This window comes from Hylobates moloch, unplaced genomic scaffold, assembly GCF_009828535.3.
Source record: "Hylobates moloch isolate HMO894 unplaced genomic scaffold, HMol_V3 SCAFFOLD_12, whole genome shotgun sequence".
Taxonomy (NCBI): Eukaryota; Metazoa; Chordata; class Mammalia; order Primates; family Hylobatidae; genus Hylobates; species Hylobates moloch.
In genome coordinates this window covers 23,208,694-23,350,567 of record NW_026652287.1, presented here as the reverse complement: position 1 = coordinate 23,350,567, position 141,874 = coordinate 23,208,694, and the positions used below count along the sequence as shown (strand labels likewise).

General features: G+C 51.0%; 2 protein-coding genes and 2 long non-coding RNA genes across 5 annotated transcripts in view; 1 reads left to right on the top strand and 3 right to left on the bottom strand.

The window, feature by feature from the left end:
* The window catches only part of LOC131380884 (uncharacterized), a 17,826-nt gene extending 197 nt beyond the window's left edge, over positions 1 to 17,629 (bottom strand). Inside the window, exons 1-3 of the long non-coding RNA XR_009209152.1 lie at positions 17,118 to 17,629; positions 11,544 to 11,683; positions 1 to 770 (exon numbers count right to left, since the gene is read on the bottom strand). The exon at positions 1 to 770 is cut by the window's left edge and continues 197 nt beyond it. This is a non-coding gene — a long non-coding RNA (uncharacterized LOC131380884). The remainder of the gene's footprint in view (positions 771 to 11,543; positions 11,684 to 17,117) is intronic.
* A 38,594-nt stretch (positions 17,630 to 56,223) lies between these two features.
* FAM222A (family with sequence similarity 222 member A) lies at positions 56,224 to 113,232 on the top strand. 2 transcript variants are annotated; one of them, XM_032168739.2, is made up of 3 exons: positions 56,224 to 57,286; positions 86,571 to 86,698; positions 110,741 to 113,232. In XM_032168739.2, the coding sequence occupies exons 2-3, from the start codon at positions 86,617 to 86,619 to the stop codon at positions 112,015 to 112,017; spliced, it is 1,359 nt and encodes a 452-aa protein (XP_032024630.1). In that variant the 5' UTR covers positions 56,224 to 57,286; positions 86,571 to 86,616; the 3' UTR covers positions 112,018 to 113,232. The 2 variants fall into 2 exon arrangements, with proteins under 2 accessions (XP_032024630.1, XP_058281694.1); XM_058425711.1 differs by lacking the exon at positions 86,571 to 86,698 and having other exon boundaries at positions 56,463 to 57,286.
* Positions 76,673 to 116,188, bottom strand: LOC116477961 (uncharacterized). Its single transcript, XR_004250694.2, has 4 exons — positions 115,998 to 116,188; positions 84,582 to 84,642; positions 78,031 to 78,255; positions 76,673 to 77,057 (listed from the first exon to the last, which is right to left on the bottom strand). It is a non-coding gene; the product is annotated as an uncharacterized LOC116477961 (long non-coding RNA).
* A 9,918-nt stretch (positions 116,189 to 126,106) lies between these two features.
* TRPV4 (transient receptor potential cation channel subfamily V member 4) overlaps positions 126,107 to 141,874 on the bottom strand; it is a 35,352-nt gene continuing 19,584 nt past the window's right edge. The window contains exons 5-15 of the mRNA XM_058425404.1: positions 141,675 to 141,874; positions 139,587 to 139,766; positions 137,036 to 137,194; positions 136,638 to 136,730; positions 136,238 to 136,311; positions 135,366 to 135,531; positions 135,079 to 135,145; positions 131,127 to 131,443; positions 129,472 to 129,599; positions 127,068 to 127,189; positions 126,107 to 126,531 (exon numbers count right to left, since the gene is read on the bottom strand). The exon at positions 141,675 to 141,874 is cut by the window's right edge and continues 99 nt beyond it. Of these exons, the coding sequence (XP_058281387.1) occupies positions 126,374 to 126,531; positions 127,068 to 127,189; positions 129,472 to 129,599; positions 131,127 to 131,443; positions 135,079 to 135,145; positions 135,366 to 135,531; positions 136,238 to 136,311; positions 136,638 to 136,730; positions 137,036 to 137,194; positions 139,587 to 139,766; positions 141,675 to 141,874 (1,664 nt within the window). The 3' untranslated portion in view covers positions 126,107 to 126,373. The remainder of the gene's footprint in view (positions 126,532 to 127,067; positions 127,190 to 129,471; positions 129,600 to 131,126; positions 131,444 to 135,078; positions 135,146 to 135,365; positions 135,532 to 136,237; positions 136,312 to 136,637; positions 136,731 to 137,035; positions 137,195 to 139,586; positions 139,767 to 141,674) is intronic.

The window sequence follows — 141,874 nt, the reverse complement described above, 5'->3', positions numbered from 1 at the left end:
GGCTGGCGGGGTCAGCTGTGCCCAGACCAGAGGTCCTCAGGGGGCATGGGGAGGAGCATGAAATTCTTGTCTGGAGGGCACTGAGGAGCCACAACAGGCTTTGGAGCAGGGGAGCAATGTAGTAAAGGGATTTTCATGTTAGGAAGGTCCCTCTCTCTGCAGAGCAAGGAACGGATTGGCTGCGATGTGGTCAATTGCAAAGGACAGCAGGACCCAAACAATGGCTTCATCAGGACACAGCATGTTCCGGGCGCTTCCTGGGTGCCAGGCAGGATTCACGCTTCAAAGTTTAGGAGGCAGAAATGGCAAGTCTTATTCCTCCATCAGATGTGGGGTGTGAGGAAGAGTAAAGCATCTAGAGGGTTCCGAGTTCCTTGCTGCAGCCACCCCTGAGTCTTTTCTTGCTCCCAACACCCTCCAAGACTGGAATTACGGGTTGTCTGTATTTTATAGATGAAGAAATGCAGGCCCAGAGACGTGCAGGAGTGTGCTCAAGGTCACACCGCTAGAAGCAGCAGGTCTTGCATTTGAACCAGGTCTGCCTGCCACCGTCTTTACTGTGAACAGCTGTCCAAGCTCAGGCAGGTGGCAAGTAACAGTTCACCTTTACCCTGCTGCTTTGCGATGCCTGTGTCATCCTCTCCCAGTGACACAGCAAAGGCCACTGGCAGAGCAGAGAGAGGGGTCCACCTCGCTATCTGACCTGACCAGGCAGGGGTCAGTAAGTCCCAGCTCCAGGCTGTCCCAGCCCAAACGTCAGCATCATCTCCCTGCAAATAGATATGGCCCCATTACTCTGGGTTATTATTTTCCGCCTGATCCACGCACCATAGGATAAACAGGTGATTACTTCTCCCCTCAGTTCAGTTTCTGATTTGCATATAATAAATATCACCCCCAGGAAGTGTGTATGTGTTGTGTGTGTGTGTGTGCATGCACACACACACACACACACACATACGTCGGGGGTTGGAAAACAGAGCTCATGTCTTATTTATGAGGAATAAACAGGAGCACAAGCTCACATAATCAACACATATTTAATCTGGCTCTTATTCACCCTTTTGACTCTAATCAGGCCGGATCTGTGAGTGGCTGTGTGTGTGTGTGTGTGTGTGTGTGTGTGTGTGTGTGTGTGTGCATCTGTGTGTGTGTGCACAGGCTACAGGGGGATGCCCCTGCCAGAATCTTTAGTCCACCCTGGACAGGGCTGATGGTTGGGGCATAGACGGCTGAAAACATCACCTGACCCTAGGGGTTCACCCTGGGGGTTCCTCAAGAGGTAGTTGAGAGAATCCAGACTTCAGATCTGGAAGGAGGGCATTTACTCCCTCCAACAAGTTCGCAGCGCAATTTTTAAAAATATTGCCATAATGTGTCTGAGCTATCCAAAGTACTTGCAACCAGCAATATAAATTGTGCGGCATTAGCCACAGTTCTGTTTGCAGTGACATGTAATATCACACATTTTTCAGCAAGATAGAAAAGCAAAAGTGAAGAAAAAAAAAAAAAGCCAAGCAGAATCAAGGTTATGTGCTCATACACGCCAGAGCCAAGACTTGAACTTGGGACTCAGGCTTCACAGCCCAAGTTAGTGCCACCTCATCATGCTGGCTTCCTGATCATGAGGAGAAAGAAAAAAAAACAGGAGAACCCATCAGTGTGCCCATCTGCTACTCTTCAGCTCCTGTTGCAATGAGAGAGAAACTGAGACCAGAAAAGTGAAGGGATTCGCCTATGGTCACGCACAAAACCATGCAAAGCTTGAATTCAAATCCAGGTCCTACTCTTTTGTTACAGTCACTATTTTGTGGACTGGGAATTCAGTCAGGGCACAGCGGGGACAGCTTGTATTTGATCCATGATGACTGGGCCTTCATTTGGGGTGGCTTGAATGACTAGAAATATGTCCCAGTTCTGCCGGGCATGGTGGCTCTCACCTGTAATCCCAGCACTTTGGGAGACCAAGATAGGCAGATGGCTTGAGTCTAGGAGTTCAAGACCAGCCTGGCCAACATGGCAAAACTCTGTCTCTACAAAATATACAAAAGTTAGACAGGCATAGTAGTACACACCTGTAGTCCCAACTACTTGGGAGGCTGAGGGAGGAGGATCGCTTGAGCTTGGGAGGTCGAGGCTGCAGTGCGCCATGATTGCACCACTGTGCTCCAGCCTGGGTAACAGCAAGACCCAGTAAAAAAAAAAAAAAAAAAAAGAAAAAGAAAAAAATGTTCCAGTCAAATGAGTTTTCTTGATTTTTCTCCAAGTTGAATATGCTGGGGCTGAAATGCCCACAGTGGCTCTTTCACTCACATATCTGACTCCCGGAATCAGTGGCTGGAACATCTAGAGCTGGCTGAACACGTCCCTCCTCTCCACCCAGCCTCTCCACTTAGCCAGCTTTGGACTTCCTCACAATATGGCGGTCTCAGAGTAGTTAGACTTCTTACGTGGCAGCAGGCTTCCACCAGAGAAAACATTCTGAAATCGTGGGTGTGTTTTCTATTTTGGTATGCTTGTTTGTTTCTATGAATACATTGTTTTTGTAAAAACGCAGATGAGTGTGTGGTGTAAAAATTCAAACAGTAGGTCGGGCGCAGTGGCTCACGCCTGTAATCCCAGCACTTTGGGAGGCCAAGTGGGGTGGATCACCTGAGGTCATGAGTTTGAGACCAGCCTGGCCAACATGGCGAAACCCTGTCTCTAATAAAAATACAGAAAATTAGCTGGGTGTGGTGACAGGCGCCTGTAATCCAGCTACTCGGGAGCCTGAGGCAGAAGAATCGCTTGAACCCGTGAGGTGGAGGTTACAGTGAGCCAAAATTGCACCATTGCACTCCAGCCTGGATGACAAGAGCAAGACTCTGTCTCAAGAAAAAAAAAAAAAAAATCAAACAATATGGTAAGTATAAAGATTAGAGCCAAAAAAAAAAATCAGAATTCTACCACCTAGAAATGAATGTTTGGTGAAGTTCGATCAAGGAATTCTTCTGCAACCAAATTAAAAATCAAAGCATGAATGGGTGAATGAGTGACAGGCAGAAGGACGAATGGGTAAGTATATGGGTGGTGACTGAGTTGATGGAGAGAAAAAAGAAAAGAAAATTTGGGAGGCCAAGGCAGGTGGATCACTTGAGGTCAGGAGTTCGAGACCATCCTGGCCAACATGGCAAAACCCCATCTCCACTAAAAAATACAAAAAAAATTAGCCGGGCATCGTGGGAGCTGGCCTGTAATCCCAGCTACTCAGGAGGCTGAGGCAGGAGAATCGCTTGAACCCAGGAGCAGAAGTTACAGTGAATTGAGATGGTGCCACTGCACTCCAGCCTGGGCAACAGAGTGAGACTCCATCTCAAAAAAATAAAATAAAATAAAAAATAAAATAAACTGCGACCGTTGAGGATTCTAAGAGTTGAGGAATGGGACAGCTAAGGTTCTGTGGATGTTGGAAAGGTGGTGGTAACAGACGTGGCTCTCCAGACCTTCACCCTAGCCACTCAGCAGCCATGACTGAAGCTCATCTGCTGCAGAGTCCCCCTCCCAACGGGATGGTAGAGCATTCTAAAAATAGACCACTTCCCTCCAGTGAATCATCTAAGAGGAGATGGTCTCTAGCGTGGGGGACGGGGGCCCCCACCACACAGAGCCAGGGTGGTTTACCCTCGACCGTGCCTCCACGCTAGTTACCTGCCTGAATCCTCCTTCAACTCAATCCGCCTTCAACTCAAACTCTCATCCTTCCCTGCCCTTGAGTGGCTCCTGCCACCTACAAGGTGGAGTCCAAACTATTACTACCATTCCTACCACCACTATTACTATTACCACCATTCCTACCACCACTATTACTATTACTACCATTCCTACCACCACTATTACCATTACCACCATTCCTACCACCATTATTACTATTACCATCATTTCTACCACTACCATTCCTGTCACCACTATTACTACCACCATTATTACTATTACCACCATTCCTACCACCACTATTACTATTACCACCATTCCTAACACCACTATTACTATTACCACCATTCCTAGCACCACTATTACTATTACCACCATTCCTAACACCACTATTACTATTACCACCATTCCTAACACCCCATTACTACCACTATTGCTATTGCTCCCACAATTACCACTATTACTCCCATGATTGCTGTTACTACTACAATTACTATTACTGTCCCCACCATTACTATTATTACCACCATTATTGCTACCTTTACTGACACCACTATTACTTGTATTACTAATTACTACCACTATTACTATTATTACCATACTATCAATACCACTAATACTGTTGCTACCACCACTGTTACCACAATTACTACTGCCACTATTGCTATTGCTTCCCCAATTACAACTATTACTCTCATAATTGCTGTTACTACTACAATTACAATTATTACTACCACCACTATTCCTATTACCACCATTGCTACCACCACTATTACTACCACTATTGCTATTGCTCCCACAATTACTACTATTACTCCCACAATTGCTGTTTCTACTACAGTTACTACTATTACTACCACCACTATTGCTACTATTACTGCTATTACTGATTACTACTGCTATTACTACTATTGCCACTACTATCAATACCACCGTTACTATTGCTACCACTATCACTACTACTACTCATTTGCCTTATCCTTTATTCTTCTGCAGTAATCTTTATTGTTATTTATAATTTTTTACTAAAAAGGTAACACATAATTCACTATAGAAAAATTAAGAAATTAGAGATAATTTGAGAGCTTGTTGGGAGGTTCTAGCAGGGGAGCGCAGCTACTCGTATACCCTTGACTGAAGACTGGTCCTCCTCTATCGGGGATTGTTGTCCTCTTTGACTGAGTGTGCACCTTCAGGAGGGATGCACATGGAGTGGTGAGGGAGGAAGGGGACACCTACCTAGTCAGCCAGATCAGCTGAATCAATCCTGGTGATCAGTGGGTTGACAGACTTCACAGCCAGATTGCCCTCACATCCAAGAAATTAGAGATAATTTCAAAGAAGAAAGTAAAATTCACCCCCAAGTACCACCAGCCAGAGGTGTCAGCCACATTAGGTCCCCACTCCTGAGTGGAGTCTCAGGCGCTCAATGGCCAGCTGCACGCCACCTTCGCGCCCCATATCCTCTCTGACCGTGGGCTCCAGCTGGACTGAGTCTCTAATGTTCCCAGAGGCACCTGCCCGCTGTCCCCTTGCCTCTGGGCCTTTGTCTATGCTGTTCCTTCTGCATGGCATGGCCTTCCTCTTGGACTTCATCTGGCTACCACCCCGCCCTGAACTTGCCACGCTCCTGAGGCTCTGAGCATAGACCAGGCCCCCTAGGGAGCCTTCTCTGAGGACCCACACCCCTTAAGCTGGGCCTGGGGCCCCTGATGGACCCCCACAGTCCTCAAGCATCCCTAGTTGAAGCCCATTTCACCCTGTGTGATAAGTCCCTGCGTCCCTGTCTGTCTCCTCCACTGTAGAAAGCAGGGGTCATGACTGGGCCACCTCTGTATGCCTGTCACAGGCCTGCCACAGAACAGGGGTGTCTATACATGCTCATTGAATGAATGAGTGAATGCCTCAGTCTGGAAGGGCTTCTTAGAAGAGGTGGCATTCAAGCCAAGGTCTCAAAGGTGGGGAAGAAAGTAGTCCAGACATAGGGCCAGGCAGCTTTTCCTCCACCAAATGATGGCTCTTCTGCATTGACTTTGACCTGGGCTGTCACCTGGGCCCAGAGCATTTGCAAACCCTCTAGGTTCCCAGCAGCATGTTTGAGGAAGCCAGGCAGCTCCCGCCCTGTCCATGCCACCACACAGACACCACCAGATGTGAGGAGCAGGGGACCTCTGTGTGCTATTGATTTCTCATAACCGCCCACCAACAGACAAGGTGAACAGTTCACTTTTATGAATCCTCGTTAACAGTGCGGCAAGAGATATTTCACTTTAAGTGCCCCTTTCTACTGAAAAACAGAAAAAAATGATAACAGAAAATGTAAGTTATCTCATCATGCAGAGATGCTGAAAGCTCTGAGTCAGGCCTTCAAGGAGATAGAACAGAGGCTAGAACATGAGGAGGGGAGTCTCTTTCATGCCCCACCACAAGTAGGCCCCAGGGGCTTTCTCAAAGCAGAGATTGACAGGAAAGCCAAACCTAGCAGGGGAGTAAGGTGGGTACAGCATAGAAGCTGGCTCCATGTATCCAAACAGGCAAAGAGAAAAGTACAGGGCTGGTTATGGCAACCTTTAGAAAAAAAAAAAAAAAAAAAAGCACAAAACTGGAAACAACCTAAGTATCCATCAATAGGGGACTGCTTAAGTAAAATTATAATATGGCCATTTGAATGGAGTACTATACATCTAGGAAAAAGAATACAGTTGTTCCATGTGGACCAATAGAGAAGCATGTGCATGAAATATGACTAAGTGGAACAAGCAAATTATAGGACAATTTATAGCATGGTACAATTTATGTAGAAGGAAGCATGTATGTGCTTGATATGCACATAGAAGTATATGGAGAGAGTTACACAAAAATCTATTCACACGGCTACTCTCTGGGGAGTGAGATGGCAGAACTGGGGATGGGGAACAACTTTTGACCTTTGTTTCATTTACTTTTGTGTTAGTTTTTACTGTGTACAGTATTACTTATTTTTATTCTTTTTGTTTGTTTTTATACTTTTTTTTTAAAGACAGGGTCTCACTCTGCCACCCAGGCTGGAGTGCAGTGGCACCATCATAGCTCACTGCAGCCTCAACCTCCAGGACTCAAGCAATCCTCCAGCCTCAGCCTCCCAAGTAGTGGGAGCTCCAGGCACTTGCCACCATGCTCAGCTCATTTATTTATTTTTTGTTACAGTGGAGTCTCACTATGTTGCTCAGGCTCAATATTACTTTTATAACTTAGAAGTTTAAATCTTTTAAAATGTTAACTTGAGAGGAGGGAGTGCTTTATTTTTTTCCTTTATATCCTTCTCTATTGTTTGAATTTTTTACAACCATTATGTCTATAAATATAAAAATATAATACTTTTTTTTTTGAGATGGAGTCTTGCTCTGTCACCCAAGCTGGAGCACAGTGGCATGATCCCGGCTCATTGCAACCTCTGCCTCCTGGGTTCAAGCGATTCTCCTGTCTCAGCCTCCTGAGTAGCTGGGATTACAGGTGCATGCCACCAAGCCTGGCTAATTTTTGTGTTTTTAGTAGAGACGGGGTTTCACCATGTTGGCCAGGTTGGTCCTGAACTTCTGACCTCAGGACATCCACCTGCCTCAGCCTCCCAAAGTGCTGGGATTACAGGCGTGAGCCACTGCGCCCGGCCATATAATACAATTTCTTTTTTAACAAAAATATATTGGCTTTGATACCAAGCAGACCTCGTTCTTGTTCTCAGCCTTTCCTTTACCTCCTGGTTGGCTCAGCCTCTCTGAGTATCAATTTCCTCTGCAGCAATTTTGGATATTAACAGAATGTACAGGCCGGGTGCTGTGACTCATGCCTGTTATCTCAGCACTTTGGGAGGCCAAGGTGGAAAGATCCCTTGAGGCCAGGAGTTCAAGACCAGCCTGGGCAACATAGTGAGATCTCATCTCTACAAAATAAATAAATAAATAAATAAAGAATTAGTCAGGCATGGTAGTGCATGCCTGTAGTCCTAGCTAGTTGGAAGGCTGAGGTGAGAGGATCACTTGAGCCTAGGAATTCAAGGCTGCAGTGAGCTCTGATCACACCACTGCATTCCAGCCTAGGCAACTGAGAAAACTTCATTTCAAAAGGGAGAGAGAGAGAATGTATGGAGCAAGTGTGCATTGCAGTGAATGTCAGCTTTATCATTATGATTATTATACCCCATCAAGGGAGATGGCAAGCTCTTATACGCCATCCCAGTTGGTGAGTTAATGCCCATCCCTGTGACAGACTCTATAAAGCTACTTAAAATGTTGTAGACCAGTGGCTCACAAACTGTTTTCAGGAATGTAATTCAGTTACAAATGAAATCTTAGGGGGAAGCCCAGAATGTATAACACAGGAAGGAGAAGATTGTATCAGCATTCAAAGTGTGACACCCATACTGAGTGGATGTTTGCAGCCTTATGTTTGTCCTGTATCCTGTCCCCTTCTTTTGGTGACAATATCCTGGTCTTCCTTTCGGGGGAAATGTCCCTCCCCCAACTCTCAAGCCCTCCACAGCATCAGAGGTGGGCGTGGACCTGATGCCTAAAGCATCCTCTGGACACAGGGAAAGAAAGGTTCAGGGACCAGAATGACCAGTTAGGGCCAGTCAGTCTTGTCACTTCCATGCAAAGTGTGAAGAGAGGGAAGGTCCTTTTTTTTGTTTGTTTTTGAGACAGAGTCTCCCTCTGTCACCTGGGCTAGAGTGCAGTGGCACAATCTTGGCTTACTGCAACCTCTGCCTCCTGGGTTCAAGCAATTCTCCTGCCTCAGCCGCCCAAGTAGCTGGGACTACAGGTGCATGCCACCACTCCCGGCTAATTTTTTTATTTGTTTAGTAGAGACGGGGTTTCACCATATTGGCCAGGCTGGTCTCGAACTCCTGACCTCATGATCTGCCCTCCTCGGCCTCCCAAAGTGCTGGGATTACAGATATGAGCCACCGTGCCCGGCCGGGAATGTCCTTTACTTCCTGGATTTGAGCCTGGGATGGGGGTGGGGTAAGCCTAGAGCTGCAAGAGGCCATCCTCAGAGCCTACGAATGAGGCCAATACTGGGAAAGGTGAACCAGGGAGACGGAGAAAAATGGGCCCTGGTGACGAGGAGGAAAGCCCCTGAATCGCACTGTGCCTGAAGCCAGCACTACCCTCTGGAGTTTTTTCTTGCAGGAGCCATTATGTTCTAGTCAGTTGGGTTTTCTGTCACTTGCAACCAAAGAAGAGCTAAATGATATAATACATTTATTCATAAAGCCAGTTAGGAAAAAACAATGAAGGTGCTTTGATAGACATTAACATTTGAAATCAGGAGTTAGGGATGACAGCTGCTGTCTTTTATCATCCTTGCATTCAATTTCTTCTTCTTTTTTTTAGTATTAACTTTTTTTTTATTTTAGTTTAGTTTTTCGATTGACACATAATAATTGTACATATCGTGATGTTTCTATACATATAATGTATAGTGATCAGATATCAGGGTTATTAGCATATCCATCATCTGAAACATTTCTCATTTTACATGCAACTTATTTCTGTATTTGGTTTTGGTTGCCTGATAGTTCCACTATCAGGGAGATCTGGATTCACAAGTAAGAGGTTGCAAATTATTTGTGGTTTAATGTAGGACTTGGGTGCCCAAACGCTAGAGCGAGACAGTCGGAGCTCAAATACTCCCCAGCTGCGGAGTCTGGGGCAAGCCACTTGACCTCTCTGAGTCTCAGTGTACTAGCACCCACCTCACAGGAGGGTTGGGAATAGGAGATGAGTGAATACATGATACACGTGAAAGCATTTAGACAGTGCCTGACACCTGGTTTGGGTGAACTCGTGTTCTTATTCTGCCACATTCTAACTCATCGGAGCACCTGTGTGCTGCCTCAGGCTGACAGGTTTACCGGAATAAAACTTCACCTGCTATGTCGGTTTCATTGGCAAACATCCTGAGATGGCAGGGCATGCTTTTATAAAACTTATTTGCAACTGCTTCTCTGTGATTTAGGATTTTCTGGATAGTGACCTCAGAGCCGTGCTGCGGGGACAAAGGAACCTCTAGAGACATTTTCGGAAAGTGATTTTGAGCTCAACATGCAGAACATGTTCCAGTGCACGAAGCTGTCTGGAGTGGACCAGGCTGCCCTCCAGGTAAGAGCTTCCTGTGTCAAGAAAGTGTTCATAATTAGGCTGATTGTCGTGCCGTGAGCATCATAATAGGGATGCCAGCACCAGCTGGAAGGAAGACTTCATTCACGCATTCATTCATTCATCAAACGTTTACTGAGTTCTTTTTTTAAGAGTCAAGGTCTCACTTACTCTGTCACCTGGGCTGGAGTGTAGCGGTGCCTTCATAGGTCACTGCAGCCTCAATCTGCTGGGCTCAAGGGATCCTCCCAACAACAGATGCATGCCACCACACCCAGCTAGTTTTTTAATTTTTTGTAGAGACAGTGTCTCACTTTATTGCCCAGGCTGGTCTTGAACTCCTAGCTTCAAGCTATCCTCCCACCTCGGCCCTGCAAAGTGCTGGATTACTGGATTACCATGTCCAGCCTCCAGAGTTCTTACAAGGAGGCAGGCACTAGGCTGAACGTCCCCTCTAACTCTCAGATTAGGTAATTTCACAAATAATTTCTTGCAAAGGTAAGAAAGACTCAGCTGGGCGCAGTGGCTCATGCCTGTAATCCCGGCACTTTTGGAGGCCGAGGCAGGTGGATCACCTGAGCTCAGGAGTTCAAGACCAGCCTGGGCAACATGATGAAACCCTGTCTCTACCAAAAATACAAATAATAATAATAATAATAATAATAATAATTAGCTGGACATGGTGGCATTTTAAAAATTAGCTGAGCCTGGTGGCACATGCCTGTGGTCTCAGCTACTCAGGAGGCTGAGGCAGGAGGGTCACCTGAGCCCAGTTCAAGACCAGCCTGGGCAGCATAGTGAGCCCCTGTCTCTACAGAAATTTTAAAATTTAGCCTGGTATGGTGGTCCACACCTGTAGTCCCAGCTACTTGGAAGGCTGAGGTAGAAGGTTCTCTTGAGCCTGGGAGGCAGAAGTGGCAGTGAGCCGAGATCACGCCCTTGTACCCCAACCTGGGTGACAGAGTGAGACTCCGTCTCAAAAAAAAAAAAAAGAGAGAGAGAGAGTTTCCTTCCACCAGCCTTCTGTGGGCTGTTTTCATTTTTAAAGAGGATCAAGCGTGCATGCTTCATGCTAAGGAGTGGGTTTCTGATGGTGGCCCCTCAGGCACCACTGCAGCTTACCTGAGAGTAGAGAGGGAAGGCAGCCCCACCTGCCTTGCTACACATCTTACCTGCCGATGTGAACAGAACAAGGGAGAAAGACACATCCCCCAACACCTCCCACCAAGTTAGGGTTTCAGATCGTAACAGCAGTATTAAAAGTGACCAGCTAAGCCAGGTGCGGTGGCTCACACCTGTAATCCCAGCACTTTGGGAGGCCCAGGCGGGTGGATCACTTGAGGTCAGGAGTTCAAGACCAGCCCAATCAACATGGTGAAACCCCATATCTACTAAAAATACAAAAATTAGCCAGGCATGGTGGCGGGTGCCTGTAGTCTCAGCTACTCAGGAGGCTGAGACAGGAGAATTGCTTGAACCTAGAAGGTGGAGGTTGCAGTGAGCCGAGATCATGCCACTGCACTCCAGCCTGAGCAACAGAGTGATACTCTGTCTCAAAAAAAAAAAAAAAAAAAGTGACAACCTAAGCATGTAACACATGTGAGCTCATTTCATTTTCATTTCAGCTGCCCTGGGTCGGGGAGAGGGGTTGGGTGGGAAGGTGGGGATAGGTAGGCAGGATGGAAGCAGATCGCCCTCCCCTACTCACTCACTCACCAATACCTCCCCTCCACATATGCACACCAGAAGACCTCAACCTCCTCTATCCCCGGGTGAACAAACAGGCAGGCTGGAGAGCAGACGGTGGTACCAGCAGCAGGAACAGCAGATCAATCAAATTGTCTTCACCAGAAAGCCTAGATCAGGTGCCCGGAAAGAAAGCATCAGTCAAGGGGTAGAACATTGGCCTTCAAGGAGTGTCCAGTAGGCCCTGGAAGGTCCTAGCTCCCTGGAACAGAACATCTCTATCTATTGAGCATTTTCTGTGTGTCTGATAGTAATGACAATAATAGCTGGCATGTATTCAGTCCACACCTGGTTTAAGCCTCATAGAACTTCTGTAAGGCGATTGAGGTGACCCTCTTTTTATTTCAGATAAGAAACCTGGGGCTCAGAGAGGCAGAATGTCTCTTCCAATTAGCAGGCCTGCCTGGCTTCAAAGCTCCTGCCCTCCCCACTCTGCTACCCAGCATTCTATGACTCCTATAATCTTCCCAAAACCTCCAAGGATGCTTTTATGCCCATTTCACAGGTGCAGAAACAGAGGTCCAGAGAGGCAAAGTCAGTTGCCCAAAGACCCACAAGAGCTGAGCTGGCCCTCAGCCCAGTTCCATCTGACCTCCAGTCCTGGGGCTTCCCCTCACCTGTGGCCTCCCTGAGCAAGAACCTGAAGGAGACAGTGTGGTACACAGGCTCATTTCTGGCTCAGGGGACAGTGTGTGCGGTAGCAGCAGAAGGCTCCAGGCCCATCGTAGAAAGGCATAGCCCCCGCCTCTCTTTCTCTGCAGCCTGGGGAAAATCTCACTTCCTATAGGGGCTGCTGCTCTAGCCAATTAATCTTCACATTTCTCCTAAATGTAAATGGCAGGTGAGTGGGATGTTATGGGTTTTGGAAAAATAAAAAGCAACACAAAAGTAATTTGTGTTCGATTTGTGTGCAGCTCTTGACAAAAGCCCCAAAGAGACAAGGACTCCCCAGCCCTAAGTTCCATTCTGGGCCTCCACCTTGGAGGGTGGGGAGGGCTCAGTGAGGAATGAACAGGTTCTTCACAGCTTCTGGGAAGGACAGCCTCCCCCGCCCAGCGCCCCACCCTCCTTCTCCTCCCCTCACCTCTCCTTTGTCTCTCTCCCTCCCTAACCTCTCCTCCCTTTCCCAGCTCTCTGCTTCTCTCTCTCCCCAACCCCCAGAACTCCGCTGGTGCACTGCACCGAGAGGCAATTTATAAAGCAGATGTTTACTGCAAGGTTTTACATGAGCTTGGTGCCTCGCCAAACGTTATAGTAATTGGAGGCTGCGTTTAATTACTGATCAATGTAAAGTTAGGAAGAGACAGGGAAAATGCCTCTGGTCTAGACTTTCCTCTCTGCCTCCGAGAAGGCAAGAGCTCCTGAGCCGAGGCCTGAGTAGCAGCAAGAATGAGGAAAGCAGGCTTGCAAGTAGCTACTGGCCCACTGGGCTCTAGGAAATGGCACTGGGGAGAAGAGACCAGATTTTGCTATAACCATTCCTCTTCTTGCTAGCTCATTGTTGTCGATGCCTTCTTCGTGCCAGAAATGTGTTGGGCACTGGGGTCACAGGGATTAATGAATTTCTCCCAATGCCTGGGCCAGGTGATTTACATACATTATTGTTCAACATAAGACAGGTATGGTAGCTAGGCTCTAAGTCCAGAAGTGATAGCTTGTGACTTCCAAGGCTAAGTCATTACAGACACCGCAGCCTCTGTCTTGTTCTCTTAGATCATTTGCTCCAGGGGAAGCCAGCCACCATATCATGAGGACACTCAGGCAGCCCTGTGGGGAGATCCATGTGGAGAGGAACTGAGCAGCCATCTTGAGGATTGGATCCCCCAGCTCAGTCAAGCCTTCAGATGGCTGCAGTCCTGGCCAACATCATAACTGCAGCTTCACAAGGGACATCAAACCAAAGCCACCCAGCTATGCCACTCCCAGGTTCCTGACTCACAGAAATTATGAATGCTAAATATTTATTGTGTTAACTCACTACATTTTAGAATAATAGGTAACTAATACAGTAGCCATGGAAAAGAAGGAAATATAAGGAAGCCTGATAAGTAGGAAACACAAATAAATATGGCAAGAAAGAGTCCAGCCATATAGTTACATAATTATTTAATTAATATATTATATATATATATATATATATATATATAAAACATAGATTGAGGCAAGGTGCAGTGGTTCATACCTGTAATCCCAACAGTTTGACAGGCCAAGGCAGGAGGATCAGTTGAGACCAGGAGTTCAAGACCAGCCTGGGCAATATAGCAAGACCCCATCTCTACTAAAAATAAATTGTTAAAAAAGATGGATAGATAGAGATAGATATGGCCATAGATATATATGAATGTAGATATGGATACAGATATTTTGATATATTGATATATATTTTATAATATAACAATATAATCACAATAAATGTGAATGAGTTAAATTCATCAATTAAAAAATATTATTTCATTCTTTCCTCACAATAACCCCAGGAGATGAACATTTTTATATCCACTTTACAGGTGAAAAAATTGAGGCTCAGAATGGGAAAGAAACTTGCCCAAGGTCTCTGAACTCAAAAATGGTAAGGTTGTGATTCAAACCCGGGTCCTTCTGAATACAAAGCCCAGAGACTCTAATACCACACTGTCTTGCTATTTCCTTGTGATAGAAGAGGAAACTGAGACTCAGAAAGGGTGAGTGACTTGCTTAGGGTCACACATCAAGGCATTGCAAAGCTGGAGTCAGAGCCAGGCACCTGACTCGTTGTCTGGTGTCTGCCCAGTGACCTTTGGAGCTCTGCCATCAATGCACAAGCATCTCAGGGGTCTTCTGTCTTTGTAGCTGTTTAAGACGGCTGGGGACCCTTGACTGTGGTCACAGAGATCCTGTAGAGTCAGATGGTGGGGCCTCCTCAGGGGAGGACACCAGCACAAAGCAACGTGCAGGAGTGCAGGGTGGGGGTGGCTCGATGCATTGAGCTGAACTCCGGTAATTACATCAAGGCCAGAAGCATAATTTGTATCTGGGTGATGAATGTCTGTGTTTTCGGGCCTGATTGCCCTATTTACATTTGGAATTTGCTGATCTATTATTAATGTTTCCCGGAGGCCAGGGTGACGGGTATGTGCAGCTGGGGAGCCCCCTTCCCCCTGATCCAGGGAATATTAGTTCCTAGGCTCTAGCTACTCCAAGCCCCATTTACCCACTCCTTGTGTAACTCTGACCTTCATGGGGTTCTCTTGGACCAAATGGCATGGGGCTACCTGAGATGAGATTTCCCAACCTCTTACAGACCTGTGCATGCACACTCAGATGTACGTATGTGGCAGGCACAGTAATTGCATACTCACACACTCACACCTATGTATATACATACCTACCTCCTTATCTACCCTTATGCACCTTCACACAAACATGCACCTACATGAAATGCATATGCATGTGTGTGCAAACACTCATGTGTACATGTGCACACACATACAGCATGCACACACGCCATCACATGCACCGACCATGCTGAGAACAGCACAGCAGCTTGCCACGTTCTCCCAGCCAGAGTGGTGATGGTCGAGTCCATGAACCATGGGCCCAGATGGCTCGCATTTGAATTCCAACTCTGCCACTTACCAGCCATGTGATCTTAAGCAAGTTACTTCACCTCTCTGTGCTCTGTTTCCCTCTATGTCAAATGAGGATGATAACCTTATTCATCTCATAAGATTATTGTGAGGAAGTAGTGAGCTAATGAAACACCCTTGCCTAATGCGTGGTAAGCACTGGATATGTATTTGCAATGTCATTATTAATGTTATTGCTTATGTTCCTGAAACATAGTAGACTCTGAGTCATTTTGTTGAAGGGATGGTTAAACACACCCTTCCAAGTTCAGGTACAGAGTCCCACTGTCCCTCCCCCAACATTTCTGCTTCTTCATTTCTTCAACCCCTCCTGAGGTCAAGCTCCACAGCCTCTTCTCCTGAAGCCCCTCCTGTCTGTTCACCCCTCTGTGTCTACCTCAAGGCTTCAGATCAGACGGAACTATAGAAAGAGCACTGGAGTTGGAGTCCCCAGACTAAGAATCAAACCATGGCTCTGCCACTTGCCAGCAGCATGACCCTGGCCCCGCAATTCTAAGACTCAGTTTCATGATCTAGGCCATGGCATAATGATAGAAATTACCTTAAGAAACTGAACCACCAATGGATGGCTACTGGTGGAGGGATAGGCAGTGTAGGGTTGAGCGTGTATATTTTCTGGCCAGGCTGGGCCCTGCTGGGGGATGTTTGTGGAGGGGAGTGACTGCATTGTCTTGCAAATGAGTATGCAAATTACATGCTCATATGTGCATGGGCAACCACATCCTTATAGGGGCACCTTCACACAAACATGTGCCTACAAGGGAATGCATGCATGAATATGCAAACACACGTGATGCAGCCAAACGAGAAGTGCCAGGACTTGGAGGAGATGGTGCTATGTGACCTTGCCTGAGTCTCCATACCTCTCTGAGCCTCCATTTTCTTTGTTTGTTAAATACGATGAGCTGCACCTGGCCCATGTTTAATTGTGTTGAGGACTGAATAGACAATCATTGGTAATTCTGATCGTGGTGCCTAGTATACAGTAAGCACTTAATACATGTCGGCTGTGATGAGCTTCTTCATTTGTGAAGTCTCAGGCTGGAAGGAGTGCTCTCTGAGACCCCCGCCAACTCCAAGGTCCTGTGAGTCTGTGGTTTTCGTCCTCCAATCCCTTAGAGTTTGTCAGCCATCTAGACTGGAGGGCCCTTGTGTAGTTTCCAGAAACTGGCTCCCAAAAGTTGATTCTGCCATTCTTTGCCTATGCTGGAATCTCTGGCCTGTGGCAACTCTAAGAGTTATGCTGGTGGACCCAGTGACAGATGAGGAAACTGAGGCCCTGGGTAAGGCAAGAGTCACCAAGGCCAGCCCAGAGCTGGAGGTGGGACGGACATTGGAACCTAGACTCCTGGGTACCCCGGGCTGTGCTTCTGCAGCCAGCATTTTTTTTTTTTTTTTTGAGACAGAGTCTTACTCTGTCACCCGGGCTGGAGTGCAGTGGCGTGATCTTGGCTCACTGCAACCTCTGCCTCCTGGGTTCAAGCAATTCTCCTGCCTCAGCCTCCGGAGTAGCTGGAACTACAGGTGCACGCCACCACGCCCAGCATTTTTTTTTTCTTTTTGTATTTTTGGTAGAGATGGGGTTTCACCCTGTTGGCCAAGATGGTCTTAATCTCCTGACCTCAGGTGATCCACCTGCCTCAGCTTCCCAAAGTGCTGGGATTACAGGCGTGAGCCACCGCACCTGGCCTGCAGCCAGCATTTTTGCAGCCTTCTCTGTGCAGAGCAGAAGCCGGGCATGTTGGCTTAGTCTGAGTGTCCTACTTCAAGATGTGACCCATCTCAGGGTCACCAAGCCCTAAGCAGTGCTCCCCACCATGCACACAGACACAAATCAAATACATTGTATGTGAATACCCCGTAACAGGAATAGGCACTACCCCGTATCGAGTACTCACTATATCGAAGCACTTCCCACCTGTTTCATCTCATCCTCATGTGTGGGAAGCTGAGGCAAGGAATGCGTTCAAGGACACACAGGTCAGAAATAACAGAGTTGGAACTTGAACCTGGGTCCTCTTGACTCCAGAGTCTCTGCCCTTAATTTTGATGCTCCAATGTCTCCCAGTGAAGTCAAGCAGAGAAAATGGGTTTGCACACTGCAACAGGCAGGGCCGACCTGGGATCAGAGGCCTTAATTGCTCCTGGGTTTGGGGGGTGGGGGAGTAGGAAGAGGTGCCTGGCCTAGAGGCTGCAGTAGCAAGAACCGCCCACTACGCCCTCCAGAAAGGGGCCCCCATTTTCTTGTGATGCCAGGGAAGGTCGGGCAGTAAGCACATTAAATAAGGCCATAAATTTGTCATGAAGACTGGAAATGAACAGGGCTTATCATTTATGGATGGAATAATTAAGCCACTGCTTTTGGCGGCTTCGCTGAGGGCTGTGCCTGGACTCCAGGCATCGCCAGCAACCAAGTCAGTGACCCCTTGGGGGATTTCACTGTCATCCCCCGAAACCCCAGCATCTCACACCAGACACTGAGGAGACTCCACCAGCGGCCAGGACAGCCACTTACTCAGTCAGTACAGACCTCCCAGGCTTTGTGAGGTCATAAAAACCCTGACCAATCCCAGGGAGACCCCTCTCTCAAACTCTGCCCATGGAGGGGTTGTCCACCTCCTTAGATAGAAGTGGTGGACCTGGCTTCCTGGAACAAAAAGAGGCCCCTGGTATGGTAGAAAGTGTGAAGCATTTAGACCGGCCTGGGTTCAAGTCTTGGCTCTCTCATGCTCCAGCTGTGTGCCTCTGGGCCAGTCGCTTCACCTCTCTGAGCCACCTCTCAAAAATGGGCAAAATAGACCAGGCACAGTGGCTCATGCATGTAATCATTGTATTTGGGGAGGAGGTAGGATTGCTCTAGGCCAAGCGTTTGAGTCCAGCCTGGACAACACAGTGAGACTTCATCTCTACAAAAAACGTTTAAAAAGTAGCCGGTATGGTGGTGCACACCTATAGTCCCAGCTACCCTGGAGGCTGAGGCAGAAGGATTGCTTGAGCCCAGGAATTCCAGGTTACAGTGAGCTATGATTGCACCGCTGACTCCAGCCTGGCAGACAGAGTGAGACCCTGTCTCTGAAAAAAAAAAAAAAAGGCAAAATAGTGTTTAGTGTTTTATGAGTTATGTGGAGGATCGAGTTAAATCACAGCTATGAAGTGCCTAGAGAGGATCAGGCATCTTGTAAGTGCTCTACAAATCCAGCATGTCATCTCTTTCTCCCAACAGAGTTCTCAGGCAGGACTGGAAGGCTCAGAGAGGCAATGAGACTCAACTGAGGGAACACAGCGAGTGAGCAAAAAGTGGTGCCTACTTCCTTCCCCTGGAGTTCCCTGTCATCTATCATGCATGGTATAGGGCTCAGCTCATTCCCCAAGAAAAGACTGAGTTCCAGTCCCCTCCCTGCTCCCAGCTACTGCAGGTCAGTGGAGAAGAGGGAGGTCATCGTACAAGTGATTGTAGCCACTAATATTTCCAGAGCTCTTGCAGTGGGGTAAGCGCTATCCTAGGTGCTCTGCGCTTGTGGTTTCATTTTATTCTCCAAACAACACTTTGAAGTAGAAACCATTATCATCCCCATTTTAGAGGTGAAGAAACTGAACTCACACCCAGATCCTTGACCTGAGTCACTTAGCCAAGATGTGGAATTTGTATGTGATTTCCTGGGTCCCAGCAATGTCAGGCTTGGGGGAGGATAGCAAATTAAGACTATTTGGATTCTGCCGGCACATTCCAGATTTCCAGCTTTGATATTCCATGTTCTTGAATGGGTTCAAGCCCTTTTTTACAGATTGGGAGACTGAGGCCCAGCCCTAGAGGCAGAGCCTTAGAGCTTGCCCCCTAATTCTCCAGGTCCTGTCCCATCAGTGGCGGACACCAAGGCTGATGCAATCAGAGAGGCCTCTGCCACCTGCCTTGGGGAAGGGTCTGGACCCTCTTGCCTCCCCACCCCACCCACTCTCCGTCACTATGGCAACCATGCAGGTGAGCCTCATCACCGCTAATCCTCTAATTACCAGCCACCTCTTCAATCGGCTGTAATTACTTTGGGGACACAGTTAACCTCTCATTAGGAACGCACGGCCGCTTTCTCCAAAAGCACAGCAGTGACATGCCTAGTAATTTACCGCCCCGGCTCGCAGGGCCGCTTTGTATTTAACTCGGGCGCCATTGCATCCCTGTCATTACTCCAGCCCGGTTGTCATGACGATTAATCATTCAATCCCTCATCAGCAACTTTTGCCAAATGTCACCCTGCTCTTGATCAAAATCCATCCTGCAGCCCGACACTGGGGGACTAATGACTTGGAAATAGGCTTCCCCATTCCTGAGAGCTTTTCTGCAAGACTCCTTTTCAGCTCCCTCCAGGAAAGGGAAAGAAAAATGTGAGCTCAGTGTGAAGGGGGGTGAAGGGGGGTGGTGAGGGTGGCAGAAAAATTGGCATGTTTTGAGTGCTTACTCCGTGCTAGGCACCTGAGGAACATCCATGCATTTAACCCTAATGGCAACACATTTCCTAGAAGGGGAAATTGAGGCTCAGGGAAGCTGAGTGGCTTGCCAACAAGAAAGTATAGAGAGAGCCTTCCTTAGACCTCTATGATTCCCAAGCTGGGCTGTTTTGACCAGACCTCAAGAATCTTGACTATCACCAATTATCAAGGATCCTGGAATGCCAGAGTTTGGACAGCTCAGTTTAATGGGCCAGAAATTAGCTGGCCCATAAAATCCAGGGCAAAAAGCATTAAGAGACAAACCTGGGCACTTTATGGTAAGGAGCCCAATCCAGGATGAGCAGGTAACTGTCGTGAATACCTATGTCCCAAACAACATGGCAGCAACATCTGGCAGACAGCAACCTCAGAATCCAGATGAAGAAACAGGCCGAAACGGCCGGGCGCGGTGGCTCACGCTTGTAATCCCAGCACTTTGGGAGGCCGAGGCGGGCGGATCACGAGGTCAGGAGATCGAAACCACGGTGAAACCCCGTCTCTACTGAAAATACAAAAAATTAGCCGGGCGTGTTGGCGGGCACCTGTAGTCCCAGCTACTCGGGAGGCTGAGGCAGGAGAATGGCGTGAACCCGGGAGGCGGAGCTTGCAGTGAGCCGAGATTGCACCACTGCACTCCAGCCTGGGCGACAGAGCGAGACTCTGTCTCGAAAAAAAAAAAAAAAAGAAATAGGCTGAAACATATTGGTAATAATGCCATAAGATTATCTAGACTAAGATTCTTGACCTGGGGTCCTTGGAGCTTCATGATGGACTTTGGTGGCCCATGAGCCCCCTGAAAATCAGGCTACATTTTGATTGGATGTATGTGCATTTTTCTAGGAAGATGCTACAGAAAATGCTAAGAACTGCTCTAGTACATTTCTCTCTTCTTTCCCCATATCCCTATTTTATAGGAGGGAATACTGAGGCCCAGGTACGGGCCATGGCTTGTCCAAAGTTCCATAGCAATTCAGGGTGGAAACCCCAGGTCCAAGCAGGGATGAACTCTTTCTCAGATGCCTAGAGCAGCCAGGTAGGGCTGGGCAGGCTGTGCAGTGCACAACCCCCGGGGCCTTCACGAAGACAGTGATGTGCATGACACCCTCCTCTCTGGGTTCTGCTAGATCAAGGGGAAGAACTTTTTCTCCTTCACAGTGGCTGCCAGCCCCCCAGTCCTCAGACTCCTAAGGAAGCCCAGCCCCCAATCCTGCTAAAGGAATCTTTCCTAGGCCCCTCCCAGAGAACGTTCCTGCTGGCTGGGCCGCCAGCATGTGTGAGACATAATTACAGCACGTTGTAAATGGCATTAACAGACTGTCACAGCAGCCACATGGTATTAGTAAATGGCTCTGTCTTCATCAGGCAGTCCCCGCAGCCCCCAGGATAGAGCACTTCCCAAGGGATCTTCTTCCAGGTCCAGGTTGCATAAGCCTCCTGGTGGGGGACTAGGGGTGGGGGCAATGATTCAACTCACAGAGACCTGGCGATTCCCCAAGGCTTTCTGAGGTCTCAGCAAAGAGCTGAGTAAAAAGTTAGGAAATCTGATTTGTAAACCTAGTTCAGCAGCAAACTTTCTGTGGGGGACAAACTAACCTTTATCAGGCAGCTACTTATGTGCCAGGTGCTCTAGAATGTAATCTTATTTAAACCTCATAACAACAGCTAAACAATTATATTCACCTTGCTTTACTGAGGCTCAGAGGGGAAAGGTCACTTGTCCAAGTCCCTTCAGCTAGTAAGTGGCAGGTGTAGGATTCAAACCAAGGTCTGATGCCTTCAGAACCTGGGCTTTTCCATATATCATGTTGCTTCTTTGGAAAATTCTTTGATCCGTTTTCTGACAACAGAATCTATAGCCTTGAAGGCAATTCTCTAAAGCTGCCAGCCCACCGGAAAAGTTACCAGCCCCTGAGCTCTACTTAATGAGGCTTCCATGGGAGCAACATAGTAACAATATGGTAATAATTGAGATAATAACAATTGTTAAGTGTTTCCATGCAGTTTATCCTATGATTCTTTGTAACAAACCTATGAAGAAAAAGGAACAAATAGTCCTATTTGAGAGAGTAGAATACTAAGGTCCAGAGAGGGAAAGGAACTTCCTCAAAGCTCCACACTTAGTCTGTGGTGGAGCCAGGATGATTTCTCCTTGTGTCCTAATTCTCAGTCCTGTTGTTTTCCCACAAGCCACTGAGAAAGGTGTCCACAGGGCTGTGTCTGGAGACTGAGCAGGAGAGCATTCATTCTTCCGGGTGCTTCCTGCCCTCCCACCTGCCCGGTGGGCACCAGTGATTTATGCTTTATCTGGGAGGCCTCCAGGCTGCAGGCAGCAGGATGGGCTGCTTCCCGACTGGTAAGCAAATCCCCTGCTGAGCAGGTCATATTTTATCCGGGCCACCACCTGCCAGCTCATTTGCTTACAGATACAGGTGCTTCATCAGGAAGGAATTAACGATTACTTAGCCCACAGACCCCAGCAGATAGAGAGCAAGCCTGGGCCATAGCTGGGGTGGGAAACCAGGAACCTGTCTGTGAGGTCTCTATCTCCTCCCAGACCCTTAGCCTGATCTGGAACCAAAGGATAGGTAGTAGTCAAGGACAGAAGGAGGGGCCAGGTGCAGTTGCTCACACCTGTAATCTTAGCACTTTGGGAGACCGAGGTGGGAGGATCCCTTGACCCCAGGAGTTTGAGATCAGCCTAGACAACATGGCAAACCCCATCCCTACTAAAAATACAAAAATGAGCTGGGTATGGTGGCGCACACCTGTAGTCCCAGCTACTCGGGAGGCTGAGGCACCAGGATGGCTCAAACCCAGGAGGTGGAGATTGCAGTGAGCTGAGACTATACCACTGTACTCCAGCTTGGGAGACAGAGCAAGACTCTGTCTGAAAAAAAAAAAAAAGAAATAAAAAAAGGATAGAAGGAGAAACCTACCTGCTTTGGAGGAAGCTGATCCCCTGCTCCCAACCCCATCCACATTCTACCAGTTCTTCAGAGTTTGTTGCCAATAACTCCATTCTCAGCAGCCTTCCAAGATCTTCTGCTTACCTTACCAAAAATAATACTATAGTAAATTGAACAGTCCCAGATTGTTTATTGGTGCCTCGTACTTTATAAACATTGCCTCGTTTAATCCAAACCAACAAATAGGAGGCATTTTTAAATTCCTATTTTACATATGAGGAAATTGAAGCTCAGATTAAGCAACTTGTCCAAGGTCACACAATGAGCAAAGGGCAGGGCCTAGGCTTCTCTGATTTCAGATCTCCATCCTAAGCAGGATGTACTGCCCCACCCAGCCTGTTCCCTGAACCCCAGACTTTTCTTTTTCAGTGTTTTATTTGCTTGCTCATTTATTTATTTATTTTTGAGACAGGGTCTTCCTCTGTCACCCAGGCTGGAGTGCAGTGGTGCAATCATAGTCCACTGCACCCTCACCCTCCTGGGCTCAAGTGATCCTCCTACCTCAGCTTCTCAAGTAGCTGGGACTACAGGCGCACCACACCCAGCTTATTTTTATTTTTATATTTTTTTGTAGAGCCAGAGGTTTCACTATGTTGCCCAGGCTGGTCTCAAACAATCATCCTGCCTCAGCTTCTCAGAGTGCTGGGATTTATAATTGTGAGCCACCACATCGGGCCTATTTACTTATTTTGAAAATAATTTTTAAATTTCAGATGCACAGAAAAGTTTTTCTTTATTTTAGAAACATTATATTTTGGATTTACAGAAAAATTACAGATGGTTCAGAGGTAGTACAGAGTTCCCATATACTCCACACCGTTTCCCCCCATTATTAACATCTTGGGTGAAGATGGTACATTTGTCACAGTTAATGAACCGATATTGATACACTATTATTAACCAAATCCAAACTTTATTTAGATTTCCTTAGTTTTAACCTAATATCCTTTTCCTGTACCATGATCCTATGCAGGATACCACAGTACCTTTAATAGTCACTTTTTCTTCGGCTCCTGTTATGTGGGTCTGTTGCTTGAACTTTCTTTGTTTTGATGACCTTTAGGATTCTACAGAGTACTAGTCACATAATTTGTACGACGTACCTCAATTGGAATTTGTCTGATGATTTTCTCGAATTAGACCAGGGTTATCTGTTTTAGGAGGAAGACCGCAGAGGTAAGTTGCCATTCTCATCACATCAAAGTACATATTATCAACATGACCTGGCCAGGCGCGGCGGCCTATAATCTCAGCACTTTGGGAGGCCAAGGTGGGTGGATCAGGAGTTCAAGACCGCCTGGCCAACATAGGGAAACCCCATCTCTACTAAAAATACAAAAATTAGCCGGAGGTGGTGGCACACACCTGTAATCCCAGAGACTCAGGAGGCTGAGGCACAAGAGTTGCTTGGACGTGAGAGGCAGAGGTTACAGTGAGCCAAGACCACACCACTGCACTCTAGCTTGGGTGACAAGAGTAATCCCCTGCTCCCCAACCCCATCCAAATTCTACCAGTTCTTCAGAGTTTGGTGCCAATAACCCCATTCCTGGCAGCCTTCCAAGATCAAAAAAAAAAAAAAAAACCAAACATGACCTATCACTGTTGATCTTAACCTTTATCATGAGGCTGAGCTCGTGTTTGTCAGTCTTCTCCACTGTCGTATTACTCTAGAGAGCAGCGGCATGATCACAACTCACGGCAGCCTCAACCTCGCGAGCTCAAGCAATCCCCCCACCTCAGCCTAGCAAAGTGCTGAGATTACAGGTATAAGCCTGTAATGTTACTTCTGTGTTTCCTCCTTTCCGTATTGCACTCTTTAGAAGGAAGTCACTAAATGCATCCCAAACTTAAGGAGTGGGAAGTTACGCTGCACCTCCTTGAGGGCGGAGTATTTACATAAATTATTCAGAATTGTTCTGCAAAGATTTGTATGTTCTCTTCTTTGTTTGTTTATTCAATCATTTATTTTTATTAGTGTGGACTCACGGATATTTGTTTTATACTTTGAGTCATGATCCAGCACCATTGTGTGCTTTTTAAATGACACTTGGCTCTTTCTTCCTTGGTTCACCAGTAATTGCCAAAAATCCATTCTAAGGCAATCTTATTCCATGGCATTTTAATAGGCAATCCCCTCAAAATAGATTTTGGAGGCAAGTCATTTGGGTAATGGTGGAAAAGGATTGGAAAGAGATCTTGACTGCATTGACTGGTCAGATTTTTTTTTTTTTTTTTGGAAGATAGCGTCTTGCTCTGTTGCCCAGGCTGGAGTGCTGTTGTGCAATCAGAGCTCACTACAGTATTGACCTCCCAGGCTCAAGGAATCTTCCTGCCTCAGCTCTCAATTAGCTAAGACTACAGGCATGCACCACCATGCCCAGCTAGTTTTTGTTTTGTTTTGTTTTGTTTTTTTTCAGAGATGAGGGGGTGGTCTTGTTGGTCTTGAACTCCTGGCCCCAATTGATCATCCAGTCTTGGCCTCCCAAAGAGCTAAAATTATAGGTGTGAGCCACCATGCCTGGCCCAAATCTTTTAATGTGCTAATAATAATGTGAGTAGTGAATCACTTAGAGGAAGGTCTAATAGGCAACATTTCCCATATTTTTTTTTTCCTGGAACCCTGGTCTGGGGGCGGGGAGGAGGGGCAGGTAAAGGACACATATGAGAAAATCATCAAACCAGGAGCTCTTAAGAGCAAAAATTATGTTTTATCCTCCTCTTCCTCTCCAGAAATTAGTACAGAGAAGGTGCCAAGGAAAAGTAGTTAGATAGGTGGAAGGATAGATAGATGGATGGATGGGTGAGTGAAAGGGTGAATGGATGGATGGATAAATGGATGGATGGGTGGATGGATGGATGGATGGATGGATGGATGGATGGATGGATGGGTAAGTGGATGGTTATGTAAATGGATAGATAGAAACAGGGAAAGATGAACAGACAGAAGGATTTGTGGTTGGTAGATGGATGGATGAATGGGTGAGTTGGTAGGTGGATGAATGGATAAATAGTTGGGTTGGTAGGTGAATGAATGGATGGATAAATGAGTTGATAGGTGGATGAGTGGATACATAGATGGGTTGACAGGTAGATAAATGGATGGATGGATGTACAGACAGAAGGATGGATGGATGAATTGGTAGATTGGAAGGTGAATGGGTTGGTAGATGTTGAATTCCAGGTTTTTGTTGTTGTTGTTGTTGTTGTTGTTGCTGTTGTTGTTGTTTTGAGATGGAGTCTTGCTCTGTCACCCAGAATGGAATGTAGTTGTGTAATCTTGGCTCACCGCAACCTCCATCTTCCCGGTTCAAGCAATTCTCCTACCTCAGCCTCCTGAATAGCTGGGACTACCAGTGTACATCTAGCTACAGGTGTAGCCAGACTACAGGTCTGGCTCATTTTTGTATTTTTAGTAGAGACGGAGTTTTGCCATGTTGGCCAGGCTGGTCTCGAACTCCTGACCTCAGGTGATCTGCCTGCCTCGGCCTCCCAAAGTGCTGGGGTTACAGGCATGAGCCACTGTGCCTGGCCTCTGACTTCTGGTTTTGATAGTTTTCTTTTTTAGTACTAAGAATATCCCCCACTTCTATTACCCACAAGCTTCCAGAGTTAAGGCTCAAGATAATTGGTCACTGCTGACAGAGGCAGTGAAAATAGTGACCATTTATTATACCCTAACTCATGCCAGGCACTTTGCATGCTCTTTCATCCTCACAACAGTCTATGTGGTAGGTATTATTATTTCTCCCCATTATTCAAAGGAAGAAACTGAAGACCAGAGAAGTCAAGAAACTTGGACAAAGTCCCCCAGCAGGAAACAGTGATGGAGCTGGAATTGGAGCTGAGATCTAAGTCTCTTTACTCCCTGGATTCCCCACAATGGCCCTAGGTCTTTAGGCTTATCATCACTCCTCATTCCCTTTGCTGGGCCCCACCAGGTCAGTGGGAAGATGACAAAGATCTTCAGTGACCTGGGGAAGACAGAGGCAACATTACAGGACTTGCTGTATCTTTTCCTCCAGCACCAGGCTGCAGAATGCTCCCAGCTGAGATAGAACAGAGTCCCTGGAAACAAAGCGCCAAGGGGTCTTCAGATCAGATGCGCACGTGTATGTGTATATACATTTAAAGATCTACAGTGGGTTTTTTTCTTTTTTTCTTTCTTTCTTTTTTTTTTTTTTTTTTTAATTTGAGACAGAGTCTTGCTCTGTTGCCCAGGTTGGGGTGTAGTCGCGCGATCTCGGCTCACTGCAACCTCCACCTCCCAGGCTTAAGAGATTCTCGTGCCTCAGCCTCCTGAGTAGCTGGGATTTACAGGCATGCACTACCAGGCCCGGCTAATTTTGTATTTTTAGTAGAGTAATTTTGTATATTTAGTTTCAACATGTTGGCCAGGCTGGTCTCAAACTCCTGACCTCAAGTGATTGGCCCACCTTGGCTTCCCAAAGTTCTGGGATTACAGGCATGAGCCACCACACCCAGTTTATAGTGTTTTATATAGCTACCTGTGTTGCTTCCAAAAATATGATTCGAAGTAGTTGACATTTTAAAAATCCCTGCCTAGTTATGCCATTAAAATTAGAAATAAAATACAAGAGAGTTAAGTATAAAGAGAGTTGGGAGCAGAGAGGTATCCAGGCTCTCACATCAGAGGGAGTGAGGTGGGGAAAAGGCCTATACTATTAGATGGGGGAATGGGGAATATGCACAAAAAAGACTATTCTCTGACCACCCTGTCTCCGCTTTTCATCGTCTTGCAAGGTCATCATATTCCCTTAAAGTTGTTTAAAAGCCACATTAAAAAAAAAAGAATGTTTTTTCCTATCAGTATGGAAAGAGACAAATTATATCAGAAAATCTAGGTTAAGGCAATAATGGCAATTGAAGTCTAAACCTGGTCCTGAGCTTCCTAGCAGCTGTGGCAAAAAGGCAAATGAGTTTGTTTTCTTAGTTCTCATGGTCTTCCAAAAGCAATGTTTAAGGAAAGTATAATAAAGTCTAGGTTTTCCAGAGAGAGAGACTTTTCTCCATGCTGAATCCTGAGAGGGACATGTCCCCTGGGCCATTGGAGCCTCCATGTGACATGGAATGACCCTGAACGACATCATGGTTCAGTTTCTTTATCGCTGTTTTGCATTCTACATGTGGTTCTTTCTCATGTCAACCCTCAGCAACCACCAAGGGCTCCATCAGTTTGTGGCACTGGGTGGGCAGTTCTCCAGGGGAAGGAGTAATTTGATCTGACTTGATCCAGGGACCAAGCCTGGATCATCTGGAGGGTGGAGGATGGGTGTCTTCGGGTGGCAGCAGCAGCAGCAAATAAGACTCCAGCAGCCCTGGGAGCAAGAGGAGGGCGTGGGAGGCAACGGACACAGGGCAGTTAACATTCCTAGTATCCAGGATTGGACCAGAGAAACCAAGTCTTTCACTCCTTTCTTCCTCCCTGGAAAGGCCTAACCAGGGCATCTGCCCACCAGGAAAAGCCCTCAGCCAAGCCTAGTAGAATGAGCTTTGAAATCAGATCATCAAGACTCGAGTCCTGGCTCTGTCACTGGTTAGCTGTGTGACCTTGAACAAGTCTCCAAGCCTCTCTGGTTCTCCATGTCCTCATCTGGAATGCGGAAATAGTCACTGCTCCATGAGGTTGCTGAGAGCCTTAGATGAGGTAACACATGTAAAGTCAGGTTAGTATTATAGTTGCCAGTCTCCTTTCTGCCTTCCTTTTCTCTCCTTGTCTCGGAACAACCCAGTGTGCCAATGGACCCCATGTGGGAGAGCAGAGCCTGATGCCTCTAGAGTGGCCTTCTTAGGGGTCCATGGCTAGGTTTTACTGTGCTCATGAACCCATGAAACAATAGGCAATATTAAGTGTACAGATGCATTTTTCTAGGTAGAAAGTCCATAGCTTCTATCAAGTGCCCAAAGGGACCCAGGACCCCAAGAAGCCAGTGGTCACTGCCCCGAGGGGTGGCTCTGACCCTCCTGTCGTGTGCCGCCCTAACCCCAGACTCCAGGCCCAGTCCTCAGGTCATCTGCCAGCCTCAAGTGTCATCGGGCCCCAACCTGGCTGGGTTCCTCCTTTGCCACAGTGAGGGAGATGGGCAGACCTGGTTCTTAGAAGGGTGCAGCCTTGATCTGGGCTGGTACCAGGAAATAAACGTCCAAAAGTGTATTGAGGTCAGGCACAGTGGCTCACGCCCATAATCCCACTGCTTTGGGAGGCTGAGATGGGAGGATCACTTAGGGCCAAGAGTTCAAGACCAGTCTGGACAACAAAGCAAGACCTTGTCTCTACACAAAGTTAAAAAATTAGCTGGACACAGTGGTGTGCACCTGTAGGCCCAGCTTCTCAGGAGGCTGAGGCAGGAGGATTGCTTGAGCCCAGGAGTTTGAGGCTGCAGTGAGCTATGACTGCACCACGGCACTGCAGCCTGGGCGAGAGTGAGGCCCTGTCTCAAAACAAACCCCAAATAGTGTATTGAGAACTTATGATGAGCTACAAGTGCCTGCACATGTGATCTTCTTTAATCGGCCCTGAGTCCTGGGATGATTATCCCCATTCTAAAGGTGAGGAAACTGAGGCCCAGAGAGGGGAGTGGGAGGGCTCACTCAGAGCTAGAGGCAGTGTTGGGATTTGGGCCCAGTGCTCGTTGATTCCAGAGCCTGTGCTCTTTCCATAGTGTCACTGGGGGCCCAGGAAATCCGTGGGGGTCTGAAGAAGGGAACAGGCCTGCAAGGTACCGTTGTTCAGGTTGTACCCCGCCCAGGGACACCTGGTTGAGGGAGTGGCGTTGGAAGTGAAATGCGTCTGAAATTTGGCTCAAGGCCCACTAGCCAGGCGTGTCCTAAGGGTCTTCAACAGCCTAGAGAAAGAGTTGCCTTGCTTTTCTGAAGACAAATTATTGTCCCCAGAAATGGGGCTTTTTCCTAATGGGTCAGCCCAGAGTGAGTACCATTTTTTATAATTTCAATAAAGCCCCCAGAAAGGCTCCCTGCAATTCTGGTGGAAACACATTTTTTGGGTTGGTTTGTTTTGAGACAGGGTGTCACTCTGTTGCCCAGGCTGGAGTGCTGTGGTGTGATCGTAGCTCACTGCAGCTTTGACCTCCCAGGCTCAAGCAATCCTCCCACTACATCCTTTTAAGTAAATGGGACTATAGGCATGCACAACCACACCCAGCTCATTTTTAAAATGTTTTGTAGAGATGGAGGTCTCACTATGTTGCCCAAGCTGGTCTTGAACTACTGAGCTCAAATGGTCCTCCTGCTTTAGTCTTCCAAAGTGCTGGGATTATAGGCATGAACCACCACACCCGGCCATGAAACACATTTTTAAAAGGTGAGCACATTGGCATAAGCTGAGACTCTCTGCCTAGCTTCTACAATGACACTTTCGAGATGGAGTCCCATGGGACCTACCTGCCCAGAGGAGCCAGCCCAGCCTCAGCAGGCAGAAGACAGTTCCCGACACTCTCCAAGGTAAGCCAGGGCCAAGGAGGAGGTGCAGGGATTGCGACATCATTTACTCTGCTCGGCTGTTCCTAGAGTGCCCCTTCCCACCCCATCTGGCCCCTATCTCCCAGCCCCCCGCTAACATGTGGCCCTCAGGAATGGGAGGCAGAGCCCCTTAGTAGAGAACCATAGAGACCTCAGGCCTATAGTCATTTTCCTAGCCACTGTAGTAATCTACAAACCAGTGTTATCTTTTCAGGAAAGGGTAGGCAGGCCCTCCTGGTCCCTAGAAAATCCCTCCCGTGACTGGCATCTCCCAGGAGCATCCTCCCCAGGCCAGCCCTATGGTCACTTATAAGGAGTGATTGCCCGGGTCCACCACCACTCAGCACCCATCTTGTCCTGTCTCCTCCTCTTCTCATCCTCCCCCTCCCTGCTATCACTTTGGGCCTGATAATCCCCTGAAATCTGCCATGCCACAGTGACTAATCAGGCTCATGCCCTACTAATTGGCACTCAGAGACCTGACAAATGGCTCTGCTGTGGGATTCCAGTGCTAGGCTGGGCTAACTTTCCATACCCAAGCAACCACCAGTTTGCCCCTAAGACAGGTGGGCTGGAGCCCTAGCAGAGAGGGGGAAGCAGAGGACCAAGGACAGAGGGAAGGCCGCTTAGCAACCGTCTGATTAACTCAGGTCTGCCACTTCCTGGCCTTTTTGTTTTCAGAGAGGGAGCAAATTATCTCCCTCTCTGAGCCTGGCATTCAGACTCCGAGCTTCATCTCCAGTTTTAGCTCCTCAGGTACCCTGCTTCCTCTGCTCCATCCAAACCGCCCAGTGACCATGGTCTAGTCTCAGCACTCTGGGGGAAAAAGGTGTGTGCATTATATGTGTGCATGTGTGCATAAGTTTATTATAAACTTTATTGATATAACAGATGTGTAGCACACAATTTTTTTTTTTTTTGAGACAGGGTCTCCCTCTGTTGCCTAGGCTAGAGTGCGGTGGTACGATCATGGCTCACTGCAGCCTCGACCTCCTGGGCTCAAGTGATCCTCCCACTTCAGCCTCCTGAGTAGCTGGGACCACAGGCATGTGCCGCATGCCTGGCCAATTTTTTATTTTTATTTTTTTGTAGAGACAGGTTGGTTGAGGGAGTGGCGTTGGAAGTGAAATGCATCTGAAATTTGGCTCAAGGCCCACTAGCCCAGGCGTGTCCTAAGGGCCTTCAACAGCCTTAGGGTGTTGCCCAGGCTGGTCTCAAACTCTTGGCCTCATGCGATCCTCCTGCCTCAGCCTCCCAAAGTGCTGGGATTACAGACGTGAGCCACCATGCCTGTTCTGTAGCACACAATTTTAAAACAATAGTAAAATACACAGTAGCCTTTTATTGTAGATTCCATAGAGTCAATTGATTCTCATAAAATGCTTTCATGGATTTTTGCCAAATTCTGGTATTAGTAGCCACTCTATGGTTAAAATTGATGAGCAAATGTAGTTCAGGCATGAATATTGGTTGGTATTTTCATTTATGTGTTAAAGGGTAAGCTGAAAGTGAAACGACGACACTGCATTTCAGAACTTCACTCATTCAGCAGTGATGTGAGCAACTTCTTTGTTGAATTGCATAATAATTTTTGAGTACAGGAAGAACATTTTCTCGATTTTTTATGCTATTCACTTGCAGTGACTATAAACACAACATACAGAACAGGTGCAGTGGCTCACACCTGTAATACCAGCACTTCGGGAGGCGGGGATCACTTGAGGCCAAGAGTTCGAAACCAGCCTGGGCAACGTAGCAAGACCCCATCTCTACCAAAAAATACTTTAAAAATTAACCAGGCATGGAGGTACATGCCTGTTAAGTCCTAGCTACTCGGAAGACTGAGGAGGAAGGATCGTCTGAGCCCAGGAGTTGGAGGCTGCAGTGAACTATGATCACGTCACTGCACTCCAATCTGGGAGGCAGATTAAGATCCTATCTCTAAAGCAAACAAACAAACAAACAAAGTCTACAAGCACATATACATTTAATCTGTGTTATTAACATATTCTGCATTTCTTTCTTTCCTTTTTTCTTTTTTTTTTTTTGAAGCAGAATCTCGCTTTGTTGCCTAGGCTGGAGTGCAGTGGCGCGGTCTCAGCTCACTGCAACCTCCACCTCCCGGGTTCAAGCAATTCTTCTGCCTCAGCCTACTGAGTAGCTGGGACTGCAGGCGCATGCCACCATGCCCAGCTAGTTTTTTGTATTTTTAGTAGATATGGGGTTTCACTGTGTTAGCCAGGATGGTCTCAATCTCCTGACCTCGTGATCCCCTTGCCTTGGCCTCCCAAAGTGCTGGAATTTCAGGCATGAGCCACCACGCCCAGCCTTTTTGTTTTCATTTGAGACAGAGTCTCACTTTGTTGCCCAAGCTGGAGTGCAGTGGTGCGATCTCAGTTCACTGCAATCTCTGTCTCTGTCTCCCAAGTTAAAGGAATTCTCCTGCCTCAGCCTCCCAAGTAGCTGGGACTACAGGCATGCGCCACCATGACCAGCTAATTTTTGTATTTTTACTAGAGACAGGGTTTCACCATATTAGCCAGGCTGGTCTCGAACTCCTGACCTCAGGCAATCTGCCCACCTTGGCCTCCCAAAATGCTGGGATTACAGGCGTGAGCCACTGTGCCTGGTCATTTTCTGCATTACTTTCTAAGTTTGGAGTATCAACAAAACAATAAACTAAGCCTTCATTTGTATCACTTGCCAATTTCTGTGGTGTAAATACTCTAATTTCAAACCACCAGCATGATGTTAATAAATGCAGAGAGGGGGAGGGATGGGTAGATACCATCATATGGTTATCTCCACCATATAGATTCAATAGATGCATTTGCATCTATTGAATATATATTATACAGATAATAGCAAGATGTAGTAAAGCACTAAGGATTGATGAGTTTTGAGTATTTATTACTGTTTTAATATGAATGTATTTAGCTATACGTTTATATAATTTAAATTTTAATAATCACCAAATGTTGTATAAGGAAGAATTTGACTGGCTTTTGTCTCTTATTCCTGGGAGGGAGACTCTAAATCCTTGGAAATTAGGAGTGATCTTCGTTATTTATGAGCCCTTTTGCTTGTTTGTTTGAGATGGAGTTTTGCTCTGTCACTCAGGCTAGAGTGCAGTGGTGCAATCTTGGCTTACTGCAAGTTCCGCCTCCCAGGTTCAAGTGATTCTCCTGCCTCAGCCTCTCAAGTAGCTGGGATTACAAGTGTCCACCACCATGCCTAGATAATTTTTGTATTTTTAATAGAGGCAGGGGGGCTGGGCGTGGTGGCTCACGCTTGTAATCCCAGCACTTTGGGAGGCCGAGGCGGGCGGATCACGAGGTCAGGAGATCAAGACCACGGTGAAACCCCGTCTCTACTAAAAATACAAAAAATTAGCCGGGCGTGGTGGCGCGCGCCTGTAGTCCCAGCTACTCGGAGAGGCTGAGGCAGGAGAATGGCATGAACCCGGGAGGTGGAGCTTGCAGTGAGCCGACATTGCGCCACTGCACTCCAGCCTGGGTGGCAGAGCAAGACTCCGTCTCAAAAAAAAAAAAAAATAGAGGCAGGGTTTCACCACGTTGGCCAGGCTGGTCTCGAACTCCTGAACTCAAGTGATCCACCCCCACACTCAGCCTCCCAAAGTGCTGGGATTACAGATGTGAGCCACCATGCCTGGCCTATTTGTTTTGAGATGGGATCTTGCTCTGCCACCCAGGCTGGAGTGCAGCGACATGATCACGACTTGCTACAGCCTCAATGTCCCACACTCAAGTGATCCTCCTGCCTCAGCCTCTCGAGTAGCTAGGACTACAGACACACACCACCACACCACACCCAAGTAATTTTTTTATTATCTGTTGAGACAGGGTCTCACTATTTTGCCTAGACTGGTCTCGAACTTCTGGGCTCAAGCAATCCTCTCACCTTGGCTTCCCAAAGTGCTGGGATTATAGGCATGAGCCACTGCACCAGTCCTATAAGCCCTTTGGATCACACCTGAGCTTATTTTAAAAGATGAAATGACTCAGGATGGGGTTGGTCACCAGAAAAATGAACCATGTGATTAGGTCTTTGAGGCTCCTAACCTCCAGGCAGGGGAGATGTCTGCAGATTGACTTCAGTCATATGGCCATTATTCAATCACGCCTACATAATGCACCCACAATAAAAACTCTTGACACTGAAGCTCAGTAGAGCTTCCTGGCTGGTGAGCACACTGATGTGCTGGGAGGGTGATATGCCATGATCCCACAGGGAGAGAAGCTCTGAGGTCAGGACCCTCTCAGACCTCACCCTATATGTCTCTTTATTTGGCCAGTCCCAATTTTATCCTTTATAATAAAACTGTAATTGTAAATATAGTGCTTTTCTGAGTTCTGTGAGCCACTCTAGCAAGATACCAAATATGAGGGGGGTCAGGGAAACTCCTGAATTTGTGGCCGGTTGGTCGTATGTGCAGGTGGCTTAGGGATCCCTGATCTTGCAACTGACATCTGAAAGGAGGGCAGTATTGTTAGGACTCAGATGCTAACTCTGGGTGGTCAGCATCTAAATTGGATTGAATTGCAGTACACCAGCAGGTATCAGATACAGTGTTTAACAACTGGCTCATAAAATTCCTGAAATTGTAGCAATTGGGTTTCACTGAGGTGACACAAGCACCACTGCCTTGTACTACCTATGAACCTTCGCCTATGCCATTCCTCCTCCTGGAATGCCCTCTTTACACTCAGCTTCATTCTTTATTGACTGAGTTATTCAAAATCTTTCTTGAGTGCATGCTCTGCATCAAGCACTATGCTAGGAGCTTGGGAAAGTGAAGAAGATAGACGTCATCTGCAGTGGGTGCTATCAACACCCCACTCAGGTCCCGTGGGATCCTTTTGTCTATTGCTCTGCACTGCTCTGCCAGCTTCCATGTGCTGTCTTTCATCTGCCTGCACTTCACTTGAGACTCTTCCTCAAAGGACTATCTCTGGGCTTCTGGAGCCACTCTTCTGCCATGTGCAGAGACCCAAGGGATCACTCCCTTCACCTCTCTGCTAGGGCAGTTCTTAGTCAATGACTGACAGTGAGCATGAAAGCCCAGCTTTCTTGCCTCAGACCAAGACAACCCTGCCATGTAACTCACACTCCAGAGCTCCTGTGTGGGACCATGAGTCTTGTCCTGAGGTTGTACCCTGCCTGGCTTCCTTCCCTTCCCTGTCCTGTTTTCCCCACACCCTTCCTCATCTCCCTTGGGATCACTGGCTTAAACCATCATTTGCACACCAATTCTTGTCTCAGATTCCAAACCATCTCTGCTCTGTGGAGTTCACAGTCCAGTGGGAAGCCCCCAGCCAAGAAAAATAACACCCCATGTTTCTTTACAAATGAAAATCAGTGCTCTCAAGGAGCAAGAACAGGGTGTCTGAAAGCTGTAGCTCAGACCTGCCCAGTCAGAGCAACTAAGGAAGGCTCCCTTGAGGAGGGGGTGCTTCTTTTAGGATGAACTCTGAAGGATGGGAGGGAGTTTAGCCAGGTTAAGGAGCTGAGAGGCTTTGCAGGCAGGTGGCCTAGCAGGTGCAAAGGCCCTGTGCTAGGAGAGAGAGAGGTGGGTGTGGCCTGGAATGCAGAGTGAGATGAAGCCGGAGGAATTGGCAGAAACAAGACTGTGTGGCTTGTCAGCCTGAGTGGGGATTGGGGTCCATGCTCTGACAGGACTGGAAACACATCTAGCATGGCAAGATTTAAATTTTGAAATTTATCCAGTTGTAAAATATAAAAGGTCTTCGAGTCACAGGAATTAACCATGTGAATCAGCCCACCCAATGAAAAAGGTGACTGCATGAACAAGCATGTTCACTGAGGTGGTGTGTGTGATAGAAAAGGAAACAGAGAAGCAACCTGAATGTCTGCCAAGAGAGGACAGGTTTAATACATTTGGCTATTCATTCATCGGATCCTCTATCACCTTTAAAAAGCATGAGGGAGATGTGGACATGCTCACACAGAACTCCCTCTAGGCTGAGCTGTGGGGTGCAGAAAACAAACACGCAAATTAGATTGTTGTATGCCCACATCCTCTGAGAAACAGGGTGTATCCAGAAAACATTGACAGAGCGTTAACACACATACACGCAATTGTTAAAAGCAGCTACCATGGTGTATGACACATAGTAAACAGTCAATAAACAGTTGAGTGACCAACTGACGAATGAATGAATGAATGAATGAATGAATGAATGAATGCCTTGTTGCTTCTGGGGAGTAGAAATGAAGGTCGGAGAGAGTTTTACTTTTTTATCTTCTATGCTTCCCTGTGACTAATTGTTTTCTATTCGCATATTTTCTTTTATAATTTTAGCTTGTGAAGTACAATTTACATACAACAAAATTCACTGATTTTAAGTGTATAGTTTGATGAGTTTTCACAAACGCATACAGTCATGTAAACAACAGCACAATCACTATGTAGAACATTTCCCCAAATTTTCCTCCCTGCTGGGGCCCCAGCTTTGCCTCCTTTCTTGCCTTCGTCCTGAGAAAGGAAGTTGAGCCCAGAGAGGAGGCAGGAAGGACCTCAGGCTCCTCTGAGGGAATCACCTCGTTTAATCCCCACACAGCCTGGCATGGTACGAGGCTCCCTGTTTTAGAGGGGAAGGACAGCTCAGAGGGTGATAAACTGAGGATTCATCTCCTGCCCTGTATTTGGCTACTGAAATGCTTGGAAGCCCTTCAAGATCAAGAAGTGAAGGAGAAAACATCCCAGAAGCACTTGGACCACTGTGAATGTAATAATGGAGTTGGAGGCCAGGCATGCTGGCTCACACTTATAATCCCAGCATTTTGGGAGGCCAAGGCAGGAGGATCCCTTGAGGCCAAATGTTCAAGACCAGCTTAGGTAACATAGTGAGACCCCCCCGTCTCTACAAAAAAAAAAATTTCTTAATTTGCTGGGCATAGTGGTGTGTGCCTGTGGTCCCAGCTACCCAGGAGGCTGAGGTGGGAGGATCACTTGAACCCAGGAGGTCGAGCCTGCAGTGAGCCATGATCGTACCACTGCACTCCAGCCTGGACAACAGAGTAAGACCCTGTCTCAAAAAAAGGGGGGGCCAGGCGTGATGGTTCACACCTGTAATCCCAGCATTTTAGGAGGCCAAGGTGGGCAGATCACTTGAGGTCATGAGTTTGAGACCAGCCTGGCCAACATTGTGAAACCCTGTCTCTACTAAAAATACAAAAATTAGCCGGGCGTGTTGGCTCACGCCTATAATCCCAGCACTTTGGGAGGCTGAGGTGGGCAGATCATGAGGTCAGGAGGTCAAGACCAACCTGGCTAACACGGTGAAACCCTGTCTCCACTAAAAATACAAGAAATTAGCCGGGTGTGGTGGCAGGCACCTGTAGTCCCAGCTACTTGGGAGGCTGAGGCAGGAGAATGGCGTGAACCCAGGAGGTGGAGCTTATAGTGAGCCAAGATTGCGCCACTGCACTCCAGCCTGGGCGACAGAGCGAGACTCCATCTCAAAAAATAAATAAAATAAAATAAATACAAAAATTAGCCAGGCATGGTGGCTCACTCTTGTAATCCCAGCTATCTGGGAGGCTAAGGCGGGAGGATCACTTGAACCCGGGAGGTGGAGGTGCAGTGAGCCGAGATCGCGCCACTGCACTCCAGCCTGGGGGATAGGGTGAGAGTCTCTCAAACACAAAAAGGAGGAGGAGATAGATAAGGTCATCCTGTCACCCCCTCCGGTCTTTCACCACTGGGGCATCAGCCGGGAGCAGGAAACACCGCTGCTTCTCTGGACTACTTGGGTCCATCTCTCCGCTGCTCCCACCCCACCGCCATGAGCTAGCCCGAACCCCTCCAGCTGTGACCTGTCTGACTACAGGAGGAGGAACGAAGGAGTCCCTCCCTACCTGCAGGGTGGAACGTTGGACCCCAGGGTTGGGAAGACAGAAGGAAGTAGACAGCCTCCGGAGACCCAGCTACCTGCCTCGCTAAGAGCTGTTCCTCCTACCTTCCTATTTATATTTCTTGTCGCTTTCCCTGCCAATAAAATGGTAATAATAATCCATTTTTAGCACCCCCAAAGTCCCTACTGCTGGGCTCAGGGACACGAGATAGCAGCCTCTGGCTGTCCATAAACACGAGAGACAGATGTTGTCAACATCTGGAGACAAGGGAGGCCTTGTTTGTGCCTGGGGCTGGGAAGTGTGCCCATCTGGGAGGAGTGTTTCAAGGGTAAAAGGCCCCCATCTGTCACTCACCTGGACTGAGGACGCTTCCACCCCAGAGGAGGGCCCCTAGGCCCTGGCCAGGGCTTCCAGGCTTAGAGGCCCTTTAGAGGGGAAGCTGGGCAGGCGCCGACTGCCAGGAGGGGACTTCAAAGGCTCCCCTAATCCCTGTGACATTTTCAGACACAGGAGTTGGCTTTTTTCATGCTGAGGATCAAAGCCCAGAGCTTTATAAATAACCCTCATAAAAGCCAAGGGGCTTGTAAAGTCAAACAATAAGTCACAAAGAGTGTGAGCCTTTCGGAGTAGGAGAGAGGCTGGAGAAGTCCAGCCCCTACCCTCGCTCTGCCCCACCAGATGGCCACTCACCAGCACTCCCGGATGAGCCGAGAGATAGAAGGCCCTGTGGGAGGTCAGGAGGAAGGTCTGGGGGTGGCCTGGGTTGGATTTGGAGGCTCCTCTGCCACCCCGATAGACATCCTAGATCTGGCCATTCATTCATTAAATCATTCTTTCGCTCATTCATTCTTTCAGTCAATCAGTCAATCAACAAACATTTCCTGATCCCATCCGTGTAAAAGACCTCTGGCCAAGGAACATGCACTTTGGGGTCACTGGGGTTCAAATCATAGCACTGCGTCTCCCAACTGGGTGACCTCCAGCAAATTACTTAATCTCTCTGAGCCTGTTTCCTCACCTTTAAAATGGGGATACATTTTGAACCTGTCCTAACAGAGTTCTTGAGGAACTTCAGTGGGCACGGCAGGTGGGAAACACTCAAAACGTGGGTTATTATTACCATTAATCAGACAGCAATAGTAGTCATCAAAGGTGGTCTCTACAGGGTTGTTGTTGCTGTTGTTGTTGTTGTTGTTGTTGTTTTGCCTGGCTCTCAGTCTCCCCTAAATAACTTCCCCTTCTGCAGGGCCTAACTGGGAGGTGGGTTTTGGTTTGTGTTTTCTGTGAGTCACAGAGGCCATGAGTCATCACCCAAGAAGAGGCTGTTTCAGAGTCAGGGGGTCATAGATTCTAGTCCCATGCCCAGCACTTTCCAGCTGTGCGCCCTTGGGGGCCCCTGTCCTCCCTCTCTAAGCCTCAATTTCCTCATCTGTAAAATGAGGGCAGTGGGGAGGATCCAGTGAGGGTAGGAATATCCAGTGCCTGGCGCGTAGTAGGTGCTCAGTAAGTGGCTGTGGATGCTTTTTTAGCCCTTCTCCCAGTGGGAATTTCCGAGAGAGAAGTCAGCATCAGTGTGGAGGGGATTAGAAGATGATGGGGGTCCCTGAAGCTCAGCATGTTGGAAGCTGCGGCCTGAGACCTCCCCTGGATGAGGAGGCCAGGAAGTAGGACAGACTGTACCAGTGTGTTGCCCTCACCTCATCAAAGGACCTTTTCGTTTTTTATTTTTCCTTTTTTTTTTTTTTCTTTCACGAGATGGAGTCTCACTCTGTCGCCCAGGTTAGAGTGGAGTGGCATGATCTCGGCTCACTGCAATCTCCACCTCCCAGGTTCAAGCAATTCTCCTGCCTCAACCTCCAGAGTAGCTGGGACTACAAGCACACACCACCACACCTGGCTAATTTTTGTATTTTTTTTTAGTAGAGACGGGGTTTTGTTATGTTGGCCAGGCTGGTGTCGAACTCCTGACCTCAAGTGATGCACCTGCCTCGCCCTCCGAAAGTGCTGGGATTACAGGCATGAGCCACCGTGCCTGACCAAAAGAGCCTTTTCTAATTGCAGAGAGTAGCTTCAGGATATCAGTAAGTTCATTTCATAGATGAGAAAAACTATAGTCCAAGGTGGTGAAGGCATCTATACTGGAATTCAAACCCAGGCCTGGCTGATTCCAGATTAGCCTTTTCTGCAGCTCCTTTACAGGTGCTAAAGGTGGGCAGCCCAGAGCCAGCTTCTCCCTGGCTTCTCCTAGGCAGCATCTAGCTGACCAGGTTATTCCAGAGAAGGCAAATTAGCGTCCAGGGCTGGCCTCACATCCAGGCATCTCCTGTTACAGGGGATTCAAATTTAGCTGCATCCACCCCAGCTGCCAGCATCCTGGTTCTCTGCAAAGGAGGTCGAGGGCCAGGAAGCCAGGCAGGCGTGCCAGCGAGTGCCATTCATTGGTTCAGCTACTCACTCATTCAGTGCACGGTCAATCACTGAACAAATGCTTATTAGCGCCTTCCACGTGCCAGGCCCATACAGGACGCCAGGGCTACAGTGCAAACCAGGTAAGTGTGGTGCCTTATCTAACCTCCCCCCACCCCGGAGCTCATAGCATGTGAGTAGATGATAGGGGTAGTGTGATGAAGTTGGGGGTGGGGCGTGTAGAGATGTGCTTGGACCCTCATGGAGGAGCATCAGTGAGAACTTCCCAGTGGAGGTGACAATTGAGCTGGGACCAAACTCAGTAGAAGGTAACCTGGGAAAGGAGACCAGGAAAGGCATTCAGGCCAAGGGAACAGCCTGGGCCAAGGTGGGAAGGCACACAGCATAGACATAGAAGAGCCCCTTCCCCCAAACACGCCTTTGTCCTGTTTCAAGCATCCTCTGGCCAGATGCGGTGGCTCATGCTGGTAATCGCAGTGCTTTGGGAGGCCGAGGCAGGAAGATGGCTTGAGCCCAGGAGTTTGAGACCAGCCTGGGTAACATGGCGAAACCCCATCTCTACAAAAAATACAAAAATTAGATGGGTGTGGTGGTAGGTGCCTGTAGTCCCAGCTACCTGGGAGGCTGAGGCTGGAGAATCACCTGAGCTCAGCAGGTCAAGGCTGCAGAAAGCTGGGATCACACTGTTGCACTCCAGCTTGGCGACAGAGGAGACTCTGTAAGAAAATAAAAATTTAAAAAAAATCCAACTCTGAGTGACTGGTGTGTCTGGTATTCTGTGATCCTCATATCCACCTTGTCCTCCACCCCCATGCCCAGATAGATATTATTATTCCCTTTATGGCACCTGAGTCAAGGGAGGCTCAGAGAGGTTGATAATTAGCTCAAGGCCACACAGGATCCAGATCAGCCTGATAGATGCAGCTGTCAGGAGCTGTTTTCTGTTTTGTTTTGTTTTGTGATGGAGTCCTGCTCTGTCACCCAGGCTGGAGTGCAGTGGTGTAATCTTAGCTCACTGCAATCTCCGCCTCCCAGGTTCAAGCGATTTTCCTGTCTCAGCCTCCCGATTAGCTGGGACTACAGGTGCCCACCACCACGCCCAGCTAATTTTTATATTTTTAGCAGAGACAGGGTTTCACCATGTTGGCCAGGCTGGCCTCAAACTCCTGACTTCAGGTGATCTGCCAACCTTGGCCTCCGAAAGTGCTGGGATTACAGGTGTGAGCCACCATGCCCAGTCCCCAGCTAAATTTTTTTTTTTTTTTTTTTTTTTGAGACGGAGTCTTGCTCTGTCGCCCAGGCTGGAGTGCAGTGGCGCGATCTCGGCTCACTGCAACCTCCGCCAATTTTTTTAAAAAATGTTTGTAGAGACGGGGTTTTGCCAGATTGTCCATGCTGGTCTGGAACTCCTGGGCTCAAACAATCTTCCTGCCTTGATTTCCCAAAGTTCTGGGATTACAGGTGTGAGCCACTGCACCTGGCCCAGGAGCTGTTTATCTGGGGCTCTCTCAGAGCCTCTGGGGCTTACAGTCTGCACCTGGGCAAGTCATAGCTCCCCGATAAGCCTTAGTTTTCTCATCTGCAAAATGAGACCCAAATGGCTGACTCCCCTGGACAGCCCCCACCCCACACCTGTTATAGCCACTTCTCCCACTGACCTCATTAGGGCAGGTGGCCTGGAAGCAGTGGTCCCTGGGGGAGGCGCAGCCACAAACCCTGTCCCAACTAGGGCAGGGACAATGGGATCTCCCCGAGGGCTTCTGGCCTAATTGCCAGCAAACCCCAGGGAGCTGTGGCTGCTTCATGCTACTTCCTTAGGATCATTTCATGACTCAGGAAGCACACTGGGAGCTCCTCTGAGCCAGGCCTGGGACCTAGCTCCTCTGTGGCCAAAGGATGGGCTTCGAACACCAGACTGGGCACCTCTACCTACCGATCCACACTGGGTGCCTCTCATAGCTGCTCTCTCCCAATTCCCAAGGTACCTTGTGAGGTCAGTACCTATGTGCCCCCTTTCCAGACAAGACATCCCAGAGCGGGAGGACTGCCTCAGTTCCTCCTTCTGGGAGATAAGAATGATGAGGCCCACCTCATGGGCAATACTAGCCCCTCCTGAGCCTCAGTTTCCTCATCTGTAAAATGGTGGGAATCTGACTTGCCAGGTTAGTGTAAGAATTTACCACCAAATAATAACAATAGCGCGCAATTATTATTATTATTGAGATGGAGTCTTGCTCTGTTGCCCAGGTTGGAGTGCAATGGAGCAATCTCAGCTCACTGCAGCCTCCGCCTCCCAGGTTCAAGCAATTCTCCTGCCTCAACCTCTTGAGTAGCTGGTATTACAGGCACATGTCACCATGCCCAGCTTATTTTTGTATTTTTAGTAGAGATGGGGTTTCCCCATGTTGGCCAGGCTGGTCTCGAACTCCTGACCTCAGGTGATCCACCTGCCTCAGCCTCCCAAAGTGCTGGGATTACAGGCATCAGCCACCAGGCCAAGCCAATAGTGCACAATTATTGAGCACTTACTACGTGCCAGCTGCTTTTCAGGGGTTCTGCGTGTATTAACTCTTTTAGTTCTCACAGCAATCTTAGGAGATAGGGCTTGCTATTAGCTTCATGTTACACCTGAGCAAACAGGCACCAAGAGGCTGAGAAGAAACTCCCCCAACACATATAAAGGGCTTAGCACAGAATAGGGCTCCATAAAGGTTAACGCTTATTTCTCCTTCATTCCCTCCAATATCAAGCGAAGCCCTTTCCCACCATCCCTACCCTTCCGGTTTCCTCTGCCTTCTCTGGACAGCGACAGAGGGTGTCATTCATGGGATCACCTGGGGACCAGAGTTGCAAAGCTTTTACCTTAACTAAAGTTAGACACAAAAGGAACTTCCAGCCCCATGGGGACCGTGAACAGAAGAACATGTCCCCCAATGAGAGATGCTGAGATATAAACCAATCCTGGGACAGAAATCGGAACAGGGGTCCTTCCTTCCTAAGTCCCTTCCACTCTTAGATTCTAAAAGCAGGACTGCAGTGTGGTCTGCGTGGTGCCATCTCTCTTGCATGTTTCTCCCTGGAGCTGGGAAATGCCAGGCTATTGTCTGGCACTGGGGGAGGGGGAGTTTCTCTGTGACAAGGTCCTGGGATTGGTGAGTACACCTCCTTCCACACCCCATGCACGCCAGCCCCCCAGAGCAGCTGGGCAGCATTTCTGCTGTCTGTGGGCTCATTTATCATTCAGAGGGGGGCATTGCTGCCGTGAGGTCCCCAGGGACGGCTCTGCCGTGGCCCCATCTGATTGAAATCCAGGCCCAGCACACACTCAGCCAGGAAAGTGGCTGCCTGGAACCCGAAATAAATAACACCATGGGCAGGAGGCACAAATCTGCTGCTAATTATGGCATATCCTGATTAAATGGGGTGTGTAAATAAATATTTCAGCTCAGAAGATGAATAGGCTGCAAGAGCTGCTGTGGCCAGCCCTGCTCTGAGCCCCTCTTGCCCTTCTTCTTCCTCATGGTGCCAAAGGACAGGGCCTTGGCTCCACTTGCGGTGTGACTCAAGATCTGTCACTCCCCTACTCTGGACCTCAATTTCTTCATTGTCAAACAGTGCCAAAGATCACCATTCAGCCAAATTTGCAGGTCTGGGGTGAGAATGTGAACAAAGCATTTGGGGTGATCAGATTTTGACAGAGCCAAGGAGGCAGTGATTATGAATGGTAAAGAATTTGGAATTTGGGCTGGGTGCAGTGACTCACACCTGTAATCCCAGCACTTTGGGAGGCAAAGGTGGGAGAATTGCTTGAACCCAGGAATTTCAGATCAGCCTGGGCAACATAGCGAGAGCCTGTCTCTGTAAAATAAAATTTAAAAATAAATAAAAGCATGAGAAAGTTGGAGCCCACCAGTCTTGGGTTTGAATGCCAGCTGTGGAACTCTTTCTGTGCTTCAGTTTCCCCTTCTGCAAACTGGGGGGATGCGAAGAGCCAGTGAACCCTCTGGGCTGTGGTAGCTACTCTTGATGGTAACCCAACTCCATACACTTGAGTCCTGGTAGTTACTGTCATTATACATGGAGGTGCCCAGAAGACCCAGCCTCAGGCAAGGCCCACATTCTCCACTCTGTGCCCACGTGGACGCCCTGCCTGGAGACCGTGCTTGCTCTCCCAGATGCCACCTCCTTATTTCCGTGAGGCAGAGCGATAATAGAATCGGGGGCCCAGGGGAGGGTAGGAGGAGGGAGAATCATCCTGGAAAAGTTTAAATCAATTAACTTCCTTCCAGAAAACAGACTGGGAAATGTAATGGAGAAATAATGACTCTTCTCCACAGGATTAAATGACAGACCAGGGCCCAGCAAGGAATTGCAGAGGCAGGCTCAGGAGTCTTGTCTCTGACTGCCTGTGTGGCCTTGAGCAAGTCTTAGTCCTTCTCTGAGCTTCCTCTGAGCTGCCCTCTTCCTTCTCTGAGTTTCCTCATCTGCACAAGGAGAGGGCTTGGACCAGCATCAGGAATGGCTAATCAATAGCATGGCTTCCCTAACTCTCCCCTTCCTTGCCCACTGCAGGCATTGCTAATCGGTTGCAGCACCATTCTCACTGAGCCCAGATGAAATAGCAAAACAACCCAAGCCAATGCTCCAGGAATTCCCTCCTGATGGGTCAGAGTGGGCACCCAGCCACCAGACCAGTTTAGATGGTCTCCAAGTCCTCATCTAGCACTAGGCCAATATTGGTGTTATTATTATTGCTATTGTAGGTGTTATTATTGCTGTTGCAGACTCAGTGTCCATCGTAGCACTAACAACAAACGTTAAAGTTCACTGAGTGTTAGCTGTGGGCCAGGCGCTATTCCAAGCACTTTCACATTTTAACTTACTACAGCATCATAACCATTGGACAAGGCAGTTCTTATTATTATTATTGTTATTATTATTTTACAGATCCAAGGCCCAGAGAAGGGAAGTGATTGGCCCAAGGTCACACGGCTAATAAGTGGGGCAGGAATTCAAATCCATGCCTCTGAGGCCAGGTGTGGTGGCTCACGCCTGTAATCCTAGCACTTTGGAAGGCCAAGGTGGGCAGATCATTTGAGTTGGGGAGTTGGAGTCCAGTCTGGCCAACATGGTGAAAACCCGTCTCTACTAAAAATACAAAAATTAGCTGGATGTGGTGGTGCACACCTATAATCCCAGCTACTCAGGAGGCTAAAGTGGGAGGATCTCTTGAGCCCGGGAGGCAGAGGTCACAGTGAGCTGAGATCACACCACTGCACTCCAGCCTGGGTGACAGAGCCAGACCCTGTCTTAAGGAAAGAAAAAAAAAATCCATGCCTCTGCCTCGACTGAAACAGTCCAGATGGGGTAAAGAGACCCTTCCCTTCTCTTGTAATTGGAAGTCAGGGGAAGACAGCCATCCTTTCTCCATGCTAAGCTCTGTGCCAAATTCATCACACACACGATCAGTTTGGAACTGTAATTATCCTCATCTTCCAGATGGGGAAACTGAGGCTCAGAGGGTTGATGGGACCTGCCCAAGGTCACGTGGCTGGTTGTTTTCAAAGGGTGGGGGGTGGCGCTGCTCTTCTTTTCCCATCTGCCCTCTCCCTGCCTGCACTGTGAGCCCCTGAGGGCAGGAGCAGTGCCCGTTTATCCTGGAATCTCCGGCCTAGCACCTGGCACACTGGAGTTGCCGAATGAATGAAAGATGCACCTAGTATGAGAGGAGTGCCAGGCTTAGGGTACATGCCAACTCTAAGACCATCACCAGCTCTCAGACCCCTGAGCTGACTCCTCGTCCCTGTCCTTTGCTGACCCACCTGCCCTGCATGCGTGACCTCTCACCTCTGTTTATGGTCCCAGATGACCTGGGGGCTTCTGGTTGGGGTCCAAATCCATCATTCCTGCATGATCTGTCCCAGCCCTGCCTCCTCCCATCCATCTTCCCTCTGCAGCTCCAGAGAAGGGGATGGTGCTGGGATGGAGGGGGAGGGGCATGGTCCCACCCCAGGATACTGTTGGCTCACTGAGTCCTCCCCAGTGTCCTCCCATCACCTCTCAAATAGCCACTCCCCAGGGCCAGGCACAGTGGCTCATGCCTGTAATCCCAGTACTTTGGGAGGCTAAGGCGGGCAGATCACCTGAGGTCAGGAGTTCAAGACCAGCCTGGACAACCTGGTGAAACCCCGTCTTTACTAAAAATACAAAAATTAGCTGGGCATGGTGGCGGGCGCCTGTAATCTCAGCTACTCAGGAGGCTGAGGCAGGAGAATTACTTGAACCTGGGAGGTGGAGGTTATAGTGAGCCAAGATCACGCCATTGTACTCCAGCCTGGGCAACAAAGTGAGACTCCCTCTGAAAAAATAAAAAATAAAAAATAAATAAATAAATAAATAAATAAATAAGCCACTCCCCAACCACAGGTCCCTTTGGTCAAATACCATGATACTCAACGTATAAGACAGCCAAAAGCAGAGGGCTGTGGCTGGTAGGTGCGGGTTAGGGGAGTTCAAACTTGTGCCCAACCCTCGCTCCTTCGCTATCATTAGCCCCCAGGGTGGAGTCTCCCCGGAAACTTCCAGAAAGAAACTGTCCCAGGGACCAGGAAGGCTGAGTTTGAGTTTCATGAGCAGCCACTGGCTCACTGTGGCAAACCTCTTCCCCTCTCTGAGCCTCAGTTTCCCCAGTGATGTCATGAGAGGATTGAACCAGAAGTTTTCAAACCTTTATTGTTGAAACTGTAAAAACACTGAACCCCAATTTTAAAAGGGATTTATCCCCCTGTCTTCATGCCACCCCATGCCAGGTCAGAGGGGGCCTAGCCATCTCTCCAGAAGAGTTCAACTTTGTTCAGCAAGCACATATTGAGCTCTTGTTGTATACCTTGGCTCTGTGCCAAGCCTTGACCATACAAAGATGAAAAAGACCAGGTCCCTGACTTCAGGTTGAAATTGAACATGCTGTAGTTGAAGTTGGCAGTGTAGGGGCTGGAGTGCAGTTTCCAGAGCTTTATCTTTTCCACTACCTCTGCCCACCCCTTTCACCAACTAGCGGTCCCCGAGGCATCTTCCTAAAACCCTAAGGCTCCTAGAAATGTTTTGAAAGTACCAGATTAGATTTTTTTCAAGCATTTTACTATGAAAAAATTCAAACATACAGCAAAGTTGAAAGACATTTACAATGAACACTTTAATACCCACCACCTGGTGTCTACCATTAATATTTTACTGTATTTGCTTTATCCAATAAGGGCACCCTCCCAGCCCTGCAAGATTTCATGACTCAGAGAGGGCTATAGTGAGGAGTCTGAGTTCTTTTTGGGAAACCCTATGAATCTGTGATGGCAACACCAGAGGCTGCAACAGACACAGGCATTTAAGCAGTATATATCATGCAACGGTTTCAAAGCTTATGTCATTGATCAACAGGTGGGCAACTTTCATCCACAAGTGATTCAGGAATCCAGGCTCCATCCATCTTATAGCCCTGCCCTGCCTAGGAAGAGTTGATCTTCTGCCTCGGGGCACAAGAGAAAGTTGGTGGAAAAGGGGCACAATCATTTTTTTTTTTTTTTTTTTTTTTTTTTTGTACACTGGGTCTTGCTCTGTTGATTAGCCTGGAGTGCAGTGGCACAATCTTGGCTCACTGCAGCCTCCACTTCCTAGGCTCAAGCAATCCTCCTGCCTCAGCCTCCAGAGTAGCTGGGACTCCAGGTGCACACCACCATGCCTGACTAATTTTTGTATTTTTTTGTAGCCACAAGGTTTCACCATGTTGCCCAGGCTTGTCTCAAACTCCTGGGCTCAAGTGATCCTCCTGCCTCAGCCTCCCAAACTGCTGGGATAACAGGTGTGAGCCACCGCGCCTGGCCTCACAACCAATTCTTATATCACACTTGCTCACAGTTCATACACAGATGATAGTATGTATGTATGTATCATACATAGATACATAGTTCATTAATACAGAGATGAAAAAGACCAGGTGCCTGACTTTAGAGCCTTCCAATAAGTGAAACAGACGCTTATTTCCTCTTAGCCGTCCCTTTCCTGAGAGAAAGCCCATGAGATTTTGCATTTTGCATGGGTGGGTGGATCTGACATTGGAACACTGGAGGAAGGATTTGATTCAATAAATCTTTACTGGGCACTTCCCATGTGCCCAGCGTATTCACGTGGTTGAACTCATTGAATTTTTTCCTTCACCCTTGCGAGAGCATTTCCCCCATTTTAGATGAGAGAATGTTGAGATTAAAAAAATAAGCAACAACATATATATATAGATAGACATCAGGGAATGGATGCCAAGGCTCAGAGTGGTGAAGTAACTTGCCTAAGGTCACACAGCTAGTGATGGAGCTGGAATTGAACCCAAATATCACTTCCTAGTTCCTTGCTTTTTTCTGCGTCATCAGAGTGTCTGCTGGAATCAGAGTGAAGACATACAGCGGGTAGGTTTCCTGACAGAAGCCATTCCTCAGGCCCAAGCTGGAGTCTCCATATGCATCTCTTCATCTTCTCCTCCCTTACACCCCCATGAGGTTGGTGCCGTCATTCTTGCCTTTTCAGAAAATAGGAAGCTGAGGATCAGAGAGGTGAAGCAACTTACCCGAGGTCACACAGCCAGTTTGGTTTCATATTTCAGCCTATTTGACCTGGGGCATATCTTGATGTATCACTGGTTTTTATGCTGAACATAAAGGCAGCAGAATTGTTCCTTGTCGCAAAGATGGTTTAAAAGGCAATGAGACACTGGCTCCACTAACAACAGCGAGAACATCTTTTAAGGCCATGGAGTGGCATCTCTGAGCGATAATGGTTTACAGAACATCTCCAGGCAATTTAGTAGATCCTCTAACTCCTGGATCCCAGCCAGAAAGGGGCTCTGTGGCAAGGGCAGGAGTACCTTCCTGGAGCTCCCTGGGTCTGAGCCCAGGTCTGGGGCTGCGGGAGGGAGCCTAGTGCAGCTGGGCAAGAAGTTGGGACCCAGCCTATCGATGACGAAGGGCCCAATCAATGCTATCTCCCTGGGCCATGCCTGGCCAGACATTGATTTCTACTGCTGTTGTTAACTCCCTGTTTATGTAACGCCTGAACTTTGCACAACTGAACCGTTTAATGTGCAGAAGAGGGCCTGTTGCCATGAAAACCAGGCTGCACGTGGCAGCTGGGATGCGGCGGTATCCCTGTTTTATTGGCCTGCGCTGAATGTATTTTAACCTTGATAAGTCAATAACTTTTTGTACAAAAGGAAATCTGCCAGGAGGGCTTAGGAGGACCTGGGAGAGCCTGCTGGCCTTTCCAGGTTGGAGAGGAGGCGGGGCTGGCTGGGTTTAATCCCCTGGAAATATCCCTGCCACTCAGAGCCTGGGAGAACCATGCCCAGCTGGCCAGAGGACAGAGAGAAACTTGGAGGGGGATGGTGGGGACCACCCATGCCTCCAATCACTATTTCCTGTCTGGTAAGGACTGCAGCTAAGTCAGAAACCCTCTATGGCAAACAAACCGACCAGGGTTCAAATATTGGCTCCACCCACTCAGGAGCTCTGTGTGACCTTCAGCAAGGCCAGTGACCCCAGCCTCAGAATCAGCATCTATAACACAAGCCATCGGTTCCTCTTCATGGGCGTGTTGCAAAGTTAACAGATCATGTATGCAAAGCACCTGGGGTAACTCCTGGTCAACAGTGGGGCCTTCATAGATTATTGTTGTCGATATATTTTATAATAATAATCATTGATTATATTTGTAGAACACATTAGGCTCCAGAAAATGTTATATCCATTTTCTCATTACACGCCTGGCTAATTTTTGTAGTTTTAGTAGAGACAGGGTTTCGCCATGTTGGCCAGGCTGGTCTAGAACTCCTGGCCTCAAGTGATCTGCCTGCCTTGGTCTCCCAAAGTGCTGGGATTACAGGCATGAGCCACGGCGCCCATCCATCATTACACTCCTTGATTTAGGCAGGGCTGGGGTAGATAGCCCCACTTTTTAGATAAGGACACTGAGGCCCAGGGAAGTTGGCTCTCTTATCCGAGGGGTCACATGATGAGATGGTGGTGCCGACTGAAGGAACCAAGTCTCTTGACTCCCAGCTTAGTGCTCTTTCAAACTCAAAACCACAAACACAGAAATAGCCCCCATGCTATCAGGAATAGCCCAACATCCAGCCCCAGACTCATGGCAGACATCATTAATCCACGGCAGCACCACAATCTTTCCCTTCTGAGCCTGGGCAAGGCCTCAGAATCCTCCTCAACACAGAGCAGGTGTTTGAGATGAGACTCATGTGGAACCAGATGCCCTGAGAGGGCTCTGGGTTCAAGTTCCACCTCTGGCCCAAACTTGCATGACTTTGGGCAAGTGCCCTCCCCTCTCTGGGCCTCCTGGTCCCCAGTGGTGAAACAAGGGGGACACTTAATTGTTCTTGATTCTGAGGGGGTCTTTCAGGTGGAAGAGACCCCCTACCACCTCCTGGTTCCTATCCCAACTCCCCTGCAACCAATCCCTCTGAACCTTCTTCAACTCCATCCACAAATAATGACCTAGATCCTACTATGTGCCAGTGACTATGCAAGGCGCTAGGGACACAGCGTGTGAAGAAATGACAGTGAAGAAATGACAGTCTCTCCCCTCCCAGAGCTGAGTCTAGAGAGGGAAACAGAAAATAAACGTCATCCAGGCCGGGCGTGGTGGCTCATGCCTGTAATCTCAGTACTTTGGGAGGCCGAGGCGGGTGGATCACTTGAGGTCAGGAGTTCAAGACCAGCCTGGCCAACATAGTGAAACCCTGTCTCTATTGGAAAAACAAGAAAATACAAAAATTAGCCAGGCATGGTGGTGCGTGCTTGTAATTCCAGCTACTCGGGAGGCTGAGGCAGGAGAATCGCTTGAACCTGGGAGGCGGAGGTTGCAGTGAGCCGAGATCACACCACTGCACTCCAGCCTGTGCAACGAGTCTGTCTCAAAAAATAAAATAAAATTAAGAAAATAAACGTCATCCTGCAAGTGCTCAGAAAGCTGCCAACAGCAGTAAGCACTGAGGAGAGGGAAAGCAAAACAAAAGGGAGGTGTTCTGGGGAAAATAACTTCAGATCGGGTAGTCAGGGAGGGCTTCCCCGAGGAGGTGACATTTCAGCTGAGACTGGAAGTATGAGAACAAACCAGAGAGCAAAAGGAAGAATGTTCCAGGCAGAAGGAACGGCTTGGGTCAAGGCCTTGAAGTGGGAAATAGTTTGGCACCTTCAAGTAACCAAGAGGAGACTAAAGTGGCCAGAAGGGAGTGAGGGTGGGGTGTAGTCAGGGAGCTGGGCAGAGTTCGGTTCCTGAGGTCACTTGGACCTCCTCAGCCCTACACATGGCTCACCCCCTCCTCCTTGCCCCACTAGGCCTGCCCCAGAGAGAGACTCAGGTACTGGGGGGCGGAGCTGCGTGAATAACAAGGTTACACGTGTTTCTTCTTTCCCGGTTTCTCCAGGAGGAGCATAAAGAGCTCTTTCTTTTCTGCTTATTAATAGCTCTGATTAAATTATCTCTGAAAAATCTACGTGGCGTGCACCAATGGGGGCTCGGCTCCCTCCGGGCTCTGGCCTAGATCACAGCAATGAGGGCAGGTGAGGCAACTGGGGGTGGGGTGGGAGGCTGGAGCAGGCCTGCACCCTCTGCCTGGATAAATGCCCTGTCTCTGCCTGCTCGCCTCTCCCCAGCCCCAGCTCAGCCTCTCACCCACCTCTGCTTTTGGGGGGTTCACATCTCCCTCACTTGGAACACTAGGCCTTTGCATTGGTTGTTCCCTCTTCCGGGGGTGCTCTTCCCTCACCTCTGCCCTTGGCTACCTCCTACCCATTTTTCCCAGGGTAGCTGACTTGCCTTTGTACCATCACTGGCCCTCCGCTGAGTCAGGTGCCTGCTCCGGGTTGTCCCCTCTACTGGTACCCTGGATGACACCTGTTAGTTGCCTTCTCTGTGCCCCATGAAACCTGAGTTCCAAGAGGCCTATGTCTTGGTCTGAGTCACCGCTGAATTCCCAGTGTCAAGCACAGGGCAGGTACTTAGAAAATGTTGAATGAATGAGGGAATTAGCAGATTTAAAGGGGGAATGCTCAGGCTTCAGTGCATGAGACCAGAGAAGGGCAAGGCAAGGATGGGCCGGGCACTTTTGGAGGCCGAGGTGGGAGGATCACTTGAGCCCAGGAGTTTGAGACCATCCTGGGCAAAATAGCGAGAGCCCATCTCTTCAACAAATTTAAAAATTAGTTGGGCATGGGGGCGTGCACCTTGTAGTCCCAGCTACTCAGGAAGCTAAAGTGAGAGGATCACTTGAGCCCAGGAGTTCAAGGTTGCAGTGAACTATGATGGCGCCACTGCACTCCAGCCTGGTGACAGAGTGAGACTTTGTCTCTAAAAAAAACAAACAAACAAACAGAAAAAACAGAGAGCAAGACTAACCTTACATACGTGGGAGGGTGGGAACAAAAGTTCCAGGCTCCAGGCCCCTTGAGTGATGCCTTGATTAATTGAAATGGCAATTAATCCCATTTCAAAGATGGGGGAAACTGAGGCACAGAGAGGCTGAGTCATATGGCTAGTAGCCCAGTCAGCCTGACTCCACTCCTTTCTCCTCTTCATTCTCCCCCTCTACATGAAAACAAAACAAAACAAAAACTTGGGCCACATTCATTCAGTGATTCAGAGATTAAGTCAACAGACCTTCATTGAGTGCTGACTCTGTGTCAGGCCTATGCTAGGAATAAAACCGTCTGAATGCAGCCTTTCCCCTGGAAAAGCCCTCAGGACAGTGGGAAGTCTGACAAACAAGTGGGCCATTATAACACACACTGGACACATCTGTGAAGGGGGAAGTGCTCCAGCCTGGAGCAGGGTAGTCAGGGAAGGCTTCCTGGAGGAGGCAGCACTTTGGCTGAACTCTGAAGATGGTGCAAGAGTTAGCTACCTGGAGGGAGGGCATTCTAGGTAGAAGGGACAGCATAAGCAATGGCCTGGAGGTGAGAGAGGCATGTGCAAGGATATGTAGATATTTCAGCAAGGTTGGTGTGTGGGAGGCAAACAAGAACAGTGAGAGATGAGATGCCCTCTGTCCCCTGCCCCCTCAGGGCCTCTTGGACCCCTGGCCAGAGCCAGTGTTCCAGGGCTGGCCTGCCTGGTGGTTTTATGGACCGTGGCAAATCCATCTTGACACTGTCTCCGATCACATAATGCAGTTATTGGAGTCGACCAAGAGCAAAGGCACGAGGGTCTGATCTCAGGGAGATGGGCATATGGGGGAGGGGGGCACTGGGAGTGTGGGGTGTGGGGAGTGGGGCAGAGCATCTTATGGGGCATTCACCTGCCTGGAGAGGAGTGATAGGCAAGACTGCTGCTGTCGGAAATTCCACCATGAGCACATCACGGACTCATAGAGCTTCAGAGATGGAGGAGTCTTTTGAGATCTTCTCGACCTGGGGTTGTCAGCCCTGGCTGTATCGGGAACCACATAGGAGCTTTGGGAACTGCTGTCCCACCAAGGAGAGTCTGATTGGTAGGGCTGGGGTTTGGGTCTTACCCTCCATTTCATGGCAGGGGAAACTGAGGTCCAGAGAAGAGAAGAAACTCCCCTCAAGGTTGCACATGGTCAAACAGTGGCTGCCACAAGGTGCAATAAATCAAGGTCAGGGCTCTGGACTTTGGTTCTGTCATTTGTGTGACCTTGGGTAAGTCACGTGGCCTTCCTCTGCTGTAAGATGTGCGTAGTGATCGTATACACCTTATAGGGTTTCTGCCAGGGTAAAAGGAGTTATGTGACATAAATAGCAGTGAGCACATGCCTGACACACAGTAGGTGTGAAGTCATGGTTACCTACAGTGAAAAAAATCCCAAACTTTGGACAGGCTGTGGTGCGACCTGCTGCCTTCTCTTCGCGATCTCTCTCACTTTCCAGGGTTTGGTTGTTACTATCCCTCTCCCTGTCCTCAGGTGAAGTCTGGTCTCCCCACCTGTCCACACCCTGGGTCCACTCATCCAGTCGCCCCGGCCGCCCTCCCTGACGTGCTCGCAGCCCTGGCTGCTGGCCCCAGCGGGAAGCAGCTGGCGGCGTATCACATTTCCAAGTAAATCCCTACCCCCACCTTCAACCTGGGGAGGGAAGGGGAGGAGATGGGGGCGGCCGCGGAGAAATAGAGCAGAGCTCCTGGGAACGGCGCGCGGAGCAGCCGCTCAGAGGCCTGAAACAGGGCCAGCTCTTGCCCTAGATAAGGCGGCGGGTGGCCTACTTGGGCCGGCACTGGAGGTCCGCCGCGGGCGCCTCTCCCGGCGGGGTGGGTTGGCTCCTGGAAGTAGGCTAGGGCCCGTATATAATCAGCCCGTCCGCTGGATACACTCCCCAGGGTCTCCAAAGCCCTCCAGCCCGGGTGAGTACAGCGGGCATTTATTGAGCACTTAATGTGTGTTTTGAGTCCTTTACGTGCAAGAATTCATTTTGCCCTCAAATCTACCCTGTAAGGTAGGAATTATGATGCCCCCCATTTCACAGACAAGAAACTGAGGCGCAGACCCGTGAAGGCAAATGGCCAAGACCGACAACCAGCAAGGACAGGACTGCAATCCCACCCAGTTTCGGTGGGACTCCAGGTATCACACGGGCATAGTCTGAGGGGTGGGGGGGTCTGGCTGCTGCTCTGCATTTCTGTGGGGATCTTTGTTATTGTCCCGGAAAGCTGGCTTCCTACATTGCTATGTGATGGACACATGGCAACTGAGGGAACTGCCCCACCCAGGACTCAATTTCCCCATCTGTAAATGAGACTGCTAGACGGGCCGCCCGTGGGCTGTGAGAACCCAGGAAGCTTCTTTAAAAGTAAAAGGCAAAGCACAGTATAGTTTGATAGATTCATATTTGAACCCCAGGTTGATGTGAAACTCTGCCTCAGTTTCCCTATCTATTAAGTGAGGGAGTAGGCTAGTGCCTGTCTCTTGTGGACGTGGGGTACGTCTAGAAGGTGTAGCTTACAAATTGCTCAGCGCTGTGCTGGGTTATAATAGTTAGCGCTCCACAGATCACAACAGTGATGCCAAAAACACATCGCTGCCAAAAATAAGCCTTAGGACAAAAAACATCCAGGACCGTGTCACTTCACATCTCCTAACCTCAGTTTCCTCCGTAAGTTGGAAGTATAATAATAGTACCTACCGTATCAGTTTTCTCATCTGTAAAATGGGAGTGATAATAATACCCACTCACACGGTGTTGTGAGGATTACTTTGCTACATAAGTATTAGCTACAGTTGTTATTTTTAACAAATTCCTCATAAGGTTGGTTGTTGCCAAGATTGAATGAAATAATGCCGATAATGCACTTATACAGTGCCTTGTCCCAAATGTGTGATCAATAAATGACACTGGTTTTGCCACCCCTAGTTCCTCGACAAAGGGACTACAAAAACCAGCATGCCCTGCGCCCCCAGTCGGGGCCCCTTCACCCGGCGCCGGCGCGCAGCATGCCGGGAGTTGCAGTTCTCGCGAGGCAGGTTCCGCCTCGTCCCTGCTTGGGGGAGGAGGTTGGAGAGCCGCCCTGCCGGCCTTTGAATTTTGCCGCGAAAAGCACGCGTGGCGGCCCCCGGCTCCGCCCCCCGCAAGACGCGGCGCCGCGTCACCCTGGTAACCGCCTCTCAGCCGCCGCTGATTGGGCTGGGCCGCGGGGGGCGGGCGGCGGACGAGACGCGGGGGCTGCTGCCGGCGCTCGCGCCTGGCAGTCGGGCCGGAGCGGAGCAGCGGGCAGGACTGCCTGGCCGGCGGCTCCGCGGAGAGGCTGCGCGCGCCGGCCGGGGGAGGCGGACAGCCGGGCCCGCCGCCTGCGGGGCGCGGCGCGCGGCACCCGGGCCTGACACCAGGCAAGGCACCGGCGCGCGCCAGACGGCGCGAGGCTGCGGCCCCGGGAGCCCCTGCGCGCCGCCCGGGGCCATGGGCGCGTGAGAGCCCAGCGCGCGCGGCCTCTGCTGCGGCTTGCGAGCTCGCACACCCGGTGCACAGTCCCCCGGGCCGTCCCCGTGTTCGCCCTGCGCCAGTGGGTTCGGCTGTTTCTCAGCGCCGAGGCCCCCGAGGCTGCATCCGAGCTTGCGTCGTCTGCTGCCGCCGCCGCCGCCGCTGCTCGCCGGCTTCCCCTCCCCCCACACCCGGGGCTCAAAGCAGGAGGAGGAGGGGCCGGTGCATTCTCGCCGCTGTTCTTTGCAACCTGCAGGGGCCGGTGTATGTCCGGCGAGGAGCCGGGACCGCTGCGGGTGCGTGCAACCCCCGGAGGAGACAATCCCCCCACCTCGGGGCGAACCCGGGGGCTGCAAGCCGCGGGCGGGCGGGCGAGCGAGAGGAAGCAACAAAGACAGGCTGCAGCTGGGGCTGGCGAAAGGGGCCGCGGCCGCCGGGCTCCCAGCGCGGGCGGAGAGGGCGCCCTGGGAGCGGCGCGGGCCGAGCTGCAGCCTTGAGCGGGGCCCCGAGGGGAGGCGCAGCGCCGCCCGCCGGACGTGGCGATCACGGGCCCCGGCGAGGATGCGTCGCCTGAGCGCCCGCGCGGCCCCCGTCCGGGGCGGGCGTGACTCCCGCTGAGCGGAGACCTCCCTTGCACCCCCCGACTTCGGACGGCGCAGGCCGGCGCCAGGATAGCCCTCACCGACAGCTCCCTTTCCCACCCGGAGAGAGGCATCGGCCCCCAAGGGGGGCTTCCTCAGGCAGCTTCTGCCACTCCTGCATGGCTGCGACCCGCCGAGCGGAGCGTCGTGGTAGCTGAGACCTGGTGCCCTTCGACGGCCTGGCTGATCCGGTGAGTTGTGCGGGGCGGGGTTCTGCGCTGGAGCTGGGGGCATCCCCTGGCGTCCGGGCAGCCGGGATTGGACAGAAGGGGTCCTAGGCTGTTGGGGGTCCTGAAGCAGCGATAACCGTTGTCCGCCCCTTTCCTCTCTCCAAACACAACTTGTTCAGACGGGCCAACCGATGGGAGTGGAGGTTGGGGGGCCCATTCGGATTCCGCGGGGCCCTGGGCGGGTTGGTTGCCAGAGAGGAAAGGTCACCCCACCCGTAAAGCTAACAAAGGTAGCGGCTCTGTCATCCGAAAATTCCCCGGGAACTCCAGTGTCTTGGAAGGGCTGGGGGGTGGGGGGCACCCAGGATGGGAAAACGTTGAGGGTCTCCCCAGCAGCCTCTGAGATCTTCAAGGGAAATCACCTCAGAGGGGGGTTTGGGGTTCCAGAAACGCAGGTGGCCACGTTTGAGGTTTGTGCCCCATGGGGCTAAACCTTAGAGCCCTCGTTCAAACCACGTTCCCACAAATAACTCGCAGGGACGGTAGGTTCCCCAGTGGGGTCACGACGTGACGTCAAGGCTTAGCCTCTGATGTCACCGGGGTTGCCGTGGCAACGCCACTTGCCTTGACCCAAGGCCGGAGGGGGTGGGGTCGTGGTAACAAGGGGCGGGGCTGGATGCCTTTGGGTAGTGGAGGGGTGAAGGCAGACTCCCCCCACCCCTACCATTGCAGTCCTCTGACCTAAATCCTTAGTGCCCCATAAGGTGGGGGAGGGAGGCAGTGCCAGCTGTCCCTGTTGATGCTCCTCCCCCCAAGGACAGGTGTTCAGAGCTTTGCCCATGTAGCCTGGCAGTGCCTGGGGGCTCAGGCCTCCCAGACAGAGCAACTTTTTGTTTTGAAAAGAGATGCTGTAGAAGAGACCTCCCTGAACCCCACCATGTACCCAGCCGGCAGGCTGAAGTTCCCAGGGTCCCCAGAGAGATGTGGGCCTCCGGCCCTCCAACAGGCTACTTCTGCTGGGGAAAATGTGGGTGCCCCTCCCCCCGCCAAGGAAGGTGCAGAGGAGCTGCTGCCTGCTGCACCCCCTAGTCCAGGGGCTCCCCGTGCTGTTCTACCCCAAGGTGAGGGGCCTTGGCCAACCTGGAACTCCTGATTGCCCCCTGCTCCTTCTGGTGTTTAAGAGGATTGCAAGGAGCATATTGTGAGGCTGCTTAAGTGAATGGCGGGCAAGTGAGGCCCATCAGTGCCGAGGTCTGAATAAACTGTGTCTCTGTCAGGGCACCCCCCCAACCGACACACACCCCAGCACCGGCCCTCTTCCCTGCAAAGGCCCAGAGAACCCCCAGCCAGCATCCTGCTGCTGGCTCTGGGATTCGTTTAGGTCCCTTCCAGCAATTATTGCCAGTGTCGGGTGCTGGTGAAACTGCTGTGATCACATTTCTAGGAAAAGGTTCGAAAACTGTGTCATTGCTTCAGCAGCGTGGGGTGGAGTAAGAGCAGAGAAAGTATGTGTTCGGGTCATTAGGAGAAGCCAGGCCCCAGTCTCTGCAGCAAGCATTTTCCCTGCTCTTCTACCAAGCTCTCTAGCTAGATTAACAGGTCAATAAATATCGGTGGAGCTGCTTTGAGGGGCTTGGCAGGGAGATGGTATTTCCAGCTGAAATGGTGTCGTTAAACACACAAGCTTCCAAGGACAGAGGAGCAACAGCAGATTGGGGGAGAGCCGGGAGAGGTGGGCAGAAGGGCTGTTTGCGCTGCCTCTCGAAGCTTCCCAGTTTAGAAACAAACTCGGAGTGCGCGCCAGAGATTCACAAACACAGGCAGTTGGAGGCCCTCCGCCGAGTATTTACACTTCCACAGCCAAGGCAGAGGGAAAGGCTGTCAGAATTGGGCAATTCCTTCTGTTCCCTTCCCTCATCTCCCCGGGCTTGGCAATCAGCGTGCCAGACGATGAGCAGGAGGGAGTGCCAGCTTTCTCAGCATCTCCCTATATGCCAGGCGTTTTACACGATCTCAGTTACTCCTTGGAGTGGCTCATACGCTGTGGCCCATTTTATAGATAAAGAAACTGAGGCTTAAACAGAGGAAGTGATGGGCTACAGGTGATCAGCCAGGCAGCTGCAGAGGTTCGGCCCTGAATTGCCCTCCTGGCTCCAGAGTCCTCGTGTCTTACCACCTCCTCCCATGGGGTTGGGGGACACCCCTACTTATTGGACAGGGGTCCCTGCAGGCATCAGAGGCTATTAGCCATGGAGGGGGAGTCTGGCCCCACCAAGATGCTTTGTCCACACCAAAAGGCAGATTTGAATCCTCTCTTCCTATGACCTACAGGTCAGTGTTAAGTAGCGTAACAACTTCCGCCCGGCCTTGTGGTCTCTCTGGTCCCCTCACCCCCAGGACTCCTTTCTCCAGCACTAGGGGAAAGAAGGTGTAGCTTGAAACTCGCTCCTTGTCACCTGCCCTTCTGGGCTTGCTTGGAGGGAGGCAGTGAGGCTGCCCCTGGCCGCCCCAGGGACCTTCTTGGGATGTAGACGGAGCAAGGGCAAACTAGTAGATGAGGTTCCTGACCCCGCCTGAGGGTCAAAAAGCCCTAGAGGAGAGGTGCCACGTGAGTCACGAAGAGGACAAATAGGAATGTGCCAGACAGGAGTGAGAAGACTGTTCTGGGTGGCCGGAGTGCCCCTGGAGCAGCCAGTGATGTGTGTGGGCCCTCATGCCTGATGGGGAAAGGGGCAGCCATGGGTGGCTATGTCCTGGAGCCTTAGGTGGATGGGGAAGGTTTAAGCAGGGCAGAAGATCCAGTGATCTCCCTTGACAAGGACAGTAACCCGACATCCCTTCCCGTAAGCGTGGAAGAGGACACCTCGGTTCTGGGGGCAGTCTCCTCTCTCAAGGTTGGCCCCACCCCCACCCCCACCCTCACTAATCCTTCTCACTTATCTAATTACTGTAAGCTCGTCCATCCCCTGCCCCTTCTGAGCCTTAGGGCTGCTCTGGACTAAACCGGAACTGGGCTGGGCTGCTGAACCCCCTTGACGAGAAACTTGAGGCACCCTGGTGATGGGCAGTGGCTCCTGATTAGGTGCCAGTCTCTGGCGTGGGTTGGGCCTGGATCGTACTCTCAGCCCGCCGCTTGCAGGCTTTGTGACCTCGGGTGAGTACCTTTGCCTCTCTGAGCCTCAGTTTACTCATCTGTGAGAAGGACCATAGAACTCACTGCGCAGGATCTGGTGAGGATTCAAGGAGGACCTAGCACAGCACACAGTATACAGTAAGCACTCAAACGCATGTTGTCATGGCTGCTGTTACCTCCTCCTCAGAACGGAGGCTTGAAAGACTCAGTCCCTTGGAGCTAAAGGTTGAAGATCCCATTTGCAGGGAGAGGCCGGAACTCTACCAGCTATCTCTGCCAGGGGCTTCTCTGTCCACTGAGGCCCCCACCCACCCACATGATGAGCACTCGTGGCTCTTTTCTGAGCTTCTGCGGGGGCTGGGACTTGGCCGGGGGTCCCTCCCCAACCTCCCTCCAGCTCCCTCTGCCTTCCCATCCCTCACCAACCAGAGGAAGGCAGCGAAGCAGCTCATATTCATGAACCGTAATTCAATCAGGCGGCGATTCCTCTGGGCTTGGGGCGGGGGGTGAGAACGAGGAGGCGCGCACAAAAGGGCCGCTTTATTACCTCCCACGGGCGGGGAATTGCTGCTCTACCCCAGCAGCGGCCGGAGCCGCCTTTATTGTGTTAACCCATTTGCGTGTCAAGAGCTATTGTGCGCTTTCTCTGCCTGTGCGTTGCGGGCCGCGGGAGGAGGGCTGCGGTGCGGGCCGGTCACCTCCGCGGGCGCCGCCCGCCGCCCTGATTGGTTGCTAAGTGATTTGCATCCAAGGTAATCACTTTTATCTCAGAAGGATGTCGACTATAATTATAAGCTACTGACATCTTTTGAAATCTGCCTAATGACTATTTTAGTCTGCACGGGCTGGGTGTAGGGAGGGAGATTCTGGAAAGGGTGGAGGCTGGGAAGAGGGATGGATTCCTTCCACCTGGACCCCTGATTGCTTAGTTGAGAAATATCTGAGTACCTACTGCATGCATCAAACAAAAGATGGGGTCTCTGTGATGGAGGGCTTGCATTCCTGTGGGCAGAGTTAGTGCCACTTTAGAGATGGGGAAACGGAGACCCTGGGGAAGGGGCGACCTGCCCAGACCACACAGCCAATGTGCAGCCACCATCTGGGTCTCTCTGACCCCAAACTCATGCCCTGGCCACTCCAGTGGCCACAGTCAGGAATCATGTAATCATGCCTGGATACAGGTCACCAGACTAGTACCTTCCAGAGTTTACATCATAACCCTAAGAAATGCACGTGCTGGTACCACTCCCATTTTGCTGAGAAGCAGGGGCCCAGAGAAGCTATTATACTTTGCTTCCCGAGGTCACACAGCCAGGGAGTGGCAGAAGTATGAGGTTCATTGGCAGCCAGAGATGGGAAGGCAGAGGCGGGGTTCCAGCTTCCCACTCCTCTTCCCACCCACTCGTGGTTCCATTCGGTAAAGCCAGGCATTAGGTAAAGACCGAGCGAGGACACCCTGTCCCCCCTGTCCCAGTGGCCAAGTGATAAGGAATCAGAGGGCTCACAGCCTCTAGAGGGAATAAGATGAGTCTGCAGTTAACTTGAATTCTAGACAGGGCCAGAGCAGGGCTGGAGGAGGGAAAACCTGCAGCTGGTCCTGGAGGGCTTCCTGACAAAGGGGTCTGTGCTCTGTGCCCTGAGGACTGAGTGGCTCTGCCCAGCATGGAGTAAATGGGGGTGTCTCTGGCAGAGGGAGTTTGGAGACCCAGGAGCATGACCAGGAAAGGCAGGGGGAGCTTATAAGATGATGGAGGTGAAAGGGAGATAAACTAGGAGGGTGTGCAGCGGGCATCGGGTACTGAGCTAAGGGTGCTGTGAGGCCCTGAGGAAGAGGGAAGCCAGTGAAAGCATCTGAGAGGCAGGGACCAGCTCAGATCCTGGTACCTTAGAGGCCAGCAGAGAGCTTGGGAGTCACAGACCTGGGCTGAAACCCAGTGAGAGAGAGCGCCTGCACTCTCACTGGCTGTGTCCTCAGAGAAATCATTTTACCCCTCTGTGCCTGAGTTTCCTCTTAGGAGAGTCTCAACAGCTTTCTCATGGGCTTGTGGGTGGGGTGAGCTTGCATGTGCAGAGTGCTTGCGGGGGGCTTAGCTGAGCCCCTCAGAGCTGGGTGGGCTGGGCTTGAGTACAGGCCTGGGCCAGTCCTGGCCCCACAGCAAGCCAGCGTCCCAGCCACAGCAGCTGTTTGGGGCCCTGGGAGCCCCTGCTATTGTGCAGAGGGCACAGGGGACAAAGGCCTGGGAGGTCAGGGGGTGAGGCCGAGACTGGCTGTGAACAGGCTCCCGGGGACGGGGACTTAATGACGCAGAACTTAATGACCCAGAGTCTGTGGGGAGGGGGGCCTCCCTTGGAGGAGGAGGGAGGTCCAGCCACCAGCTGTCTGCTCCAGGATTCGCTGCCAGGGCACAGGCAGCTGCCTCACAGAGTCCAGGCCTGAGCTTGGCACTGGGGGAGACAGAGGTAGCAGGGCCTCCCGGCATGAAGTCCCCAGGCCTGAATGCAGGGCTTGGCCCTGCCCCTCGGCATCTGCAGATCTCCGTCTCTTCATCTGTGATGGGCCAAGGGACCACCTTAGAGGGCAGCTGTGAGGTTTGGCAGTAACCAAAGGCCAATGGGCAGTAAACAGGAACTGCTATTTTTGCTCTTTATCCATCCATTCATTCAGAGAGCTTCACTGCTCCAGGCCAGGCTCCCTGCCAGGTGCTGGGGACATGAAGATGAACAAGCCCCAGTTGCCTTGAAAGGTGGTGTGTACCAAGGGAGAGGCCTCAAGCGCGCCCCCTCAGCCACCCAACAAGTGCATGTGGGTTAATCGCCACAATTGAGGAATTCACAGTATGTGGGCACTGTGCCAGGGGCAGGGGGGCACAGCAGTGAACAAGCCAGACGTGGGCCCTGCCCTGGGCCACCACCAGTCTCTCAAAGGAAATCAGAGGTGGAAACAATTACTTCTGGCTGGAGTAGCCAGGGAGGGCTCCCTGGAGGAGGTGGCACTTGTAATTGAATACTTTCGCCTATTAGAGAATCACAGGACGCTGGTATCTGCTGTGTGCCAGACTGAGCTTCCTACTTTGGCATTTTGTTCTCTCATTTAATCCTCATATCCCTCTCTGAAGGGTGTTTTTATCCCTGTCATTCGAATGAAGAAACTTAGCCTTGGTGATGTAAAGCAGCAGCCCTGGGCCACATGGCAGGCCCACAGAACCCCCTTCATTATCCACACAAGCTTTTGCCTCCTCGCTACCTGTAAGGGTACTGGGCATGGTAGGATCCTCGGGCAGGGGCCGAGGGGACCCTGTTCTGGGCCAGCTGTCTCCTTTATGAGCTTCACGACCTTCAGCAGGTCACCTTCCCCACCCCTCCCAACCCAGACTCAGCCGCGTCCTTCATAAATGTCAAGGATGGCAAATCTGTGGCAGGCCTGGCTTGCCTTACACCACTGTGCCCTTGGCAGACATTGCCAATCAATTGCTGCCCTCTTCCCCTGCTGAGTTCTTCCCCTGACCTTGGGTTCCTTCCAGGGCTCTGGGCAGGCAGCGCCAATCAATCAGCAGGGCCTGTAAGCTGAAACCAGTTGCCTGCCTGGCCTCAATGAGCTCAGGGTGCCTCTGGCCCATCTCCATGTGGCTCAGAGGACCAGGGGGGACAGCGAGGGATTCTAGGGGATCTCTGTGTATTCAGGTTGTTCTTAAGCCACAAAAGCCTTTTAGGTGGGAGGGTCTGTTACCCTCTTCTAACTCCCACTTATGTTCATCCGTGCAGATTCCGAGCACTGACAGTCTGGATGATGATAACAGCATGTGTTGAGTTCTTCCTGAGAGCTAGGTCCTTCCTGGGCACTCTCATTCATCATTCTGCAGAACACCTGCAGCAAGCCTCCTTGCATCTCCAGGGAGAATTCTTAACCCATTTTAGAGATGAGGGAACTGAGGCTTGGCTCAGCTAAGCAGAGTAGGTTCATGCACTTGTTGGGTGGTCAAGCTGGCATTCAGACCCAGGTCTCAAAGTTCATAGCCTGGGACGGGGCTGTGGGTGGCAGGCAGACAGGGGAGCCCTCCCAGAAAAGATGTCATTTTTTTGGAGGCTTTAAAGGCTGGTGGGCTTCTGACAGGTAGACCAGGAAGGGCGAACTTCCGGGTGGAGGGAACAGCATGAGAAGCAGCTCAGAGGTAGACAGGTGAGAGTGTTTCCTAAGGGAGCAGTGTGTAGCCAGATGTGGCTAGAATGTGGGGAGAGAGGACTGTGGAAGGAGCCAGGGCTGGCCTTGATGTTTGGACTTTGCCTTCCCATAGTAGGGAGCTCTGGCAGCTCTTTCAGCAGAGTAACAGTGAGGTCCCATCTAAGAGTACTTACTCAACAGCTCTGTGAACCCCGGGTGAGGTTACTTGGGGGGCTACCTTCAGTCTACTAGAAGCTTTGGCCTAGAACAGTGCCTAGTGCACAGTAGGTAGACATCCAAGAAGTACTGATTGAATGAATAAATGAATGAAGACTCCCTGGACTGAAATGCTCCTGACATCCCCAGGGGACCGGCTGCAAGGAGGGGAGAGACCAGAGTCCCGCTCTCCAGTCAGGGTTGAACACCAGGCCTGGCAGTGAGGGGCAGGAGAGGGGGCCAGGCAGGTACCTGGGACAGGGCTTCCCTTTCACCACTCCCCTACCCTGTTGCCTGTCCCCAGGACCCCTCCTAGACCTTCCTGCTGGGCTGTCTGCACCTTTCGAGCCACGCCTGGCGGGCAGTGTGGGCCCAGCGCTTGGGGGGATGAAAGATGAAGGTTCGTGACCATTTTTTAACTCAATAAAGGGAGAGACAAGCTGCAGGCTGCAGGCCGGAGATATAATTAGTTCACAGCAGTGGCGCTTTCTTGATTTAGCTTCTGAGAGAACAAGACAAGGATGTTATACCCAATTAGCAGTAACATCCAGTCGGAGCCTCAATAGGTGAGATAACAAGCTATTTTTATGACTTTTCTTTCCCAGCTTGGAGGGAGCGGGGGGAAGGGGGTATCAGGGCCTTATTTCTTTTCATCAGGGAACAATTATTAGTGATCTCAGGATTTCCCAAAGCCAAATGATGCATTTGTTAACCCAAACATGCAAGCATCCCAGGGTAGCAGCCGGGGTGGCAAGCTGGCATTTTGAGCCCAGGGTGGGTGGGAGGGGTGCAGGCCCCTAGCCTCTATTCTGGAAGCCCTCTAAAAAGGTTCCCAAATGCAGACAGCCCATTGGTTGGGCAGCAGAAGCACAGGTCCTTGAGATATTCTCAGTATTTGCCTTGATTTCCCTACCTGCGTTCAAAGGGACATAAGGAGGCCAGGCCGGTTTCCCTGGGGATGAGGAAGGAGCCAGTTTTGGCCCTTGGCAGCCCTTCTTGGCACCACTGTAGATTCTTTCTGCCAACTAGGCCAGAGGTTCTGGCACCTCAGTCTTGAACCTGCCATTGCACTTTGCCCACCAAACCCCCATTATGGCCCGCCCCACCCAGCCACCCTTCTCCTGTCCTGGGTCCCAGGCCCAGTCCCTGGCAGGGGCAGACTGGTGATTAGCTCCTTTCTCTCCACCATCATTAGCCCCGCAGTCAGGGCACCCAGCACTGGCCAAGTCCCTACTGGGCAGGGAAGCCCTGCCAAGCCCCACCCCAGCTGCCTGGCTGTGCTCCCACTCCTGGCGAAGGCTGGGGGATGCCCAGAGAGGGAGCTGGCAGGGCTGCTGTGGCGCCGCATCAGCCTGGGCCCTAAGCCCAGAGCAGGTTCCTGGGCCTCCGCCCCTCCTCCTGAATCTTGCCCCGCCCTGTCCCTCATCCTGTCTTCCTGTCAGTGCGGAACTCCCCACTCCCGGTTCAGACAACTGACAAATCCAGCCATGCAAAGTGGGAGTTTAATTGCAAACAGTTTTTACGGATCATGGGCCCATCTGTGCCACCATATGCAAAGAGAAAAAAAAAAATCCCCCTTTTTTTCTCCCCACCCCACAAACTACAAAAGAAACAATTGCCAAGGTTTTTCTGGCTGGAACCAAGCACAGAGCTGGGACCCATTCCCGGGGGCTTCCTGCAGGGTGGTCCTGGCAAGGCCAGATAGGGCAGAGGTGAGAGGATCCCAGGGGACCCACTCAGAAGTTGAGATCTGACTGCAGAGAGGCTGTGACAGCCTCAGCAAACTGCTGGCAGCTCCTGAACCCACTGAGATCTCTCGCAGCTCTGGGCCTTGGCACGTGCCGTGCCATGGTTCAAGTACCAGGTCCTGGCCCTCTCCAGCTACCTGGCTGGCACTGTGCATGGCCTGTGAGACAGGCCTTGATGTGGAGTGGGCACTGCACAGTGTCCATGGAAACGTGAAAGAGCCGTGTCACAGGGCCCCAAGGACGAGGCGCCTCCTGTCCCCTTTCTACCCGAGAAATGCAACTCCAGGAGGCTGGGGCTGACAAGGCCTCACAGACTCGCTTCTTCCCAGTGGTGCCTCTTGCCCTGGTGCCCAGCCTGGATCTGCAAATGAATGCCACCCAAGATGTAAAGGACATTGGGCACCAGCAGCCCACCCTCCTCAGGCCCTCAGATGAGGCTTCCCCCCGGGGCCTGCGTGAGCTTCTGAGAGGACTCACCTGAAGCAACCTGCCAGGGTTCGATTCTCATGCCACCCCATCGCAGCTGGGTCACTTCAGACTGTCGGTCCTCCCTCTCTGTGCCTCAGTTTCTTCCTCTGTAAAATGGGAGTGCTGGACGTAAAGTGCTTCTCTGCTTGTCATCTCTCTTCCCTTATGAGGTGGGGGTGAGGGTCCTTTGCTTTGCACACTAATGTCTTCCCAAGTTTCTAATCGGGACACCCAGTGTTGAATGAATGAATGAACGAGTGAGTGAAGGAATGCATGAGGGAAGTATTTGGAGGGCTTTCCGGAGAGGAAATGGGACACAGGCACTTGGCTTGCCAGGAATTCAGGATTTTTACTCCCTTTCTTGTTGCCATCCGGAAACCACCCTGCGATCTATGGGAATGATGAACTCCATTCTACAGGTGGGGGAAACTGAGGCTTGGAGAGATTGAGGGTCTCTCCCAAGGCCATGCAGCTGAAAAGAGGCCAGAGCTGGGACTGGAACCCTGGGCTGAGCAACTTCAGCTGGCCAAGTCCCTGCCCCTCAGGTGAGGAGAGTCCAGCCCAGAGCTGGGAAGGAGCTTGGCCAAGGTTACACAGCAAGAAAATAGCAGCCAGCATTTGTGGGGCACTTCCTACCCCCATTTTACAGATATACTGTGTGCTGTGCTAGGCCCTCCCTGAATCCTCACTAGACCCTGCGCAGTGAGTTCTATGGTCCTTCTCACAGATGAGTAAACTGAGGCTCAGAGAGGCAAAGGTACTCACCCGAGGTCACCCAGGTACTCCAGCCTCAGAGCCAGGCCAGCCAAGTCCTGCTTGCTCTTCCCTCTTCTCTCTCTCCCTCCCTCTCCCTCCCCCTCCCTCCCCTGGGTCTGCACCCTGTGGGTTCCCCATGCACCTTACCAACTGTGTGTGCCAGCAGCCGGGCCCCGAGCGGGGGATCCAGTGTCCAAGGCTGGGAACCTTGCACAGCCCTCTTGCAGCAGGTAGCAGGGGAAAGTGGGACCCAGGAAACATCCCCATTTCCTGGGACCCAGGTGAGACCAGGCCAGGCACCAGGCAGCCCATTCCCATTCCCCACCTGTAGTGATCACCAGCTCCCATTGTAATCATTAAAACTATTAGAAGGAAACGTTCGCTTGAAGCAAATGTCAGGCGCCGAGTTGTGCTTTGTAAACGCTCACAATTAATGCCAATCAGGCCCGGAAAAAAGCCGGCCCGGAATCCTGTCTGTTTCGTCTCATTTGTCAGCTGGTGCTGCTCCATGTTGCACATTTTCATACAATTGCTATAAACATAAAAGGGAAACTCCACAGTGTTCCCGGGCGCCGGGATGGTGTGCGCCGGCTTAATTACTTGGTATTCTGCTGTTCATTTGGCCGCCCTGAGCTGGTGGGAGGGAGAAAGGGGGACTTTGTGTGGCAGGGTGAGGGTTCCTGGGGGTCAGCCAGGGAGATGGGTCAGGCTGCTGGCCTGGGCCTCCTGCCGCGTTCTCTGTAGGCTGCGTGACCCACAAGCTAAGCTGGGAAACAAGAAAAAATTGCTTAAAAAAAAAAGTTGGCAAAACCTTCAAGTAGAAAAGGGGTTCAGAGTCCACCAGACTTGGTTTCAAATCCCTATTCCCTCTCCTAGAATGACTCATCAGGTTTATGGTCCACCTCCTGCATGCCAAGCATGGGGCCTCAGTTTTCCTCATCTGTGAGTTGAGGGTAACAGCCCAGCGGTCAGGATTTCAAGCCTGCTGGGGCCCTGGGACATCATGGTTTGGTTTGGTTTTCCCATTTGGTTGCTGCACAGACCCTGTGAGAGTGAGCTGCCCCTCTTAGCAGAGTGTGAGGGCCAGAGTCCCACAGCAGGAAGTGGTGGAGCCAGGATTTGGCCCCGGATCACTGGCTGCGGAGCCTGTAACCATTGTACCGTCCTCCCGCACCCACCCTGGGCAGCCACAGGGCTGAAAGAAGATGTGATGTCTACAGGTCCCAGCACGCAATAGGTGTTTGGCAAACAGTGGCTGCTGTCTGCCCACTGCCTGGAGATGGTCAGGAGCAGCAGGGGGGCTCAGGCCTGGCCTGATGGTCAGCACCAACAGGATGCGGACCTTGCCGGGTGGAGGGTGAGAATGGAGTAGTCTAGAAGCAGGTGCCGTTCCCCCTTCCCTCGGGGCCTGGGTCCGCCTGGCTTCCAGGGCAGGACTGAGGAGGGAGATGCTGAGAACATGCCTGGCCAGGCCCCAGGGGACTCCCGCCAACCCCCATCCACCCTTGCCTTGCACCTGGCTCTGAGGTGCTGGGTGTGGTTGCGCACTAGGCCCCATGTTGTCTCACGAGACCTCTGACAGTCCAAAAAGTTGGGTGTGCTGTCGTCATGGTCCCCATTGTACAGATGAGGAAGCAGAGGTCCAAGCTGACCCAAGGCGGCTGGGCTGGGAGATGGGGATGCTGTAGCCGGCTCCTGCCCAGGTTCCTCGTTCCCAAGTCTCTTGTGCCTTCCTAGCTCCCTCCCTGTAGAGACTGGACACGGCCCTGCCACACCTTACACGCCCTCCCCAGGGCCCTTTTGAGCTCTCCAGCTCTCTGTGGTTGGGGTCTTCTGAGGCCAGGCTGGGACACACTGGCCTTTGTGTGAGCTTGAGCCGGGCCGGGCGGCCAGCAGAGTGGAGAGAGGGCGGTGCAGCCTGGCCGGCCAGGGACAAATGCTCAGAGCGGGAATAGAGGCCCTTTTGTGTGCCTCTTGGAGGGGGAGGGGGTGCTGCCAGCTGCCATCCCGTGTGACTATGGAGACCTGAGCCCTCCATAGAGGTTTGGCCGACACCTCCGGGGACCGGCCAGGAAGCCTGTCATCATCAGCTCTGCCTCCTCCTCTGGCTATTTTGTGTCTTCCTCTTGTTTCCTGGGGGTCCTTGGCTGCTAGAGGAGCCACAGGCAGCCATTAACATGTAACATGGTTTGCTGTGGGCCTGCTGTGTGCCAGCCCTGAGCCCAACACTCCACCCACCCTTCAGGCAAGGGGCGGTAGTCTCATGTTTCAGATGAAGACGCTGAGGTTCACAGCGGACAGGCATCTTGCCACGCTGGCACAGTCATGGGGTGGGGATATGGCCAACTCCAAAGCTTTCTCTGTCTGTGGAGTTGCCCTTTGTGTCATGCCCTGGGGTCCAGGTTTGCAGCTCAAGGTACTTGTTCCCCAGGGTGGGCTAGGGGAAGAGCAGAGATAGGTGCTGGGGACTGGGCCTCCAGGTGTACCCCACCACCAAAGTCCTGGGTGGAAACCAGCAGGAAGTCTTCAGGTGTCTCTGTTCCCTGAGGGACATTCCGTCCCTCAATCGTGGCAGGACTCTGGGCTAGCGGCTGCAGGGCATTCATGAACAAGCCCAGGGCCCTGTTGAGGGCTACCATACCTGTTCAGCCCGCTCTGAGCCTCGATCTCCTTAACTGAGAAATGGAAATGAAAGAGAACCCGCCCCAGGGGCACTGGGGGAGGATGTAGTGCCAGGACCTGGGTAAAGTGCTGAGCTTGGTACCTAAGCACACTCGGGCCACACAAGCGTAGGCTGGGGTTTCCCAGCATTCCTGCTGCCTCCTGAGAGAGGGAGAATATGAGCTACAGCAGTGGGTGGGTGGTGGGTGTTGAAGTCTCTCCCAGGAGCATAAGCATGCACCAGGGACTGTCCCACTGGGTCCCTGCCACAGCCCACTTTATATGTAAGCAATGCGAGGATCAGAGAGCTAAGGTGACTCATCAGGGGTCCCAGAGTCCCAAAGAGACAACACGGGGATTGTGGCTTCTGGTGAGGCCCAGCCCTTAGTCTCTTCCTAATCCCCACTTTGCCTAGTCGGTAGCAGTCCACTGTAGACACGGAGTCCCTTTTATACGAACCCAGCCCCGTGGGAGAGCAGAGCCATGCAGGATGCCCTCAAAGGCCACTTGGGCCTCCTGCAGCATATTCCAGCCACCTGGGATGAGCTTACACCTGCCAGGCCGTACCTTCCTCTGTGCCTTTGCTCAGACTGGGGCATCTGCCGGGTGTACCCTCACCGTCCCTTGCCCCAGCACACACACATTCAACGCACCCACACGTGTGCCTTCTCTGCAGGGCTAAGGGTCGGGTACCTGCTCACCTCCAGAGCCCCACCCAAGCCCTTTTCACCAATCTCCCATCTCTTCATGCACAGTGTGGCACGTGGTAGGCGTTCAGTGAAGTTGGAACCAAAGATCTGGTCCAGCCCTCAGAGACCTGGTTCCCACCTAGCAGGAGAGACAGACACAAACAGGTCAGTGACAGGGCAACACATCCAAGGATGGAGTCAAGTGCGGGACGCCCACAGAGCAGGGAGCTCCCGTTCCATCTCTAAGACTAACCAAACCCCTACTATGCTCCTGAAAACTCTGCCATCTTCTTTCAGTCCTCCCAGGGCAAGGCAGTGGGGTTACAGGTGAAAAAAGAGGCTCAGACAGCCAGGTACTGACAGGTCACATGGCTGCCCAGGACGCCTTGGCCATTCCAACTCCAAAGTCCCACTCCTTCTCCAGGGTGGAAAACTCAGGTACCCGGGGACCATGCAGGTAACATAAGGAGCAAAGCCATTGCAGCCACCCTCAGGACACATCAGCCCAGGGGTTCCAGCACTGCCAGGTTTGGGTTTTTCCCCTGAGACAGCAGACAATAAGAATTTTAGGTAGAATTCTAGTTTTTATTTTTCTTTTGGACATTGGCAAACACATCACAAGTTTTTAAATGCAGCGAACAGGGCAAAGAAAAAAAGATGTGGGCAGATTTGCGCCCTTTAATGACCCCGTATTGTCTGGGTGAGGGGCATGCTGGGGGGTGTCAGGATGGCTTGCCTTCCCCATCCCCGGCCAGCAAGAGCCCCCGGAACCCAGTGGCATCTCCCTGAGCCCCTCAAGACACCCCCCAGCCACCGCCTTCACCGCCAGAGGCAGGAGGCAGGGCCCGAGCCCCACGAGGGCACCACCCGAATAGCTATAATCAGCAGCCTCGCCAAGACTTCAAACTCACCCAATTATCCTGCGAGGGAAAAAAACACAAAATGAAAACAAATTAACATGTTTGCATAGAAGCCGCTGCAGCAACACACACAGACACGCGCACGCATGCACATGCTGGCGCATGCCCCAGCAAGGCTGGGAGACGGCGCCGCCACCCCCGCTCCCTGGGCCTGGCACCCACCTGCACAAAAATGGGGGACCAGGCCCAGCAGCCAGCTTGTCCCCAAACCTGACTGGGCACTGACTCCCTCCACCAGCTTTCAGTTTTTCTTCTTTTCGATTTAATAAACACAATTCATTGTGTGCCAAAATTCCACTGCACCAATCTGTGAGGTAGATATATTATGAGCCCCTTTCTACAGATGGGGCAGCTGAAGCACAGAGAAGTTAGCTGACCTGCCTGAGGCTGCACAGCTAGCACGTAGGGGAGCCAGCTGGGGCTTGAACCCAGACAGGCCACTTCCAAAGTCCCTGCCATGACCACCGTGCCTTCTCTGTGGCTCCTTCTTGCCTGTGGGTGGTGTGCCAAGGCCTCAGTCTGCCTTTGAGGCCCCTCCTAACCCCTGTGGCCTGCGTCCACTCTTCCCTTGCCCACGCCACCCAAACAGCCCACCCTTACCCTACAGGCTGGCTCTCCTCAGGCCGAGGGGCTGTTGGTGTGACGACGATTATTACGGAGCCAGGTGAATGTGGGTTCAAATCCCTGCTCCACCAGTTTCTTACCAGATGGCTTTGGGCATGTGGCTTTGCTTCTCTGTGCCTCAGTTTCCCCCCCTACTAAAATGGAATAACCAAGGAGGTGAGGAAGATTCTGCAGGCAAGTGGCTGCCTACAAGGTACTACCTCTGGCACCTGCCTGGGGGCAGGGGGGTTCCTCCAGCCCACACCATTCATTTAGTGCCACAAGGCCCACCTCATCAGACTCACTGAGCCCCTGTTGGTGCCTTTGGCCTCCGTGCCAGGCGCTGCCCTTGCCCTTGGGGCACTCAGACAAGAAGCTCAGATACTCCTTTTTCGGGGAAGCAGCCTGTCGTCAGAGGGACCCCTCTTCTCTGGGCCCCCTGAAGCTCTGTCTGACCCAGGATTGGGGTTGCGTGGGTGTGTGTCTGGTCATCTTTGCCGTGTTTGGTTTTTCTCTGGGTTCCTGCAGCCTGGCACACCACAGGTGCTCAGGCAGGGTTTGGTGACTGCACTCGTTGGAGCATCCCCTCTCACTCTCAAGGCACACTTGGGGCCTTGTCCCTGGCATTAAAGGATAAACTGCTGGAAGGAATTGGGGTTTAGGTCCTGGGGTTCAAGGATCCCTGCCCTCCTCCCCTGCTGCTGTGTGACTGCAGGCAAATTGCTTCACCCCTCTGAGCCCATCACTGTCATCTCCTGGAGTGAGAGCTGGGCGGGCAGTTCACGAATGCTACACTGCATGTGATCATCACCGGCTTCATCCTCACAACAGGCTGGTGAGGAAGGTGTGGTTTCTACTTCCATGTTTCATATGGAGAAACTGAGTCCCCAAGGGACTCAGTGGCTTACTCAAGACAGCCCTGCTAGTGAATAGCAGAGCCAGGGTTCAAACTGAGTTCTGGGTTTTTGCCTTAGCTGAGGTGCTGTTTCGCCCTTCCTAGACACTGTCCGTCAGGAGCCAGAGGGGTAGTGCCTTGTGGGTCTGGAGAATGAGGGCTACTAGGATGCTATGGTGGTGGCGGGAGGGGTAACTCACCTGGCTGCAGAATCACCCCTTTGGCATGCTGGGGAGGTGACCCAGCGCCTACCCCAGGAGTGGCTGGTCCTGTGGGACATTGGGTGCCCACTCAGAATCCAGCCCTCCCACAGCACAGCCATGCCATGGGCTTTAGAGTCCAGCAGACCTAGTTCGCATCCAGACCCCACCAGGTGCAAATCCTCGTCCTCTCGGAGCCTCTGCCCCTGCTGGAGAATGGGAGGCATGGATGTATTCACACTCAAGAGAAGGGCTTCCAGCTCCATGTGAGCTGAGGCATGGCACCCAGCACACAGTTGCTGCTCGATGAAGCCACCCCCTGCCCAGACCTCCTGCGGGAGAGGCCCTCTCCCTTATCCAGAAGCTTCACAGCCCTGGAGCCTCCATGACACAGGCCGGAGGTGGGGCTTATGTTGCCTAATGGGTAAGCTGGGCCCGGAGGAGGCTCTAGCCTTGCCCCTCTGCCCACGCATGTTGAGGGTCTCTGGGGCCCGGGTGTTCTGGGTGTGTGGAGGGGTTTATCAGGTTGAGGTGGCAAACTACAGTGAAAAGAGGGGGGAGAGACCCCGAACTGTGAACCCTGGACCATGCAGGGAGTGTGGGAAATAAAGGTCCCAGCCCAGCTCTCTGTTCAGGTGAGATTTATTGAGCATCTACTGTATGTCTGGCCTTGGAGTAGAAAGAGACCAGCGAAGGGTTTGTGAGGCCTGAGGCCCAGCCTTCTCACTGCTATGCACCCTGGGCAAGCCACACAGTCTGTGGACACAGCCTTCTCACGCAGGGCTGTGGTCACATCACAGTAAGAGGACATCTGTTACTCGGTGGTTGAGAGTGCAGGTCTAGAGCCCCCCAACCAACCCCTGGGGGTAGGGCAAGGGCCACTTCCAGTGGTCATCGTGAAGCTGTGTACGACCCCCTCACACCCACGCTTCTGAGGCTCTGAGTGCAGAGACTGAGTGCCGAGTGGGAGGAGGTTCTTTCCCCCTCATTACAAAGGTCATGTTCATCTTTTAGTATTCGGAAATAAGTCTGACAAAGAAAATAAAATTCAGCCGACATCTAACTGCCCAGAACTAACACTTGGTCTCATGTGGCAACATTCGGCCCAGGTGCTGCGCATTCGGGGAGTGTCTGACCCCAGGAAGGGCCACTCTGTGCTAAGCCTGTCCTGGGCTCCTGGACGCCACCTGCCCGCCCACCTGCCCAGCAGCCCATTGTCTGGCATGTGGGGGTGCGGAGCAGCCGTTGTTCTGTGCACATCTGATCCCGTCTTTTCCACATCAGATCATTTGTAACCGTCACCAGGCAATCGGGCCCGTCGCTGATTCAATCTCGGCTTTGTGCTGTCACAGCCATTTTTCTGCGCCGGGCTGATTTTGAAAGGACGCCCATCCTCTGGGCCCACTTTTCAGAAGGAGGGGAGGTGGGTGGGGGGAGGTGTGTGTGTGTGTGTACGCAGGACATATTCCCCACACACGTGTACACACACACACACATTCCATTGCTGCATCTCATCACCTAGAGTAGAATTTGGGATGATGTAGATGGACAAGGGCCTCAGGCCAGGCCCATCATCCCTACCTCCGTCCCTGACCATCTGCCACCCTGAGTGCCTACTGTGTGCCCCATCATGCAGACACAGTAGAACCTGCACTCCAATGGAAGAGACAGACAATAAACCATTCATCAAGATAATTTCAGAGCAGTAATGACAGTGAAAGAACTGCTGTGGTGATGGGACAATGGCCGGGGCAGAAGGTTGCCAGCTTGACCTGGTGGTCAAGGAGAGTCTCTCAGAGGAGGTGATGTTTGAGCTGAGGCGTGAATGAGGAAATGGAGCTGGCATGGAGAGTGGGGGAGTGGTGTGTACTGGGGATAGCGTGGTGTTGCACTGTCCACAGGTGGCATTGAACATTTGCAGTGAGGCAAGTCTGAACTGAACTGAGATGTAAAATCCATCCCAGGTTTCAAAGACTTAGAATAAAAACAAGAACATAAAATATCTCAGGAATTTTTTAATATTGATTACACATGGAAGTGATACTATTTTGGATCTGTTGGGTGAAATGAAGTATATTAGTAAATTTAATTTCCTCTTACTGCTAAAAGATTTACAATTACATAGGAGGCTCCCATTATTACGTATTTCTTTTTTTTTTTTTTTTTTTTTTTTGAGATGGAGTCTCGCTCTGTCACCCGGGCTGGAGTGCAGTGGCATGATCTCGGCTCACTGCAAGCTCCGCCTCCCAGGTTCACGCCATTCTCCTGCCTCAGCCTTCCGAGTAGCTGGGTCTACAGGTGCCTGCCACCACACCCGGCTAATTTTTTGTATTTTTGGTAGAGGGGGTTTCACCGTGTTAGCCAGGATGGTCTCAATCTCCTGACCTTGTGATCTGCCCTCCTTGGCCTCCCAAAGTGCTGGGATTACAGGCATGAGCCACCGCGCCCGGCCCCCATTATTACATATTTCTATCAGACAGCACTGGTGTAGGGTATTTAGATAGAGGCAAAACCATAAGTGCAAAAGGCCCTGGGGTGGGGACAGGGTTGGCTTGTGAGAGGACCAGAAAGCAAGCCAATGTGTCTGAGCAGGATCAGCCCAGGACAGGACAGTGCAAATAAGACATTGGGAAAGGATTCACACAGATCCTTCAAGGATATTGTTAGAAATGCCACGAACGACTGGCAGGATGGCTCATACCTATAATTCCCAGCACTTAGGGAGGCTGAGGTGAGAAGGTTGCTTGAGGCCAGGAGTTCGAGACCAGCCTGGGCAACATAGCAAGATCCCACGTCTACAAAAAATAATAATTAGCTAGGTTGAGGTGGTGTATGACTGTAGTCCCAGCTACTTGAGAGATTGAGGCAGGAGGATCACTTCAGCCCAGGAGTGAGCTGCAGTGAGCCATGATCATGCCACTGTACCCCAGCCTGGGTGACAGAGCAAGACCCTGTCTCAAAAAAAAAAAAAAAAAAAGCCATGGAAGCCACTAGGTGAGCTCTAAGCAGGAGAGATGTGTGCTACACACAGAAAGGCTTGGTCTGGCTCCCCTGAGGTGGAGATTGGTGGCAGGGGGGTGATGGGGCACAGGGACGGGCAGGAATCTGTGGTAGAAGAGTCACTGCCAGGACCTGCTGGTGAATTGGCTCCACTGGATCTGGCTCTGCAGAAAGCTCACTGCTTCCTGTGGCTCCTGGATTTCCAAGCTGCTGGGGCTTCCTGTCTGTCCCGCCACCCATCTCCACCTCCCCAGCAGCTGTTCCCTGTCATGTCAGTGCATTTACAATGAGCGCCAGTCGCCTGTCTCCAGGTGGTCAGAGGTTGAAATCCCTTTTGAAAAGTTCTTTAAAAAAAGAAAAACCAGAAGTCATGCATGTTCATTGTGGAAAAATTAGAAATACAGAGAAGCACAAAGAAGAAAAAGAAAATTCCCCAGAGTTAACCGTCAGCCGCTAGGCTATGACAGGGGGAGGAGGTTGAACCCAGGCGGTCTGGCTCCAGCACTTTCTAAATCACAGTGCCTGTGGCCGGATGACATGGAGGGAGCTCCCTGACCGTAGGAGGGGTTAGAGACACGACGCCCCTCTACCCTCACTCACAGGAGAGGTGGAAAGCTGGAGACTGACCCACACATGGGTGGTGAGTGGCGTTTGACTCTTGAAGATTTAAATAAACATTGAGAGAGCTCATGGACTCTGGGATGTGGAATGGTGGCGCTGTCATTTGGGCCGAGTGTCCTGTTTCCTAACCCCTGCCTTGAAGGCTCCATTCATTTCTGCCCCAGCCTGACCCCCAGAAGAATCTACTGATCTTAGCATTGGGCTAAAAGCTAAGGCCAACCCTTGCCAGCCCCTTTTGTCCACTCTCCTCCCCCAACCTGGGCCACTCAGTCTTTTAAACACTCTTGGGCCATTCTTGCACAAGGACCCAGTCGTCTTCCTCCCCGTCCCTTGGGGCCTGAATCCTCAAACCCTGTCTGTCCCAGGCCAACCTCTTCCGTGGGGCTTTCCTGCCTGCTTCACCAACCAACCATGTGGCCCTGGACAGCTCCTTTCCCTCTCTGTTTCCTCGTGACAACGCCAATCATGTCTTTCTCCCGGTTGTGGCGTGGGTTACGTGAGGTGACGTCTGTAAAGTACTGAGCCCGTGGAGAACACTAAAAATAAAAGCTAGCTCTTATTATTGCTCTTACTATTAGATTTTTCTCCTTCCCCGTTGCCTGCTTTAACCCTGAACTGTGGGTGCAGGGACTGGGGGAATAGGTGGGAGGAAGGCTGGAGATACCAGGCCCCTCCCATCTCCACTGTGGGTCTTACCTTTGCCCGTTGCACACAGTGTTCCGGGATCCCAGCGTCATCTGGTGGCATCCCTACTTCCCTCTTTTGGTCTCCATTTCCATGTTGTTTCTCCAGAGAGATTCTATGACCACTTCCAAAAAAAAACTGGGCAGGGGGCTTTCGGCTGAGCTCACAGCCCCATTATGGCGTCGTAGTACTGAAGCTGTTCAGTATCGATTCTCAGATCTCCCCACTCACTCTTTGCTGGAAGGTGATGATGGAGTCTTACTTGACTGACAATTTTCATTAAAGAGCCGAGGCTGGAACTAGGAGAACAGAGGCTCAGCCTGCCCCTGGCTCCAAACTTTGCACCTTGGGATCCCTGGCTCTCTGGGAAGAGTAAAACTGCCCCTCAGAGGTCCATAGCTCTGGGAGAGGGCCAGCCAGGCCTGTTGCCAGTGGCAATGACTGCCCCTTCTAACGGCACCTTCTCTGAGTCCCTGTCCTGAACTAGCACTAGTGCAGAGGAAACAGATCTCCCCGCCCTGAGGTTGTGGGGGGGGTCCCTGCCTGGCCCTGCATAGTTGAGGTGCTCTCAGTGACTCACCAGGAGGGTTTGCTCTCCAGCAGCCTGGAGCTACTTCATGTTCTCTGTTTGCTCCTCTCTCTCAAGTCTCCATGTGGTGGTCTGCGCAGTCCCTTCTGTGGGATCCTTCCCTTCCCCTAGCTTTTTCCTACGTACCTGTTGATAACAACCATAAACAATGCTAACAACGGGTACCACTTAGGCAGCTACCACAAGGACCCTGGCACTTTGTTGTAAGGAATTAACCCCTTTTGCAGACGTGGAAACTAAGGCTCAGAGAGGAGGGAGGGATTTGCCTAAGCTCACAGAGTTAAGTAAAGCTCAGACATCCGGATGTGAAGTTGGGGACAGACACTGTCACTCTGCTTATGAGACAGCTGGTGTGTCCTTCCATCATGACCCTCCCCCAGGCCAGGTAGGGTGACCCCATCATGGCCACTGCTTGTCTCCCTGCCTTGTAATTACCCCTCTGATGCCTCCCATCCACTCAGGGTCTGTCACTGCCCCAGCATCTAGCACAGGGCCTGGCCTGGCACATAGTTGGTGTTTAATCTGTCATGCCGTCGCCAATGGTTGGAGTGTTGATGGAGGCACATCGCAGTTGTCAGTTCCCATGGCGACTGACATCACTACACTCTCAGGCTGTACCCCGCCCCTTTCTCCAGGGCTTTTGCGCCGGGAGCTGGCCGTGGTGCTGACAGGCCCAGGAATTGGTGCCTACCCCCAAACCCCAGCCCTGTGTCCCAGTAGGACACTTCCTGAGGCCTGCCCTGCCCCAACTCCCCAGGACAGCCTCTTGCCCATCCTTTGTTCAGGAGACGTTTTCCTGAGGGCCCCTGTGCTCAGGCACTGCTGTAGCACCATGAACCCATAGAGGAAGGATCAAGGAAAGCCACATGGGACTCCAGTCATTCGACGATTCATCAAACATTTATTATGCACCTTGTATGTCTTAGAGAAGCCCTCAGGAACCCGGACTGCAATTGAAGGTCGAGTCCAGTTTTAAGGGGTAGAGAGCCAGAAGGGGCTTTTGAGCAGTCCTTCTGCTCAAAAGTCCTTCCTGGCTCTTGGGATTGCATGGGCCAAAGTGTGCAGGTGAGAGGCTTGTGCAGAGGGAAGCCCACCTCAGGACTCTGGCTGCCAGCCAGCATTGGTGATTGTCACTTTACTTTTTGGTCTCCCCTTTGGCTCAGAACTGCCGGCATCTCTGGCTCCAGTGCCCAGCCCAGAACCAGGCACAATGGAGGGGTGTTGGAGCCAGGCAGGGGACTGGCATCTTTGTCCAGGAAACCAAAGAGCCAGGTATGCTCTGTGACCATATTTGTAGCATTTTAGAGAGCCCCTGGCCTGCTGGGGTGGGGGCAGATACAGTGGTAATCCTGGCAGAAGATGAGGCCTCCTATTAAAGGGGATAGTACCTCCCCAACCCCCAACTTTAAAAAAAAAAAAAAAAAGGTAAAAATCCCCTTCTGGTGTTGAGGCCCAAATGGCAGTGGGAAATAATCACTTTTCACAGGCCCCTTATCCACAGCCAAGCCCTGTGCCAGTTTAATCAGCAGTGCCGGTGTGACTTGAAGAATCCCCGGCTTGAGAGATCAGGAGAGGGGTTAAAGAAAATTACCCTCGCCTCCTCCATGCTAATGTAATCTCTAACCAGATCTGCCTAGCCGCAGCTCAAATTGCTTTTTAGATTAACATTTAATTATTAACAGGGTCCCTTGGAAGGCCTCCGGCTCAGAACAGAGATGGGGGAGGGAGCGGCAGGAGGGAGGTGGGGATGCGCTTCCACTCTGGCAGCCTTGCTGAAACAAGTGGGGTGGGAGAGAGAGGAAGGAGCAAGGGAGAGGGGTCAGGAAGGGAGAAAGAAAGACAGCAGGAAGGAGAAGGGAGGCATCAGGACAGGAGGCAGGTGGAGCCAGGGACAGGGATGTAGACAGAGGAGAGGAAAGAGACAGACAGTGGATCTTCCTGTCGTGGGAGCCCCAAAGGGGGTTGGGGGAAGCTTGCACCTAGATTCCTGAGGACATTCCTGGGCTGGGCAAGGGTCTCTTCACTCTTCCTGGACAGAAGCAGGTTTGCTGCCCCTCGCTATTTAGAGAGATCTGGACTTTCTGAGGCTTTCTACTTGCTCAGCTCATGGTGCTGGGGACCAACACAGAGAAGTGACCCGTTTAGGGCCACACAGCCAGGGTCTGACCCTAGTATTCCCAATCCAGCATTCATTCTCTTCCCCCCAGGCCCTGGGCCTCCCACCACCACTTCAGGCTCCTATCTGCTTTTGGAGCAGGCTGTGTGGCCAGGCAGCGTGAAGAGACTTGAATTACAGCCAGAGGGATGGAGGTGAGAACTGTGAGACGGCTCCCTCACCACCCACCTATCCTGCCACTACCCCCAGGAAGGCTGCAAAGCCCTGAGGAGTGGCCGGCATCTCATTCACTTCCTGAAAGGGAATTCAGAGTCTGAACTATCTACTCTACTCCTTGCATGATGAACTGCTGGGTTTTGCCAGCTTCCTATCTTGTCCCTGCTCGAGATTCTAAGTCCATCAAAGACAAGGGCTACATCTAGAGGCCCTTTGTGTGCCCACAGGTCAGGGACTGCCCCACACCTTGCACACAGCTGGATTAAGTTTGAAAACCAAATGGTCACATCCTCTTATGTCCAAGCTAGATGGCCCTTGTACTATCAGCTGGTCCACTCCCCATAAAGGTTCATTTGGGAAACAGACTCAGAGAGGTGCTGTGACTTCCTCCAGGTCACCCAGCCAGTGAGAACCCCAGTGCCTGGCCCCTGCCTGGCAGGTACAACCCAGAGGCCTCTGGGGCCAGCTCTGTTCTCTGAACTAGTCCTGTTGGACACCAGGAAGGGCCTGGCATGACCTTCCCCTCCAGGTCACAGCTAGGTTTTGGCCTTGAATGGAGCCACAGAAGCCAGGTAGGTAGCTCTAGGGATTGGAGGTAGAGGAGGAGATAGGGGCTCAGAGGGGTGCAGCCCATGGCTTTCCCGGGGTCACAACCTCAGGGCCCTGCCGTGAAGCCAGGTGTGTCCTCCAATTCTGCCTTGGGGTCAGCCCAGCCTGGCAAGGGGCAGACTGCTGACCTGTGGACACGTGAGGGAAAGTTCCAGATGCCTGCCACATCAGGAAAATGCTGGATGCAGAGAGAGGTCAGGAACATTCATTTTTAGTAGGAGGTCAGTTCTGGCTAGATGTTCCTTTCTGGCAGGACACTTTGAGTCATTTCTGTCCTCCCAGTACATGGCACAGGGCTGGCCCTCAAAAGGTGCTTGGAAAGTGTTTGCTGCCTAAATGAATGAATGGGCGGGTAAGAAGCAAGGCCTGGGCTTTACTCATCTCAGTGTTGTTCTGCCCAACGCTGGCGTCATGAGTTGCGCTCCTTGAATGCTTATGGGATGAATAAGTGACCTCTGGGAGCCCTTCCCCTCCTCTCACCCCTTCCTTCTGTGATCCTAGCCCCTCCTACAGTAGAATCAAAACGGATTTGGGCCCTGGGGAGAAGTAGACCCTTGCTTCCATCGCTCCCTGCCCAGTTGACTGGGAGCTGAGGGCTGACGGGCCCCCAACCACGATGGAGCTGCTGTACAGTGTGGGGCTGAGGGTCTGACTGGCATTGGCATCCTTGGGCTCTGCTATCTAAAAGCTGTGTGACCTTGCACAGATTGCCTCCCCTCTCTGTGGCCATTTCCTAAGCTGTGAAATGGAGCCCCAGAGGCCACGAGGATGAGGCGCATGGGCTTGGTACAGAGGGCAGTCAATACATGCTCACCACCGTTAAGAGCCCAAATTGCATGTTGCTCTTTCAGAGCTTCCCCTCCCACTGGCCCATGGGCTCCCTGATGCCCCCTGCAGCCAGACAGGCGAGGGCGAGCTGACAAAAGGCAGGCAGGGCCCAAGGCCCCAAATCCCTGTTCTTTTCATAAAAACAGACAGCCTTCTCCCATTCATTGTTCTGCTAAGGCGAGCATCACAGACTCAATTCCTCCTCGGACCTGGAAAGTTCCTTCCTTCCTTTCCCCTCCCCTGTCACATTTCCTTTATCTAAATCCTCAGCTATGAAAGGACACATCGACAGCTGGGGGCGTTATCTGGTGGAGGGGACCTTTTCCTCGGGTGTCTCCGAGATAAGGCGTCTTATCAGCCCCCATGTCAGGGAAGGTGCCAAGCATTCTAATCATTGAGGCATGTGACATTTTCCCCCTCCCTGCCCCCCCCCTCCTTTTTTATTATTAAAGTCACAAAAGACCTTGAGCTTATAAACAGTCTGATTTGCAGATAGGGTTTCAAAATGAACAGTGCTCCCTGGATGGTGCTTGGCCAGGGGGGTAATGAGTCCAGGTGGGGGCTCTGAGAGGCTGGCCCCCTGCAGATGGGATGGTGCCAGGCAGGGAGGGGGCAAGGTGGGGTCACAGAAAGAACATGAGTGTTTTAGGCGCATGCCCCAGTCCTGTCCCTGCCTTGCTGTGTGACCTTGTTTGGGATGCTTGGCTTCTCTGGGCCTAGATCACTTTATCTGACAATAACCAATTCATTGATTCGGCCATTCGTTCAACACCTATTTAGTCAATGATTACTCTTGCCAGGCACTGGGGAGAGACAGACAAATAAGACACGGTCCCTACCCCTAAGAAACACAGTCCAGCGGAGGGAGAGAGATGTGAAAATTGGCAATTACACCTCGGTGTGATTAGAGCAGAGATGGTGGATATCTAGAGGAAGGGACGGGTGAGCCAGGGTCTGAAGACAGATCTGAGTTCGAACGGATCAGGGTCATGGTGCTGTAGGCAGGAGAACCAGCAGGGGCAGAGGTCTGGAGGTATGAGGCAGCCTGGCTGGAAGGAGGGCCAAGGGGAGCCATGAGAGAGATGAGGTGTGGGGGGCAAAGAGGGCTGGGCTCCACGCCGGGGCCAGAGAGGTTTTAAGGCCAAGGAGGGGGATTTGACCGTCTTGATTGCAGATGATGGGGATGATGCAGGAGTTGGAGGTGGTGGTCCCCTCCCCACCTCCCTCCTAGGACACCCCACCACCCCGCCACGTGCCCCAGTGGCAGGGCACAGGGTTCCTGGGAGAATGGGCAGTGAGTTGGGGGAACTGGGGGTGCAGAGAGAAAAAAAGTCCCTCTTAAGTGAAGAGCATCTCTCAGGCTGCCTGTAGCCCTCCAGAAGCAAGGAATGGAAGGATGCAGGCAGCTGCCCTGGCGAAGCTGAGCCGAAGCTGAGCCAAAGCTGAGGCCTACACGTGGACACCATCACACCCTGAAAACCCCCGCACCCTGAGCTCAGTCGGGTGACCCCTCCCAGCTCCCAGAACTGCCTGGCATCCACCATAAGAGCACGCTGACAACCAGAGCCCCGCTGGGAAGGGAGCTGATGGGGTCCCAGGAGGCTCCAGAATAGGCGACCTGCCCCTCCCCCAACAATTGCAGCCCCCAGCTCACCCTTTTTCAACTGCAAAGCATGTGGGATGTATGGCCCAAGGGGCATTGGGGCACCTAGAGAAGGGCTGGACTTCTGGACCCCTGGCACCCAGTAAAAGGCTGGAGATAGGGCTGGGCATGGCCAGGACTCTGGAAGAAAGTGACCTGGGAGTACCCATAGGGATCATGGAGCCACTATTAACAGGCCAGAGAGGGTCATTAGCCCAGCCAGGGTCACACAGCGTGTGCTGGGAGACAAGGAGGTTCCAGGCTTCCAGCCCAGGTTTCCACAGGGCACCAGCCTCTGACCTCCCTCCTTACTGGCCTGGGTGCAGCCAAGCTTAGTGGTGAGGGGGTAAGTGCACCCAGCCACGCCCTGCCTGGCAGGCCACTGCCCCCTGTGGCTTGGGTTTCCCATTTGTGGAGGGAGAGGTCTTGGACTGGCTTTCTCCGGATCTCCCTCCTTTCCCCCAACCCCTATGTCAGAGCGGCGAGAGATGGACTCTGCCCTGGAGCAGGGGCCACAGAAAGAGGCTGGGCCAGGGTGAGGGAGGTTGCCACAGGCCTCTTACCTTCCAGGTTGCACACGATTGTGAGTCCTCACAGACCACCTGAGTGTGCGTGAGAGGGTGCCTGTAAGTGCAGAGGAACATGCCATGCAGCAAACACATATGTACATAGGTGAGTGTGTACCAGGGTGTGTGTGCACACCCAGCCCTCCCTGTCCACATGCACGGCGTGTCCTCCAGGGCTGGTGTCCAAGGCTGTGGTGATAGCGGGCCCGAGTCAAGCCTGCTCCCGCCACCTGCTCACGTCCCAAGTCCCCGAGGAGAGGAGCAGCACTGCCTTCCTGCAGTCAAGGACTTTCATCCCTGCAATAAGCCCCACTTCATTCCCTTTTTAAACTGTATAATTTCTGCCTGATTGTAATGGCCTATTTTAAAATTACCAGAAATCAAAGCTGGGAAGTGGATACTGCAGCTTTTATTGCGTCTCTGTGTTAAGGCTGGCGACTGGGGAGGGGGCGGTGAGAATCACCTCCCCTCCCCTCCATCCCCCACTTTCTCTCTCTCTCTCTCGCTTTTTTTTTTTTTTTCTTGAGACAGTAATAGGAGAAAATTGGTTTTGAAACTGAATAAAAGTCCCTTTCAGAGGAAATCATTTCTTTCAGGGTACCTTTGCTGAAAGTAAAATAGGGCATAATGAAAGGTGGTTACGCGATTGTCTTTCATTTACCGAGAGGCCAGGACAGACGGGAGGCTGCAACCGTCTCCGGGAAATACAAGATTGGAATAATTGCGCCGTAACAAGGAGCTTGTTGTGAAATTAGTATCTTAAGAAAGTAGTGAAAAAAGGCTTTTCCTCATGAATACTTCATTATTAGAAGAAAGCGGCAGAATTTAGGACTCCAGACACCTGTTTAGTATTAAATAACTTCCCTTTCTTCTCCTTCAACACCCCCTCTGCTTTCTTCTTCTTTTTTAAAACCAACATGAAGATTGAGGTGACCCAGTTTGGCTGCTCAGGACTGGGGGAGGTCAGGAGGTGGTGGGGACAGAGTGCCCAGGTAGATGGACATCAGGGGTGTCCGGGGTTGAGCTCACCCTTAGACCTGCCTTCTCCTTAGCAAGAAGGGAGGAAGGGACCTCTAGGTAAGCTCCACCGCCACCCTCCCATGGGGGCCTCACAGGCAGGCCCACTCTGACCCTGCCAGTCAGGGGCTTTGGGCTGTCAGGAATGTGCCTGGGCCTCCTGAAACGTTCTCTGCAGGAGAGCGGGTTTGGGGAAGCTGAAGGCAAGTGTCTGTGTGAATGTCAGGCTCTGGCTGTTGGGGAAGGTACCACACGGGCCTGTGTGCAGCCACATCTGAGCTGCTGCCCTGCAGAGCACAGGCCTCTGCCCTTCCCATTCAGGGTAAGGAGCTCAGGCAGCGACAGGGATCTCAGGTCAGGGCAGACTTGATGGCCCATTGAGGCTGGGCTCAGGGTACAGCATGGATCAAGGTTCGAGAGCCCCTCGTTCTCCCAGGGACACCATCCTGACATCTCCCCTCCAGGGGGGCTGTGAGGATACCCTGGGCAGGAGACAGACCAGTACTTCAGTAACCTGGGACAACCTGGCATTTCTCGAGCACCCTTCTTTGTAGATGCCCAAGATGACCAGGTGGGGTCTTCAGGCTGACTTGCTTTCAGGGGGCCACCACCAGCCAGAAGGACAGCCTGCTGTGGGGCACGGAGAGAGTGAGGATCTCACCCAGTTGGGAGCATCAGGGCAGGCCCCAGAGCAGGTGACCCAGATGCCGGGCAGGGCCGGGGCATGTCTGATCCATCAGTCCGGCCCCCACTCAAGAGCCCTGGATTCTGTCCCTTCCTGTGAGGCCACAGATGGGCCTCTTGATGCCTCAGGCCTTGGTCCCCTCATTGGTCGAATAAGGGAAATGGGTGTCTGCTTTGAGAGTCTCTGAGGTTCTTCGGGGTTGCAGGGAGACTCCCGGGGGGAATGGTGGGGGGCGGGCACGGAGCAGCCCCCAAGTGACAGAGCACCCCATCTTCCTCCTGCAGGGACCCTGCCGCAGAGCGCGCCCCACTGGGGACCCCCAGCTCAGCCATGCTGGCCTGTCTGCAGAGGACCCAGAACCCCCCGGGCCAACACCTGGCCTGCCCGAGCAAGAGCCTGGAGCTGCGCAAGTGTGAGTAGGACGCCTCCCCAGCCTTTGCAGGGCAGGTCGTGGGCAGAGAACGCCATTCACCCCCCAGGATGTCCACCCACCATGGCCCTGTCGGAAAGTCTCTGTGCTCTCTTAGGCCCCCAGGCCTTGGCCCCGGTTGTGCTGCCTTCCTGGTCTCCCCCCGCAAAATGACACCCACTCCTTTGTCTGGCCGGCTCCTGTGGAGCAAGACTCTCAACTCTGGCTTGACCTCCTTCCCAGCAGCCTCTTCTGACCACCACCATCACCATGCCCCAACCCCGCCTCTGCAACTTCACCACCATTATCTCGCCATGTCTGTCTCCCTTACCACCATTAAAGTAGGATGACATGGAAGCAAAAAATAGACAGAGTGGGGTCCCTGCTTGAGGCCCATGAGCTGTGTGGTCTTGGGTGTTTCCTTCCCTCTCTGGCCTTGCTTTTTCACCGGGAGCTAGACCTGGTGACCAGGGGTCTCTTCTCACTATCTAGGACCAGGATCCCAAATGCTCTGATTTGGTTATTTTTAGCTATCAATCATAATTTCTTTTTTAATGAAGTACTTAGAAATGGAGATTTGCATTAAAATATGGATTTCTAGTATCTCTTGAAAAAAAACAAAAACAGAGGCTCTGGTAACATAGGCCTGTGTGCCTGTACTGCAGCTACGGTTAGAGCTGAATGACTGCCTCTTTTAAAGCGATGTCTGTCTCCAGGTCACTGCAGTCCTCACCCCTCCCTATTGCTTCTGTCCTATAGCCCAGGATCCGTTGCCATTTAGCATGATGCTTACAATGGGAAAATATTTTTTTCTTTTAAATATTTATCTTTAGACAAGGGAACATATTCATGTTATCTAACACTTGGAGGAAGGAAGGGGTATATAGAGAAAAGCCTCCCTCTGGGCCAGCCACCCACTTCCCTCGGAGAGGGAGTCCATGTCGTCAGCTTCCTGGGTGTCCTTCCAGATGTTTTATGTGCGTCCCAGCAAATATGTGTGGACACGCATATTTTACACACTATCCTGCACCTCACTGTTTCCCTTTGTAATCTGTATGTCAGCTTCTAAAGAGCTTCCTCATTCTTTCGCCACGTAGTTTTCTCTAGCAGGGGTGGCCCATAATTTATTTGGCCAGTCCTCTATTTAGACTGTAACTGACCTGTTGCCATTACAAGCAGTGCAGCAGTAAACCCTGGATGTGTCACAAGGATGTGGATAAAACTGCAGGGTACATTTCTGGAAGTGGAAATACCGGGTCAAACGGATGTGTGTTTGGCATTTTGATACCTGTGGTCTGATGGACATCTTTAGATGGTGTATCTGTGGACACCTCACATTGTGGTGTGAGAGAGTCTGTTCCCCACCCCTCACCATCACAGCATCATCTCACACTTTTAGGTTTTGCCCACCTGGGCAGTGACAGTAGGATCACAATGTGGGTTTTGTTTTGTTTTGTTTAGGGATACAAGGTCTAGCTATGTTGCCCAGGCTAGTCTCAAACTCCTGGCCTCATGCCATCCTCCTGCCTCTGCTTCCTGATCAGCTGGGATTACAGGTGTGAGCCACTGCACCTGGCTACAGTGTAGTTTTAACTTAGTTTTATATGAATGAGGTTGAGTATCTTTTCATGTTGGTGCCATTTGTTTTTCCTTTGACTAATCTACTTATCTCCTTGGCTCCTTTTTTTTTTTTTTTTTTTAATTGGGTGGTGGTTTTTGTTCTTACTGATTTGTAGGAACTATTTGTATATGATGGAATCAGACCTCTGTCTGTGCTATGAATTGAAGATGTTTTCCCCAGGTTGGTTTTTGTTTTTGATTCTGCCATGGAGGAATTTTGTTTAGAAAGTGAGACTTATCAGTATTTCCTTTTATGGCATTTGGATTTTGTATCATACTTGTTAAGTCCTTCCTCAGGCTGAGATTATTATTAATTCCCCCAGGTTTCTTATAGATCTTTGATGGTTTTTAAGAAATGTATGAGGCCGGGCACAGTGGCTCATGCCTGTAATCCTATCACTTTGGGAGGCCAAGGCAGGTGGATCACCTGAGGTCAGGAGTTTGAGACCAGCCTGGCCAACATAGTAGAACCCCAACTCTACTAAAAATACAAAAATTAGCCAGGCATGGTGGCACATGCCTATAATCCTAGCTGCTCAGGAGGCTAAGGCAGGAGAATTGCTTGAACCCAGGAGGCAGAGGTTGCAGTAAGCCAAGATAGCGCCACTGCACTCCAGCCTGGGCGACAGAGTGAGACTCAGTCTCAAAAAAAAAAAAAAAAAAAAAAAAAAAGTATGATCTCTATATGACTTATAGTTTATTGGGTACAAAGTGTGAGATATGGATCCAAATACATTCAAGTATCAGTGCAGTGCTGTTTTAATTATTATGTTGTTTAAAAATTTTAGCCTTATTTAAATATAATTCATATACCATTCACCAATTTGGAGTGTACAATTCAATGATTTTTAGTATAAAATGTATAGAATTATGCAGCCATCACCACAGTCAATTTTAGAACATTTTCATCTCCTCGAGAAGAAAACCGACACCCATCAGCAGTCACCTCATCTCTCCCCACCAACCTCCTCCCCTTTCTCTACAATTTTCCTATTCTGGACTAGTGACTGGCTTCTTTCACTTAGAATAACATAAGTTCATCTGTGTTGCAGCATGTGTATATCCAGGTCGAGTAGCCCTTATCAGAAATGCTTGAGACCAAAGTGTTTTGAATTTTGGAAAATCTCATTATACCAGTTGAGCATCCCAAATCACAAAATCCGAAATGCTCCAATGAGCATTTCCTTTGAATGCCATGTCAGCACTCAAACAGTTGCAGATTTGGGAATACTTTGGATTTTAGATTTGTGGTGCTCAATTTGTAATACTTTCTCTTTTTTTGAGACAGTCTCACTCTGTTTCCCAGGCTGGAGTGCAGTGGCACGATCTTGGCTCACTGCAGCCTCTGCCTCCCAGGTTCAAGTGATTCTCCTGCCTCAGCCACCTGAATAGCTGGGATTATAGGCACGCACTACCACACCCAGCTAATTTTTATATTTTTTAGTAGAGACGGGGTTTCACCGTGTTGGCCAGGCTGGCCTTAAACTCCTGACCTCGGGTGATTCACCCGCCTTAGCCTCCCAAAGTGGTAGGATTACAGTCATGAGCCACCGTGCCCAGCCCTGTGGTACACTTTAGTATTTGGTAGAGGTTGTTGCTCCTTGTTCTCCCCCTCTACCCAAATTTCCTTGGCTCTTTTATTATTTTCTTGTCTGAACTATAGAATCAATTTATCTAGGTCAAAACAAGAATCCTATTTGTGCTTCTACCGGGATTGCATTACACTTACAGATGAATTTAGGAAGAAATGACACTTTTATGACGCTGCCTTTCCCACCAAAACATGATACAGTTCTCTTTCATGTCTCTCAGGAATGTTTTAACATTTGCCTGGTTGAAGTCTTCCACATTGTTTGGTTAAGTTTATTTCTGGATAGTTTAGCTTTTTTAGCTAGTCTTTTCTTCCACAAAGGAAGGTCGCTTCTTGAAGGCTGTTAACTTCTGCTACCTTACTGAATTCTTTTATTGTCCCTAACAGTTTTTCAATTTAGGCGCTTGGGTTTTCCAGTTATACTATCATATGATTTACAAATGATAAATTTACCCCCAATTTTGTTTTATACCTTAATTTCTTTATTTAATAGTGGCTACTATTTCTGGAAAATGAAACAATAACAGTGGTGATAATAGACATTCTTGCTTTGTAGCTTCTAGATTTCCCCATTAAGCAAATGCTGGCTTTGGGGCAGATAGTTTATCAGGTTAAATAAGTATCCATCTATTCCTGTTTTGTTGAGGATTTTAAAAATAAAGAATGGAAGCTGAACTTCGCCAAAAGACTTTTCAGTGTTTATGATCACATTTTTTTCCCATCAGTGAATTAATATGAATAATAGATTTCTTAATATTGAACTATCCTTGCATTCCAGATTAAACCCCAGTTGGTCATGGTAAATATTTCTTTATAATATACTGCTGGATTGAATTTGTTATTTAGGATTTTTGCCTCAGTCTAGTCAAAGAGATTGTTCTTTGGTTTTCTTTCTTTTTTTTTTTTGGAACAATTTTTGTTGGGTTTTGCTATGTTACACTGACATCATGAAGAAAATAGAGGCTTTCCTTCTTTCTCTTTGAACAGTTTAAATAGACATGGAATTATCTGTTCTTAAAAGTTTGGTTGATCCTCCACGAAACTGTTTGTGCTACTGCAGTTATTTGGGGTGAGTGGGTAGCTCTTTGATAATGCTATTTCTTCTCTAATAATTAGTTTGATTGTTTGTTCTACTTTTTTTGAATGACTTTGGTAAATTATGTTTCTCTAGAAAAGTATCCATTTTAACCAGGTCTTCAGATTGATTTGCATTAGTTTGAGCTAAATAATTTTTACAACTCTTAAGTGGTGAGTTCACCCTTCTTTTTTTTTTGAGACAGAGTCTTGCTCTGTCGCCCAGGCTGGAGTGCAGTGGCGCGTTCTCGGCTCACTGCAACCTCCGCCTCCCGGGTTCAAGCAATTCTTCTGCCTCAGCCTCCCGAGTAGCTGGGACTATAGGCGTGTGCCACCATGCCTGGCTAATTTTTGTATTTTTAGTAGAGATGGGGTTTCACCATATTGGCCAGGCTGGTCTCGAACTCCTGACCTCGTGATCCGCCTGCCTCGGCCTCCCAAAGTGCTGGAATTACAGGCGTGAGCTACTGCGCCCAGCCCCTTATTTCTTATAATGTATATTTTGTGCTCTTTTTCCTGTTTTTCTTCATTAGGTTAGTTAGCTAATGATACTATCTATCCCCTTTCCCCGAAGATTCATCTTTAGGATTTATTTATTAGTAATTATTCTTTTCTGGTTTCTTACTCATTAATTTATGCTTTTATCTTTATTAAAACCTTCCTTCTGCTTTTAGTTTTTTTCCCTTAGAGAGTTACATTTTTACATTAATCTTTTTTAAAAAAGGAGAAATTCAGGCTACAAAGTCTGAGCACTTCTGAGCTATATGTAGTATTTTCATTATTATTATTTTCTAGATATTTTAAATTTTAACCTAAGACTCATTTGAGTCCCACGCATCCACACAAATAGTAGGTGTTTTGTGTGTGTTTGTTTGTTTGTTGTTTGTTTTGAGATGGAGTTTCGCTCTTGTTGCCCAGGCTGGAGTGCAATGGTGCGATCTCGGCTCACCATAACGTCCACCTCCTGGGTTCAAGTGATTCTTCTGCCTCAGCCTCCTGAGTAGCTGGGATTACAGGCATGCGCCACCATGCCCGGCTAATTTTGTATTTTTAGTAGAGACAGGGTTTCTCCATGTTGGTCAGGCTGGTCTCAAACTCCTGGCCTCAGGTGATTTGCCCACCTCAGCCTCCCAAAGTACTGGCATTACGGGCATGAGCCACCATGCCCAGCCTTGTGTTTTACTTCTAGGGTGGTGGTAGTGTTTTTTTATGATCAGAGAATCTTGTCTTCTATTTCTACTTTCTAGGAGTTTTTTGAAGCTTTCTTTGTGATATAACCTATGGTAATTGTTGTGAGCTTTGTGAATTTTTTTGTGGGGACTTAAAAAGGTGTTCACTTTGTTTTCAAGATTCAGTTTGGTGTATGCCAATTTTATCTCCCATTAATTAGGCTATTAGGTTTTCTATATCCTTACTTACCTGTCATGGATAGAGAAAGGAACTAGACACCTACTGCTAACATGTTCCTATGTCTTCGTCTTCTTGTATGTAGCACCTGTATCTTTGGCTTTTGAATGGCAATGCAATGTTATTTAATGCATAGATATTAATAATCTTAAATCTTCATAGTGAATTATATCCTAAGAGATAAAATGGAATCCAGGCCAAAAAGTCCAGGATTCAATTTTATCTATTAAAATGGTAATCTCTGCCTTTTAAATTCACATTTTTCTTAAAACTTTTGCCAAACTTTGTATTTCAACCGTTGTAAATTACTTTGTTTAGATGTGACTCATATACTATAGAGTTGGATTAAGCTTTGTGATCCAGTCTGAATGCCCTTTTTTTCTTTTAATAGAGTTTAGTCCATTTACATTTATTGATATGACACATGTCTGGTCTTAGTTCAGTCATTTGTGCTTTATTTAAGTTGTCCCAAAAAGTCTTTCACTGTGTGATTTGTGTTCTCTGCTTTGTTTTGTGTACCTACTGATCATAAGGAAGGTTGGTGGCCTTGTTCTAGTGGTATAACTATTCCTTAATTCTCTATTTCTTTAGAATAGTATCTGTTATTTTCCCTAAGAGGAATAAAATGATGAAATTGGTAGATTTTCTTTTTCTCTCCACAACATTTTCTTAGAGTTCACTTCATATTTTCAAACCTCTATTGTCTAACATCAGTTTTAATGATATCTTTTGATTCCAGCTATTAAAGATGAGGATATCAGACTTGGCACAGTGGCTCACGCCTGCAATCCCAGCACTTTGGGAGGCCAAGGTGGGAGGATCGCTTGAAGCCAGGAGTTTGACATAAAGACTAGGATATCAGTCTACTTATAATCCTGTCCCCTTCTTTCCTCCTTCCTTTCTCGTTTGTTATTAGCAATGCTGTTACTGTATTCTCAGGGCTTATAATATAGCATCTGGTATGTCACCACAATCCTCACATTTGTTTCTTTAATAAGAATAGTGCTTACTACCAAATCTTTTGCCTTAGTTCACCCATTGTCTGAAGTTGGTCCTCCAGTATATTCCTTAAGAAGGCCTCATGTGAACAATACTCCTGGAGTTTCTGCACATTCAGAATGGTCTCTCTATTGCCTTTCTACTTGAGTGGGTTTAAAAAAAAAACAAGTTCCTGGTTCACTTTGTTTGCTTGAGGATTTTGTAGGTTTTGTTCTACTGTCTTCTAAATATTGCATGTTGCCATGGAGAAGCTGAGGACTGATGTTCCCCCATCTCTTTGATTTCGATCTTTCCATATCTTTCATGTCCAGTTACTTGACAAGGATGTGTCTTGGAGTTGACCATAGAGAGTCTATTTTCCCTGGAACACAGTATTGTGCCCTTTCAGCCTGCAGATCTGAGGCTTGTATTTTAGTTTCCTTCCTTGGGGACTCCAGTTAAGCACATATTGGCTCTCTTTCACCTATCTTCCCTATGTACCTTTTTCTGATTAGACCTTTCTGACTCATTTTATGTTGCTCACTTTTTTCCCTATGTTTTCTGCACCTTTTTTTTTTTTCTCCTGTGCTCATTCTATTTCCCCCTTGGGCAGTATGCTTTTTTTTTTCATCTGCTCTTATATATCTTCTCTGTGTTTTTGCTTTATAGAAACAACTGCTTACTAAATTTTTTCCTTCTTGATGAAATACTTGTCTATGATCTTCATCTCTTCTGTGACTATATCCTTCTGATGGGAGGTGTTTCTGGCCAACCATGAATTTACTTACGCTTTGCCTTGCTTTCATTTTTTAGTATATTTTTTATTAGGTCCTATGCTGGTTCAATTTAGATTATTTTTATTAGGTCCCATGCTGGTTCAATTTAGATTACGTAGGAGGAAATGAGTTTTTCCCAGTCCATTTGCAGGAGGTTCAGGTTGGGGAAAAGCCAGGGCCATGTCCTGAGCTAACTAAAAATGTCCATACAACCCAGAGTTTCCTATGTGTGCTTATTTATCCTCTTTTTCCTCAGACCCAGGTTCCTGAAAATATGGTTTGTAGCCCCACCTATTTTTCTCTTCTAAACCAAGTAGGTCTAAGGGAAGAGCCTGTCACCAGCTGACAAACCCCTACTTTCACTGCTTCAAATACGGGGTTTAGATTTTGTACTCAGGGTGTGCCCCTCACTTTTGGAAAGTGTTCCCTGCTGACTTTGAAATCTGCAGGTGTGGCCCTTTTTTCTGCTTCTTAGCCCTACATGATCTCTGCTACTATTGGCAGCCTGTTCTTTTTTGTTTAGGGGTTTAGCAGCTACACTGTATTCCACTGCAGGAATAAAAAAAAAAATAGTAACAGTTAACCAGCCCTTCCCTGATGGACATTTAGGTTGTTTCTAGTCTCTCACTATTCTAAACATTCCTGTAATGAACATCTTTGTATATGTGCATCTGTGCAAAAAAAAATTCCAGGCTGGACTGTCTCAAAGGGTCTGTGCCTTTTAACCTTTGATTGCTACTGTCCAGCTGTCAAGACTCCCTGCCCTCTGCTACCAGATGGCTAGAGGAGGGGCTGGGCCTGATGACCTGGGCTGGCCCTTCCTTCCTGCTCCAAGGCCGGAACAGGAGAGTGTGGATGGTCACCAAGGACATCCTGCTTCCCCTGCCCGTTCAGATCCTTTGACATCTCTTCACTTATTGGAAAAGACAGTGACTCTGCCTGTAATTGAAGAGCACGGGAAACAGGAAGGCAGGAAGAGAGATAAGCAGCTAATTGAATTGGGTGCCCTGCTGCTGCCAGTCAGTGCCTGGATGCTAAGCCAAGGAGGCTCCTGCCCTTTCCTCCTAGGCATGGTTCTTGGGTGATAGGGCCCGGATCTCTCCTCTTGTCCCTGTTGCCCCTGGGCAGAACCAGGACAGGAAGGGCTTTGTGACTAGACCTGGGGCCATGCTGTGTTTTCAACCAAGGGAGAAAGGTCTCGACCAGGCTGTGGGCAACATGACCTTGGATGAGTGGTTCAGCCTCTCAAGGCTTCTGTTCTCCTCCCTCTGTAAAACAAGGGCTCAGATGAGGTGGACCTAAGAAGCCACCCAGCTCTGGCCTTCTGTGATGATAACGTCAAAAGCTTGGTTGAGGGGGATGAGGTGGTCCAGTCTGAAACCCCTGTCTCCCTTTTCCTGTAAAACAGGGATCAGAGTAGCTTGTGATAAGGTCTGGCTGTATGCTGAGAAATGGCCAGGGAACCAGAAAGAGCCACAGTTCACTTCTCTGGGATCCAAGGTCAGATGGGCCAGAGGAGGTGGGTTGCAATGAGCTGTGGGTCCAGGAGCTGGGGTGGCAGGCTGTCGTGGCCTATCCTAGGTGACTGGAAAAAGTAACCTGCAGAAAAACAAAGGAACCTGCCTACCCCTGGGCCAGCAGCCTATGGATCTCAACTGCTCAGGGCCTTCCCCACTAATTAATAAATATTTGACTTTCCCATTATGGAGTTAATATGCAAACTTCGAGTCACACGCTGCTGAAAATACAGGCTGTGCAGAAGCCCCAGAGAGGCACCATGGGGGCCGGTGGCGAGGTGGGGGTACTCAGGGACTGGGCCTCATCCCTGTCTAAGTTAAGGGTCCAAGGAGGGTGGAGCCAAGGCAGCTGACCCAGGAGGCAGACATGAGCACCCACCCTCCTCAGCTGGACCTTGGGTAAGTGATGTGGCCTCTCTGTGCCCCAGGATGCTCTTCTGTGGCTGAGGATAGCGTGCCCACCCTGCCCCATCCCCATGAACCCCTAGGGCACAGCCTTTGGGACTGTCTAGGGGTCAAATACAGGCTGTGCCCTGATGGGGGTGTGTATGTATGGTCTTGGACAAGTTAGTGAGTGTGCCTTGGTTTCCTCTGCTGTGACATGGAGATAGGAATGGAAGGAGAGGACCCCGCAGGGCCTAGCAGCTGACCCAGATACCTCACCTGCCCCATCCCTGGGGCGGGAGCCTCTCCCACAATATCCATACCCACAAGGGGGCAAGAAACTCCGTCACCCATATTGCTCCTGATAGATGAGAAGCTTTGAAGGGCTTGTCGTCCAAGAGGATCAGGGAGCAGCTCTTCCCCAATTCCCACCCTTACCCCACCCCCGCCCTATAGACCCTCAGGACACCCACAGGCTGGAGCTACTGCCTAAGTGAACTGCTGCCCACCAGCATTCCTGCAGGTGCCACTGCTTCTACTGATGCTAATAAAAGACGGAAGAAACAAAGCAATTTAAAATTCCAATGAAATTAAAAATAAATCTAGGACCTCACAGCAGATTCAGTTACGTAGCTGTTGCTGAGTGCAGCCTGAGGGATGGAAGGAAGGTCTGGGGCCGCCCCTGCTGCGGGTACCAAGCCTGCAAGAGGACAGAGGCTCAGAGATGAAGGGCCAGGAGCAGGCCAGATAGATCTCATCCCTGTTTAGGATTTAACAACTAAAAATAAGCTCCGAGCCAACGAGGAAGGAAGTCAGCCTCTTTCATTTACCAGAGTCCAACCATGATCCACTACAAACAAACCTGAGGCTTGATAAAATCAGAGGGAGACAAAGATCCGAATCACTGCTTGTCCACACGCTGCAGAGAGGCTGTGGCCAGCACAGGTAAGCTAGGACAAGTAAATTAAAAGGTAGTATAAGGATTAGAAAGGAGTAAAATTATCTGCATAGAAAAACCCAAGAGCCCAGCTGCAGTAGTCCCAGCTACTCAGAAGGAGTCCAAGAGATCAGCCTGGCCAACATACTGAGACCCTGTCTCTAAAAAAAGAAAACCCAAGAGAATAAGACTTTAGCAACATAAGATCAACATACAAATGCAACCGTACTCCTTGACAGCAGAGGTTGGCAAACATTTTCTGCAAAGAGCAGATATTTTCAGCTTTGCAGGCCATACAGTTTCTTTTGTAATTTATTAACACTCCAGTTCTTGCAGGAATACAGCCACAGACATACATAAATGAATGGGTGTAGCTGTGTTCCAATAAGACTTTATTTACAAAAGCAGGCAGCAGGCCAGATTTGGCCCACAGGCAGTAGTTTGGGACTCTTTTTTTTTTTTTTTTTTTTGAAACAGGGTCTTGCTCTGTTACCCTGACTGGTGGGCATTGGCATGGTCATGGCTCGCTACAGCCTCGACCTCCTGGGCTCCAGTGATACTCCCACCTCAGCCTCCTGAATAGCTGGGACTATAAGCACATGCCACCAAGCTCAGATAATTTTTTAATTTTTAGTAGGGATGGGGTCTCACTATGTTACCCAGGCTGGTCTTGAACTCCTGCCTCAAGTGATCCTCCTGCCTCAGCCTCCCAAAGCACTGGGATTACAGGCATGAGCCACTGCGCCTAGCCTGTCCATTTTTAAATTCAGCAATTTGTCTTTTTATTAAGTTGTAAAACTTCATATATTCTAGATACAAGTCCCATATCAGGCACATGATCTGCAAATATTTTCGCCCATTCCGGAGTTGTCTTCACCTTCTTTGTGATATCCTTTGAAGCACAAAAGTTTTGAATTTTGATGATGTCAAAATGTCTTTGGTCACTTGTATTTTCGGTGTTTTTATCTAAGAAGGCTTTGCATAACCCAAGGTCATGAAGATACACGCTCCTGTGTTTTAAGAGTTTTCTGATTTTAGCTCTTCCATTTAGGTCTGTAATTTTTTTTTTTTTTTGAGACAAAGTTTCACTCTTGTTGCCCAGGCTGGAGTGTAATGGCGCGCAATCTTGGCTCACTGCAACCTCTGCCTCCCAAGTTCAAGCGATTCTCCTGCCTCAGCCTCCCGAGTAGCTGGGATTGCAGGCATGCGCCACCATGCCCAGCTAATTTTGTATTTTTAGTACAGACAGGGTTTCTCCATGTTGGTCAGGCTGGTCTCGAACTCACGACCTCAGGTGATCAGCCCGCTTCGCCCTCCCAGAGTGCTGGGATTACAGGCATGAGCCACTGTGCCCAGCCCGTAATTCCCCAGCCCGTAATTCATTTTGAGTTAAGTTTTGTGTACATCATGAGGAAAGGATCCAACTTCATTCTTTTGCATATCGATATCTAGCTGTCCCAACACCATTTGTTGAAGAGACCAATCTTTCTCCTATTGAGTTGTTTTGGCTCCCTTGTGAAAATCAATTGACCATAAATGTAAGGGTTTATTTCTGGATTTTCTATTCCATTGATCTGCATGTCCATCTTTATGCCAGTACCACATTGTCTTGATTCCTGCAGCTTTGTATTAAGTTTTTAATGGCAGCTTTGTATACACTTTGAAATCAGAAAGTGTAAATCTTCCAACTTTGTCCTCCTCCTTCAAGACTGTTTTGGCTATTCTGAGTCCCATGAAGTTTAGTCTCAGCTTGTCAAGTTCTGCAAAGAAGCCAGCTGAGGTTTTGATAGAGATTTGCATCGGATTTATAGATCAACTTAGGGAATATTGCCATCTTATTATTGTCTTCCAATCCATGAACACAGGGTGTCTTTCCATTTATTTTTCTTTCAACAATGTTTTGTAGTTTACGGATTTTGAGTTTTGCTCTTTTGTTAAATTTATTCCTCAGTCTTCTTTTTGATGCTGTTGTAATTGGAATTTTCTTAATTTTTGGATTGTTCATTGTGAATAGAAACAGTTGATTTTTGTATATTGATCTTGTATCCTGCAACCTTGCTGAACTTCTTTATTCTAATAGTTTTTTAGTGAATTTCTTAGGATATCCTGTATACAAGATAATGTCATCTGTGACTAGAGATGGTTTTACTTCTTTCTAATATGAATGCTTTTTTTTTTTTTTTGTCTAATTGCTCTGGCTAAAACTTTTAGTACAATGTTGAATAGGAGTGGAAAGATACTTTGTCTTATTCCTGATTGTAGAGGGAAAGCATTCAATCTTTTACCATGAAGTATGATGTTAACTATGTAGTTTTCATAGTTTTTTGAGTATTTTTATCATGAGGGATATTGATTTGGCAAATGCTCTGTGTCTGTTGGGATGAACATGTGGTAGTTGTCCTTCTGTCAACATGGTATTAACATTAATTGATTTTTGGATGTTGAACCAACCTTGCATTCCTGGGATAAGTCCCACTTGGTCATGGTATATAATCTTTTTTCTAAGTGGCTGGATTTAGTTTGCTAGTATTTTGTTGGTTTTTGCATCTATATTCATAATGGCTATATGGTCTATAGTTTTTTTGTGTGTAATATCTTTGTCTGGTTTTAGAATTAGGGTAATACTGGCCTTACAGAATTCATCTGGAAGTGTTCTCTCTTTTTTTATGGAAGAGGTTGTGAATAATGAATTCTTATTTAAATGCTTAGTAGAATTCACCTATGAGGCCATCTAGGTCTAGGCTTTTCATTGTGGGTAGTGTTTTGATTGCTAATTCAGTCTCTTTACTTGTTATAGGTCTATTCAGATTTTCAATTTCTCAAGTTAGTCTTGGTAGTTGATGTCTTTCTAGGAATTCGTCCATTTCCTCTAAATTATGAAACTCTGACAAAAGAGGCAAATGGCCTTTATGGAGAAGATAAGTTTATTCAGTGGTATTTTTTAAAGACCTAAATAAACTTAGAAATATGTCATGCATATAGACAGAGATTCAAATGGAAGAAATTCAGTCCCTACATCTTGAGCATTTATGTGTGTGTAACTCAAAAGCTGACTTAATTGATAAAAACAAAGGGACCAAAAATGGCCAAGGCACTCTTGAGAAAGAAGTATCAGGGTTGGGGAAGGGGCTTGTCCTGTTACAGCTTAAAGTTGAGACAGTGGGATCAGCACAAGGACCAGGAGACAAAGCAGGGGTTGCAGATCACTGGGAAGACATATGCCATGCTGGGACAAATGGTTATCCACAGGGAATAAGTGACAGAGGAGCCCTACCTCACACCATACCCAAAAAGGAATCCCAGGCAGACTAGAAATCTAACTGTGGAAAGCAAAATCATATCATTCTTTGAAGAAAATGATGGAGAATATAATCCCCAGGATAGAAAGGATTTCCAAAATGAGAGAAAAAAAAGACAAGCCACAAATTAAGAGTGGGTGTCTGCCACACTTATAATGGACCAGTGTCCAGAATAGAGAGCCACGGATGTGGCTGCAGGAAGACAATGATGGAAACAGGCAGAGAGCCAGGGGTGGGGAGGGGGCGGGATGGGTAGGTGAGTCAGAACAACACATATATGGCTGGAGACAGACAGGAGTAGGTCTATGTCTGGAGAAGGCGAGAGATGAGGCCAGGCTGAAGGCAAAAGGACAGGCAGCAACATCAGGACAAGACAGGAAACACAGACAAATCTGGGGCCCTGGGTGCAGGCAGAGAGTAAGGTGTGGGCTCCCAAAGACAGAGCCCAGCTAGGGAGTGGGCAAGGGAAACTGAGGCACATGGGAGCGTCAAGACAGTCAGGCTGGAGAGGGATTAAAGTGTCTCCAGCCCTACCAGCAGGGCCACCTTGGCCACTCCAGGGCTGTGGGATGTGGAAGGTGTGTGTGGATAAATGTGTGCCCGGAGCACCTGACTGTCTTTGTATGTTGAGGGTGTCCCTGAATGTCTGGGCATACATGTGAGCATCTCAGCACATGTATGTAGCTTGCGTGTGTGCACATGTTAGAGAACGAGAGGCAGGGTCCTTTGTACAGGGCCCATTGTTCGCTGCTACCCTCCACTGCCAGTTCCGGCCCAGAAAGAGCTAGAAGGAAGGTGGCCAGCCTTTTCTGAGCACCCGTACCAGGCTGACTGACATGCATTCTGTCATTTCATCTCCATTCCCCTGCCCTCATGGGAAACAGACATCAGGAGAGCTGCAGTCACTTCCCTGAGGTTCCATGGCTGGTCACTGGGATGTGTGGATTCACACCTGTGGCTGACCTCAGGGGCCCTCAGGCTACCACCCTAGTCACTGGGCTGGGGCAGGGCCCCTGGGACAGCCAGGAAGGTATGGAGCAGCCACTCCTGCCCCTCCCCACACCCCTCCCACAGAGGCTGGAGAACAGCTGTGTCTGCCCTAGCCCAGCCGCCATCCCTGCCCCCCCTCCTGGGCGACCTCATTAGGGATTCTGTCTCTGCCACCAGCTAATTAGTGTCACGTTAATTGAGCATTCAGGAGGCTGCCACCTCCAAGGGCAGAGTGTGGCAGCGAAGGGGAATGCAGATGTGGAGCTGCTTCCCCTGGCGAGCTGGGGCCAGGCCCTGTGCCAGGGACCCCTTCCATCCTAGAGAAGCCCTGGACACCCCTTGCTCCCCCATTTCAACACAGATAAATACCCTGAGCCCTAACAAAGGAGGCAGTAGACAAAGCGTGCAACAGCTTGAGAAAGAAACAACACTGGGTGAATACCTACTGTGTGCTTGCACACCTTTCACTCTCCCCTCTCCTATGGGAAGGCGAGAATTTGCTCCATTCTACCTTCCAGAAAGCTGAAGTCCACCAAGGGAACCCCTTCTCCAGGGGCATGCCCAGTGAAGCAGTAGGAACCTAGAACCGCAGGGGGATCCAGGAGGTAGCTCTGGTGCCAGCAGAACCCACCTCCAAGCCTCCTGTCTGCCACTTCCGGCTCCTTGGACAGGTGACTTGCCCTTTCCAAGCCTCAGCTGCTTATCTGTCAAATGGGGGCAGCCCCAGAATGCACCCCACAGGATGGTGAGGGCTGAAGAACACACTCCTCTCCCTGGACCCAGCCTGGCCCTGCCTGGCTCACTCTGCGGTAGGTGCCTGGGGTCCCATATCACAGGCCCTGCGGTGCAGAGTGTTGCAGTCCAAGCTCCCCGCTGCTCCATGGTCCCTCTGGCACATCCCCAACACACTCCGCCTGCCCTGCCCACTCCTCAGCTTCTGGAAGGCCCGCTCTTGTGTCTCCCTATAGCAACATTAAATCCCACTCAAAGGGCTGGTTTTAATTGGCATAATACACTCGTTAATAACCGCATCTATTTAACACACCTGTAAAAGGCCCATAACATTAACTTAATGGCAGCGGCAGCTCATCCAGCACTTCCAGCCCAGCCAGCCTTTTAAATTTCCCGACAAGTCTTTAATGGGGGCCGCAGCAGGCAGAGGCAGAGTGGGGGAAGGAGTGGCCCCAGTACACAGTGGGGAGCACCCTGGCTTCTGCACGTTTGAACCCACATGCTGCCTGGTGGCTGCCCCTGCAACCTCTCAGAGGCCTGGGAACGGGATTCTTTGGCCTTGGAGCCACCATCCATGGGACGCTTTCCAAGCACCCTCGGTGGTGGCACCTGCAATTATTTAGAAGTCAGGGTGGTGAAAAAAAACAGGATCTGCCCTAGACGGTCTCCAAATCTAGCTCAGGAGAAAAGTAGACCGACAGCTACAGCATGGGGGTCCTACGAGGACACATCAGGGGCTGCCTGGCTGGGGGACACCTCGGCTGAGACCTGAGGGTCAGGAGAGCCAGTGGGTCAGGGGTATGTAGGCAACCCCTCTTACTGCATTTACCCAGCACACAACACAAGCTCCTACTGTGTACCACGCACCAGTGGGCACCAGTGCATGGTGGAACGCTGGGTGGAGGCCATCCCTGACTCATGGGCAGCACCCCCCCACACACATTTCACCACTTTGGATCAGGTGCTGTGACCCACAGATGAGGCCCTTCGCATAGGGGTGTGGGGCAGGGGAAACAGATACAGACCCGGAGAGCAGTCGGTCCAGGTGGTCAGCACAGGGAGGCAGTGCTTCAGTTAGACCCTAAAGGACCAGTGAGGCTTCGGTTATGGAGGAAAGAGGGCACATCAGTGTGAGAGAATGGGCCCGAGCCACAGTACCAACGCTGCCCAGTGACTGAGAGCAGGAGTCGGGGGGATGGAGGACCTGGGCTCAAATCTTGGCTCACAAATCCTCTCTCGGCCACCAGTGGTCTCAAACTGGCAGCCTGTGGGCCATATCCCGCCCACCTGGTGTGTGGTTGGCCCTGCTGGGTATTTGAATGCTGCTTAAATGTGAACATTCTCTGGTCAGGACACACCCTCCCTGCCCACCTCAGTCCCTGCCATCTGTCCTCTCTAGGCATTTGTTTGTGACCCCCCGCTTGACACTCTACTCCTTAAATGTCTGACCTTCTCTTCTGAAGCACGGGGCTGCCACAAGGACTGCGGAAGGGCAAGGCCATGAGGGTTTGGCACAATGCCTGGCCTGGAGGGAATAGTCAACAGAGGGTGGCATATGAGAGGAAGCTGGGGACGCCATGTGTGGCTCCAGGGGCCTGCGGGAAGGAGGCCTGGGCCAGGTGGCCAGGGCCTTGAATGCCACCCTGAGCAGCTCAGACTCACACAAGCAGGAGCTCAGTGGAGGGCATTACAGAAAGAGGCAGCTGGGAGCTTGGAGGCAGTGGAGGGGGCTCCGACGAAGTCATCAACCCCACAACCATGCCCCCACTGAGGGTAGGCACTGAGCTAAGCCGGCTCTTAACACCTTTCACAGAACCTCCCAGGTCAGCAGCAGCATTCACCCATTTCACACAAGGGAAAATGAAAGCTCAGAGAGGGACAGTGGTGTGCCTAAGGCCACACAGCCAGTGTGTGGCAGAGCTGGGACTTGAACCAGATCTGTGGCTCAGAGTCCACGTTCCACCTGCAGCCCCACCCCCAGATGCTGTAAGGCTGCCCCCCAGGCCTCTGTGCTCTTCCCAGGAGCAGAAGCTGCATCACCAAGGCAGGTGGGAGCCAGAAGGGGCCACGGGAGTAAGAGGAGCTTTGATGCAGCTGCCAAGGGCACTACCCCAGGCTCCAGGCAGAACCTGAGGAGGACAGGGAGCTGTGCGCCCCTCCCCCACCCTAAATCAATACTCAGTCACTGGCTGCTGGCAATTATAGAAAAGCACAGTGGAATAAAATCCCCCTGCCATCCCATAACCCGGGCCCTCTTCTCCAGGCAGGCTGCTGTCAGCACTTGGGGCTTGTTCCTTCACACCTTGGTTCTACCTCCTTCCAGAGAGGAGAGAGCCTGCAAGGGTGTAGTAAGTTACAGGCACGTGGGAGGTGCCTCTTTCCATGTGCCTGCCCCATCCATATCCCCCACATCTCCAGGGCCTCTCAAACCTCATGTTTAGGGCCCAGCAAGTCCCATTGCTTCTGAGGGCGCCTGGGTGTGGGTACTCTGCCTGGAGCTGGCAGTTGGGCAGCTCCCAGGGCTTCCTTTGGCCCCTTTCCAGCCAGCAGCCTGAGGGGTCATAGAAAGACCTGAGTCAGATCTCTCTTCTCAGCTCAGAACCTTCCAACATGGAGGAAACCCCCAGGTCCTGGCAGTGGCCCTGAAGCCTGCTGGTTTGCAGTGCACTCCCACCTCTCCAGCCTGTCTTCCCCACCCACCCTCACCCTGCACCAACTGCTTCCTCAGCTGCGCCAGGTCCCAGGTCCCATGCACTCACCAACCCCCCAAGACTACCTTCCATCAGCCATCCACATGGCTCCTTTGCCCACCTCCCTCCAATCTGTACTCCAAAGCCACATTATCAGAGGAGGCTTCTTTGCTGACCACCCTGTCCAAGCTAGGTGCCCCTCCATCTCGCCACTCATAGTCCCATGCCCTGCTGTTCTGGTTACTGTAGCTGTGTGGTAACCCCAAAACCAGCAGCTCCAAACAGCCACTTATGCTCGGGAATAGGGGCTGGGCACAGTGGGGAGGGTGCAGCTGCCCTGTGATGTCCTGGTGATGGTAGGGGCCACGGAAATCTTCTGAAGACCTGCATGCTCACATGTTAGGCCTCAGCTTCGTCAGAACGCAGTGGCCAGGTTCCAAGGATGGAGGTCCCAAGAGAACATATTCCAGGTGGAAGCCACATTGCCTCTTACAACCCAGCCATGAGAGTCACACGGCACCACTTCCGTGGCATCCTATTTGATAGAATGGAGTCACAAAGCTGCAGGCCCCCTCCCCACCATCCTTGCCACAGCTGAGAAGCCTGCCCCAGCCCACTGGCTCACCCACTTCCTTCATGTAAGACCTTTTCCTTCCATTACATTTACCAAAATGGGACTGTGCAATTGCACTAAACACTCGCAGCTGGGCCCACTTTCAAGGGAGAGTCTGGAGCCTTCACCAAGCTGGGGTCAGGGCCCCAAGTAGTCTGGGACCCCAAGCCACCTCCATTGCTACTCTGGTGGAACAGGTTGGGTTGGAGGCACCCATGGGTGGGCTCAGGAAAGTCCTTCAGGGAACAAGATGTAAAGGAGGAGCTGCAAACCCAAAGGCTTCCAGGGGCCACCGGGGCACTGTGGCCAGGCCAGGCTTCAGACAGGGACTCCAGTGACCTGGAGGCTCATGCCCCACCTGAAGGCACTCACATTCGAAGCACATTGAAGCACTGGGCAGCTCCCCCAAGCCCATCTCTAAGAGGGACTGGGGCTCAGGGCCACCAGCTGAAAGTTGCTAAGTGCCAGGCAGAAGCCCAGGGCAGGCGTGAGAGCTGCCTCCCTGGGTGGCCTCTGATGGGTGGCCTCCCTGCCTTCTTGAACCTCTAGGCTGACTCTGTGGTCTCTCCTCAAGACTGTCCTCCTCCTGATTCTAGGGAAGAGGAGGGCCTCATGAAGCCCCTGGCTTCGCCCTGCCTCAAGGTGGAGGTAGGGTGAAGACAACCTGGAAAGCAGACAGACTGGGCCTGAATCTCAGCTCCACCCTTTGCTGATTGCATGCTCTTGGGAATCTCTGAGCTTCCACTTCCTGCTCTGCACAGTGGAACCTGCATGAGTCACCTACTGCTGTGTGACAAGTAAAACTCAGTGGCTTAAGGCAGCAACAGTCAGTTAATATCTCTCATGGTTTCTGTGGCTTAGGAAGTTGGGAGCAGCTTGGCTGAGTGGTTCTGCTCAGGGTCTGTCAAGAGGTTGCAGTCAGGATATTGGTCAGGGCTGCACTCTCATCCGAAGGTCTGACTGGGGCTGGAGGATCTGCTTCCAAGAAGTCTCACATGGTCTTCTTGGCTGAAGGCTGCAGTTCATGGCCACATGGGCCTCTTTCTCCATGGGCTGCTTCAGTGTCCTGACACAACAGTGGCTTCCCCCAGAGCAAGTGGTCTGAGAGCGAGTGAGGAGGAAGCCACAACTACTTTTATGACTGAGCCCTGGAAGCCATATTCTGTCACTTCCAGAGTATCGTACTAGTTATACGAGTCAGCCCTGTTTGGTATGGGTCCCAGGGACTGGACAAGGGCATGAATACCAGGAGGTATAAAAATCATTGGTGTGAGTGGCAGATCATGGAGGCCAGCTGCCAAATGTCCTAACTTGTTTGTTTCCTCATCAGTAAAACGGGGACCATCTCCCACCTCTAGGTTGTTAGGGCCTCCAAATGAGAGTGGCATCTCAAAGTGCTGACCTGTAATCCCAGCACTTTCAGATGCCAGGTGGGAGGGTCACTTGAGCCCATGAGTTCGAGACCAGCCTGAGCAGCATAGTGAGACCCCATGTCTACAAAAAATACAAAAATTAGCCAGGTGTAGTGGCACACCCTTGTAGTCCCAGCTACTTGGGAGACTGAGGCAGGAGGATCACTTGAGCCTGGGAGGTCGAGGCTGCAGTGAGCTATGATTGTGCCACTGCATTCTACCGTGAGTGAGACCCTGTCTTCAAAAAAAAGAAAAAGAAAAAGAAAAAAAGCCATGGCCATGGAGCCTAGCACATACTAGACACTCACCAAAATGAGCTTCTGTATTATGGCACTTTCTGTGGAATGGCAGAGGGACCAGGTCACCCTCAGTGAGCCCTGTTGACCACATGGGGGCAAAATGCCCCTTCTTTCAGTGAATGGGGACTAGGAACAGGCACTCCTTTTTCTTCTTCTTCTTAAGGTTTTAAACACCTAATTCATTCCATCCATTAGATAGATTTTGTAGATTTAATCATTTTCACAGTTGGTGGCTCATTGGATACTCAAGATAAACTCCAAATGAAAGTATAATGGTGAGGACAAATGAGTTTTCACACCACAATGGCAGAAACTTGCTTGGGAAGAGAGTTTAAGAGGAACAAAAATACATACAGATATAATTTTTTTTTCCCCGGCAGCTGCTTTTGCTGACTCCAGTAGGTTACCACAGTTAATTTCACCAGTTTTGTTCATCTGTAAAATTGCATAAAAGTGACATTTTTGTGCTCATTATAGCAACTGCTGATTTATGGCTGGTAAATGAAGAGCTGGTCCCTTTTTTGCGGGACTCTCCGAGTGGCGCTAAGTGCCCATGAAATTGCTTGTATAATGTAGTTTAAATCCAATCTCGGAGAAAGATTCCCCCTTGGCCAAAGTGACATTTCCATGCTCCACACCGAGTTTATTTTAGGCCACTTAGGAGGAGGCTGCCCCGGGCAGAGTCGGGATGGGGGCCATGGCCGGGTCCACTTGCCCAGCCCCAGTGAGGCCAGATGGACGGAGAGCCGCCTACTTCTTCACTCCCTGCTGCCCTGGCCAGGTCAGACCACACCCTTCACCCCAGGGCAGAGGCAAATAAGCCGACCGAAGCTCATTTGCCCAGGCTCATAGGCCTGCCCATGCCTTACCCTGCTTAAAACCTCCCATGGATGCCCAGTGCCCCAGGTCGGGGCTTCTCCCCCTTGGCCCTGCTGACAATTGGGACTGGACCCTTCTGTGTGGCAGAGCTGTCCTGTGCATTGTAGGATGTTTAGTGGCAACCCGGGCCATGACCCACCCGATGCCAGTAGCACCTCTACCCCTAGCTGTGACAGCCAAACATGTCTCTACACACAGCCAGAGTGCCCCGTGCAGTGAGAGCCGCTGTCCTGCAGCGAAGAGGCCCTCCCGGCTGGCCACCTTTCTTGGGTTTCTCTCTGCAAGCCTGCCCCAGGCTCCCTCTCTCTTCCCGAGTCATTTACAGTTCCCACCCGGACTACTTCTCTGCCTCAGGGCTTTTGCCTAGGCTGTTTACTCTGCCTGAAATCTGTTTCTCCCTCTTTTTTCACCCCTTCTACCAGTGGCCCAGGACTTAACCAGGATACAGTTCCTTTTGGGAAACTGTCTCTGGACCCCCATGTCCCACCACCGCCTGTTCCTCTCCATCCCATTTCACTTGGATTGGTTGTGAGCCCACGACGGTGTCAGGGACGATGCTTTAGAAGGATGGGATATGGCCTGCAGCCTTCTGATCAGTGGGGAGGTAGCAGGGTCTGCACTCTATCCCCAGCTGCGATGCCAGTCCCACCTGTGCCCGTCAGAAGGGTGGCATGAGTCCCCTGCCCCTTTTCTGGGAGGGCCCTTTCTCTGGGCAGACGGGAAAGGTATTAATACACTCACAGAACACCAGCTTTTGTTAACGCCATCTACCGCACATGACCCGTCAAACCCTCCCAGCCACCTTGGGAAGTAGTATTAACAGCAGCATCACCCCATTTTACAGAGGAGGAAGCAGAGGCCGAGTGGTGAAGCTCCTCTCCCAAGCTCCCATGAAAGTAATGAGCTCCAAGCACCTATCATGTACCTCACCCCCTACTGAGCCCCCTGGCGCCTCCATTCCTTGAGGCCACCTTGGAGACCTGGCATGATCATGACCCCCATTCTACAGATGGGAAAACTGAGGCTCAGCTGGGCAAACTACATGCCCAGGGCCATTCCATCTGCCTCCTGGAACTCCACCACCACCACTCTCCACACCCCCTCAGCCCCGGGAAGGCCGTGGGCTGCCCTTGGGAAGGTCTCAGGACCAGGGAGGGGCTATGGATGGGGGCAGGAGTCTGCCCGCCATGGCCTTCCTTCCCCATGGCAGGGCCAGTTGTGTCTACTTACAGTGGGGACAGTCAGCCTGTAGCACAGAGCGTACCCTTCAGCCCCATGCAGGCGGCTCACTAAAAAGGCAGCAGCAGCCATGCTGGCCTTTCAGGTGAACAGTAGACTCAAGGAGGGGCCAGGAAGCAAGAGGCAGCAGCTTGCCCTGGTGCTAAGCCCCATCTGCCGTGTTCACATAGTAGCACGCTTAACCAGCCCATGAGGTGGGCAGGGGGTCATCATCCCGTTTCACAGGTGAGGAAGGGAGGCACAGGGAGGATAAAAGGGTTAGAAGGAAGGAATGTCCCCCAGAGTGGTGACAGAATGAAAGATGATACCAAGCACTGGCAGGTTGTGGGGCCACTGGAACTCCTGTGCTCTGCGGGTGGGAGTGTAGCCTGGCATGATCTCACGAATAAATGGTCAGGCATTTTCTCCCAAAGCCGGGCAGGGGCATCTCCCCTGAGACCTAGAAATTCCATTCCTGAGTATATATCCAACAGAACTCTGCATGCACTAGGGGCCATGGCACTGTATTTACTTTTTTTTTTTTGAGACAAAGTCTTGCTCTATCTGCCAGGCTGGAATGCAATGGCACAGTCACAGCTCACTGCAGCCTCCAACTCCTGGGCTCAGGTGATCCTCCCACCTCAGCCTCCAAAGTAGCTAGGACTACAGGCATGCACCATAATGCTTGGCTTTTTTTTTTTTTTTTCCATAAAGATGAGGTCTTGCTGTGTCGCCCAGGCTGATCTTGAAGTCCTGGGCTCAAGCGATCCTTCCACTTCAGCTGCCCAAAGTGCTGGGATTACAGGTGTGAGCCACCTCACCCAGCTAGAAACAACCCAAATGCCATCAAGAATAGAAGGGATAGGCCAGGTGCAGTGGCTCATGCCTGTAATCCCAGCACTTTGGGAGGCCGAGGCAGGAGGATCACTTGAGCTCAGGAGTTTGAGACTGGCCTGGCCAACGTGGCGCAACCATGTCTCTGCAAAAAATACAAAAATTAGCCAGGCGTGGTAGCGCATGCCTAGGATCACTTGAGCCTAGGAGGCCGAGGCTGTAGTGAGCCATGACTGCACCACTGCACTCCAGCCTGGGTGACAGAGCAAGACCCTGTCTCTAAAAGAACAGAAACGATGAATAGATTGCAGCATAGTCACACAACAAATACCATACAGCAATGAAACAGACCAGACTACTCCCCACACAGCCACCCGGATGACTCTCTCATAGTATGAAGTGATAGAAGCCAGGTGCAAATGAGTACATACTGTAGAATTCCATCTTACCACATACACAAACCAGGCACAACCAGTCCATGTTAGAAGTCAGGATAGTGGTTAGTGTGGTGTGGTTAGAGACTGGGAGGGGCCCAGGGACCCTACAGGGGATTAGCAATGTTCTGTCTCCTGGCCTGGGTATCATAAAACAGGTGTGTTCCTTTTGTGAAAGTTCATCAAGCTTATGATGCAGGCAGTTCCCTGCACTTTACACTTAAATTCGATGTTTAAAAATGTAGAAGGAATAAGGAGTAAAATGAATGAGAAATGAGTGGAGGGGGCAGGACTAGTGAGCTCTGTGGGGAGAGGTGGGCGTGGCCTCCCGATGGGCCCTCACACCTGTTTCCTCCCGCAGGCGAGGCGGTGGCCAGCGCCATGCATTCCTCCCGCTACCCGAGCCCAGCAGAACTGGACGCCTATGCCGAGAAGGTAGCCAACAGCCCGCTGTCCATCAAGATCTTCCCCACCAACATCCGTGTGCCCCAGCACAAGCACCTCAGCCGCACAGTCAATGGCTATGACACCAGTGGCCAGCGCTACAGCCCCTACCCGCAGCACACCGCTGGCTACCAGGGCCTTCTGGCCATCGTCAAGGCCGCGGTTTCCTCCTCCAGCACGGCCGCACCAGCTGGGCCTGCCAGAAGTGTGCTCAAGAGCGCCGAGGGCAAGCGGACCAAGCTGTCACCGGCCGCCGTGCAGGTGGGCATTGCGCCCTACCCAGTGCCCAGCACTCTGGGGCCCTTGGCCTACCCCAAGCCACCTGAGGCGCTTGCTCCACCACCTGGCCTGCCTGCAGCCGCCACTGCTGCCTCCGTCATCCCCCTGCCAGGCCGGGGCCTGCCCCTGCCACCTTCCAACCTGCCCTCCATCCACAGCCTCCTCTACCAGCTCAACCAGCAGTGCCAGGCCCCGGGTGCCGCACCCCCTGCCTGCCAGGGCGTGGCTGTTCCCCATCCCAGCCCTGCCAAGCACGGCCCAGTGCCCAGCTTCCCCAGCATGGCCTACTCGGCCGCAGCCGGTCTGTCCGACTGCCGGAAAGGCACTGAGCTGGGCCAGGGAGCCACCCAAGCCTTGACGTTGGCTGGGGCCGCCAAGCCTGCAGGGTACACAGACAGTGGCCTGGATTACCTGCTGTGGCCGCAGAAACCGCCCCCACCGCCGCCCCAGCCACTGCGTGCCTACAGTGGGAGCACGGTGGCCAGCAAGTCCCCTGAGGCTTGCGGGGGCCGGGCATATGAGCGGGCCAGCGGGTCACCCCTCAACTGTGGCGTGGGGCTGCCCACCAGCTTCACCGTGGGCCAGTACTTTGCGGCCCCCTGGAACAGTGTGCTGGTGACCCCCACCAGCGACTGCTACAACCCGGCAGCAGCGGTGGCGGTCACGGAGCTGGGGCCAGGGGCAGCCCGGGAGCTGGCTGGGCCCCCTGCAGATGCCCTCTCGGGCCTGCCCAGCAAGAGTGTGTGCAACACATCGGTGCTGAGCAGCAGCCTGCAGTCACTGGAGTATCTCATCAACGACATCCGGCCGCCCTGCATCAAGGAGCAGATGCTGGGCAAGGGCTATGAGACGGTGGCCGTGCCCCGGCTACTCGACCACCAGCATGCCCACATCCGCCTACCCGTCTACAGATAAGGCCTGCCCTGCGGACATACGGACATGCGGACGGGGCGCGGAGCCAGGAGGCAGGCCGCCGAACAGGGTGGGCAGCTCACGGGCGCTCAGCCCCACCCTGTGCCTGCTGATGCCCACAGGGGAGCCAGGCTGGCTGCCGCCTCGCTGCAGCCGGATGGAGGGTGGCAGGGCAACCTCACATACCAAGGCCCCTCCCCACCATTGGTTGCGCCAGGACACAGTGAGGGCCTGGGGGCAGCCACTGGCGCCCATGCCTTCCTTTATCTAAGCTGGCAGAGGCAGGGAGAGAGAAACCACTCAAAAACAGGAATGGTTCTTTCTGGGCCCCCTGGGACAGGGGCCCAGGCCAAGGTGGGGTGCAGGAGGAAACAGGCGCACCAGTCAGGGTGGGGGGCAGAGCAGCCCCCCAGGGGTCAGGCAGCTGTGTCTCCCCACACTGGCTCCCCAGTATTCTGGAAAAGGGGCACAGGAGGCCGATAGGAAGTCACTGGGCCCAAAATGTCTCCCCACCAGCCAGGTAAAGACCACTCTGACGGAGGCCCCAGGGACTAGACCAGTCCCCCTGTTCCTCCTTCCCCTACCCCCACCATTCCTTCCTAACACAGAGTTGCACCCCCATCCCCATTCTCCAAACCCTGGACTACCATCTTCCCCCTTCCCTCCAGTACATCTTATAGGGCTGCTGGGTACAGTTGTTCAGGCTGTGCACTGCACAAGGGCACCTTGTCTAAGGAGACACCACTTTCACCCAAATTTGTATATTTATTACAATTTTCTGCATCTTGAGGAAGGGGCATCCTTTTCCTGTTCGCACAAAGGCACCACAGGGGCTAACAATGGGCCTGAAATCTTAGATCCCATTCAGAGAGAACCTCCCTTGCCTTCTTCGAGGGATCTCTTGGGACCCTCTTGGTTTTAACTGGGAGGCCCAATCCAACTCCTTTCCTGCAAACCACCCTCCAAGGCCTGTCCCACACGATCAAGGCGGGGAAAGATAGGCAGGAGTCCCCTCATGAAGTCCTCAAGTCCTGGCCCCTCTGGCGCTCTGGAAGCGGTACTGTATCTCTCTCCAAGGCCTGTTCAAGCACTAAGTGCATTTACAAATCTCTGAGAATGTTTTTTTTTTATACTAAAATTGACCATTATATTCTACTGTGAGAAGTGCAGTCTGCACTATATTGTTTTAAAAACGAAGAGAAAGAAAAAAAAGGAAAACACAGATGGTGTCTCAGCTGTCGGGTTGCGTTTGTAGCTGTTGTTTTCGTTTTCTTTCTTCCTCCCCTTAGGAGTGAAAGGGGCTGTCTCCTCCCAGCTGACCAGGCTTGCAGCCCGGGAGGGAAGCAGGCCAGGAACCTCCGGGTACCTCCTGTGCGTGGAGCATCCTGCCCTCAGTGCTTCCCCTATTCCAGCTCTTTCAAGATGGACATAGGTCATTTAGCACACAGGCTGATGGCTGCTAGGTCACGGCCAGCAGTCGATCCCTAGAGCAGCAGAGACAGAACCAGACGGGGGCCCTCTTCCTCATTCCCTTCATGGTGGTTTCGGGGGCGGGGGGGGCATCTCCCCTCCATCACAATTTCTTCCCAGCTCTTCCTCTGTGCCTGGCATGCTCCAAGGGGCCATGGTGGCAGTGGGGCTGGGGACAGGCTACAGTGGCTAGGCAGCAGCCATCTCCATGGCCAACCCCATCTCAGCCAGGCCAGACATCCCAGTGCCCACCCACCCCCTGCTCTGGTGCCTGGGGATTTGCAGGAGACCACTCCTGCCCCAGGGAGCTCAGCATTTATTAGGCCTTGACTGTGGACCAGGCATTTTCCTACATACTGTATCTTGCCAGAGCCTCACAACACCCTTGCAGGGTGGGAGGCGTTCGAGAGGAAAAAACTAAGACGTGTAGCAATCTGTGCGAGGTCACACGGCAAATCTGTGGGAAGCTGGGGTTCAAACCTCACAGCATGGACTCTTCCCTGTGTCCCGTTCCTGCCTTCGCCTCCTCCCAGCTCTTCTCCCCCAGCCTCCTAGCCCAATATCAGGGCCAGAGGAACTGGAGAACTTCGGCTAAGGCAGGCCTCCCCTCCCATTCACAGAGCCCTGCCAGGGTGGCTGGCAATGGTGAAGTCCAGGGCAGAGGGGACACCTTGGATTGGACTCTGCGGTGGGTGGTCCACCTCCCTGAGACCAGCCATCCAGGTCGGGCAGCACATACTACCCAGTCCACAGAAGAGGAAACAGAGGCTCCGAGAGGAAGGGACTGTGTCCAGGGTGGGACCCAGGCCCTTCTGCACTGGGTCAATGAGCCAAGCACATCACCCCAGCCCCTGGGGAGCAGGAGCCGGGCCCTGCAGGGTGAGGAGCTGGGAAAGGCAGAGCTGCATGGAAGGCTGCCAGGAATCATCACAAATAGGACACAACTAGTATAAACAGCAATTGACAGAGGGCTTTTCTGACCTCGCTTGAGTCTATCAGGTAAATGATAAAATCATGCCCATTTTACAGATGAGGACACAACCTGACTAACGGCCACGAGGATGTTGAGAGGGAGCCAGGTGTTCTGGCTGCAAGCCCCACCCCCATTCATAATCAAAGCCCGCCTGGGTGCATCTGGAACCCAGGGGAGCCTGGACGGGGCAAGCCCAGCAGGCCCAGCCTCTGCAGTGGGCTAGACTTGGGTTCCAATCCTGATAATGCCACTGTGAGTGACCCTAACCAATCCATTTCCTAAGGGGGCGGCACCAGAATCCGAGAGGGAATTCAAGCAGAGAAAAGCACAGTGTGAGCACTCGGGAGGGAGTGGGGCAGGAAACCAAGGTCTAGGGCCAGGTGTTACACTGGGAGGTGGCCTATGGCTCAGCTGTTCCCAGGCGTCACCACTGGGGTCACCTAGGTCCCCATGTCCTTGGTCAACTGCCAGGCGTCCCCACACTGGGATATCAGGAGAGGGGAAACGGGAGAGGCTGGAGCCACTCTCCATGCTGGGTCCCTCATATTTGGATATCAGGGCAAAGGACGCACCTGCTATCCTGGAAAAACCTCCTCATCCTCCACCGGGTGGGGTCTGTGTGTGTGGCATGTAGGGGCACATGGCACAATCCAGGTCTGGGCCCAGGAACCCAGCTGGGGCTCTAGCCCTGAATCCCTGTGCCTCCTTGGGCCTCAGTTTCCCTATCTAGGAACTGGGCTGGCTGATCTCAAAGTGCCCTCCGGTGGCCATTCTAGCATGGTTTCTTTATACAACCAATCCCCTTTGATTACCACATTGATGGGGAAGGACAGGTGACCAAAGCATTGCTATCGCTGCTACAATTACTGAGATCTCACACTTACTACAGGCAGACCGGATACCAGGCTCGGGGCTAAACGTTACTAGTTCCTCACAACCACTTGGCGCAACAGAGGTGCACGCATCCACATTACAGACAAGGTTAGTGAGACCCACAGAAGTGCAATCACTTTGCCCAAAGTCACACAGCTGAGGATGAAGAATGGCGAAGTGGCTGGGATAGAACACAGGCCTGTCTGATTCTGAGTCCGCCGAGTTCCCAGCTGCAACCCTTTGCAGAGAATAGAAAACAACTGTCAACCACCAAATGTGGCCAATTTGGCTCCAGAACCCAGGCCCAGCCTTGGATCCCAGAGCCCCGGCTGCCCAGATGTCCCCGTGGGTGAGGGAGAAAGAGGGGAGAAGCCACCAGCTCATCCAGGCCCCGGGCGGGAGCTGCTGTCCTTCTCTAGGTCTCTATTCTGACACTAGGATCCTTTTCTATTTAGCTGTCCTGGGCTCACACCCTTTACCACGGAGCTGTCCAATACAGTAGCCAGTGTGCAGAAAACCTCGGCTATCACTTCCTGTCATAGTGACCATTAGAAGATCACCCCAGGTCAGAGACAGGTGACCTTACAGAGAGATCAGAGCTGCCCCAGAAGGCCACGGGGGCTCGGCGCAGATTTGGATAGATGAAGCTATGTTAGTAGACACTCACCTTTCCAGGATGGTTCTGTGTTTTCTTCACTCATATCCCTGTCTTTAGATCACAGCCCCATTTCTGGAGCAAGGAAACTGAGACAAGTTCCAACTTCTGAACTTACCATCCAAACAGCGACTCCTAACTTTGTCCTACTCGGCTCCCTCGGCTGCAGCCTGGACTCCTTCACGCCCAGCTCCACGTCTGCCCAGCACCACTGCGCCTGCCCATCCCTCCCGGGTGCTCTTAAAGGGCCCACACCCCGTCCCACCCCCAACGTTGGCCGGAGAAGGTGGGGTCCGGCTAGCGCGATAGGTGAGAGCGAGGTACTAAAGGTTTTCTGTTTAAATTGCCACCATCACCAGCTCGCCAGCGAGTGGCAGGGGGAGGGGGAGGGGAGGAGGCAAGAAAACTGGACGTAGTATCTCACTGATTCCACATGTGACCCTGGGTGACTTGTGTGCCTCTCTGAGCCTCAATTTCCAGATCTGTTGAAGGAAGTGGTGGCACCTGGAGGAGTGAGGTGGCATCAGGTGATGTGTGGTCAGGATGATAGGGCAGATTCGTCCTGTAAGAGGACCCCTCTGAGTGCTGTGGGATGTAGCTGTCTGGGGGTCAGACAGAACTCGTTCCATCCTGAGGCTGTGTGCAGGTGTGTGTGGCCCCAGGCAAGTGATCACTCCTGAGTCACCTATTTCCCAACTGTAAAATGAGGCTCCAACGGGGAGCTGTGGCTCATACCTGTAACCCCAGCACTTTGGGAAGCAAAGGCTGGAGGATCACTTGAGCCCAAGAGTTCAAGACCAGCTTGGGCAGTATCATGAGACCCCTATCTGTACAAACAATTTTAAGATTAGCTGGGTGTAGTGTGTGCCTGTAGTCCCAGCTACTCAGAAGGCTGAGGTGGGAGGATCACTTGAGCCCAGGAGGTCGAGGCTGCAGTGAGCCATGATCGCACCACTGCACTACAGCCTGGGCAACAGAACAAGACCTCGTCTCATAAAATAAAATAAAATGAGGCTAACATTTTAATGTATGTACCATGTGAGGTTTAACTTAGGAGATAGGTGGTCAAATCCCCTGGGTAGCACAGAGCCGTTAGGTAAAAGACATACAACAAAGGTGGAGTATTCCCTTCCTCGCCTAGTGCAGCTGACTTCCAAGTCACCTTGGAAAGCGGGTTTCCCAGTCAAAAGAGTTTGAGAAACAGATGCCTATCCCGGCTGTTGGAGATACACAAATCGCATTAACATATTAAAGACGCTAACAGATCCTGCAGGCAAGATTCCCTTTGAACTTTTTTGCAGTGGCACAGTCTCGGCTCACTGTAACCTCTGCCTTCCAGGTTCAAGCGGTTCTCCTGCCTCAGCCTCCCGAGTAGCTGGGATCACAGGCATGTGCCACTATGCCCGGCTAATTTTTGTATTTTTAGTAGAGATGGGGTTTTGTCATGTTGACCAGGCTGGTCTCAAACTCCTGACCTCAAGTGATCCGCCTGCCTTGAAGGCCTCCCAAAGTGCTGGGATTACAGGCATGAGCCACCATGCCCAGCCCCCTTTTAGCTTTAATCAGCATTTCCCTAACTTTTTTGACCACCTAAGTTTTTGTTTCCATCTATTTACACCCCATGGAACAAACAGGACTTCAGGAAATGCTGAGTCCTGCCTCTTGTATTGCAATTGGGGAAACTGGGTAAGTCCTTTCTCCTCTCTGGACCTCAGTTTCCCCAATTACACTGCAAGGACTCATAATGAGTTTGTGGCAGAGCAAGGACTGGAACCCAACCCTGACCTGGGTGGCTGGGTCTCATTTCTAGTACACCCTAACTAGTCCTGTCCATCGTATTGAATTAGGCACAAAAGAAGGGGAAGGCCCTCAGGGAAAAGGAAGAAGCCACATTTGAGAAGTAGGGATGAGTACTCTTATTTTGAAAGAGAGGAAACTGAGGTTCAGAGAGGGGAGGCAACTTGCCTGAAGGCACACAGCAACTTGGTCCTGAACTCTCCAGAGGCAGTCGAAGCCGCCACCTCTCCTTCTTGGGGTGAGGGTACGAGGGTGGGGGTGCGATATTTCCTGTCTCAAAGCCTCAGGGCACACCCAACAGGGTGCTCACAGGGAGTCTTCCTGACCACATCCCCAGGTTCCAAGCTTCCTTCTGAACCCCTCTAAGGAGGCCCGAGTGTGACGACAGCGGCCCCTGGTGACCAATCTCCGGGACCTCAGCAGCCCCACCCTGTGCTAGCCAAGGGCAGATCTGTGGGATCCAGGGGGTGTACCCCCAAAACTAAGGGGTGCCAATGGGGACTCTCTAATGTCACTAAGAACCTTGAGGTGCTAAGAAGACCCTAAGCTGAGATCTGCGAACCTGGGTTTGAGTCCCTGCTCCAAACCCCAACCTCTCCTGCCCTTACCTGTTAGAAGCCATTACAGCCTGCTGCTATGGAGAAATAGAATGTGGGCCTGCTTTGGAAAGGCCAAAAACACTAAGTATATTAAAAAATAAAATCCTGCCACCCCCTAGAAAGGTTCAACTCCACCACATCCAGGCTGTGTGTCCTTAGCCATGGGCGTTTACTTGATTGCGTCTCACTTTCTTCATCTGTAAAATGGGGATACAAATTTGTACTTGTATCTGCATGATTTGGGCCAAATGTCAGAAAATCCCTCTGACTCAACTAGTTTAAATGAGAAAGAACATTTATTATCTGGAATAATCATAAGAAGCCTTAAGGCAGGGTGGCCCCACAGTTGGTTAAAGCAGCAGCTCAATGGTGTCATCAGGGACCAATGTCCTTTTCATCTTTCTGTTCTGTCAAGGCCCCTCAGGGTCACAAAGTGGCTGCTGCAGTTCCAGGCATCACATCCAGATGCAATAGTGACCAGCAACAGAGAGGATAGTCTTTTCCTAGACTTCTGTTACTTTCCCAGAAACTTTTCCCAGAATTCCCCCTCCCCCAGCAGACCTCCCCGCTTGTCTCTTGGGGCAAAACTGGGTCACATGGCTATTCCCATACTGTTACCTAGTAAGGGAAGGAAAGTCATGGTGATTGGCTCGGGTGTTGTAAGGAAGAGGGGGCATGATTTCTAGGATGATACAAACACTGGTTCGTGAGCTCCCGCACACAGTTCCTGAGATTATGAATGCCAAACACAGCAAGGCATCTAACACATGGCAGGTGCCTTATCCATATTGCTTCCCCCTTCCTCTGATTCCCTCTAAGAACACAAGACTCCCAGCCTGGCCTCTCCTGAGCCAGCCCTTCCACCCCTCAATCCTGGGGCTTGGGTCTCCACCACTCAGTGCCTCTCCCATCCTGACCTCTGGCTCCATCACTACCCTCCCTCTTATTTCTATCTCAAAAGCTTGGGATGAACAAAGATCACTTCATTGTCCTCAGTGACACTGGATTCCTAAAGAATAAAAGATAGGAGGTGCTATATTCTTATATAAATGCTTTCACCAGGGAGCCAAAAATTAATAACAGCATGAACAGAGGCCTGGAGTATTTAACCGTTCCATCCAGACAACTGAAATGATCCGAGTACACCGTTATCTGGGCGAGATGCGGGGACCGACTGCCGACTACGACATTATCACATTCGGAAATGTCAGAAGCATGCATTTTGCGGGGAGATGAACGGTGTGGCTGAATACGGCTTTTGATTAAAACAAAATTCCCAGCATTCATCTAAAACAATAATAACAGCTAATAATAACAGGGCATGTAATAATGAACCATTCATAGGCATAAGAGGTAATTGTTCAATTAAGATCCCAGAGTTTCAGAGACTGTCTTTTCTGATGGGGTCCCTTTGTTTTTGCCTCCAGTAGCACTAATTCTTTCCCAGTAGTGCTTTAAACTTGGGAAGAAAAAAAGCCCTCCTGTCAAATATGACATACAAGTGCCTTATCATTATTAAATACACATACATGCGCACAATAAGCAGTCCTTGTTGGAATAAAGTTAGGGGTATGGCGCTCTCAGTGAATGCTGACAGGCTTGGGAGCTCCATGAAAGTGACAGGCAACAGCCAGGGCCTTCACTGCAGAAGTGGTCTGGCCTCGTTACCTCTCACTGCCCAGGGACCAGAGTACTTTCTCTCCAGCATGGGTTCTGAGGACGGAATGCCTGGGTTCAGGTCCCAACTCCACCGCTTAGCATCCAGGTGCCCTGGGCAAGAGTCTTCATCTCTCTGAACCTGTTTCCTCATCTATAATACGGAACATAGTAGACATTTAGTTTTTTTGGCCTGCCCGGGTTCTATTTACTGTCTCTTCTAGTGTCTGTAACCATTAGCTATTGCTGCCTGCACTTAAACACACACACACACACACACACACACACACACAATCATAAAAAACCTGTGGTATCCAAAAACATTAATTTCTCATGCAGCTGCCGGGTTCCTCTGATCTCAGCTAGGTTGCCTGGGAAGACTTGGGTGTCTCTTATCCTCTTCCTGAGGGCTGGCCCTGGCATGTCTGCTAACATCCCGTTGGTCAAGACAAGTCACATGGTCAAGCCCGGGTGTGGGAAATTATGCTTTGCCCTCGGTGGGAGGACATCACAAAGTTAGACTGCAAAGGGCACACAGGGCAGGGGAACGGAGAAGGGCATCTAAACTAAGGATGCTGCTTTTTTACAGTCTTCAGAGACGATGAACCTCCTGTCACAGGAGGTATGCAAATAGAGAGGTGTAGGCTCGGTGGTAAAAAGGGATCAAGCGTGGATATAGGGTTGAGATAAATTAATGATACCCAAATATCAATCATTTCTATAACATAGTCATAATTTTCCCCATGAACGTTTATTCATTTAATATAGTTCCTTAAACCATCTAAGTATTTTTTATAAGCTATATTTTTATTATTAAATGACTTTCTTGTAAACTACACTTGAGACCACTACTTTATCTAGAAAACTGTATCATTTGCCATAAAGAAAAGGCTTTATTACTCTAAAAATAAAATGAAATTAAAATGTTTTTTATTTTTTTATTTATTTTTGAGAGACAGTCTCACTCTGTCGCCCAGGCTGGAGTGCAGTGGCACGATCTTGGCTCACTGCAACCTCCACCTCTCAGGTTCAAGTGATTCTCCTGCCTCAGCCTCTCAGGTACCTGGGATTACAGGTGCACACCACCACGTCCAGCTGAGTTTTTGTTTTGTTTTGTTTTTGTAGTTTTAGTAGAGACGGGGTTTCACCATGTTGGCCAGGATGGTCTTGAACTCCTGAACTAAGGTGATCCACCTGCCTTGGCCTCCCAAAGCGCTAGGATTACAGGCATGAGCCACCATGCCCAGCCACAAAATTAAAATGTTTTTAAGTTCTTCCTAGATACCATGTCCTTCCAGAGGTTCTGAGCCTAAGGCTTTTCTCTATTTGAAAACAAAGATAAATGAATGTTGGGAAGGCATTTAAACACAGAAGCACCAAACTGAGACCTTGATACAGTCAGGGAATACAGAGAACTGAAAAGAGAATATGGGTTTTTTAAGTGTGATCCTACGTCCATTGTATCACCTGAGAATATTCTGGCATACCACCAGCACATGTCCCACACTTTGAGAACATTGGGAAAAGTCATCTTTAAGATTTTACTGTAACAAACAAAATCCCAATGACTTGCAGATTTTTAAGTTCCCCCAAACAGCTATTTAGTCATAGTCAGTATTCAAATCATCAAATATTTGGAAAAATCACAGTTGGAAAAACTTACTACATGGCTAAAAGTGTACTCATAGGAAAATTCATAGCCAAAATTATTTCATTATAAAAAAATAAAAATAATTAGCCAGGAGATAGTGGCACGCGCCTGTAATCTCAGCTACTCAGGAGGCTGAGGCAAGAGAATTGCTTGAGCCTGGAAGGTGGAGGTTGCAGTGAGTCAAGATCATGCCACTGCACTCCAGTCTGGGTGACAGAGTGAGACCCTGTCTCATAAAATAAAATAATGAAAATAAATGAATTAAACACTCACCTTAGAAGTTACTGAGTCTCTTTGAGTTGGGAGGGTGTTTTGATTTTGTTGGCAGGCCCATCCCATCCGCCCCTAGAGAAGTGACCTCTTCACAGACCTAGAATGAGCCACAGCCATTCTTGATAACAATGTTGGGGTGGAGGGTGGACATTTGCAAAAAGGACTGTAGTAGATGCTACTGGTTGCCTAGGCAATATCAATTCCCACGTCCTCTTTCTCATAGAACCCAGACCTGGCTGGAGTCACTTCCTTCCTCCATATCGCCATCTGCTTCTTTAGGTCAATTGCTGTTTCCTGCCTGCTGATTGGCTGAAGCGTGGGACACATGACACAATTCTGGTCAATAATACAAGAGGAGAGGCCAGCTAGGACACTTCAGGGAAAAAGAGACAGGAAGAGCTGGCTTCCCTTCTACTGAATGAGGCTGAATCTGGATGTGATGTGTGGATCAAGGGCGCCACCTTGTGTCCTTGAGGAAAGCTGGTGTGACAAAAAAGCCAGCACACCAGGCAGTCGTTGCCTCGCACAGTGCCTGACGCGTGGTTGGAATCCATACTTAAATGCTGAAGGAATACATGCGGGACAGAACTGGGTCCTTAATGAATCACAGAGACCCTGAATTTACCAGCCTTAATATCCTCCCTAACTTGGGATATCCTGCTGACACAATAAATATCCTTTTTTTTCAGCCAGTGTAAGTTTTCTGTTACTTGCTGCCCAAATCACATAACTATATGAATACTACAACCACAATTCTCTCTTCTTCCTCACTGATTTGGGTATTGATTATTTATTATTCAACTACTGCCTGGGGGAATTTTTTTTTTTTTGAGACAGAGTCTCGCTTATTGCCCAGGCTGGAGTGCAGTGGCGCGATCTCAGCTCTCTGCAACCTCTGCCACTGCCCCCTCAACCACCCCCGACGGGGCTCAAGCAATTCTCTCGCCTCAGCCTCTGAGTAGCTGGAATTACAGGGGTGCCCCACCACGCCCAGCTAATTTTCATATTTTTAGTAGAGACAGGGTTTGACTATGTTGGCCAGGCTGGTCTGGAACTCCTGACCTCAGGTGATCTGCCCACTTCGGACTCCCAAAGTGCTGGGATTACAGGCGTAAGCCACTGTGCCCAGCCTGCCTGGGGGAATTTAATGGGTCCCAGGAATCATTTGATCATCAAAAAGCCTGTGCCCATTTTACAGATAAGGAAACTGAGGCTCAGAGCATTTCTAATCTACCCACAAATACCTGGAAGAATTCCTGAGGCAAGACTCAAATCAGTTCCCTTGAATCCAAATCCAGAGTTGTTTTTTTTTTTTTTTTTGAGACAGAGTTTTGCTCTTGTCACCCAGGCTGGAGTGCAATGGCGAGATCTTGGCTCAATGCAACCTCCACCTCCCAGGTTCAAGCGATTCTCCTGCCTCAGCCTCCCAAGTAGCTGGGATTACAGGTGCGCAACCACCATGCCTGGCTAATTTTTATATTTTTAGTAGAGATGGGGTTTCGTCATATTGGCCAGGCTGGTCTCGAACTCCTGACCTCAGGTGATCTGCCTGCCTCGGCCTCCCAAAATGCTGGGATTACAGGCATGAGCCACCACACCTGGCCCAAATCCAGAGCTTTCTGGGACATTCTCCCACATGCCAACATCCCCCCTCACTATCCCTACTCGTTTCAAGGGCACCCAAGGCAAAATAGGCCCCCCTCCTTGTCCCAAACAACCAGCTTCAAGGGAAGATCCAGGTGGCCATCTTGTCTTCTGACCAACCCAGGGGAAGAGCCCAACAGCAACAACTTAAGAGTGTTTTCACTTCAATCAGAGTAGAGGAAAAGGAAAAGAGTGTTTCTCTCTCTGCCCCGACCTTCTGCCCTTCTCAGAGTTGAGCCCCAGGGGCTCAGTCACGTGGCTGCTCCTTCCCAGAGCCTGACCTGAGGGAAAGATGTTTGTCTGCAGCCTCCGGAGAGCTGACCTGCCACTCTTAGCTGGGGTTCCCTGTGGTTCTGGGGAGGTTCACCAGGAAGCACCCTGTCACCCGGACCTGAGGACTGGCTCAGGCACAGCCTTTGACACAACCTGTCTAATCAGAATGGCTCTGGGGATGCCTGTTGAGAGCGCTGGCTGAGGACCCCATCTGGGCGTGGGAACAGATAAAAAAGCATGGAGCCCTGGGAAGAACTGGCCTACTCCTGGACCACGAGGGCTACAATCTGCTCCTGGAGGGCAATGTAGAAGGAGGTGGGGGGTTGGAGCCCCCTGGCCAGCCTTGGTGGTAATCCAAGTCCTCCCTCCTGCTCATGGAGCTTGGTAGACTCATGTCCCTCCTGCCACTGACTCTCCCCTTCTGACAGATGAAGAGGTGGAGACCCAGAGAGGTAAAGTGACTCAACCAACATTTCCTGAACCAAATAACCCATTGCCGATGCAAATTCAGGACTGCTCAACCCAAGCCCCATGGTATTTTCCACTGCAGCTGCCCTTGGCCTTGGTCTCCTCCAAGACCCAAGCTCTTCTCAACTGAAGCTTCAGAAGGACGCGAGATCCCAGCTGGAAGCTGGACCCGGAGCTGGGAGGCCATGGGAAACTAGCTGGCTGCGGCTTCCTTGGCTCTGGGGTGGGGGCAGCAGGATGGGTGTTTGTGGGGTCCCTCCTCATGCCAGGAGGTCTGGAGCTGCCTCGGAGCTTCATTGGTGTTGGGTATGACCCCAGGTGAATGGCTGCCCTGGTAAGGTGATATAGGTTGGCTGTGTCCCCACCCAAATCTCCTCTTGAATTGTAGCTCCCACAATTCCCACGTGTCGTGGGAGGGACCCAGTGGGAGGTAATTGAATCATGGGAGTGGGTCTTTCCTGTGCTGTTCTCGTGATAGTGTCACAAGATCTGGTGGTTTTATAAAGGGGAGTTTCCCTGCTGGGGAGTTTCCCAAGCTCTCTTCTGTCTTGCCTGCTGCCATGTAAGACGTGCCTTTCACCTTCCGCCATGATTGTGAGGCCTCCCCAGCCACATGGAACTATGAATCCATTAAACCTCTTTTTCTTTATAAATTACCCGGTCTTGGGTATGTCTTTATCAGCAGCGTGAGAACAGACTAATACAGAAGAGAAGAGGGTCAGCCTCACCTCTGGCTCATGGCTCACAGCTCCAGGTGGCATGTGGCCCTGTGGACAGACACAGGCAGGCAGTCCTCAAGGAGACACCATCCCACTCAGCCAGCAGCACCATGACCCCCACCCATCCCAGCTCCACAACCACTGCCAATCGCCCTTGCCACCATGGTCCTCACCACAGCGATCCGCATGCACACCCAGCACCCTGCTGACACTCCAGGTTCACCCACTGCCGCGCCTGCTCCATGCTGCCTGACAACCATCCTCCCCACTAGCAGGACAGCCCTCCCAGCAGCACTCCCAGCATGACTGTCCCCTGATGAGCACCAGAGTCCCCGCACCTGCACTGTCAACCCCCGGCCAGCATTACTCTCCCCTGCCCAAATGTACTGTCTCCACGGGGATCATTATCCCCCAGCCAGCACTACTGTCACCCCCACCAGCATCGCTCTCGCCCTGCCAACATGACTTTCCCTGGCCAGCATTATTACCCCCACCAGCATCACTCTCCTCCCCTCCCTCCACCCCCACCTTCCCCACAGCAACGCCAACCTCAGCCACCTCTCAGGCCACTACCACCATCACAACCACCCAGTCCAGCCCCCAACCACCAACACTCTAAATGCCTCCCGGTCAGTACTTCTGCCCTCACGCTCACCCCTGCCCCTGGCTCCCCCTAGGCATTTCCTAGCTCTCCCATCTCCCTCGCTGTAGTCTCATGCCTGTTACCATCCCTCCCACCCCCACCATCGTCCTGCCATCTCCACTATCAATGAATAAACATTTATTGAGCACCGGCAAATCCCAGACACTACAGAACACACAGAAGGCATGGTCCCATGCCGAGGGCCCCAGCCCCTTGCAAAGCTGCCACGCTGCCAAAAATGGTGGCGCATGCAGCTCAGGCGCAGGCTGAGGCTGGGGCTTGGCCAGGCAGTGCACTTGGAACGGGGTCCCGAGGCCTCTGCCAGGTTCCAGCTGGGGCAGGGGTCATGTCGCTTCCTGAGAGCAGAGCAAATAAATAATGGAGAGGCAGGGGCTAGGGGCTGGGGCCTGAGCCCTGTCGGTGGAGGGGCTCTGGCATTGGCTTATGTGACTCCATAGGAGCAAGACAGGTGGCCGGGAGCCCCCACCCCAGGGTGGGGAGGCAGAGCCTGGGGACCAGAGGGTCCTAGGGCCTCCCTGGCACCTCCACTGGGCCCTCGCCTCTGGGGCCAAAGCAGGGTGTGGGGGGACACCCCAGAAGGCACTGCTGAAATGTGGCTGGACTAGAAATGGGCGGGCAGAGAGGCTGAGGCTGGGCTGCAGTCCCTAGAGCGGGGCGTCATCAGTCCTCCACTTGGGGGGGTAACCCTGCTGGTGGCCATCGCAGCGGGGGTTCCCCATGCTGTCCAGAGGCACCACGACCTCGTCCGGGTTCGAGTTCTTGTTCAGTTCCACCACGCGGGGTACCACCGAGGACCAGCGATCTGCACCACGAGCACATCAGAGGGAGGGGTGGGGGTTGGTGGAGAGAGAGCGTGCATATATTGAGTGCCTACTGTGTACTGGGCACTCCACAGTGCTCTGAAGCGGGGGTGTGATTATGCTCATTTTACAGAGGTGGAAACTGGGGCTCAAGAGAGGTCAAGGTGCCTCCCCAGGAGAGAATGGAGGAACCAGGATTCAAGCCTGGAGCCGAATGCCCTGAGTGCCTGTGTCCTCTCCAGCTGCGTCTCGCATGCTCATGGCTTACTGGACAAACAGGAAGGTTTTCTCCACACAGGGATGGCTGAGGAGCTCGTCCTCCCTCCCCAGGCCAGCTCATGTCAGCAGTAGGGAGGGCCAGTATGAAGCCATGTAGGTGAGGTGCCCCAGGCATTCACAAGCAGCGGAGGAAACTCAGGGGCACACTCTCTCATTCTGTAGACACGGACACTGAGTCCCGGAAAGAAGCAGGACTGCTCAAAGCAAATTCGTGATGAGAATGGACTGGGGCTCCCCTCCACACCCGCCCCCCACTCACCCCTGCGGAGGCGGCCCACGGTGTGCGAGAAGCCATAATACTGGTAGGTCTCATTCTTGCCCGGGTCCTCGTTGATGATGCCCAAGTTCTGGTTCCAGTGAGACCAGTTCACCTCATCCACCCTGGAGGGGCCCAAGCAAAGGGTCATGGGGAGCCCCACAGAGACGCTCCCCATGCCACCATCCCCAGCACACCCTCCTATTTTTTTATTATGGTAACATATACATAACAAGGCTGGGCGTGGTGGCTCTTGCCTGCAATCCCAGCACTGTGGGAGGCCAAGGTGGGTGGGTCATTTGAGGTCAGGAGTTCGAGACCAGCCTGGCCAACATGGTGAAACCCCACCTCTACTAAAAATACAACAACAACAACAACAACAAAAAATTAGCGGGGCATGGTAGCGGGCGCCTGTAGGCCTGTAGTCCCAGTGACCCGGGAGGCTGAGGCAGGAAAATCACTTGAACCTGGGAGGCGGTTGCAGTGAGCCGAGATCACGCCACTGCACTCCAACCTGGGGGAAAGAGCAAGACTCCATCTCAAAAAAAAAAAAAAAAAAAAAAAAAGACTTACGTGTGTGTGTGTGTGTATACACATACACAAAAATTTGCCATCTTAATCATTTTTGAGTATACAATTCAGTGGCATTAAGCACATCTACATTGTGTGACCATCACTGCTGTCTATTTTCAAAATTCTTCCATTCCCCCAAGCAGAAATTATTTTTTTTATCCTTCTTTTGAGACAGTCTCACTCCATTGCCCAGGCTAGGGTACAGTGGCACAATCACAGCTCACTGCAACCTTGACCTCCCAGGCTCAAGTGATCCTCCCACTTCAGCCCCCCGTGTAGTTGGGATTACAGGGATATGCCACCACGCCTGGCTAATTTTTTTAAAATGTTTTGTAGAGATGGGGTTTCACTATGTTGGTCTTGAACTCGTGGGCTCAAGCAATCCTCTTGCCTCGCTTCCCAAAGTGTAGGTATTACAGTCACCATGCTAATATTTCACTGTACACACAGCCCACATTTTGTTTATCCACTCATTTTTTAATATATTATCTTTTTTTTTTTTTTACATATTATCTTTAATTTTTTTTCCTATCTATTCATTTTTGTTTGTTTGTTTTAAGGCAGAGTCTTGCTCTGTCCCCCAGACTGGAGTGCAGTAGCACAGTCTCGGCTCACTGCAACGTCCACCTACCAGGTTCAAGCGATTCTCCTGCCTCAGCCTCCCGAGTAGCTGGGATTACAGGTGCACGCCGCCACTCCCGACTAATTTTTATATTTTAGTGGAGACGGGGTTTCACCATGTTGCCCAGGGTGGTCTCAAACTCCTGACCTCAGGTGATCCGCCCACCTCGGCCTCCCAAGGTGCTGGGATTACAAGCATGAGCCACCATGCCCAGCCAAGATTTGAGCTTTGAATTCAAACTGAACAGAGGCTGGGTGTGGTGACTCACGCCTGTAATCCCAGCATTTTGGGAGGCTGAGGTGGGAGGATTGCTTGAGACCAGGAGTTTGAGACCAGCCTGGGCAACATAGCAAGAACCCCATCTCTACAAAAAAATTAAAAATTGGTCGGACATGGTGGCACGAGGAGGCTGAGGTGGGAGGATCGCTTGAGACCAGGAGTTGGAGGCTGCAGTCAGCTATGATCACACAACTGCACTCCAGCCTGAGCAACCCTGCCTCTAAAAACAAACAAATAAAAAATGGAATTGAACTGATCGGCTGGCCTAGGAAGTGGGTGCTATTATGGTTCCCATTGCACAGATGAAGAAACTGACTTTGCCTGACTCCAAACATTCTGCTTATGCTCTATGCTGACAACCACTTTACAAAGAATGAATCAACTGGAAAGAAAAGATTCATGAAGGGGTTCCCCTAAGAAGCTGGCACTCCCTGTGCCTCTGAAACACGGAGTCATTCTACAGATGGGCTAGGTGAGGTCTCCAGCCCTGGAAACTGCAGATTCCTCAGCTTCCCATTTCACCCAAGGCACTAGAGCTCACCCCACTGTTTGGTAGATACAGGGTGATGCTCTCAAATGAACCCACCATCCAAGTCTATGCTTCCCCCTGAGCAAGGAACAGGGGAGCCTGTGGTGTCCCAATGCACATCGGGCACTGGCTGAGCACTTCTCACGTGCTGACCTGTCTAATCTGCACCGACAGCCTAGGAGCCTGTGAGATCATTGTCTCATTCCGCAGATGAAGAAACTGAGGCTGAGAGAGGTGGACCGACTTGCCTGAGATCGCCTGGTGGAAATGAACTCTGCTTGGGCCTCTTGGGGCCTCAGTGGCTCCAGAAATTGCAATGGGTAGAAGACGCTGGAGCAGCAGGGGCCCCGAGCCAGTGGGGATGGTTCCGCCCTGCCCGCCTGGCCCCACTGCCCCAGCCTCACCTGAAGCACCACCTGCGGTCAGGAGTGCCGTCCGAGCTCTTGCCCACGGTGACCATCTCCCCAGAGCGGAAGGCCTTCCTCAGGAACACGGGGAAGGAGCGCTCAATGTCCAGGATGGTGGTGGCCCACTGCGGGGAGGGAGGGTCAGGAGGGACATCGGTGAGCCTCACAGCCCACACCTGCCGCTCTGGTGGCAGAAATGAGACAACGGGCCGGGGTGGGCCCAGAACTAGGCATTTAGACTCCTACTCCCCACTAGACACAGGGTTTATAAACTCAAATACCCACAGGTGGCAGGCAGGAAAACAAATCGGTGAAACAGGATCAGGTGCAGAAAGGCTGCAGCCCAAGTCCTATCACGCTTACACAGCAGTTGCCACTCAGTGAGGGAGGGGTGGAGACTGGGGTGAACAGGGAGCAAATGCCCACGTGTAAGGGGGCAGCTGCCACTCACCCCACCTGAGGGCTGCCAGGCAGGAATCCGGACCCTGCACTGCCTGGGGCTTCCAACTTTTCAAGAAAAGCCAGAAATCTGGATTTTCATAGGGAATCTCTTAATTTTTAAATTTTGCAGTTTGTTTCGTTTCTTTAATATAATGGTCTGAGGCTGGGTGGAGTGGCTCACACCTGCAGTCTCAGCACTTTGGGAGGCCAAGGCAGGTGGATCGCTTGAACTCAGAAGTTCAAGACCAGCCTGGGCAACATGGTGAAACCCCATCTTTACAAAAAATACAAAAATTAGCCGGGTGAGGTGGTGCACACCTTAGCCCCAGCTCCTCAGAAGGCTGAGGCCGGAGAATCACTTGAGCCTGGGAGGCAGAGGTTGCAGCGAGCCAAGATGGCGCCATTGCACTCCAGCCCACAGGATGCCCAGTGGGGAAACTGAGGCCCAATGAAGTAAGCAATACAGATAAAGGTTAAGAGCAGGCTGGAGCTGTTTCCCTCAGACCCAGTCCTGGGAGGACCTTGAGCCCTTTTTTCTCACTGCACCATTTTCCTGAAATGCACAGTCAAGGTAAACATGGGTGTTGTATTCCTGGGCCGTAGGGCAGCACTGTTTATTAGGACACCAGGTTTGTAGGCTGCACCTGGCCTGGGAGAGCTGTGATCCCAGGGCCTGTTCTTCCCAGGATTGCATAGAAAGCTTTTGGTAAGTAAAAACTTTCTGCAGCTCCCTGGGGCCAAGACGGCCCCTGTCCCCATTGGTTTCTCCTCTAGGAAGCATGCTCACGGTTGCTAGTAAAAGACCCCCGTGAGAATGCTGACATCCCTGTGCTGGAGTGCTAGAGCACAAAAGCTGCCCCTGGGCTCAGCGTGGGACCGTTGCTGAAATGCTGATGCCCACTGAGCACTTTCTGAGCTGGCAGAAGTCACTCAGTCATGCTAGGTGGAGCCGACTCTGTCCTGTGAGCTGGACCACAAGGAGAATCTGAGCCCACTGCTGGTGGCCAGGCAAGAAGCCACCTCAAAATTCACTAGGCAGCTCCGGGAAGTCAGCAGCAGCCTCTGATGCCCATTTTACAGACAGAGAAGTGGAGGCAGAATGAGAAGACACGGCTTGCTCAGAGTGGAAGGCCGAGGAAGCCAGTCGGGTGAGTGTCCTTGGAAGGACGAGGGTGGCCGGTAGAGTAGGGCTGGGGGCCCTGGGGCCTCACCTGCAGCTTCCAGATGTGCTTGCTCTCCTTGGAGACCTGGCCCACTGTCTCACCCATGAGGGCAATGAGCATGTTGAGGAGCAGCACAAAGGTGAGGATGATGTAGGTCACCAGCAGGATGATGAAGACCACGGGGTACTTGGTGCTGCTCAGCATCTCCAGGTCGCCCATGCCGATGGTCAGCTTAAACAGGTCCAGGAGGAAGGTGCTGAAGGTCTCGCTGTCACGGCACGAGGGGTAAGTGGGCACTGTGCAGTTGGTCTGGTCCTCATTGCACACCTTCATGTTGGCACACGGGTTCAGGAGGGAGACCAGGGCTGTGGGAGGATGGGGGTGGCACTCACTGAGTGTGAGGACACCCGCAGAGAGGTGGAGGGTGTCATTCTCATTTGCTGGAGGGGAAAGCTGAGGCCTAGTGAGGAGAGCACGCTGGCCTACACGCTGACCCATGTCACCCTGCATGTCAGCCAAGCCACACCAAACCCAGGTCCTCCTGATCCCAAAACCTTTGAAGCCTTTCCATAAACTCTTGCTGATAAGGAAGAGGTTCTCTCTCTCTCTCTCTCTCTCAATCTCTCTCTCTCTCTCTTTTTCTTTCTGAGATGGGGTCTTGCTATGTTGCCCAGGCTGGAATGCAATGGCTACTCACAGGCTCAGTCCCACTACTGATAAGCGTGGGAGTTTTGACCTGCTCTGTTTCCAGCCTGGGACAGTTCACCCCTCCTTACACAACCTGGTGGTTCCCTGCTACCAGGAGGGAAGAGGTTTTCAGGGTCTAGTCCAGGGAAGGTCAGTTTTTCCCACCAGGGGACATTTGACAATGTCTGAAGACATATTTGGTTGTTACGACTGGGGATGGGGGTGCTACTGGCATCAGGTGGATGGAGGCCAGGGGTGCTGCCTGACACCCTACAATGCACAGGATGGTCCCCGCCACGAAGAATGATCTGGTCTCAAGTGTCAATAGTGTTGGGAAATCCTAATGCAGCCTACCATTCTTAGAGGTCTTGGGGGCTCTGGAATGCCCCTATTCGCAGGGGTAGACTCTCTCTCTGACAGTTTCCCACTCCATCCCAACCTAGAGAGGAAAAGTGGGGGCTGAAACCAGGCACCAGTCCTGACTGTCCCTGAAGCCATGTTCTCTAAGGGGCCTCTCCTGCTCTAGACATCTCAAACTCATCATGGTTCTCCTTTCCTACTAAGCCCAGGTGGAGCTTCAGATTCCTTCTCCACACAGTTTGGCAGCAACAACTTGTCCCTAAACCAGCCAGGGAGGGGAGCATGAAGAAGGCTCAGTCCCATCAGTCAGTGGAGCATAAAATGTCATATTGCCTGCAACCAGGGATTAGAGTATGCAGATTTCAACTCATATGCTAATACTCTTAAGTTGTATAGTACCTGGTGAAACACTGTGTTGAGAAGGATTCTGAGACCTTGTCTGGACTCACCAGAAAAACTGTTCTGTGATCCATTAGTGATGTCTGCTATGGACACCAAAGTGTGGGAACAGAAGCGTGTGTGTCCTGTTTATGTCATGTCAGCCTCAGAACTGAGATCTAGTGCATCCTATAAGGAGAAGCCCTGCGACCAAGCTGACTGCTAAGCTGCTACTCTAACCCTTGTTTCTCCTCAGTTTCAATAACTAGGACTGCAGTAGGGCTAGATCCCTGACCTGAATCCCAAACTGTTGTTGAACCCTTGACACTGTCTAGTTTTTCCAGTGTGATCCCTGGGAAGGGAAAGCTGTACCCTGTCCCTATCTCCCCAGTGAAAACTACAATTCCACTTCCCACCAATAATCTACATAGAGACTTGGCCACTATCGTGGGTTAAAATATCACCCTCATCAGATTCCTGTGCCAGGCTCGTCCCCTGATGAACCTGCTCAGATGTGAATGTGTCCAGGTCTAACCTGAGTTGGCCACTCCCCTTTGGATGCTGGGCATTGATGTCAGATTACCCACCCCTCAGGGATCAGCCCAAGGACTTGGTCAGTTTCTCCAGCCCTGGTCCCTGGTCCTTCCCGCATGACCCGTGCCACTGAGGTCCCAGAATGCTTCTGCGTGGCATCATGACATCACAGAAAAGGTATATCAAAGGGAGCTGATGTTGGGCTTTAAGAAAATACCTGGGCTGGTAGTTTAATTATTAAATTTTATCCTTCCATGTATCCATGCCCCTTCAATGTGGCTTTACAGTTTCTCCCACTAAGAAGTGGAGTCTAGGCCAGGTACAGTGGCTCGCGCCTGTAATCCTGCACTTTGGGAGGTTGAGGCGGGAGGACTGCTTGAGCCCAGGAGTTCAAGACCAGCCTGGGCAACATAGCAAGACCCTGCCTCCACCAAAAAAAAAAAAAAATGGAAAAAAAGAAGTGGTGTCTATTTCCCCACCCCTTGAATCGAGGCTGGCCTTGTGATTTGCTTTGGCCAACAGAGTAAGGCAGCAGTGATGCCATGCCAGGAGGTGTCCTTGAACACTTCTGCTCATGTTCTTGGAACCCTAAGGCCACCATGTGGACAAGCCCAAGCTAGCTGGCCAGAGATGAGTGACCACGTGGAAGACAGATAGCAAAACCCCTCTAACCAAGTCCATACTAGCTAGACCAGTCAGCCAGCAGCCAGCCTGCCAGCTGACTACAGGCACAAGAGCCTGTAGGGATCAGCCAAACCTGGCCCAGGGCAGCACAGCCACCCAGCTGACCCATTGACTCATAAGCAATAATAAGTTGGCCTGGTACAGTGGCTCACGCCTGTAATCCCAGCACTTTGGGAGGCCAAGGTGGGTGGATCACTTGGGGTCAGGAGTTCGAGACCAGCCTGGCCAACATAGTGAAACCCCGTCTCTACCAAAAATATAAAACTTAGCCATGCGTGGTGGCACATGCCTGTAATCCCAGCTATTCGAGAGGCTGAGGCAAGAGAATTGCTTGAACCCACGAGGCAGAGGTTGCAGTGAGCCGAGAGAACCACTGCCCTCCAGCCTTGGTGACAGAGTGAGACCTTGCCACAAAAAAAAATAATAATAATAATAATAAGTGGGTGCTATTTTAAGCCCCACTTTAGGTGGCTTCCTTTGTAGCAATAGCTGATACTCCAGTTTTGCCATTCACTAGCCTTTTTTTTTTTGAGACAGAATCTCGCTGTGTTGCCCAGGCTGGAGTGCAGTGGTGCCATCTTGGCTTACTGCAACCTCCACCTCCTGGGTTCAAGTGATTCTTGTGCCTCAGCCTCCCAAGTAACTGGGTCTATAATTGCGCACCACCATGCCTATCTAATTTTTGTATTTTTTGGTAGAGACGGGGTTTTGCCATGTTGGTCAGGCTGGTCTCAAACTCCTGACCTCAAGTTATCCACCCGCCTCAGCCTCCTGAAGTGTTGGGATTACAGGTGTGAGCTACTGCACCCGGCCACCATTCACTGGCTTTTGAGCTTGTGCTAGTTATTTAACCCTCCTAAGCCTCAGTTTCCTTTTCTATAAGAGGGGATAATAAACGCACTTAGCTTACAGGCTTGTTGGGAGGCAAGGATGGAAACGTACTTAGTCTGCTGCCTGGCACACAAATAAGAACTCAGTGGCTGGGCGCGTTGGCTCACACCTGTAATCCCACCATTTTGGGAGGCCAAGGAGGGTGGATCACCTGAGGTCAGGAGTTCAAGACCAGCCTGGCCAACATGGTGAAACTCCATCTCTACTAAAAATACAAAAAAAAAAAAAAAAATTAAAAAACAGCGGGGCGTGGTGGCAGGAGCCCATAATCCCAACTACGTGGGAGGCTGAGGCAGGAGAATTACTTGAACCTGGGAGGTGGAGGTTGCAGTGAGCTGAGATTGCGCCATTGTACTCCAGCCTGGGCAACAGGAGCAAAACTCCAACTCAAAAAAAAAAAAAAAGAATTCAGCAAGGCTGTCCTTGCACCAGCCCTGCCAGGCCCTCCTGAGCACCCAGAGCTCACCTGAAGCATAGCCGATCATGAAGAGCAAGTAGACGAGCAGGAATCGGAAAAGGTCCTTGAAGAGAATCTAAAGACCCCAGCGGGATTATGGAGGCAAAGAGGAGACACATGGTTTCTCACTTTCCCCATTCCTCCATCTCCACCCTGGTCCCACCCCAGTGTCCAGACCATGCCTCCTGCCCCCATGGTACCCGGCATCCTCAGGTCTGCAGGCGCATAAGTGTGCATGTGGTGTGTGTGACTCCCTCCAGGAACACACGAGTCCAGAGGGTCCTCCCAGCCCATACCTTCTGGATCATGATGCTATAGGTCCCCGTCAGCTTCAGCCCACGGGTGAAGTAAAGGGCATTCATCCAGCCCAGGACCAGAGCAAAGACCATCACGGCCAGGTAGGCCTCGATCCCTGCCATGTAGAGGGCTGCTGAGACGATCACCAGGACAGAGTAGATGAAGCTGCAGTGCAGCAGAGACCACAAGACAGGCCAGAGGGGAGAGGGGACAATGAGGCTCTGGAGGGGGAGACACACCTCCAAGCCCTCCAGGGTATCAGGACTTCCCAATGCCTTCTAGACCCCCAGAAAAGAAACAAAGTGGATTAGCAGGGTTCCCCAGCATTCTGTTAACAAGAACATTCAATTAGCTGGCAATTAATCCTGAGGTCCCAGAAGATCCTGAAGTGATGCCCCTTTGAATTGCTAAAGAAAGATTTAGCAGTGTTCAGTGGAGATTTTGTGGCTAAGTGAATTTCATCATCCTCCAACTCTAAGGGAAATGTGGAAGAGGTAACACACACTCAGTAACTCTCTCATTCACTGTCCCAGGCAGACATCATTAATCAATCCCAACTCTTTCCCACTAAACACAGACACAGGTGCAAAATTCTTAACATGCACTTCAGGCAGACATTAGCAATCATTCACCAGCATAAGAGGTTAAAATTATTTCTATCCATGGTGTATATGATAATTCCCTAGCAATCAGAATTTTTCTTTAACCAGAAGACCCTATTGTTTGTGGCTTTGTCCTGACTTTGGGTTAGAGCTGCCCAGGTTGGGTGCATTCATTTCTAATAGAATCACCTCTCTCCTGAATCTGGATGACCTAGCAGCCCAAACCCGCCTTCCTCACCCAGAAGCTGCCCCCAGGGACCTCTACTCACTAGAGCAGCTGGAAGGAGCCATCAATGAAGAGAGAATTCACTCCAGGGCATTTCTTCATGAACAAGTCTTTGATCTGGAAGACAGAAGGGGGTACGTGAAAGGGGTGGGGCCAGCAGGAGAGGAGAGGAGAGAGGAGACAGAGAAAGGGATAGAAGAGAGGGAGGCAGAGGCTGGTACAGAGAAAAGACAAAGGACTCTTTCCTGTTAGAAAAGGAGAAAAAAGCAGAGCTGGAGAACATGGGATTGGAGGAGGTAGAAGAGAAATGAGAAAATAAAAGGAGGAAGGAAAGGAGAAGGACCATTTGGAGGACAGAGAAGAGAAAGTGAGGAAGAGAAAAGAGATGCAGGAAGAGAAGAGGAGGGCAGGCAGGGTCGGGGACACGGGGCCCAGGCACTCACGTTGGTGAAGAAGAACAGGACCCCAGTGAAGAGCGTAATGACCTCGCCAGCCAGCCGCAGGTAGTCCACTGTGGTGTGGTAAGGGTACGGCGGCTGGGGAGCAGCAAGGGCACACAGGTCGTCACCCAGCCCCTCCAACATCTGGCCCCCAATCCAGATGTTCCCCCAGGCCTGAAACATCTGCATCCCATGGAGCCTCCTCCTTCACTCTCTTCCTCCTGAGTCTTCCTCCTCCCAGCTCAGGGCCACCCCTGGATGTTGGAGGGCGCCTCCCCAACCTGTTCCTAAACCTTCTCCAGTTCCTCCTACAGGGGATCCAGAAGGATGAGGTTGTGCCCCAGTCCTGTGTGGCTCAGCCCAGTGCCTGCCCCAGCCCTGCCTGGTCCCCGGGCACTCACCGTGCCCTCCAGCGGCTGGTAGTAGGCGGTGAGGGTGAAGATGACCATGGCGCACAGGTAGGAGACCACGTTGATGTAGAAGGAGACAGCCCCGAATTTGCGCCACTTGTCCCGCAGCAGTTCATTGATGGGCTCCACAGCCAGCATCTCGTGGCGGTTCTATGAGAGGCAGGGTGGTCGGGGGCTGCCTTCCTGAGGTGTGGGGGGGCGGTCCAGGCAGGCTGCCTCGGGTGTGCCTTCCCCCACCCTCCACCCGGACAGCACTTTCTCTTTCCATCTGTTCCTCAGCTGCATTCAAGGATTCATGGGGAACTGGACAGATACTGAAAATCAGCCCCAAGCTCCTGCACTCACCATTTGAGATTCTGCCCGATTCTGCCTCAATGTACCTTTCCACCCCACTCTAGCATCACAGAACTCGGAACTGGAAAGTCCCTTAAAAGACATTTATTTTCAGGCCAGGCGCGGTGGCTTACGCCTATAATCCCAGCACTTTGGGAGGCCAAGACAGGCGGATCACCTGAGGTCAGGAGTTCAAGATCAGCCTGGCCAACGTGGTGAAACCCCATCTCTACTAAAAACACAACAATTAGCCAGGAGTGGTGGTGCACACCTGTAATCCCAGCTACTCCTGAGGCTGAGGCAGGAGAATCACTTGAACCTGGGAGGCGGAGACTGCAGTGAGCCTAGATCGCACCACTGCACTCCAGCCTGGGTGACAATAGTGAGACTCCATCTCAAAAAAGAAAAAAGACATTTATTCTCATGGTTCCCAAACTCCAATCTGTGGATAGTACCGAGCTGCTGGCCGAAAAATCATCTATGTAGCTTGCTGCAAGTATAAATCCTGGCCTCCACTCTCAGAAATTCTGATTCAGAGAGAAAGATTGAGAAATTTTGCCCAAAGATGATAAATGATTGACTCACCACAATTCTCCAATTCTGAACCCAGGGCAGACATCAATAATTGAGCCCTGCACAATTGTATTCATACAGTTCCCTGGGTAGAAACTACTAATCAATCAGTTTGCACCTGAGATGCTAAACCTCCTGCCACCACTAATTTAAATCAATATGGTCACTAATTCAAAAAATGAGGGAAATGAGGTCTTGCAAGGAAGCCAAGCTCACAGACCAGTAAGCCACAGGGCAGGGCTAGAAGGGAGACCACCCACACCCAGTCCCCAGCATGTTCTACTCCATTTGTATAGCTTCCTAGCCCTTTACTAACTTGAGTTTCTCTATAATCATGATTTGTGCAATAACGCAGCCACAGAGATGCTCTTGTTTTTTTTTTTTTTGAGACGGAGTCTCGCTCTGTCGCCCAGGCTGGAGTGCAGTGGCGCGATCTCGGCTCACTGCAAGCTCCGCCTCCCGGGTTCACGCCATTCTCCTGCCTCAGCTTCCCGAGTAGCTGGGATTACAGGTGCCCGCCACCACGCCCGGCTAATTTTTTGTATTTTTTAGTAGAGACGGGGTTTCACCATGTTAGCCAGGATGGTCTCAATCTCCTGACCTCGTGATCCACCCGCCTCAGCCTCCCAAAGTGCTGGGATTACAGGCGTGAGCCACCCCACCCGGTCACAGAGATGCTCTTGTAGTGTTATTCCTGATAAAGGCAGAAACAAACCCAAGCGACCGGCAATAAGAGAACGGTTCATTTGAATATGGTACATTTACATGCAGCGACAATATTACCAAAGGATATTTAAAAGTACAGAATGCTGTTCACAAAATACTGCTAAGTGGGGGAAAGAAGCTTGGTTTGTTTGTTTGTTTGTTTGTTTTGAGACAGGGTCTCACTCTGTCACCCAGACTGGAGTGCAGTGGCATGATCTCGGCTCACTGAAGCCTCGACCTCGCCAGGCTCTGGTGATCCTCCCACCTCAGCCTCCCAAGTAGCTGGGACTACAGGCTCGCACCACCATGCCTGGCTAATTTTTATTTTTATTTTTATTTTTATTTTTGTAGAGATGGGATTTCGCCATATTGCCCAGGCTAGTCTCAAACTCCTGGCTTCAAGCAATCCGCCCACCTTGGCTCCCCAAAATGCTAGAATTACAGGCATAAGCCATGGTGCCTGGCCGAAAAAAAGAGCTTTCAAAAGTTCATATAACAACCATGAATGGTAAAAGCTGACATAATGTTTACCCTGTGCCAGGCCATTCTAAAATTAACCTCTTTGGTCCTCCCAACAGCCACATGGGATATCCATGATCCTTATCCCTAGGTTACAAACGAGGAAGCTGAGACCCAGAGAGGTGGAGCCATTTGTCCTGAGACACACAGCATGTAAGTTACAGAGCCAGGATCCCAACCCAGTCCTACCTGCCCCAAAAGTCCATCTTCCCACAAGTCTTCCTCATTTCCTCACATGGCAGACACTGTTCTGGGCACTTAGTTGGCACCTTCTCTTGCATTCAGCCAACAGACCCACAACGTTGGGTCCCAGAGGCTGGGGCTGTCTCCCCCAGCCCAGCCCCAGGGCCCCATCCCTGCTCCTAGCCCTGCCCCTCCTTCCTCACACCCCATGCCCCCTCCTGGAGCCCACCTCAATCTTGCTGTTGTACACCAGGATCTCCAGCACGGAGGCCTCTTCCCCACACGTGTCCAGGGAGGAGAGGTCATACAGCGAGGAATACACTGGCCCATAGGCCCAGTCCTTGAACTTGCGGGACAGGTGCCGTGTGTCCTCATCTGTCACCTCTCGCCGGATGATGTGCTGAAAGATCTGCACAGGGGGCCAGGAGGGTCAGGGGGCTCACACTGGAAAGACCCCCAGGGCTGGGCCCAGCTCAGCACATGACGCCTCCCCAGAAAACAGCTGAGCACCGGCTGCTGGAGGACCCTTTCCTCATCTTGTTTAATTCTTGCTCTTATTATCTTGGTTTACAGATAAAGAGTGGAGGCTGGGAAAAATGAAGGGTGTTCCAGAAGCCACTTAACCAGTCAGCTGGAGCCAGATGGAACCTGGATGAGACTTCAACATCTTAATTGTAATGAATATCTTCTTCATGCCGTTAAAATAGCAATGAATCCATCTTAATGATATGTGAATTATAATACTGACGATCATATGCGGTCCTTCCTGTTACCACTCCTCCTTCCCTGGCTTACATACAGGGAAGCAGAGGCACAGAGAGGGGTGGGAATTGCCCAAGGTCAGGCAATGTTAGGATTTTGGGGTTTGTTTTTGTTTTGAGACAGAGTCTCTCTCTGTCACCCAGGCTGGAGTGCAGTGGCACGATCTCAGCTCACTGCAACCTTCTCCTCCCAGGTTCAAGCAATTCTCCTGTCTCAGCCTCCTGAGTAGCTGGGATTACAGGTGCCCGCTACCACACCCAGCTAATATTTTTGTATTTTTAGTAGAGATGGGGTTTCACCATGTTGGCCAGGCTGGTCGTAAACTCCTGACCTCAGGTGATCCGCCCACCTCGGCCTCCCAAAGTGCTGGGATTACAGGCGTGAGCCACTGTGCACAGCCAGGATTTTTTTGAGACAGGGTCTGGCTCTGTTGCCCAGACTGGAGTGCAATGGCACTATCACAGTTCATTGCAGCCTCAACCTCCTGGGCTTAAGTGCTCCTCCCACCTCAGCCTCCCAAAGTGCTAGGATTACAGACATGAGCCACTGAGCCCAGCCGAAGCCAGGATTTAAACCGGAGCCTTTCTACTGCCTCAGGGCCATGGTATAATTGCAATTTTGGTAATTTTTGCTACATTTTTATTTATTTTTTTATTTCGGTTTTTATTTATTTGGGATCTCAAATAATCCAGGCTGGACTTAAACGATCCTCTCACCTCAGCCTCCCAAGTAGCTGGCATTACAGACGTGTAAGTGAGCATTTACTGCCCCTCCCGGGCTCCTTCCTAAGAGCCTTATGTGGATCACCGCATTTGTCACACCACCACACCAGAGGACACTCTTATATCCCCATTTTACAGACAAGGAAACTGGGGCACAGAAAAGGGAAATGAGATGTCTGAGGTCACACACTGGGAAGTGGTAATACCAGGGCTTGGACAGGTGCTCCTGCCTCTAGGGTACTCCAGACTTGGTTCCCAATCACAGCCATGGTGCCCCCCCAGAGGACAATTCAGCAATGTTCTGGAGATATTTTTGGTGGTCACAAGTGTAAGGGGAGGTGCTCCTGGCATCTGGTGGGTAGAGGCCCGGGATGCAGATCAATGTCCGGCAATAGCACAAGACGGTCCCCACCACAAAGAACCTGCCGCCCAAAATAATCCTGCTGAAGTTGAGAAACCCTTCTCCAGGCCCCATGCTGTGCGGCCCAGAAAAGGGAAGGAACTGGGGCAGGGCCATTCAACAGGTTTGAGGCTGGGAGCACCACTGGGCTAGGGCCCTGGGACTCAGTCTCCTATCAGTGGCTCATCCTGGCTGGTGGGGGTGGAGGGGTGAACATCCAGTAGGGTGACATGAGGCGAGAGGCTCAGGGATGAAGCTAAGGAGCTTGGCTGGACACTAGGGAGCCATAGCAGGTTCTTGAGCTGGGACATCTGCACACTGGGGTTGGCATGTTGGGAGGTGCATGTACAGCAGACCCTCGTGTGTGTGTGTGTGTGTGTGTGTAGAGGGGTACGAGCGGGTGGATCAGCTGTGCCCCCAGCCGCACACTCACCCCAATCTTGCCCGTCTTGGCAGCCATCATGAGGGGCGAGAGGCCGTCATTGTTGAGCACGGCCTCCAGGTTGTTGTCGGGGAAGAGGCGGGCACACTTGAGCAGCAGCAGGTCGTACATCTTGGTAACGAACTTGGTGTTCTCACGGGTGTTGTCGGCAATGGCCACCAGTGCGTGCAGCACCGTGTTGCCTCGTGAGT

What these genes read in the sequence shown, in the direction of transcription:
- FAM222A (XM_032168739.2), top strand. Translation starts at nt 86,617, where the DNA reads ATGCTGGCCTGTCTGCAGAGGACCCAGAACCCCCCGGGCCAACACCTG. An exon ending in GAGCCTGGAGCTGCGCAAGT is followed by an intron (nt 86,699 to 110,740) that starts GTGAGTAGGACG and finishes TTCCTCCCGCAG; the next exon opens with GCGAGGCGGTGGCCAGCGCC.